Source organism: Nuphar pumila, chromosome 7 (genome assembly GCF_984573655.1).
Source record: "Nuphar pumila chromosome 7, dmNupPumi1.hap1.1, whole genome shotgun sequence".
NCBI classification, from domain to species: Eukaryota; Viridiplantae; Streptophyta; class Magnoliopsida; order Nymphaeales; family Nymphaeaceae; genus Nuphar; species Nuphar pumila.
The window spans coordinates 26,325,169-26,469,347 of NC_143255.1; the positions used below are offsets into that span (position 1 = coordinate 26,325,169).

A 144,179-nucleotide genomic window follows, 5' to 3' on the forward strand; every position below is an offset into this window, starting at 1 on the left:
ATATATTCTCGAGCAAAACTATAGCACTTTCATGTCAAAGGGAGAAGAAAGCAAATCATGGCATTTTCAGCTTGGACATCCATCTAATTATGCCCTTGAGAATTTATTTTTTGGTCATAAGTTTGATTGCAATAATTATGATATTTGTAGACTTGCAAAATTACCACATCATATTTTTCCTAATTCAGAGATTGTTTCTTCTTGCATGTTTGAATTAATTCATTCTGATGTATGGGGACCAGCCCCTATTAACTCATATTCTAGTTTTTGATATTATGTGACCTTTATAGACGATTTCTCCAAACTTACTTGAGTATGTTTGTTGAAAACAAAAAATGAAGTGCTTTATAAGTTCAGAGAGTTTTACAGGTTTATTGAGACTCAATATTAAGCCAAAATTAAGGTTATTATGTATGATAATGGGACTGAATTTAAGAATCAGTTCTTTGAGCTATTTACAAAAGAAAATGGCATTGACCATCAATTTTTCTGTGTTGGGACACCTCAACAAAATGGAGCCACCGAACGAAAAAATAGGCATCTGTCGGAGAAAACTCGTGCCTTACTTTTTCAAATGAATGTTCCTAAATACTTCTGGAGTGATGTTGTTCTTACTGCCTTCTATCTGATCAACAGGCTTCCTAGTAAACATCTTGATGGAAAATCTCCATTGAAAAATCTCAAAGGAAGGAAAGTGAGTCTTAGTTATCTTAAGATTTTTTGATGTTCTCTGTTTGTCTCCACCAACCCATATGAAAAGGACAAATTGACTTCTCGAGCTATTAAGTATCTTTTTTTTGGATATTCTTCATCCAAGAAAGGGTATAAATGCTATGATGTTATTCATAGTCGTTTATATATTTCTAGAGATGTTAGCTTTGATCTCTCTATTTTTTAGGAAATTTTGATGAATCCAAAAACCTTCATCAGAGGGAGAAAAATATATTTGATTATGTTGTACTTCCTAATGTTAGTCTTTTTGATGATGTGATACCTATTGTACTTCCTAATGTTAGTCCTTTTAATGATGTGATTAGTCTTTTTGATGATGTGATACCTATTAAAGCTAGCAACACTGAAGCTATAACCCATATTCAGTCGATTGATATCCAAGTCACTCGGTCAAGTGATTCATTCAATCAGTCAGAGGAGCAATCTATAAGAAGATCAAAGAGAATTACTAGGCCACTGAGCTATCTCAGAGATTTTGTCACTTACATAACAACCGAGCATCCTATTAAAAAATGCATTGGTTATAACAATCTCTCAAAAAGGTATATTGCTTTCCTTAGTTCAATTATGCAAGAACCTGCCACTTTTAATGAGGCAAAAAGTCAGAATATTTGGGTTAAAGCTATGATGGAGGAATTGTATGCCTTAAATAAAAGCAAAACTTGGGAGATTTGCAAGCTACCCAAAGATAAAAAGGTTATGGGATGTCGATGGGTCTATAAAACAAAATATAAGAGTGATGGTGCTATAGAGTGTTTTAAGGCTCGCTTGGTGGCTAAGGGATTTACTCAAACATATGGTATTGATTATGAAGAAATGTTTGCACCAGTGGCAAAAAAGGATAGTCTTTGAATTCTTTTGTCTGTGACTTGCAATTATAATTGAAAAATGTTCCAACTTGATGTTAAAAATGCTTTTCTTGAAGAGGATCTAGAAGAAGAAGTTTATATGCAGTTACCCCCTAGACACCCTCAAGAGAAAAATCCAGAACTAGCTTGCAAATTGAAAAAGGCTATTTATGGGTTATAATAATCTCCGTGAGCTTGGTATCTTAAACTCAGTCTTGCTCTTGAGAAAAAAAGTTTTAAAAGGTGTATCTCTGATAATTCTCTCTTTGTTCTTTAAAATCATCATAATTTCACTGTTGTGTTAGTATATGTTGATGATATTATAATAACAGGAAATGATGATGATGATGGAATTCTCAATACCAAGAAGTACCTTCATAAAGCCTTTGATATTAAAGATTTTAGAAAATTTAAGGTACTTTCTTTGAATAGAAGTTGCCTACTCTAAGAAAGGTATTTTTCTATCTAAAAGAAAATATGCTTTGGATCTTCTCAAAGAAACAGGTAAGACTGGATCCATGCCTGCAGATACTCCTACTGAGACTAATGTTAAGATTGATATTGATGAAGAAAGTCTTTCAAAAAGGGATGTTGAATAATTTCAGAGGCTAGTAGGAAAACTTATATATCTTACTATGACAAGACTAGATCTTGCCTATGTTGTCAGTGTTATTAGTCAATATATGCATGACCCAAAGCCATGCCATGTCAACGCTATTGATCATATTCTCAAATACATCAAAAGTAGCCCTGAGCAAGGTATTCTCTATACCAGAAATAACCATCATAAAATTGAAGGCTACTCTGACGCTGACTGGGAGGGATCTTCAGACAAAAAGTCTACCACAAGGTATTGTATTTTTGTTGGAGGAAATATTACTTGTATTGGAAAAGCAAAAACCAAAACATGATTTCAAGAATCAGCGTTGAGTCTGAATATCGCGCAATGGTTGTTACTTCTTGTGAATTGATATGGACCAAGTCTCTTCTCACTGAATTAGGAGTAAGCATTGAATTGCTAATAAAAATGCATTGTGATATCAAGTCAGCCATTCATATTGCTGCCAACAATGTTTTTCATGACAGAATGAAGCACATCGAGATTGACTGTCACTACATCAGAGAAAAAATTCAAAAAGAAAAAATATGTACTCCTTTCACCAAGAGTCAAAATCAGCTTGTCGATGCTCTTACTAAGGGATTAAGCCGTGCATAATTTAAAATCATTTTGAGTAAGTGAGGTTGTTTTGATATACATTCCCCTCCCTCATGGCTGGGCTATATAAAGCCCTTTGTATTGTTGATTCCATATAATGAAATCTGGGTTCTCTGGTTGTACCGCGGATGTAGGCCACCGAACCACATAAATGATTTCTCTCTACTTTTCTTGTTCTTTTCGTTGTTCTAAGGATGATTAGGTGAAGCGTATCAATTTTATGCCAATATGATACGTATACGCACCTGACAACATTGGCGATGACTGAAGATTTTGGACCATATTTTCTTGACACAAAAATAAGATTCAGTCCGTCAACTTTTCATGTTGAAAAAGAAAAATTTTGTTTTCTACTAACAAGGCATGTTGATAACATCGATACCTTCTGATGAAAAAAAACTTAAAAATTTTGGAAAAATGAAAGCTTTCAGCGAGTGGGAGTGGGTGCTCCTTGATTCATTATTATATTTATTAATTATAAATACATAAAATTATTTAAAAATGCATGTATAAAATGCCAAGTGCCGCATCTGCATGTTATGTGGTGTCCTTTCCTTTCCTTATACGGGAATCGTGCTAACATGTCATTAAGACACGGAGATAAAGCTGGCTTCTGAATATTTCCTTTGAAAAGGGGGTAAGAAAATCTGACTTTAATTCTTGTCATAACTCGAGACCTCAAATGTCACTGTCCTGCATCTCTTATTCTTACAATTGGCAAGTTAGTCTGTTGTATATAATTAAATTCTCGTCATATTTAGTCACCACTGCGCATCTTACTCAATCAACTGGGGCTATTTCTCTGTACCAACTGGGGCTCCGTCATCTTGTGTTGGGACATTGCAAGTTCAAACCCAAATGGTATGGTTGTATAAACTTTCTCCATAGAAAAAAAAGTGGTTTCTCTGTATAAATATATATAGAAATAACGTACGTAGGTGCATAGCAGATTCAGTGCTCGGTCCAACTGCTGGCTGCTAAATCCCAGCCCGACCTCTCCTTTAAAAGGGGTGCAAAATGTTGGCTCTCCCAATCACGCCTGGCCTCGTTCAATCTCGCATACCCCAGATAAGATTCACAGTTCCCAATTTAGATGTGCAGTGGGGATTGAATATAACGGACCATAGTTTATATACAATGACTTTAATGTCCGGGACTAATCTATCTATCGTAATGGCTTGGGTAATCAAGATGAACCGTCCTTTGCTCCTCTATTCAAACACGTGGGTAGATTTGGTGCAATCACATTGCACAGTTTTTATGTGCCACTCTACCTGAACATCCTTCATCTCTCGCATATAACCTGTCAGCTGTGGGACTCAACAGCAGATGGTGGATGCATAAGAGCAACAGCATATTTGAAATGTGCAATGTGATTGCACCTGATCTTTTTTCTTCAAACACTGTTAGTGTGTTTGAATAGCCTGATTCACTGCTCACTGAGCAGTTGAATAGATAAGGGCCGGGTAATTATAGTTACATTAATGTTGATTATTTACTCAACTTGGACGGTGTCAAGAATGTTTGGAGTCTCATCTCTGGTGTTTGGTTGCATTTTGGGATCTCAGATCCTAGATCCCCTGTTTGGCTAGGGATGGGAATTGGCTCGTGGACACCCCATGTCAGATCCAACCTCGAACGCACTACCTGCCATATTCAAGTGCCTCCGGGAAATTTCCAAAATAAATAATAACAATTACAATAAAATGATGATCAACTTCAAAATTAAAAAATGATTATTAACTCCCAACTGTTGATTTAATAGGACAAAAAAGATCGATCTTCCTTAATTCCCTGTTATACAAAGGCAATGAGATCATATTGATTTCTTTACTTTCAATCCAAATTGAAGAATATATAACATTCAGAAAGCAAAAGAAAGAAAGAAATTAAAGATATCGTGTGCCATCATGTTTTGGGAAAACAAAGACATGCCTAGTAACATCTACTCTAGTGAATAACAGATCTCTTTGAAGGCATCAATGTCTTTCTCAAAGAGCCCTATGAAAGCATCAATGTCTCCCTTCCCTGTAAATGAAGGCAAGAGAAACACCGTACCCTCCTCACGAAAATATGTAGGGGTGAACATGTAAGGGCACCCTCCTCAAAAATCCAAGTCATAGAAAGGGAGTCTCAACCAACTATACACCTCCAAGTTAGGACTCAGCACGGTGTTGGTAGTGTTCCCGGTAGGAACCAGCCCTTCCATCTTCTCTTTAGAGCTCGAGTAGTCGACAAACGATTGGAAGTAGTCGTCGTTGACGCGTGAAACAGCATCGTGCACGAGCCTAGCTGCATGGCTCAATGGCTCATGCACCAAGTCTTCCACCTTGGAACAAGGCAGAGCCCACAACACAAGGTTGCCAAAGTACTCTAAAGGAACACGGGTTCTGTTCATCCTTTCACGTCCATTAACAGCGATTCGGACCTGGGTGGCCTCCGAGCCACCGAGCCCGCGAGACCGGGAGATCTGCTTCCATAGATGAGCAATGAGACTATCCAACGTAGTGTAAGGCTTTCCAGAGTTGTTGGTAGAAGAAGCATTGGTTTTGAGTTTCAGTAGAAACTCAGATGAGAAGTGAGCTCTGTGGACCCTGATCGTGTCTTCGAGGGCGGAGTTGCTGGTGCATTCATTTGATGAGCTTGGGAATTTCTTCTTATATTCGACGCCGCAGTGCTCGAACCGGAACTGCGGGGGCTCGCGAGGGGCGAAGACGGCGCGGTCGCAGAAGGGAAGAGGTTGAACGGTGAGGCCGCGGGCGGCTCGCCCCCATGCAACGAGGAAGTTGCTGGTGGCGAGACCGTCGGCGACGAAGTGGTGGCTCGTGAAGCCGACGACGAGCGAGCCGCAAGAGAACCGAGTGAGTTGAAACTGGGCTAGCTCGGCCGAGCCCTTGAGAGATGGGTGCAGGTCCAGGCATTCAGGGGAGGGCTTGTCCATGTAGTCCAGAGGGTGATCCGACGAGGCCTCGACGAACCTCACGCCCTCGCCGTTGATGAGGATGAAGAGGCAGTATGAGCCTTCTTCCTTGACGAGTCGGCCTGCCCATTCTCTGTAGTGTGCCAGCACCCTGCGAAGGCCTTGTTCGATGGTGGAGTTCAGTGGGGTGGGGGGTCTGTAGCCGTATATCACGGCTATGTGACCGTCGTAGGTGGCCATGTCGAAGGCGTTAAGGGGTATGCGGAGGTCAGTGGGAGGAGGGACGGCATCTTGGTAGTCTGGTTTTACAAGTCTACAGCTCTTCCTCTTGATCTTCATTTTGTGCGTTATAGAGAGAGAAAGAGAGTTGGGGACGAGAAAGGAGAGAAAAGATGGGGAAGGAAGAAAGAGGGCTGTGTAGTTTGGTTGTAGACAGTGATTGGTGAATGATTTGACGAAGAGAGAGAGAGAGAGAGAGAGAGACTGTAGACAGAGTATGGATGTGGCACTTAAAAGACCAAGTACAGACACTGCAACGCAACTTGTTGAGAGGGTTGTGTATGTTCGCCCCCGATGATTCACTGAATCCCACGTCTGTGTTCGGGGCTTTGAATGAGCACCACGTATACAAACACATGGGGCTCGTATTCCCGTGTATGTTGACATAACTTTGCATCGGACTCTGGTGTTGTTGCAAAGACTTAAGTACCCTTTATTGCTATTCTTCTCATAAAGTGATGGTTTGAGAAAATGACAAAAATGCCTTTCATTCAAAAAAGAAAAAACAAATAGTTCAAAAAAAGGACAAACATGTCCTCCATCCAGAAAGTCGAGGATGATGTTGACTCTTCAAAGTCTTCTTCTTTTTCTGTTCAAAAAAAGGACAAACATGTTTTCTTCTTCTTTCTCCGTAAAACACTGTAAAACCATTTCTCTCTCTAGAGAAGAAACATGTTCATCTCGTTCCGGTGACGGGTGTTCTACGAAATGTAAATCCCCCTTTCTGTAAGGGCAAAAGGCCATGAACACGTTGGGAGGAGCCCTCAGACCCCCCCTTCTGTAAGGGTAAAAGCTCTGAATCAGACTCCATAACTCTTCAAGTTGAATGATGCTACCCACACTGGGAGGAGCTCTCAGACCCCCCTTTCTGTAAGGGTAAAAACTCTAAATCAGACTCCACAACTCTTCAACTCCAGGGAACGAGATGAACACCCGTCACCAGAACGACGGCTCCGCTGAGACCTCCTCACTAGGGAGAAGAAGACGACGTGGTGGAGCTTCTGTTGGCCATCCTCAGCGCGACTGCACCGACTGGGTTGCTGTCGAGGAGGAGGGCGAGAACGGTGACTCTTAGCTTGGGCAATCTTTCTTTTGATGATTGTGGTTGTAATGTATCGTTGAAGTTAAAATGAGGAATGAAATGATAATAGAAATTGCTGAAAATTTACAGAAATAAACTAGACTCAATAACGAAGACACCACTTTTTACGGATTTGGAATATGACCTCCGGTTAGGGAGATATGACTCTGACAAGTTGGTCCTAATTTGCGGAAGACACTACAAATCGCGGATTTGGAATATGACCTCCGGTTAGGAAGATATGACTCTGACAAGTTGGTCCTAATTTGCGGAAGACACTACAAATCGCTATAGCGATTTGCGGAAGACACTACAAATCGCTATAGCGATTTGCGGAAGACACTACAAATCGCTATAGCGTTTCGCGATTTACGGAAGACACTACAAATGCTACAAATTGCTGTAGGAAAGCCCGATAATACTACAAATCATTGTTGGAAGGCCCAAAAAATTTTTGGTCCGGAGGGCGCTGCCCCCCGAGCCCCCCGCCAGGGGCGGCCCCCCCTGGACCCCCGCCCGCTGTAAGGGCAAAATTTTTGGTCAGCGGGATCCGCGCCGGGGGGGAGCCCCCGGACCCCCCTCCTGTAAGGGCAAAAACTCTAAATCAGGCACACAAGTAGAGAGATAAGGGAGAAAGAGTGAGACGGTTGGTGTTCATGGCCTTCTCCAGGAGGAACCCTTTACCTCTCTTGATTTCTTCTCTACAGAGAGAGAGGGTTTTACAGTGTTTTACGAAGAAGGAAGAAGAAGAAGATGACGATGCAGCAATGTAGGATCGTCTGTTGGATGTGCACAGAAGTAGAGAGAGAAGGGAGAGAGAGTGAGAGGGTTGATGTTCATGGCCTTCTTCAAGAAGAACTCTTTGTTTCCCTTGATTTCTTCTATAGAGAGAGAAAGGGTTTTACAGTGTTTTACGGAGAAAGAAGAAGAAAACATGTTTGTCCTTTTTTTTAACAGAAAAAGAAGAAGACTTTGAAGAGTCAACATCATCCTCGACTTTCTGGATGGAGGACATGTTTGTCCTTTTTTTGAACTATTTATTTTTTCTTTTTTGAATGAAAAGCATTTTTGTCATTTTCTCAAACCATCACTTTATGAGAAGAATAGCAATAAAGGGTACTTAAGTCTTTGCAACAACACCAGAGTCCGATGCAAAGTTATGTCAACATACACGAGAATACGAGCCCCATGTGCTTGTATACGTGGTGCTCATTCAAAGCCCCGAACACAGACGTGGGATTCAGTGAATCATCGGGGGGGAACATATAACCTGCTTTGCAACTTGTTGGCCAAGCAGGAAAACATGGTAGTAAGTCGTGGTTCCATGCTATATAATGCCATTTTTCATCCCAATTGCATTTAACTCCAATCCCATCTACCATTTTTCAAACACCAGGTGATAGTTTGACCAACTTTTTGCCAAATGCTTTAACTCCTATTCCAGTTCCTAGATTCCAAACAGGTCCTAAAAGAAAAGTAAACGTTGCTTTGGGAGAATTTTTTTTTTTTAGCTTTACATGTAGCAGGAAGAAAGCTTCTAACGTATTCCAAGTAAAACACGAACCGATCAGATCATTTTGAAAAATGAACTTTCTTCTCATCGGTCGTGGTGTTTCGGATGGATTCCACGTAGCACATACCTTTTTCGTTAAGTGTAGCTTTTTCGTCAACTGTCAATGAAAAAATAAATAAACAATTTGTACGAACCACTAAAGGCACCTGCCTTATGGTCTCTTTCTCTTTCAGTCTCAGCTTCTTTTTTGGGCGAACAAAAAGGGGTTTTTCTTCTCTATCTTGGCTTATTATTCTTGAGTGAACCTCTGATCTCACTCGGTTTCTTCTTTTCTGACAGATCAAAAGGGGTTTTTCGTCTCATCTCATCTCGTCTCTCTCTCACTCTTTCTTACCATCGTTGCATACCAGCAGTGTGAGAGAGAGAGACAATCCTCGATCGATTTCTCCCTTTCGATCTTGAAACCCTAAATATTTTTTCTGTCATTAAAAAGAGGGACTTAGGGATTAATGCGAAACCCTTAATTTTCTGCGATCAGCTTTCCTGAATTCAACATTTTGAAAAATCATGTTTGCACTCTCTTCCTAATTTCTGCTCGTTTTCTCTTTTTAGGTTTTCACCTTTTTTTCTATCGGCTTGGTGTTCTTTTTGTGATTTTTTTTTCAGATCTTTTATATGTTTTCCATCCCCAACACCTCCATTGCTGACCTAGTGTGACACTTATTATCGTGATAAGGATAATGATGCTAACACTCATTCGGTTGTTAGAGATAATGACGTGTTGGGTCAATCTAGAGAAGTTACAAGAAAACCGACTCATGATAAGGACAATAGTGCTAATAGGAATTCAGTTGTTAGAGATAATGATGCCTGGTTAAATCTAAAGAAGTTACAAGAAGACCTGGCATAACATAAAGAGTTCAAGATTTTTGAGATTATCATTTTTTGATAAAACGATAATCTCTGCTTCGTATTATCATTTGATATTATCGTTTTGTAACAGTCATGTAATAGTCGGTATTCTTAATGTTGTAAATTTATTTTACATATATATACATACTCGACCTCTCGGTGGACAAGAGAGAAAAAATCAAGCTTTTCACAGTGTTTGCTTTCCTTTCATGGTATTAGAGCCATCAACCTCTAACGAGTCATCATTGGCTTTCTCATCATCCTTTATCGCTCCTATGACTCAGTGGAATGCAATTGTCAGTCTCGTCTCGATTAAACTAGATTGAGACAACTACTTGCTATGGAGATCCTAGCTCAAATCTATTATGATTAGCCAGGATCTTCTCAAATTTGCCGATGGCTCCTTTCCTTAACTGGCCCCCTTCATTGCCGCGACAGATGATGAAAAAATAGAAACTCTGAATTATTCTATTTGTATTCATTCTGACGAGTTGACCCTTTGCTAGATCAGAGCTACTGTGTCTGAAACTGTTCTCGATCAAATTATGAGAACAAAAATATCTCGTGAAGCTTGGCTTGACTTGTCTTGAAAAAAGCTTATGGGTCTCAATCTCCTTTGAAACTCATGATTCTGAAGAAAGACCTAACCTTCATCAATAAAGAAAATATGGATATGTTGTCTTATCTACACCACATAAAATTTCTCGCAAACTCTCTTGCTGCCATAAATCATCCAGTAGAGGATGGAGAATTAGTCCAAATAACCTTGAATGATCTACCTCTTGAGTATGAAAGTTTTGTGACATCTGTCACAACTAATCTGTCACTGTATAACTTTACCGATCTCTATGATCTGCTTCTTAATCAGGAAAAATGTGTGCTTTTAATTTATGCCAAGCCCCCTGAAATACCTGAACCCTAGCAAACTGCATTTACTGCCTTTAGGGGATGTGGTCATAGCTTTTATTGCAGCCATGGTAGAGGATAAGGGAGAAATTTCTCTCCAAATACACCCACCAGCAATCTAGTGTCTCAAAATAAAGGTAGATGTGGGATAGTTACATGCCAATACTGCGGCAAACACGAACATACTGCCAAAAATTGTTGGGATATCTCTAAAGCTTTCTCTACTATGTCTCTTCAGCAATCCACCTATAACTATTGATACCCTGATATTGGTGCTACAAATTATCTAACTATGAATGATCAACATCTCTCAAATAAATCGTCATATCATGGGGATGAGCAAATCATAGTTGATAATGGTAAGGTGTTTCTCATCTCCCACACTAGTAATCTTACTCTAAAATCTCATGGGTCTTCCTTTGATTTAAAGAATGTTCGTCATATTCTTGCAATCCTGAAAAACTTTTATCTGTGAGCCAGTTCACTGAAGACAATGATTGTATTTTTGAATTCACTCATTTTGAATTCCTTGTCAAGGACCATCAGACAAGCAAGATTTATCTCAGGGGACCGAAATCCAGTGAGGAACTTTACCTAATCAAATCAGATAGTCGTGTGCAAGTGGCAATTTATGCAGTCAAAGTGGCTTCTTTTAATATATGGCATCAATGTCTCGGACATGCTAACAAGAAAATTGTTTCTTACTTAAACTCCAGTCATGCTATTTCTATTAATAAAAATAATAAAAAAAAAGTGTGTGAGAGTTGTCTTGTCGGCAATGCTCACAAATTTCCTTTTATCTATTCTTTTTCTTCTACATCTTATCCAATTTAACTACTTTATGCAGACGTATGCGGCTGCTCCAATACCTTCACGTGATGTTTTCAATTTTATCTTCTCATAGTGGATGATTTTTCTCATTTCTCATGGTTGTTTCCATTACATACTAAGTCTCAAGTATTTGAATGTTTCAAGTCTTGTAAACATGTTACTGAAAAGTAACTTCAACAATCCATCAACACTTTTCAAACTGATAATGGAGGTGAATTTACTAGTTGTGAGTTTGAAATTTTTTTACGGGACCATGGCATACTTCATCGATTTTCATGCCCACATACCTCGAAACTGAATGGGCTTATTGAGTGTAAACATCGACATATCGTTGAAACCGGGCTCAGTCTCTTGCATACCTCTACTTTATTGTATTCCTTCTGGGTTAATACCTTTTGTACTGCTGCTTAGATCATTAACTGTCTTCCAACCTTAGTCCTTAATCGAAAGACCCCATATGAACTTTTTTACAAACCAGTTGACTATCATCATCTTCATGTTTTTGGTGCCTGTTGCTATCCTCTTTTAACGCCCTATCATACTTCTAAATTTCAGCCCAAAACTACTCCATGTATCCTTCTTAGCTATGTCTCTCGCAATAAGAGTTATCTTTTCTATGACCCTTCTCACAACCACACTTATATTTTTTGCCATGTTTATTTTGATGAATTCAATCCTGAAACCGTTCCTTACCCTGCTCTTCCCTCCTCACCTACTCTTTCTTATTGGGGTCTTTCTCAACTTGTCATTTTGCCTCCTCCTGATCCTCCTCAGCTACCTCCTCCTGATTTGATGCCCCCCTTGATGTTTCGACCTCTCATGTTTCTCCTACTTCTCCCTCTCCTGTGAGTCACATCCCAGATACTGATCCACCTATTTCTTCTTCCCCTATCTCTGCCTCCATTATCAGTAGGCCGGTCGATCACAACCACCCAATGATCACTCTTTCTATGACCAACTCCCTTAAACCTCGTGTGCTCACCTCTACCCGCTATCCCCTCTCACTTGAGTGCTTTAGCTCTATTTTACTCCCACCTGAACCGACCTTGTTTAAACAAGCTAATCTTGACCCCAAGTGGCGCACAACCATGAACGAAGATTTTATGCTCTCCAACTTAATCACACTTGGCACCTCATTCGTCCTCTTCCTCATTATAATATCATTGGATCCAAATGGGTGTTTCAAATTAAATGACATGCTCATGGCTATGTAGCTCACTATAAAGCTTGTCTTGTTGCTAAAGGTTTTCATCAAGAGGAGGGCATCGATTATTTTGAGACCTTCAATCCCATAGTGAAGCCTACTATCATTCATGTTGTTCTTGGTCTTGAAGTTTCGTTAGACTGGCTGATTCATCAGTTGGATTTCAATAATGTCTTTTTCAATGATCTCCTTTCTGAAGATGTTTATATGACATAACCTCAAAGCTTTGAAGACTCCTTGTGTCCTCAACATGTTTGTAAACTAGATCAGGCCCTGTATGGCCTCAAGCAGGCTCTGCATGCCTGGTACCAACGTCTCGATGTTTCATTATTTGTTTTTCGAGTTCGTGGTTTGGTTATTTGTTTACTTGCTTTTGTTGATGATATTATCATCACCGAAAGTTCTTCAGTTGCAACTAAGCAGTTAATCAAGTGCCTCGGTGTTGCGTTCTCCATCAAAGACCTTGGGTGGCTAAATTATTTTCTGGGTATTGAACTTCTTTATGCTTCCTCTAGGCTCTTTCTCTCTCAGTGTACATATGCTCTTACATTACTTCAGCATGCCTTTATGGCTACCGCAAAACCGATCTCTATTCCGCTGAGCTTCACTACTCGGTTATCTAAGGATGATGCTACCATTTTTCATGACCCTACTTTATATCGCAACATTGCGGGCGGTCTCCAATATTTCACCATCACACGACCCGATATTGCATTTGTGGTCAACAAGGTTTGTCAATTTATGCATCAACCCACGATCATGCATTGATCTGCTGTCAAACGCATCCTTTGGTATCTTAAGGCGACTATTCATCATAGTTTGTTCCTTGCCCCGTCTTCTTTTCTCCAACTTGGTGCCTTCTCTGATGCTGATTGGGCAGATAACATTGATGGCCGCAAGTCTACAAGTGGTTTTGCCATTTTTCTTGCCTCTAATCTGGTTTCTTAGTCCTCCCGCAAGCAATGGACTATCGCTAGGTCCAGTACTGAAGCCGAGTATAAATCCTTAGCCTATGATGCATCTGATCTTCTTTGGCTCAAATCTCTCCTCACTAAGCATGGTTTCAATATGTCTTCTCCACCTACTCTTTGGTGTAATAATATTGGGGCTTTATATTTTGCAACAAATCCAGTTTTTCATACTTGCACCAAACATATTGAAATTGATTTTCATTTTTTGGGGGATCATGTGCAAAATGGACATCTTCAAATGCAATTTGTCAACTCCTCTAACCAGATTGCTGATGACCTAACTAAGCCTCTTCCTGTTTCAAGGTTCACTTTCATTCGTAACAAGCTCAACGTTGTTGACCCCTTGTTGAGCTTGCAGGGGCATGATAAGAATAATGATGCTAACACTCATTCAGTTGTTAGTGATAATGACATGTTGGGTATTTTCTTAATTAATTTAATTTAATATTTTGAATTTTCATTCTTTCAAAACTATAATTTAAGTTTTAAATGAAATTACTATAAATGCAACTCAAATTATTTTTAAATGTATGTAAATTTCTCTAAACCAAAATTCATTTAGCTTAACTATATTATTTTCTAAAAATTCCATTTTTTCACATAAATGTATCTCAAAATTAATCTTTACTAAGGTCAACAGGGCTCATTGGAGTTTTATTTTTTTTTTCTAAGTCTTATTCCAAGACCTAATCTATTGTATATTATTTAATACATGTTATCATTATCAATTTATCATGTATAAAAATATTTGTGAAAATTTATGAAGATTCCTCAAAAAATTGCGGGCATTACAGAAACTTTCAGATTTCATATATGTGGCAGTTCCTCATATTCAACTTGTTTTAAACAAGTATAGCAGTAGATACCTGCCCTAGATTTGGGTTTTTAAAAATCTTTATCTTTCAACGTTTAAGAGGTTACAGGGTGTCTATTTACTTATACTGGTGCTATTAATAGAAATGAATTTCAAATAATTCATATCTATATCAGACCATCAATAGAGCTGGAGCAGCAAAAAACTGAAACAACTAGCTACAGTGGACATGAAGGAATAAATGAAATACGTTCTTTTAATATATACGTGCTTAAATCACTTGCGTAAGCTTCTGTTTTTGTGAGAAACCACGATAAGAAAAAAATCCTAGAAGGTATTTGACCTTCCAGGTTCTTCTAGTGCAATAACTAATGTTCTTCTCTAACACCCAAAAGTCTTGAAGACATGTTTTCTAAGACAGAATGCAAATGCAACAAAATTATGGAGTTGAAGAGCAACACATGAAAACTTTTACTTTTCAGCAATATAACTTGACCTCTAATCCTTATTCTAACAGGGCATGGTTAGCTTGGCTACACCAAGTACGATAAACAGAAGAATTTTCCACTCAGCCGCTGTTTGCTTCAGTCAAGTAGTGAAATATTCTCAAGATAATGATGCATACCCTGCCATCATATGAGTTATTAAAAACAGTCAGATCCAAACCATCATGTTTACCAAGCTCGCAATAAGACTCAAAGAGACTAATAACAAAGGAAAAAAGGTCTACTGCATAAGTTTGTTTATCATATTAGCACCAAATCAAGAGATCAATTACTCTGGATCATTTTAGAAAGCATTCCTTGAGCCCGACAAAAAGAAAAAGAAAAAACAAAAGGCAAATGTTAATATGCAACACAAACTAACACAGATTCATCCCATCCATACCCTCCTTTCTCAACCGTAAACACCCAAAGCCCTAAGTTTCCAAAACTTCTCACACATGCACCAATCATCCAAAACCCTAAACCTAATCAATGATATCAATAACCAACCAGCAAAAGATAGAAAAGAGAAGTGAAAAAAAAAAGAATAAGGAGCCACAAAGCTTCAGAGGTATTATTCACGCGTATTCACATCAGTTACCACCAAACCATTAAGAAAAAAACACCAAAAACTCCTAAATTCGCACAAATCCCTTACTAATTCACCAAAAACCATCCGATATCAGAAATCTACAATATACCAATCAACAAAAGAATATATAAAAAAAAAACTAAAGGAATTACCTACAGAAATAAAAGCAAAAATCCGCAGAGTCTAAGAAAATCAAACACCCAAAGATCATCTCACAAAAACTCGCACTCTCACACTCTAGAACCAATCTTATAAAAAACAAATTCTACTTCAACCAAAAAAGAGAACAAAACAAGCCAATACAATCTGAACCACTCAAATACTATGGGCTCAAAACTCCCGGACATCTCTATCGAAATCAACACCTCAAATTCACGTAGAACAGAGAGAGAGAGAGAGAGATTTACCTGAAACGGGAGCTCAAACCATTGCGAACCCCAGAAATCTAGGGCAGAAATGAAGTCTGTAAGGAAGAGAAGAAGAAGAAGAAGAGGGAATTTGGTCTCTTGAGAGAGCTAAAAATTTGATCAAAACGACGAAGAGAGCGCGAAACCCTAGATCGGCAATCTAGGACTCGAAAATCGGGAGAACACAGAAAAGAGAGGGGCGTGAAGAGCTCTACGAGACGACGATCGCAAACACTACTTCATTTCCTTCAATGGAATTGATGCGAGATTCAGGAGAGAGAGAGAGAGAGGTTTTCAAAAGGAGAGCTTAGAAAAACGGGATTTTGCCACCCACCCATCCTCGACTTTAAACTCGTGGTTTTTTTTGGTGTGGATGACCTCTGTAGAGACGGTTCAAGAGCCGTCACTAATTTCATGGTTTCTTGTAGTGCTAATTAATTTCAACATATGCCAGAAAAATCCCTTTTTATTTATTTAAAATTTTAAAAAAAATCACACTTTTATGTTGTATGAACCAAGGTTGTTAAATGCGATGAGGCGAAGCGAGGCGTTGAGCCTGCGCTTCGCCTCTGAGGCGTACGCCTCAGGTACTGAGTACGCCTCTCACAACTGGTATGGAAGTGAAGCGGTGGGAGGGGAGGCAGTAAGAGAAGGATCACGCACCCAGCTGGTACGGAAGCGAGGGATATGCCGGTCGTCCGGTGGTCGGAGAAGACTGAGCAGCAGCTGCAGCACAGCAACTCCGGTGGTCGGTGGTCACAACTGGTCGGAGGTTGATGAGGGGCGCATCACAGCAACGCCTCAGTACCTTGAGCGTGCGCCTCGCCTCTGAGGCGTACGCTTCAAGTACTGAGGTGTACGCCTCTCACAACACTGGTATGAACTTAGACACTAATAACTGAACATAATCATGTTTCATTTCATATCCAACGCATTTGGATTGTGCTTGACCTAATGAATCATCAAGTTTCGATGATTTTGGATGGTCTTTGATGAAGAATCTAAATAAAATGATAGTTGTTACCAGATTATATTTTCGTATTGGATCAATAGGTGATTCCCACGTGATCCATGACATGCAGACATATATTTACATCAGATTCACATGAATGAAGCATACTTGTAACTATTGGCTAAACCCAAGTCCAAAAACATAGTAAAAGAAAAACGAGATTCTCACTCTAGTTCATATACTTATCTTTGGTTTACTTATTTTCTTCAGCCTACTCAACTTGTTCCAGTTTTCATCCATCATCGTCGCAATCTTTAACACGTCAAGTCATATTCCTTAACACGCCTTCAATCACTTAGACAATGATCTTTCACTTTACCAACATCGAGCATTCTTTGCTCATGGGACTCTAGTGCAGTCTCATACAAGCGGGTCATCCTCATCTGCACGATAAACCTACCATCTTTATGCTCATGGCTGGGGTGCTTTTTGACCCCAACAAGGGCGATTTCAAGCTTTTCGTGGTCCTCGCAGAAAAAGATAACCACCAATGCGTGTCGCATGAATATCAACTCCCTTAGGCACCAACTTATGGTTTTTCAATGATCCAAACTAGTCCTCAAGTGAGAAAAATGTCTTCTTGCGTATCATCCCAAAGTGGTCATTCAAAGTGTCTTCCTGGGCACTTGTCCTCACAAGGGCACCTTGGCCCAATGTTGTAACTCTCATCTAGAGCTAGCACATTGTAACTCTCTTTTAGAGTCAACAAAACGTTTCCGCAGGAACTAAACCGATGAGCCACGAACAACAACTTTTTTCGCACACACAATTCACAGAGAATCTGCCAAGTTAAGGGACCAAAACAATGAGCATTCTGCTCAATATGGGCACTCTGCTAATCCGCAATCTTGGAAGAGAATATAAAAGTTTAGTTGAGTCTCTCATACCTAAATGTGCAAATCTATCCAGCCGAATTCAACGTGCATTCTTTACATGCAAAAGGCAAACGTTCACTCTCCACCTGCGAGCCTAACGCACAACTGGTAGGAATCATTGGCTTGTCTATGTTCCCTTAGCCAACTAAACATCAATCTTGCACTTTTACTTTCCATGGTCAAGATGTCCCATATCAGTAAAACTTGTAAATTTTTAAGAGAAAATAAATAAAAGAATTACTTTATTTCGAGTTAAAAATATATTTTTATCTTTTATTATCAATTTTGTGTGTTTTATACGCTTAATCTTTATCGTTCTGACAAAAAGGGTAAAAAGGTCATTTCAATAAATTTACATAAATAAAATATTATTAAAATATTCAATTTTATCATTTTAATGAATCATAAACCCATTTAAGTGTTTCTGAGGTGTTTTGAATGTAACAACACATATTTTGATGGTTCTCAGAATGATTTCATAAAAAGGGTAATTTAGTCAAAAAATTAATTATGAGAAATATTTTAATTTAATAAATTATTGTTTTAGAATCAATTTTTGTCTAAGTTAAGACTATGAACCACCAAGTAGTCTTAGTATTAGTGTTATTTTTATTTTTTTACTTTATTTATTTCATTATATAGATATATTTTTTTTAGTTATTTAGATTCATCGGGTCGGACCCGAATTGGGTTGGAACCGAACTCGATGATACACCCGATAAAGCTCTAACGAAAACCCCTATTCCCATTCTATTTTATTTTCTCATGTCCCATGCAGTCGCCCAAGCGTTTCTGGTTTTCTTTTTCCCTTCCCCGTCCGCAGACCGGTCGGAGCCTCGCTGTCGTTGACCCCGTCAGCCGACATCCTCTCTTCTTCTGCCCTCCTCTCTTCTCTCCTCTTTTCCCCTTCTTCTTTTCCCTGTTCGTGTAGGAATAGTGGCGAGCGACTATCCATCACGCTGGGCCTCTGACCTGTATCCACAGGTCATAAAAGTCTGTTCGGGTGAGTCCCTTCTTCATCTCTTCTTCCCCTCCTTCTCTCCCTATTGTTCCTCCACCACCAACGCCAAAAATTTTGGGTGAGCCGCTACACTCTATACGAATTTTTGTTTTCTATTCGTCTTTTCCTCCTCTGTTCAGCAATGCATGTCATTGATAGTTGATTTTTGTTGTTGGGGTTCAATTTCTCCATTTGTGCATTTTTATTGGGGTTTGGTTTCCCCCATTTTTGTTGGATTCGGACCCCTGTATCGCTGAGAAATGGCCCCCAACTGTGAGGGGGGGTCTCACTATTTTGGAATAGTATTTTATTTTATTGTTATGCTTTTCTTTTGTCTGTTTCCATGCTTTTCCTTGCCACACGACCCGATTAGGGTTTCGCAAAGCGCAGATGCACGAATGCCGAACTGACAGATCAGGATTGTTATTTCTGTTGAGAATAGGTGGTTTTAAGTAAAGTCATTTTATATTAAGATGCTATTTGTATTTTTGCTTTTATAAAGGGGCTTTATTGTAATTATGCTTTTAAGCCTCTCTCTATTTAACATAGAGAGAGGCCCTAATAACAGATCGAGTTCTCTGTTTCTTGTGCAGTCGTCTCTCTCTCTCTCTCTCTCTCTCTCTCTCTCTCTCTATATATATATATATATATATATATATATATATATATATATATATATATATATATATATATATATATATATATATATCGGGCTTGGTTCATCTTCTACATGGTATCAAAGCCTAGCCGATCGTGGGAGCGTGATCGACTGTGACGTGGGAGCGTGATCGAGTGTGATCAAAGCACAGTCGATCGTGGAGGCTTTCTTGATCGTGATCAAACTTCGATCCAATGAGTAATTTTTTCTAATCAGGTCAGCAATTTAAATTTTTTTTTAAGATCTGATGACAGATCTGGGCATGCTGCTGGTCGTGGATGCTTGTTGTGGGTTTCGTAGCTCCTCGTTTTTTTTTCTCGTGACTACCTACTGCCTCGGTGGTAGTTCCTGTCGTGATTCTCGTGAGATCTTGATATCGTTGTTGTTGGGAGTTTGATTGCTGTTGGTGATTCTGCATATGGTTGGGGCCCTGTTTTTTTTGCGTGAGATCTTGATATCGTGGACATCGGTACAGTTTGCACTGAACCACGTTAGTTTCTGTGGGTTACTATCTTTGCTTTCTAATCTGCAGTGAATGTTTGAAAGAGATCAGTGCTTCTATTTCAACCGTGATACCCGGATTTTTGGGCCCTGAGTTGTTTTTATCGTGATTTCATGTCGTGACTTCCTTTTTTTTTGAAACAGCAATCCAACACGTAGTGGTGTTGCTCGTGAGTGAAAAATGACTCATTGTCGAGCTGTATATGTCTGGGGAGCTGCCCCTGTTATGAAACAGGTTCTGCGTATGCAAAAGTTATGTTAGTCGTGATTCACTGACGTGCTGAATTTTTTTTTTCTGTTTGTGGGAGGCTACTCACTACTGTCGTGGGTTTTTTTTTTTGTTCGTGTGTGAACAGTTGCTGATTGTAATATCAGTTGGTGTGTGAGTGTAACACACGGTTTTCCCTGTTTTGATTGGAGGCTGTCCAGTTTTTTTTTAAACCAGAAGTATGGCTGAAACTTCGAAATGTGATTCAAAATTGGAAAATATTGGAGAATATAAGGCATTTGCCAATCCATTTTCGTACGACTCGTCTGTAAGGTTGAATGAAACTAACTATGTCAGGTGGTCCAGAACATTTATGATGTCGGTATCTGGACATCGTAGAAAACATATCTTGTTGGAAGACGAACCCACTGAAAAGGTGGAAAAATATGTTACCTGGGATGAAGATAATGACATAGTTATGTCATGGATTATGAATAGTGTCGAACCCCATATTGCAGATGGTTTAATTTACTATAATACAACCAAACAGATGTGGGACAATCTTCAAGATACATACTCACAAGAGACTAAAGTGAGTCGTATCCTACAAGTCGAACAGGAAATATATAATTTACAGCAGGGAGATCAAACCTTGGCCCAGTAGTATGCCTTCGTAAAAGCTGTGTTTGAAAGACTTAATGCACACAGACCCCTCTGTTGTTCGAAACAAAAGGATCATCAAGAACAATCTATGGTTGCTAGGTTTCTTACAGGTTTATCTTCAGAATTCTATGTTGCAAAAGTCGAAATGTTGATTGGTTCAAATGTACCTACTCTTGCTGAGACATATAATCGTCTGAGCAGACTTGCGATATCTCTTCCACATTCTCAGCCTGTGACTCAGTCATCTTCCTTAGTTGTCTCATCTGGTTATGGACGTGGAAATCTTCAGAACATCAGAGGATGAGGTCGCGGACGAGGTGTGGGAGGTAGAGGAAAGCTTCAATGTACATTCTGTGGAAAATCTGGACATTTAGAAGATCGTTGCTAGGATAAGCATGGCCGACCAACCTCCTCTTCATCAAAGTCATATGCTCCTAAAGCAAATGTTACTACTCTCGAGGCAACAAAGGCACAGGAAAATATCTCTGCAAGTGACAGTAGTATCACCCTCAGTCGTGCTGAATATGATGAGCTGATAGCTCTTCGTCCTTTGAGTTCTACCTCTCTTGTAGCTGGTGTTGCCTATTCAACCGAAAATCTTCTTCATCCGACTGACAGTAAGTGGATTATTGATTCTGGTGCATCCAGACATTTGTGTGAAAATTCACTTGTTTTTTCAGATCTAAAGGATATTAAGGCTCAGCTTGGAGTCTCATTAGCCGATGGGAGCACCTCCCCGGTTGTTGGTCAGGGAAATATTTCTATATCCTCCTCATTACAGTTGAAAAATGCTCTTCATGCTCCAAAATTTCCTCAAAGTTTACTTTCTGTTAGTTGCCTTGTAAAAGAACAAAACTGTAGAGTAATATTTGATCCAATGGGTTGTCATTTTCAGGATTTGCTGACGGGGAAGAAGATTGGTGGAGGCTATGAAGAAAATAGAATTTACTACCTACATCATCCAATGGGTATTGTTCATGCTGCAGTGGAACATTCATTCAGTCCTGCTCAGTGGCATCGTCGTCTTGGTCATCCTTCATTGTCAAAGCTTTGTTCGGTCTTTCCTCAGATTCCTTCCACCACATCATTTCAGTGTGAAGCATGTCAGTTGGGCAAGCATCATCGAAGTTCGTTTCCTTCGGGTCAGAGTCAGTCTAGTAATAAAGTCTTTGAACTTCTTCATGCAGATGTATGGGGTCCTAATAAAGATTCCTACTAGGACTCAGTGTCGATACTATTTAGTTATTGTTGATGATTTCTCTAAGTTGTCATGGGTGTTTTTAATAAAGGAACGATATGACGTTCCAAGTATTATCAAATCTTTAATTCTTGAAATAAAAACTCAGTTTGAATCTAGTGTCAAGATTGTTCGCACTGATAATGCTCTCGAGTTTAAATCAAAAAGTCTGTTACAGTTTTACCAAGATAATGGCATCCAACCCCAAACTTCTTGTGCCTATCCATCTCAACAAAATGGGGTGGCTGAGCGAAAACATCGTCACCTACTTGATGTTGCCAGGACCATTATGATTCAATCCAATGTTTCTGCGTTATATTGGGGAGATGCAATTACAACTGCTTGCTATCTGATCAACCGCATACCTTCCTCTTCTGTGGGTGATCAAATTCCAATTCATATCCTCAAACCCAATACCCTCCTCTTCTCCCTCTCGCTCAAAGTATTTGGATGTGTTTGTTTTGTACACAAACTTGGCCCTGACCGTGATAAATTAGTTGCTCAAGCTACAAAATGCATATTTATAGGTTATCCCAAAAATCAAAAGGGATATCGATGTTATGATCCTACTTCTCGCCGAGAGTATGTCAGTGCGGATGTATCTTTCTTGGAATCCACTCCATATTACTCTAGTACCGGTTCCCCGCTGCAGGTTGATCCAGCTGAGTCTTGTCCATTACCTATACCTCCTTTTCCTTTGGAATCCGTGCCCTCATTCCCGAACCACACTTCATCCTCTTCCAGATTTCATAATCCTCCATTGGTATATGTGCGTAGAGATCCACCTCCGCAAGTGCCTTCATCTTCTTCTTCCCCTGAGGTAAGTTCTACTGACAATAGTGATCTTCATGATGATGATAACAGGCTGATTGCTCTACGAAAGGGGACACGACAATGTACCTTATATCCCATATCTTATTTTGTCTCCAAAGCCAGAATTGGAAATCAGATGAAATCTTTTATTTCAGCTTTATCTGCTGAAACTATTCCTCTGAACTATCAGCAGGCAGAGCTTGATACTCGCTGGAAGCTGGCTATGCAAGAAGAAATGGATGCCTTAATATCTCAGCATACATGGGATCTAGTTGATTCCCCAGCAGATGCTGACATTGTTGGATGTAAATGGGTATATACTATAAAGTACAAATCTGATGGTTCAATTGAAAGGTACAAGGCCAGATTAGTAGCCAAAGGGTATACTCAGACACATGGTATTGATTTCTTTGAAACTTTTTCTCTTGTTGCACGGATGGGTACCATTCGTCTTGTTCTCTCAGTAGTTGTTCAGCATGGTTGGAGCTTGTACCAATTAGATGTGAAAAATGCATTTCTATATGGGGACTTATCTGAGACTGTTTACATGCAACAACCTCCAAGATTCGAGGTTGAGGGGGAGTGTCAGAAGGTGTGTAGATTGAAAAAGACGATTTATGGCTTGAAACAAAGTCCTCGTGCATGCTTTCAAAAGTTGTTTGAAGTGATGTCACGTTTTGGCTTTAATAGGTCAGCAGCAGATCATACACTATTTATAAAGAAAACTAGCTCTGGCATAGTTGTTATGGTGGTATATGTGGATGACATCATTCTTACAGGCGATGATGTGAAAGCTATTGAAGCCACAAAGGCTCATCTTCAAAAACACTTTGTTACAAAAGACCTTGGTTCACTCAGGTATTTTCTGGGTATAGAAGTTGCCAGGAGCCGTGAAGAGATGATTTTGTCTCAACGGAAGTATGTTCTTGACTTATTAAAGGAAACAGGAATGTTGGGAGCTAAACCAGCAAATATTCTCATGGACCATAAAGTTCAGTTGTTTGAAGAAGGGTCAAAACTGGTTGATAGCAAAAGCTATCGCTCCCTAGTAGGGAAACTACTGTATGTAACTGTGACCAGGCCGGATATTGCTTTAACAGTAAGTAAAGTTAGTCAGTTTATGGACAAACCAACTAAGGTACACTGGAATGCAGCTATTATGATTCTCAGATATCTAAAATCTTCTCCTGAAAAGGGGTTATTGTTCAGGAAAGGTGGACCTCTGGAGATAGTGGCCTATTCTGATGCTGACTATGCAGGATCTGTAGTGGATAGAAAATCTACCACAGGATTTTGTGTGTTCCTGGGAGACAACTTGATCTCTTGGAGAAGAAACAAAATGTGGTTTCTAGGTCGAGTGCAGAATCAGAATATCGGGCTATGGCCCAAACAGCTGCTAAATTGATGTGGGTTCGTACTGTTCTTATTGATCTTCAGGTGAAGGTTTCCTCTCCCATGACCATGATGTGCGATAACAAAGCTGCAACATATATAGCGAACAATCCTGTATTTCATGAGAGAACAAAGCACATTGAGGTTGATTGCCACTATGTAAGGGATATGGTTCAAGCTGGTCATATCACTACCAAATATCTAAAGTCGGAAGACCAAGTTGCAGATATGTTCACAAAACCTCTTGCCAGACCAAATTTCTCAAAATGTTGTGACAAGCTGAGCATGATTGATATCTATGCTTCAGCTTGAGGGGGAGTGTTGAGAATAGGTGGTTTTAAGTAAAGTCATTTTATATTAAGATGCTATTTGTATTTTTGCTTTTATAATGGGGCTTTATTGTAATTATGCTTTTAAGCCTCTCTCTATTTAACATAGAGAGAGGCCCTAATAACAGATCGAGTTCTCTGTTTCTTGTGCAGCTCTCTCTCTCTCTCTAGGGCTCGGTTCATCTTCTACAATTTCTTTCATCATTTCTACTATTGAATGCCTAAATTTCATGAATGCATGATCCTTAATTATTGAGTTTCCTTTTCTTTATATGTTTTTCAGGACCTAGCCTGCGCACCCGATTCCTGGCATAGGGAATCATGCAGGTTGTCATGGCACTGCAACATGTATATTTTCATTTTAGCGACAATATGGTATTAGTTTTTCCATTGTGGTTCTTATTCAGAAAGGAATATGAAACCCCCTTCGAAACTGGGTGCCTTAGTTTTTGTGCCATCGAGGAGCGATGCTTTAGACTGTGTGCAGCCGTGGAATTTACTCCACATGGCTGTCTAGTTTTGTGTGGGCTTGTGAACACACTACTTTTTTATTTTTCGTAATCGGGTTATCAATTCACGTTTTGTTTTTTGGTCGCTCATATACTAGAGCGGATTTAGATAAGTTTGTCGTTGTGTGTGTGCAGTTGTAGCACTCTCTCCTTGTGAGAGGGATGATTAGATCGTATCGTGTGTCAGTTGCATTGGACTTTCAGGATTCCGAGTTTTGTTTTACTTTTCGTCGCAACGAAAATGTAGGATTCTTAAACTAAAATTTTAAAATGTTATTCATATTATATGATAGAATGTAAAAGTTAGTTAATATGCACACTAAATTTGTAGCACAGTCACATTGCTATAAATGTTATAATTTTATTGTATTGTCTATATAAATGTGCATTGCAGGTACAGGGCTGAGCAAATTACGCGATGCTTAATGCTAAGCATCGCATGCGGCTAAAAATGTCATGCAAAAAGAAAGAAAAAATGCAAATGCAAATGCAAATGTAAATGCAAAAGCATGCAAATCGGGCAAATACCTCTAGTAAGTAAGTGGTGCAAATATATTACAAGTTAATTACTTTTTTGAATGCAACACTCTCCTGCTCACACACTCACTTAGTTGTAGATATCTAGGACTGTTGTAGTTGGGAGACCATGCTATTTATGGTTGTAGTTAGCGGGATATTGGAGTGTGTTTGTTGTGGGTACATATTTGACATTATTGTAAAATGAATGACTGAATGTATTATCGTATTTGAATTAATTGTATCAAATGCTTGCATGACATTATTTTTTTATTAAGCTTGCCATGCATGTGAAATTTGTATTATGAAAATATGCCTAAAGTGAATGTATCATGCTTGTGAATATGATTACATTTTTTGTATATTTTGTTAATGTGTGCAACTATGATGTGATGTGTTTTATACATGAAATAGTAGAATTATCTATGCATGCATAATAACTCATCTGAGTGCATCTTGTGTTGAGCATGTTGAGATTGAATTATGCATGAAATCATGTTAAAATTGAATCATGCATGTGAGCATGCATAGTTAAATCATGACATGATAGGGTCATGCATGAAAGTGAATACAAATCCGTTATGAACATGCATGCAAGCATGTAAATTTGAATTATACAAGTGGCATAGACTTTGATATCATGCATGAGAGCATGTAAATTTGAATTATGCAAGTGACATAGACTTTGATATCATGCATAAGAGCAAATTTAAGTTATGCAAGTGGCATAGACTTTTGAATTTATGCATGAAGACATGAGAGGGTTATCTTGTGAGAATATAATACTTGGCTCTTACCTATGACTTAATAATAAAGATAACCCCGAATTATGGGTCCATTTGAGGCACCAACAAGGCCGGGCTCGCTGAGATGGTTGGATCCGTTTTGATCTCGTATCCTCTCGAGAGAGGGAAGGACGATACAAGCCTCATAGGACATGTATTTTTGAGGGTTGAAGGCACTTCTTGTCCTCGTCCGACGAAGGTTAGGGGATAAGTCTACCAATGAGTCCTAGGTGGTAGGACCACAACTCTGCAGAATTAGGGATGTATGCCCAATTTTTCGTCAGTGATTTTGGTTTGACGTAGGCCAAGACCTGGGACTATAGGTTCGTTCTCCGAATCGTTGCACTGCAGGGTTGAATCACTTAGGAAAGAACCAATTAAGTCATATGAGGACAATAAAAAATACATAGAATAATGAATACTCCTATGATTGTTTTTGGATGTCTATACTCTCTTTTATACCAGATGGGTTTGAATAAGCAAGAAAAATAATTAATTAGATTTTTAGGATAACTGCTTTCATATGCATAATCATATATTGTGAGCATCTAGAGGCTTATAAGGTTTTGCATGATTTTTTATATAAATTATTATATGTAAATAAAAAAGATATGTTTATGATTTGTCATGTGATTTTTACCTGTTGTTACAAGTTAAGAGTTCCGTTGATGCACATGAGGTGCTTGTGTGTGTGAGTCACACGGGAAGGGTCAAGATATGACATGTTCCATTATTATATTTGAATGCAAAGTGCATAAATGTTCTGAGAAATGAATGTGAATTTGTAATTGAAATAATGCATGCCTTAATCATAAGTTGGACATGAGCATGTTCTTTTTTAACATAATGAAAGTGAATGATGGCATTACATGATATATTGTATTTTTACTTCACTTTAGAGTATGTTATGAATTGTTAGTTTCATATATTTGTGCAAATGATTATCATGTATATGAATGGTTATGAAATTGAATGACATGAATTAAAATGAGAATGATTTTGAGTTTTCATGCATACAAGTGATGTAATTATAGATGCCATGAAATGAATGATGATTTATGTGATTGAATATCATGTTCTTGTTATGATGTAGATTTCCTTGACTCTCATTTCTAAAATGATGAGAATTACACTTGATTGCATCATTTCAACTTGAATTGCATTTTTTAAGTTTAGTTTTGGTTTTCTACGGGCATGTAGTTGATGCACTATAATTTTTACAGATAACCTCATGGAGGATTGAAGCGAAGCGCAGGTTGCATGCATGGCTGAAGGCTCCACTCTTACCTACTACGATTCTTGGAGGGATGAGGCAAACGTTTGAGATGGTTAAAAACTTGTGTAAATTTTACTTTTTGTCTAAATCCTTATATTTAAAGAAGTGTAATATTTTTAAATTCTATCATTTCATTCCTATTATGTTCTTGCATATGGTTTAGAACTTTAAATATTTACGTAACTCCTCAATTATCTTAAATCTTGATATGTTTTGTCTTCTGTATTTCTTTTTTCACATATGAAAAGCCTTGAGAGTAATAGTCTTAATCAACTTGTATCTATGAATGATTCTGAACTGGATATAATACTGGAAGGCTAATATACGCTCGTGTTTGCGCTCAGGTAGACCGTCTAGTATTTCGAATTGTTGAAATATGGTCATAGATGAACTTGTTGACATATTACCTTCGGGAATCATGTGAATTGTTTATATAAATAAAAATTTTTAATTTTTTTTTTCAAAATTTGGGGCTTTGAAAAGTTTTAAAAAGGTTGAATTTTTTAGGGTCGTTACAATATCATCCTACCAACATCTTGCTTCTGTGCTCGGTCAACAATACTTCAGTTATGCAAATTTGCGTAACCAAGATAAATCATCTTTGTTCTCTTAAGTGTCGCACACAATGAATAACAAGGTCTCCGTAAATCTTTCTGCTATGTTGTCAATTTGTCACGGGTCTATTTCTTTTATATGTCAGTGCGGCGCAACAGTCCTTCCTTACCGTTGCAAGCCTTTCTGTCACTCACTCGCAACTAATTTGTCATGGGTATAAAATGCTTCGCAAACCCACAATGTGCCAAATTGCTCAATCTAGCCAGCCTAATGGCCAAAGGCAGCATACCAACACATTTTCATGTGTTGAATAATTTCATTGGCCCTGCACACCACCTTGTGCGCAACTGCCTAGTGGAAGCTGATCAAGCGCATCTCTAGATGCGAATTTTATTTTGTTCATGCCACTTAGTGCATAGTCATCCCATACTAGCTATCACTTCTAAAAAGGGCACAAACTTGCCTTAGCCTTACATGTCATGGAGCATATTGTGACTCCATATGCACATCACAACAAAACCTTGCCACTGAAGGAACAAGACCTTGTGGCCTTCACTTCGAAGACTAGTTGATGATTTAACACCATAGCTGTAACATCCCTCAAAAATCCAATCTTTTAAAACTTTTTCAAACCCCAAATTTTGAGAAAAATTTAAAACTTTTTATTTATATAAAAAATTCACATGGTTCTCAAAAGTAATATGCCAACAAGTTCATCTATGATCACATTCCAATTGTCCAAATACTAGATGGCCCTCTTGAGCGCAAGCGCGAGTGTATATTAGCCTCCTAGTATTAGATCTAGTAAAAAATCATCTATAGATACAATTTGATTAGGACTATTACTCTAAGGGCTCCTCATATATGAAAAAAGAAAAACGGAAGACCAAATGTATTAAGATTTAAGATAATTGAGGAGTAACATTAAAATTTAAAGTTCTAAACCATATGCAAGAACTAATAGGAATAAAATGACAGAATTTAAAAATGTTCTCATTTCAAAATATTATATTTCTTTAAATGTAAGGATTCAGACAAAAAATAAAATTTACACCAGTTTTTAACCAACTCAAATTGTTGCATGATCCCTCCAGGAATCGTACTAAGTAAGAGTGGAGCCTTCAGCCATGCAGCAACCCGCATTTCACTTCAATTCTCCACAAGGTTATTTGTAAATATTGTAGGACATTAACCACATGCTCGTAGGAAACCAAAACTAAGCTTGAAGAATGCAATAATCATGCAAACTTAAAAATCTTTATATATTCACAATATATGAGTATGCATATAGAAGCAGTCATCCTAAAAATCTAATTAATTATTTCTTTTGTTATTCAAACTCATCTGATACAAAAGAGGGTATAGACATCCAGAAATAACTATAAGAGTATTCATTATTCTATGTATTTTTTATTGCCCTCCTATAGCTTAACTGGGTATTTCTCGAGCGATTCAACCCTGTAGTGAAGTGGTTGGGATAACAGACTCATGGTCTTAGGTCTTGGCCTACGCCAAACCAAAATCGTCGATGAAAAATCGAGCATGCATCTCTAACTCTGCAGAGCTGCAGTACTACCACTCAGGACTCACTAATAGACTTATCCCCTAACCTCTGTGGGACATGGACAAGAGGCACATTCAGCCCTCGAAACACATGTTTCATGAGGCTTGTACCACTCTTTCCTCTCTTGAGAGGACACAAGATCGAAACAGATCTAGCCATCTCAAAGAGCCCAGCCTTCTTGGCGCCTCAAACGGACCCATGGTTTGGGGTTATCTTCATTATTAAGTCATAAGTCAGATCCAAACATTATATTATCACAAGATAACCCTCTCATGCCCTCATGCATGAATTCAAAAGTCTATGTCACTTGCATAGCTTAAACTTACATGCTCTCATGCATGATATCAAAGTCTATGTCACTTACATAATTCAAATTTACATGCTCTCATGCATGATATCAAAAATCTATGCCACTTATATAATTCAATTTTACATGCTTTCATGAATGTTTATAACAAATTTGTATTTACTTTCATGCATGATCATATTATGTCATGATTTATTATACATGCTCACATGCATGATTCATTTTTTTAACATGATTGTATGCATGGTTTAATCTCAATCATGCTCAATCATAAAATGTAATTACATGAACTATTATGCATGTATAGATAACTTAATATTTTCATGTGCAAAATCATCACATCATATTTGCACCCATTACAAGGATATTTTGAAAGATGAAATCACATTCATAACTATGATACATTCATTTTAAGTATGTTTTCATGATATAATTTCACATGGAAGGCATAATTAAATCGAAAATAACTTCATGTAAGCATGAATACAGTCACGTCAAACATGACAATACAATCAATAATTCATACCACAACAATGTTAAACATGTACCTATGGCAAATACACTCCAATATCCCGCTAACTACAACAATGACTAGCATGGTTTCTGAACTACAAAAATAAGAGCATTTTTATTCTCATACATTCAAATCATGCTCAGCATGATCTCTAAACTCCAGCAAAATAGTCTTAGATGTCCACAACTAAGTGAGTGTGTGAGCATGAAAGTGTTGCATTCAATAAAGTAAATAACATTCGATGCACTTGCTTCACTTACTCACCATGGGTATTTACCCGATTTGCATCTTTCATTTTTTTTTGCTTTCTTTTTGTATGGCCTTTTTGGCCGCATGAGATGCTTAGCGTTAAGCATCGCGCATATGCTTAGGTACACACCTGCAATGCACGAATATATAGGCAATACAATATAATTATAACATTTCTACAATGTGCCTGTGCTACGAACTAAGTGTACGTGTAAACTAACTTTTACGTTTCTATCATACAACATGAATTACATTTTAAAAAATTAATTTAGGAATCCTACCTTTTCGACGCGATGAAAAGTAAAACGAAGTTCGGAGTCCTGAAAGTCCAGTGTAAGTGCTACACGACACGGTCTACTCATCTTTCTCACAAGGAGAGGGCACTACAACTGCACACACTCAAATGATAAATTCTAAATACGCTTTCACTCACGAGCGATAAGAATCAAAACACAAATCGGTAACCCCATTGGCGAAACCTCGAAGCTACACACTAACAAGTTCAAAGTTTGGACAGTACCCTATGGTCGCATGCTGCCCGTGCATCAACCCAGTGATGGCACACAAATCAAGGTACTCAAATTTGATAATGCACACACACACACACAGATATATATATATATATATATATATATATATATATATATATATATATATATATATATATATATACTTATTAAAATCCAATCCAAAACACAAAAATCAATTAAAAGAAATTGACACTGTCAAGGTACCGCTACTGTTATGCACAACAACCTTGCACAATTCCCAATGTCAGGAATCGAGTGCACATACTATACTGCGAAAATATTAGGAGTCGGCCAACATAAAATTATCAACTACAAATTAAATCAACAACATATTTATAAATCAACCCATTACCAGACAAGAAAAAAAAAACAAAAGAACAGGAAAAACAAAAGGAAATAGCAGTGAGTGATCGAATCTCATGCATATCCGCGATTCAGCGAGAAAGGGGGGAAAGGGGTTCTGATCAGGGAGAACATGGGGTATTAAGCAAACACTTATGCGTGCTTGCAGAACCCAGATTAGGGTAGCTCGGTTGGAATAGAACACCCAACTGTTATGCGCCCTAAACAACCCAAAAGGAAGGAAATCACGAGGGAACCAAGTTCTCAACGTAAGGAGGGAACTCGGTTTCTCCAAATCAAATGAGAAATTGATCCCACAAATCAAAGGGGAACATGGATTCTATTTTCATTAGATGCACACTCATGCAAGCCAGAAGGACAGGGAGATACCCTTCAACGTTGGGCGGTCATGCAGAGGTGGCAGAGATGTGGATGTTCGGCGTCGGCGGTGGAGGCACAGGGTGCAACTTGCTAACGGGCGGAATCCGGGGCTCAGCTAGGTCCACGGGACACAGTAGCTCGAAGATGGCTTCCGACGGGGGATTTTCCTCCAGCGATGGTGGTCCATCGTGGTGAATAAGGGCTCGACTGGTAGAAGGTTGCTCGTCACTGGTCCCGCACGAACGGGGGAAAGAAGGAAGGGGAAGAAGAGAGGAAGGAGGGAGAGATGGCGTCGGCCGGTGGAGGTCGGCAACGGCCCAACTTCGACGAGACCGCGGATGGGGAAGGAAGGGAGGATGAGAGGGGAAAGAGGCAGAGGAATGGGTTCGGTGATAGACGAAAATGTAAAAAGGGCTAAAGGGCTTTGCATTAAGGCTTCATACGGGGTGTTGTCGGGTGTGCCAGTGGGTCCAGATCGGACCCGTTTTGGGTCCGGTTCGGGCCCGACCCAAGGAACTCGAGAAAGAAAAAAGAAAAATTAAAATTTATTAGAAAATGCAAACAAAAGTCATTTAAAATTTAAACTGGTATTTTCATGATGAAATGGGTCATGTATAAGTATGATAATAATAAATTTAATTTAATTAAAAGTTAATAATCCTATTTTAAACAATATTTTGAGTTTAAAGTTGATATTCTATTAAATTATGATATTTTTTTTTTGAAGTTAACTTTTATGAATAAAATACCTTTTTTACGAAATCATTCTGAGAACCATCAAAACATGTCCCGTTACATTTGAGACAATTCCAAAATGCTTAAATGGGTTTTGTAACTCATTAAAATGATTAAATTGAATATTTTAATAGTATATTATTTACGTAAATTATTGAAATAACCATTTTACCTTTCTTTGCCAGAAAAGTAAAATTAAGCGTGTAAAACATACAATACACAATAAAAACAAAAAACTTATTTTTTACTCAAAATAACGAAATTCTTTTATTTATTTTATCTTAAAAATTTACAGGTTTTATAATAGCGAAGAGCACCACCCAGACTCATTCATCGGTGCTTAGGCATTCACTCACCTAGCCCCAAGTCACCATACTTGGTTGGAATCACCTAAGGTGATCATTGGGAGAATTAGCCCTAACCCACATACACACTCATGCGTCCAACAGCTACGTATGGGACATTCTTGCAAGTCGAGAGGTTCTTAACCAAATCTCGAAAAGCAACATCCTCTAATTTGTTGACACTGCTTAATCAAACAATGGTCCACGTCTATGTCGCCATATAACGATGCACTAACGACGATACCGTTGCCTATCGTGTGCTATGCTACCACGGCACGCCACAAATCAAGCCAACACATATCGTGTGTTCCTACACTCGATGCATTTTTCACTCAGTATAACTCTGCATTGTGCATGCCCTATTCCGAAAGCTCGGTCTTGGTACCTTGACTTTTTAATTTTTGCACTAAGTATGAGGACACCACACATGAATCTAGTGCTCACAGTGACCACCTTTTCAGAAGTGGATGATTGTTCTCTTTTTAAGGCAGTTGAGGGTGACACCCGCAAAACTTGTTAGGCTGATAAAATATTTATAGCTCATTTGGTAGGGGCGATTCATGAACCTCATGCAAGTATGCATTTTTTGTTTAAGGCATAAACCTATTGCACTTCTTGCATAGTTACCAAGAAACAAAATGGATACGATAAATGATGTGTGAAGCAAAATTGAGGAAGCAAGTGCTAAAAAGGTAGAATGAAACGTGAAGCAAGAAGCATGATATAATTGTGACACAATTGACAAGTGCATGAAGAATGAAAAAGAAATACATAGGAAGCAATATATGAAGCATGAGAAGAAGCAAATAAGGAATGACATTAATACAAGTACAAACCATATAAAACCAACATATACACTTGCAATAGAAAAATTATTATTTCTTAATATGAAAAAACTAAGAAGTGAGGGGGAAGCGAGCTGGAAGTGGCAAGAAATGAGAGGGAAACACAGAGGAAGCAAAAGAGACGCTTGTCTAGCAGGAACAGTTAGTGCACCTCACCTTGTGTTGGGATGTTGCAAGTTGGAATCCCAATAGTATGGTTGTACAACTGGTAGGGGTCTGCCTAACCCAAGATTTCTCTGTCAAAAAAAAAAAAAGAATCCAGTTTTTTTATATTTTAAATGAGGGTTTTTAAAACTTCCTCTCATTTTAAAGAAGAGAGGAGTTTCCTGTTTTCTACAGCGAGCTTCTGCATATAGCAAAAAGCTTCAGGTAACCATGACTCCACGGTTGGTTAGAAGAAACTAAGGTTTTTAAAGTCAATGAATTCAAGAGGGTAGTGGATTCTTGGATTATCAAAGAAAAAAATAGAGGTTCATGTCAGCTAGGGATGCACATGCTCTGCTTGAGTCGAACTCGAGCTTGACTGAAGCCGAGCATTTTTTATTAAAAAAAAAATTGAAAGTAACAATGGACCTCTTCCATAAAAGGCTAACACCTTACCCATCTGAACAAGCCCATTTGATGTAATAAATTTACGAACATAAATTGTACATATATTATACTCTATATACTATATACTCTGCACATTATATAATTACGCAAATCAAGCTCGTTTATGTGTGCTCAAGCTCAGCTGGTTTATCTACTAGAACGAGTTTGAGCCGAGTTTAACTCGGCTCGTCGTGTATAGCGGTTAAGTAACTAATTAACCTGCAACTCGCGCGTACACGGGCACACACACAATTCGCGCTCCACTAACTGTGCGTATACGTGACGCAAAACTCCAACCACCCATCATATCAGATGAACGGCAATTACTCTGTTCCATATTAAAACCTGTACGGCAACAGTGAGTGCAAACTGCAAAGTGGCAACGGCCCACCAGTCGGATAATAAGAATAATTGGTCGAGGAAAAGAGAGAGAGAGAGAGAGATCCCCAACTCCACCATCTGCTGCATTGCTTACACAGAGCCACCACCAGGACGATCGTGGTAGTGATGTGAGCAAGCAAGCTAGCAAAAGCCCCACCCCAGCAAAGTCTCTCTCTCTCTCTCTGTTATACACCAACGCCCCAGATGTCCATTCTGAGTCCTTGCCCAAATGCACACAGCCCTCTTCTTACTCTTCCTGACCTTCTCCTTCTCTCTCGGCCTTCCTCCCTCTCGCTCTCCCTCACCAAGAAGAGAGGGCAACCCCTCTTCTTCAAGAACGCCAGGGTCGTCTCCCGAGCTTCGGATGGAAACCCCGGGAAACTCGCCCAGGATAAGCTCGCCGACGCGGAAAGCCGAATCCTGAACGAAGAAGGATGGGTGGATGATGTCCCCGATGGTCTCAAGGAAGGAAGCTTTCCCGGCGAGCCGAAGAGTGCAGCGAGGACCGCGGCATCCACCTTGACGGATTCTCTCTCCCTTCCAATCAAGGAGCCTGTTTATGAGGTGAGCTGATTCGCTGCTCGTCTGTTTTTCGCTGAAAATTCAGTCAATTTTGGTGTTAGATTCGCTGAATGCGAGGTTCAATCATGCTTGCGATTCAAGAAGCTTGTTTGAGTTGTTAGTTAAATACCATTTGGATGATGGGTTCTCTAAGTTTTTGTTTTCGATTGAACTCTGGTTATAGTTGTGCTTATTTTCTCGAACAATTGTATTGCAGAATCCTTCTTACGACCGTTGAATTGTTCTTGCAATTATCCAACCGTTCACTTACCCAAAGCAAAGAATTTCTCATATAGTTGCTGTGGAATTTTATATACAGTGGAATGCTTGTTTGTGGTTTAAGGTTATGTTGTGGAAATTCGAGAGAAGCTGTAAAACATAATCGTGGTGACACCATGAATATCCGACTTTTGTTACATTAAAATACCGGTTTAGCATATTCAGTTGGTTATTGATGTTTTTTTTATATGGACCATGTGATGCTCAAAATGCTACTCGTTGTTTAATTTTACAGAATACAAGCGTCTATTCCTTTTCCCCTAATTAACTGCTAGATGCTATCTGTTGATTATTATATGGCAAACTTTGAGTGCCTGCTTACGTCACAAAGATTTGGATACGACCTGATTTGTGACACGAATTCAACATGCGAGTTCGAAAATTTGTTGAGAAATAAGACTTGGAACAAAGTTTTTTTCTTAATTTTTTAATCAATAAAAACTGCTTTTGATATTTTATTATACAAAAAATGTAAAAGCTATTAAAATATATTAAAAGAACATCAAATTAATAGCTGTATATGTCGGGTTGTGTCAGCGTGTTAGAGCGTGTCTGATTCACCAGGGGCGCACCACCAAAATGGCATGTTCCTGTGACAGGTGGCTGTTTTTGGGACCATGCAAAGCATGAACTTGCCATTTTCATTGTACTGCTGACCCAAGAAAAGCATACCTAACTGGTAGTATGATAATTTGGTATTGTGATTTTGTTCTGAATATGTGTATGATTGTTAGTATATGATTAAATGGAAAAAAAGATATATATGTTCTAATGTGATTTTGCAAAAACATGGATGTCCAAGAGAACACCTTTTCACATTGTTCGCAATTTATATGCAAATTTCTAATGAAAAGTGATTGGAAGTTTAATTTATAAAAGAGCTTCAGAATCCTCTAAAGTCTAAACAGAATGATGATTTTTGCAGTCCAAGGACTACATGATAGCAATTGAAAAAGTTTATGCAGAGCAATTAGCTAGTTGGATTTGGTTATTGTGATGGCTCAGTGGGTTTGTATATCCTCATTCCAGCAAGAATACATATTCAATAAAGTCCTTTGGTTTGGCCATATGGATGGTTAGCCCAAATGGAGACAACTGGCATCTACAAACGTCATTTTGTGGTGGAGCTTGATGTACAGATTTGATTTTGGTATAGACCAGTGATGTGAAGCATATTGAACATTCTGCTTATAGACAGAGTTCCATGTATTCCATCTCCTTGTATACCTGCTAAGCTGAGCACAACATTATTTAGACTAGGTTTACATGTTCTGCATGCTACCAATAGAGTATATACAAGCAAAGGTGTTAAGGCAGGTAATGCATTTAAAATGGCTCTTACAAGCCTTCTGCTTTGTTTTGTCTCACTCTTATTTTATACAAAGCACCAAATCATCTAGAGGGGTTTGTTCAAAGTTTCTTATGCAATGGAAGCTTGCCACTGTTCATACATTTGCTAGAGTGGAACGAAGTGTGTATTTTAGAGGAGGTTATAGACATATGAATTTGATGTTGGTAATCGAGTGGTAATGGTGACTTACAAATAAGCTAAATTCTTGTGAGTTATTCTAATCAAAGGTAAAAATGACTTGGTAAGTAGCATGGGTTGGGATAGGAAAAATGGAAAGGGAAAGTGGGGATGACAAATAGTATGTGCTTTTTGAAGGAATCATCATGGAGGTGGATTGTAGAGGTAAGATCTGTTTCTGGAAGGATCAATGGGTCAGTGAAGAACCACATTCTTTCTTCTTTTCATGTATCCATTTCTTGGTTTTAAGTAGGGAAGGGAACTCGCAATTCCACATGGAACCCATTGGAGATTGCAGGGTAAAGATGATAGAGGCACTTTTTGATGTTTGAATTTCCCAATTTGCCAACATTATGCAAATAATTAACCATATACACCATGATGGAGACATGAAAGATGGATTAATCTGGAAATGAGATGTAAGAGGCATTTTCTGAGTTAGGATCACATTACCAGGCTCTCTTGAATCTAGATACGACATACCGTATAAAGTACTTTGGGCTTGGAGTCCAACTTCGATTAATATGGGTTGCATATGCAACATTATTGATGCTATAGATTAACATTTCATTACACCTTACTTTAGCTTTAGTTACATCAGTGGACATGGTTCATTTTTCTTTTCTTTCAAGACCACATCACACCCTTTTATGGTATTGGAACTTATTGATGCTAATTATCAACAATATCAATGCAGTAATAAAAGCATTGCAGATACAACCTTGTCATCAATTCTTTCATCTTAGATGACAAATGAGTAATTAGTTATATGTGGTTCTTCAATACATGCTATGATGTTACCTGTGTTAATGATATTTATTCATGTGTTTAGCTTATGTAGGTTAATATACTGAATAGATTGAGTTATGTTACATTTATTGGATGGATTCCTGATACAAAGTTGTTTGTATATCTAGTTTGATCTATTTCCAATAAATTCATAATGGCTCTAACTTTGATAGTTGTTTGATATTGCGTCCCTTCATGTAGGTGATAGAAGTAAGGCCTGATGGAATAATGTCCACAAAGAATGTTAGTAGGAGGCAATTGTTGAAATCTAGTGGTATGTACTTTTCATTAATTCTGAAAATCATTTGAATTGTAACTTGTTAAGCCATTATTGCTAAGCTTATAGGAAAGTGGAAACTCTCAGTACTGATCATTTAGTTAAAATGTAAAATCTTGTTGGATTATCAATAAACATGTAATCTTGATGTTGCTTTACTTTTTATATCATGAAAATTGTTCTCTTGTTTCTTTTAAGTCAAATTCTTTTAAGCTTTTATTGTACCTTTTATTCACTATTGTATCAGAACCATAGTTACTGTAAGCTTCTTGCTACATGGGGAAGCTTGGGGAAACTTGCATCCAAAATATGGGAATCTCAATTCCCTTTAGTGGGAAGCTTCCTTCCTCCTAGTGTCCCAAATCCATTCCCTTTCGCTTCCTTAACGTTTCCCTCTTGCTTCTTGCCATTTCCCATTTGCTTCCCCCTCACTTCCAATGTTTTCATATTAAAAAATAATAATTTTTTTATAAAAAGCTTGCAATGTTGGTTTTATATCATTTTATACATGTGTTCATGTCATTCTTTATTTGCTTCCGCCCGTTCTTCATATTGCTTTGTGCGTGTTTCCTTTTCATTTTTCATGTGCTTGCATAATCATTTCACAACCCCTTCCCACTTCCTACCTCATACTACTTTTTAACACTTGTTTCCCCGCTCTTGCTTCATGCATCTCTTCTCGTATCCATTTTGCTTCCTTGTAACTATGGTCAGAACTATAGTTACTGGCATTTGAGAAGAACCCACAATGTCTAGGTTGTCAATTTTGCATAGCAAGAGCCTGAAGAAATGCATAGGGAGTGCTGGTCTGGTTAGCAAGTCATTGTAAAATTAGTTAGTGTTATACTAGCAGTTGTATGAATCAAATTTTACGAATTTAAATCCATCTAGGGATTTGGGAAGTTAATATTTCAGAAGTCAGAAAAGAGAGTAGTGGAAAAGCTTTATGTAATTGTAAAATTTATGTCATCATCATCAGCCATTGTCAAAGATTGCTTTAGATTGCCACCAAGGGCATCTTTGTCATTCAAGTTAGAAGCAGATAAACACTGACAGACTTGTAACTAAATTTTACAGCATATTTTACTTTTAGAATTTTATTAATGTCATCTCATATAAATTTTTAATTTGTTAATTGTTTATAGCAACCCTAATTAGGGTCAACATGACATACAAAAAAGAACAATCTTCTAGTGCCACATGGGGTCAGGGAAACTTGACTTTTGTTCCTTCATGTTGTGACAGGACTTCTTTAAGTTTTTTCATGGTATTAGTGTGGTTAAACTAGAAAATCTCAGATGTTTATGTTTGGGTCTAATTTTAGTACATTAGTTTTGGCCTTAATCATTCCTTTCTTAATTCTTTTGTCTTATTTCTTGTTTTTCTCCTATTTTCTCTGCTATATTGCTTCTTTCTTCCATATTTTATTGTTTTTCTTTCTATAGTCTTGTGAACTTTTCTTCTATTGTTCATCTTAAGGCCACTTTGTTTCATGTGTGGGAAAGAGAAAGGCCCTTCACAAGAAAAGGGCTTTTTTACGAAAATGCCAAATCATGTCCAAATGCTTTCGTATGAAAGTTATCATTGCATATTTGTTTTGTAGGTGAGAAATGTAATGAAATGGTGGCCTTCCACAAAAGCATGAACAACTCACAAAAGGGTGTCTATTGGAGACACTACAAGCACAACCCGTAAAAGGGTATAAATGGAAGAACATACTAAAAATAATAATATTTTATTTCTCACAAGAAATGCTTAAGAAGCATTGCTACATTATTAAGGGGGATCACCCCTATTTATACAAGAGGAAAAGAGGTAGAGGAGAGCTCTTTTAGAGCTCTCCATAAGAGTCGTTGGGCTCTAAATATAGCTGTTGTCCAACGACTATATTCTTTTCAAGTCCTAGTTGGGGCTTGACTAGATTAAAATATCTAGTTCAAAATGAACTAGATAAAAAAAAGAAAAGAAAAGAAAAGAAAAGAAAAGATATATAATAATAATATAATATAATATTATTATTATATATATTACATTTTTACATTTTAACACTCTCCCTCAAACTTACGGTATAATGAGCAAAAGTTTGTTTAAGAGAAATTGAAATCTAGGAGCAGCAAGAGGTTTGGTGAAGAAATCTGCTAATTGGTATTCGGATGTAACATAAGATAGATCAATGGTTCCATGTAGATATTTCTCTCTGACATAATAACAATTCATCTCAATATATTTGGTGCGTTCATGAAATGTTCGGTTGCTTGCAATATAGATCACACTCTTGTTGTCCCAGAACATACGTGAAGCTTGTGTTGCTTCAACTCCAATGTCGGCAAGCAGACGTCTGAGACAAACTACTTTCATGGTCGTGATTGCCATGATTCGGTATTCAGCTTCGGTGGACGAGAGAGAGAGAGACCTTTTGTTGCTTTTTGCATCTCCACGAAATCAACGATTCACCTAAGAAAACACAAAAACTAATGGTTGAGTGTCTATTATTGGGATCACCTCCTCAATCTGTATGAGTATAGGCAATTAAATCTAAAGATGATGAGGCAGATAACAAGAGTCCTCATGAAAAAAAGGATTTGATGTATCTAATAATACGCATGATTGTTCCCATGTGAACAGAAGTGGGAGCATGTTGAAATTGACTAGCTATGTGTATAGCATGTGTTATGTCTGGCCTAGTTATGGAGAGATAGGAAAGCGCTCCGATAAACTGTCTGTAAGGAGTGGGGTCATGAAAAAGTTTTCCATCATTAATCCTCATTTTGATGTTGACAACTTCTGGAGTGTCTACTTTCTTGTCATCTGTAATTCCAAACCTGAAAACAATATCAAAGGAAAATTTAGACTAAGATATTAAATACCCACGAGGGGAATAAGCAACTTCAATTCCTAAAAAATATCTTAATAAGCCTAAGTTAGTCATTTCAAAATGAGTTTTAAGAAGGGTTTTGATATTTGCAACTCCCTATTTGTCGTCGTCGGTGATAATCATATCATCTACATATAGGAGAATAATAATGTCTGCATCAGAATTCTTAACAAACAAAGCAATGTCAGTTAAACTAGATTGAAAACCAAGATCAATCATAACCCAACTAAATTTGTCATACCAGGCTTTTGGTGCCTGTTTAAGACCATAAAGTGTTTTTTCTAAACGAAGAGCTTTACCCTTAGGGAGATTAATACTCTATGGGGCTTCCATGTATACTTCTTCAATTAGATTTTCATTGAGAAAAACATTTTTGACATCCATCTAAAACATGGGCTATTTTCTAATGAAAGCCAAGGCTATTAAACTTTTGACAGTGATCATACGAGCAAGAGGGGCGAATGTTTCTTTATAATCAATAACATACTCTTGGGCATACCCTTTAGCTACTAAGCAGACTTTATATCTTTGAAGAGTTTCATCACTCTTGGTTTTGACTTTGTAGACCCATCGACAACCTATAGGTTTCTTACCTTGGGGAACATCTTGAATGGTCCAAGTGTTAGCTTTTTCTAAGGCATCTAATTTTGTTTTCATGGCTTCTATCTATTCTATATGTTTTTTGGCTTAAGAATAGGATGACGGTTCTGTATAGGATTGTATCAATGCAATAACTGCCCTGTATGTAGGTGAAAAAGACTTGTATGACACAAATTTTTCAGGAGGCGTAAAAATTCTGGATGACCTTTTAGTTGGTACTTCAGAATATTTTTCTAATGCACATGGAATATTTGACTTTCTACGTCTTCAATGTTGTAGACTAATGTCCCTATGGGTTTGCTCTTCATTATCATCATTAGGTTCAACATCAATAGGACTTTGATCATTGCCAAAGTCACATTCAGGATCCCATTCATTGGGTTTTGAAATCATATCTATTAAAAAGGAGTATTCGGTGACTTTCTTTGATTTCTCAAATTCAAAAAAGCTTTCTTTCTCTAGGAAAGATACATTCCTGGATACATATACAACAACAACAACAACTACGCCTTTATCCTAAAACAATTGGGGTCGGCGATATGAACCAAAAAAGAAAATCATTATGGGTCTTCCACATGAATCCTTCTCCTCTAATCATTTCTATCCAATGCCATGTCCTCGGTGAGGTTCAAAGCATTCATATCCTTTTCTATCATCTCCATCCAAGTCTTCTTAGGCCTACCCCGACCTCTTTTAACTAATATATTTTCCCATTTCTCCATCCTTCTAACTGAAGCATCATTAAGCCTTCGCCGAATATGTCCAAACTACCGTAAACGATTCTCTCTCATCTTATTTTCAATGGATGCAACACCTACCTTCTTACGTATCTCCTCGTTTCGAATCTTATCTTTTATTGTATTTTCACACATCCATCTAAGTATACACATCTCAGCTACACTCATTTTTTGAAAATGATGTCTCTTGGCAACCCAACATTCCTGGATACATATAATTTTTCATTTTTGAAATCAAAACACCAATAGTCTTTTTTATTATTGGCATATCCTAAGAAGGTACAAGATATCGCACGAGGAGAGAGTTTGTCATTTTTGTTAGTGAAAACAAAACACTTGCATCCAAAGACTTAATTTAGAGTAATCATGAGCTAAGTTGACAAGTTTTTCAATTGGAGTTACGTTTTTTAAAGAAGAAGATGGCATTCGGTTAATAAGATAGGGTAGTAGTTAGGGTAGTTTCTGCCAAAAAATCTTTTAGAACTTGATTGGCTATTAGTAAAGTCTTAATGGTTTCCATGATGTGTCGATGTTTCTGTTCGGCCAGGCCATTTTGTTGTGGTGTGTGTGGACACGATCTTTGGTGTGTAATGCCATGTAATTTAAGATAGTCTTTGAATTCTTTGGACATAAATTCTTCCTCTGAATCAGTGCGAAAAATGAAAATATCATTTTGAAATTTATTTTTAACCATTTTATGAAACGTTTGAAAATGTGAGAAAACCTCATATTTGTACTTAATAAAGTAAATCCAAATATGTCTAGAATAGTCATCGACAAAAATAACTGATGCGGGACCCCAAACATCCAAATGTATTAATTCAAGTGCTCTAGAGGAAACAAAAGTTCTATCATGAAATGGTAATCTTTTCATTTTGCCAAGAATGCAGTTTTTACAAGTGAAACTTTCAGAATTACAAAATTTCCCTAAACTTGGAAAGTGTTGAATCTGGACATTTGAGGATGACCATGTTTTTTGTGCCATAGGTCCAATCCTAGTTTCTGAACATTATCATAGAAATCATTCTTAGGTAATTCCAAAAAGTCCATGTAATAGAATCCTCCTTCTCTATGACCTTCCCCAATTAGCTAACCTGACTGGCGATCTTGTATCGAACAACCATAAGAAGAGAAGAAAACATTACACCCATAATCAGATATTTGAGAAACAGACAAGAGGTTTAAATTTAATTTAGGAATATACCTAACTTTTGGGATAAAAAAGAGTTCAACAACTCTCTTGCTTTTTGACTAGTCAATGTTTGACTTAGTCAAAAAGCCCAAATACAGTCCAAAAAGAAAAGGAAAAAAGAAGAAAAAGAAGAAAAAGTAAAAAACCTAACTAAACTAATTCTAATTAAACTAATCCTATTCTAACTATATTTTACATATAATTTAACACTCCCTCTCAAACTTACGGTTGGATAACTGAAAGTTTGTCTAAGAGAAAGTGAAATCGAAGAGCAGCGAGAGGTTTGGTAAAGAAATCTGTCAATTGATATTTTGAGGAAACATAGGGAAGATCAATGGTGCCGTGTAGAAATTTCTCTCGTACGTAGTGACAATCAATCTCAATATGCTTGGTTTATTCATGGAATATTCGGTTGATGGCAATGTAAATTGAACTTTTGTTGTCACAACATAATCGTGATGCTCCTGTACTCTCAACACCCATGTCATGAAGTAGTCGCCTAAGCCAAACTATTTCTATAGTGGTTGTCGCCATAGCTCTGTACTCAGCTTTAGTTGATGATAGAGAGACCTTTTATTGCTTCTTGCATCTCCACGAAATCAATGATTCACTTAAAAATACACATAAGCCAGTAGTTGAGTGTCGATTTTTGGGATCACCTCCTCAATCTGCATCAGTATAAACAGTTAAATCTAAGGAGGAAGAAGCAGACAAGAAAAGTCCTCAAAAATAGAAGTTTTAATATATCTAATAATACGTAGAACTGTTCCCATATGAACAACGGTAGGAGCATGCTGAAATTGGCTTGTTGTGTGAACGACATGCTCGATGTCAAGTCTTGTAATGGAGAGATAAGATAGTGCCCCGACAAGTTGTCTGTAAGGTGTCATATGAAATGAAGCACCTGAATCAATGAGCCAAAGAGATTTACCAGGATCGAAGATGCCCACGGAAGATATGACGGCTCCAATTGATGAAGGTGCTCCTTTGAGCAGAGGTTGCAGAGCGTCCACCAATTGAGTTAAGGACATGCTTCCAATGGATTGTTCACTTGATTCTTGAGAAGGTCCAACAGAGGCAACCTTCTTTTCATATGGTTTCTTTAATTTTGGACAATAGGTTTTTACATGTCCCGGTTCTCGACAATAGTCACAAATCACTTTCCTTTTCAATGCCACTTTGGTTCAAGAAAAGCTAATTCTTCCCATAATTCGGACAAACTATTGTAGTATTCTCTAATAGTTTTGTCCCCTTGAACCATATTCCAAACTTGGTTTTGTAAATTGCATATATGGGAAATATCTTTAAGAGAATACATTCTCTTAAGATAGTCCCAAGCATTATTGACATGTTCAAACTTTGCAAGACTTGAACATTTCTTGATGTCAACGCTATTTATAAGCCAAGACATAATCTTGGGGTGTCTCATTCTCCATTATTTTCACTTTTTCTCATAAGTGGTAATGACTTTGGTTATTTCAACCTCTATAAGAGGTATTTCATTCTCTTCTTCAACCTTTGTAAGGATTAACTTAGGTTCCAAATCGGTCTCATCTACTAATCCCCATAACCCCTTTCCCCATATAAGGTGCTTCATAATTGAAGCCCATGTAACATAGTTTATATCGTTAAGTTTAATGGGTTTAATCGTGACATTATCATTGCCATCTATTTTACAAGGTTTGAAACGGTAAAGAAAAGAGAAAAAAAGAATAGAAGAGAGGAAAAAGAATGTACTCCACCACGGATAGTGAGTATGAGCACTTCTTCAAGCTTTTGCAAGAACACAAACTTGAAAAGAATATCACTTTTCTTCTCAACCTTTGAATGACATGCTTCCCGATGTACCGATAAGAGTTGCTTGATCACAACCAAGATCTGATACCATGTAAGAAGATGATCTCTTTAATCAACACCGAACGAAGCTTCAAATAGCTTCAACCAAAATACCAAAGATCCACACTCACAAGAACCACAAGGGTTCATACAACAATACTCGAAAAAGGGTATGCAAAAAGAGAAGAAAAATATATGTATTAAGAGAGTAAAACACCCTAGGAATCTCTTACATTATGAGGGGGCTTTTGCCCCTTATTTATACACATTGAATGAGAGAGGAGAGGGAGTCGTTGGGCTTTTGTCCAATGACTCTCTTGCTTTTTGACTAGCCAATGTTTGACTTAGTCAAAAAGCCCAAATACAATCCAAAAAGAAAATAAAAAAAGAAAAAAAAAGAAAAAAAAAGTTAAAATCTAACTAAACTAATTCTAACTAGACTAATCATATTCTAACTATATTTTAATATAATTTAACAGCGGGCTCACTTGAGCCTGCGAGAGGGATACGGGTAGCGAACGTACCTGAGGGGGGGAAGAAGAGGGAAAAGACAGAAAGAGAAGGAACAGAAGGGCTCTGGCATGCAGGGATCCCAGTGGGGGTCGGGGAACTCCGATGAGGCGCAGGGAAGAGTGTCGAGCGACTCGGGTTGTGCTTCAGCGAGGTGCAGGGAAGAGCGAGGTTGGGCGAGGGTTTTAGCAGAGTGAGAGGGAGACGGGCGGCTCGGGTGAGGGAGATAACAAAAGGGAGAGAGAGAAGAGAGGGTCGAGGTCGGGCTTCAAGTGCTCAGGGAAGAGTCGAGAGAGGGGGGGGGGGGTCGCGTTTCGTAAAAAGAAGTCCCCCCCCCCTTGTGGGGGTTTAAGTAGACCACCCGGGGGGGGGGGGGGTCCAGTTTTTTTTTTTTTAAATGCACGAGTCTTACAGGGAAACACTAATTAGCAGAATGTGGATCGTATTTAAATAGGGTTATGTAAGGTTTCTCACGAGGACAAATCTTGATTCTTTGATGCTTACTATATCTATATGTTTGCCTTCTTTGTACGTCTCTGCTTGTCTTGTTCCTTTCTTTTTTATTTTAAGTAAAATCACTTTAACTTTTGATAGAAAAGTGAGAACAAATTGACTAATAAAATAAGGATAAAGCTTCACGTAATGCTCTTTATAGGCATGATTTCAGCGCTAAGTTATATCATGTAGATAAAAGGCACAAAGGGATGCTGTCTCTTCACTGATTTGCAGTGTGTATACAGTTCACCACTAGGTGTACCATTGATGGATTCAACCCTTAAGGGAAATGGTGAGTTTGGGCCCTTTCCAGTTGGTTTTGAATCTCAGTGTGATTAGAGTTTTGAGTAGGTGCCATTTTGTGCCAACTTGGACTGCATAGAATTGGTTAGGTTGAATAATTTTGCCCATCCATTTTTACAATTGCTGGAAGTTTCATTATGACATTCTAGGTAAGTAAAATTGTTGGATCTTATACTTCTGTTCTTTTAATTGGCTTCCAGTAACTTATTTGGAAACTGTTGGTGAGTTTTAGATTTGACATGAAATATTACATCCAAAAACTTTTCCAAAATTTGTTACATTGTCCTTTCTGTTGCAATAACAATGTATGTTGAATATCAGGTCTTCGCCTTCGAGATATTAGGAGTGTTGATCCGTCCTTATGGTTGACTAACTCAATGCCTTCTTTACTGGTAACATGCCCTATTTTCCAACATTTTTATCCAAGCAGCTTTAGAATTTTGATTGCGTTTGTTGTGATTTTTTTTTCTTGTTGATCATTAATCTTTTCTAGGTTGTAAGTGCAAGGAATCAATTTCTTTCCCTAGAGAAACAATTGCCAGAAAACTGCACTTAAAAACTACTGATCATTAATAACACCAAACTACAGAGCTGTTCAACTTTCTATCAGTTTTCATCATGTCAATGGAGGAATACTAGAAGTATATTTGTGTTCATGGATGCATTTGACAACTCTAATCTTCACGTTACCATTTCTAACAGAAAACAGTTTAATGTCCAAGCATGCACTCAATCTGCATGCATGAAATGTGCAAAGATCATCACACTATACAAAGGGTTTACATTAGCATATGAAAAGATTATGTGCATGTGTGCATGCACTTATGGTGGAGAGAGGATTTCACACATACACACACACATGTAGGTACATGTATGCATACATATTGGGCCATGTTTACAAAAAGAAGAGAGAGAGAGAGAGAGAGAGAGAGAGAGAGAGCATGCCCACTTGAGTTACCACGACACCGCACCACAAGCACACAAACACTTGAGGAGCAATTCAGGAGCACACAAACGCATGATTGCTAATCTCCAAATATCAAGAGCACTATGGTCTGATACCATGTAAAGAAAGAAGAGCCTTCAAGTTCGTATCAGAATTGTTCACAGGAGATAAGAGGGAGAGAGAGAGGGAGCAATTCACGAAAGGCTGGGGCGGCACTTCAATGCTCGACCACCAAAACCCTAAGCATTATAAATTAGAAACATATACATATTACAATAATGCCATTACTGAAAACCTATTTAACATGTGTACATATAATATGGATCTGGATCTAGATCCAGATCCATACGCATATGCAATGCTGTATTCTAACACCCTCCCTCAAGTTGTACGTGATTTTGGAGCATGCACAACTTGCTCTTCAATAGCCAAAATTGACGTCCTGTTAATCCCTTGGTAAATAGGTTTGCCACTTGATCTTCTGTTCGAACATGACGTAGTTCTATCTCCTTCATCTCGACTTTCTGCCGTATGAAATGTTGATCAATCTCAATGTGCTTCGTTCGGCTATGCTGGATAGGATTACATGCAATGTTTATTGCGCTTTGATTGTCACATAAAAGAAATGATCGAATAATTGTCTCTCCAAGATCACTCAATAAGTGTCTAATCCATGTGGCCTCTGCCGTGCCTGCAGCCATCGATCTGTATTCAACCTCTGTACTCGATCGTGCCACTGCCTTTTGTTTTCTGCTGCTCCAGGACACTAAATTGTGCCCAATATAAACACAGTATCCAGAGACAGATCGTCTCTCATCTGGATCCCCTGCTCAATCTGCGTCTGTATAAGTGATGAGTGTATGTCCTCTATGCAGATTATCGTTCTTGCGATTAACAAGTCCGTCTCCTACAGTTCCTTTTAAATAGCGTAGAATGCGCTTCACAGCTTCCATATGACCCTCCGTTGGAGCATGCATAAACTGGGATACCTGATTGACAGCATAAACTATATCAGGTCTGGTAAAGGTCAAGTACTGTAACATCCCCACGAGACTTCTATACGTTGTAGGGTTGACACAAAGATGACCATCGTCAGAGCTCAACTTTTGATGTAATACACCAGGAGTGCTGACTGGTTTGCAATTTGTCATCCCGGCTCTTTCCAGAAGATCAAGAGTGTATTTTTGTTGCATGAGTGTCAATGTGTCTTGTTGTCTGTCAACTTCCACACCAAGAAAGTACCGCAACTCCCCTAAATCTTTCATCTTGAAAGTTTTCATTAAAAACTGTTTCACGTCTTGCACATGACTATCTGAGCTCCCAGTGATCACAATATCATCAACATATATAAGAAGAAGTATAACAATGTCCGCCTTTTGGTAAAGAAAGAGAGAGTGATCCAGAGAGCATCTTCTAAAACCATAACTCTGAATCTGCATAGAAAAACTTTCAAACCAAGAACGGGACGCTTGTTTCAACCCATACAGAGATTTCCTTAGTTTGCACACCCAGGCAATAGGATCCTTCTCAGCATAACCAGGTGGTTGCTCCATATATACTTCTTCCTTTAAAGTTCCATGCAAAAATGCATTTTTAACATCCATCTGGCTAAGGCTCCAACCTTGATCGACTGCTAGGGATATGATAATACGAATAATACCCATTTTGACTACAGGACTAAAAGTTTCGTCGTAGTCTTCACCATATTGTTGTGTGAATCCTCGAGCAACAAGTCGCGCCTTATATCTGTCAATACTTTCTTCAGGCTTATATTTTATTTTATAAACCCATTTTGAGCCAACTACATTCTTTCCTTCTGGCCGGGGGACTATTTCCCAAGTCTGGCATTCATGAAGAGCTTCCATTTCTTCATTCATAGCTTCAGTCTAATGACGGGATTGAAGAGCTTGATTAAAACAAGTGGGTTCATCCTGTTTTGTGAGCTGAGACATAAACAACTGGAAATCAAGAGGGAAGGTCTCATAACTCACCCATCGTTGAATAGGATGCTTAATGCGTGACGGCCTTTGAGCCGATTCATTGGCGATGCTTTCCTCCACATTCCTCGGCTCTGTATTTTTGCTCCGTCTAGTGTATATCTGTCCAGAGAAACGTTCTACTGGGGGTGGCTCAACTGGAGATAATTCAACATGCATTTGTGAGTCATTCAATTCCCTACTCAAGCCAAAAGAAGAGCAATTTGTCTGACATGTTTCTCCTGTATTAGCAAAGAGGTCTGCGCTCATCCATGGATCATATACTTCTAATTCTCGAGGTGGCAACACTGCAAAGTCATTGACCTGAAAATTTTGTTCGTCAAAAACATTTCTGGAGGTCCTAATGCGTTTTGTAGTAGGGTCATAGCATCGATAACCTTTGTATTCATCTGCATACCCAACAAATCTGCACTTGACAGCCTTATCCTGAAACTTATTTCGCAGAGATGAATCAATATGTACATAACATACACAACCAAAAACACACAGCTCATCGTAAGAGGGATGTTGCCCAAATAAAGTATAATAGGGAGATTCCCGATCCAAAAGTGTCATAGGAAGACGATTTATGATATGAACAGATGTGTGAAAAACTTCTGTCCAGAGACTAACGGGCACATTGCTATCATGTAACATGCTCATCGCGCTCTCGACAATATGCCTGTGTTTCCTCTCCGCAACCCCATTTTGTTGAGGAGTATGAGGGCAAGAAACCTGTCGACTTATTCCTTTATCCTGAAGAAAGGCAATAAACTCGTTCGATGAATACTCTCCTCCACCATCACATTGTAAATGCACAATATCACAAGCAAATTTTGTTTTGACCATCGAATGGAACTCCCGAAATATTTGAAAAACTTCATACTTGTGTTTTAAGAAATATATCCAAGTATAACGGGAATAGGAATCAATAAAGACAACATAGTAGCGACTACCAGAAAGAGAAGGAATAGGTGCAGGTCCCCAAACATCGGAACAAATAATCTCAAATGACTTTGAAGCTCTTTTATTGATAATATGAAAAGGAAGGACATGGCTTTTGCAGAGTTCGCATGAAGAACATTTATTATTATTATCAGAAGATGAACATAAACTAGATGCTGGAAGGAGACCATCGGATACAAGATTTTCAACGAAACCTTGACTACAATGTCCCAAACGACTATGCCAAATATCTGGCTTATTACAATGAGATGAATTAAAAACTTTCAATGAAGGAAAAAACAAAGACTCTGAAGGCGAAGACACTGAAGAACGCTTGGACGACTTCAACTGGAGGACTGGTACTGAGGGTGAAGACACTGAAGGAATCTCCTTGAAGACGTACATGTTTCCTTGTCGCTCCCCCTTAGCGAACGTCTTCTTCGTTCGTAGATCCTTAACATAAACAGAAGAGGGAGTAAATTCGACGGAAGAATTCATATCGTCAACAAGTTTAGCTACAGAAACAATGTTCCTTTTAATATTAGGAGCAAGAAGAACATTGGACAAGTGAAGTGAGGACTTTGACATAGGGATATATGCATTGCCAGTATGACTAATGGAGTGATAAGTTCCATCTCCCGTAACTATACTACCTTTTTCAAAATAAGGCAATAAGTGAGATAACTTACCCGCATTACCCGTAACATGTGTGGTGGCACCTGAATCAACATACCATTCGCCTTGTTCATTTTGCTTGATCGACATCTGTGACAATGCTGATAACAAAAGTTGTTGCACATCTGTGGATGGCACTTTTGTGTCCACAACAGTAGCTGATTTATTCTCAATTTTGTTTATTTTTCCTCTATTCTGTAGATTGAACCAACAATCAACTTTCACATGTCCTCTTTTGTTACATAAGAAACAAGTGGGCACTCTCCTCTGATTCCCTGTATTAAAGGCCCCTGAAATATTAGGTGTAGGCAAGATACCACGTCCTCCCTGCCCAAAACGTCCGCGCCCTCGGCCTCCTTGATGCCCTCCATTCCCTCGTCCAAAACCTACAGAAGTGTCCATGGCCAAAACTGAATGAGGACGAGATGATTCATTTCCTTCTGCCCTTTGCTTCATAATCATCTCATGCTGAAGAAGTTTCGCTTGTAGGTCGTCAAAAGTGGGCAAGTGAGGAAGGCAGGATAAAGTTGTGGTAAACATGTCAAAATCAGGACCCAATCCATTGAGAAGTTGTTGAACTTTATCTTTATCTGCAATAGCACTTCCAGCAACAACCAATTGATCAATAATACTCTTCAAGCGACCTATGTATTCCATGACTGTCATGGAGCCTTTCTTCAAACTTTGAAATTCATGTTTTAAGTACATAACTCGGGCTTCTGATATCTGAGAGTATGTCTGAGACAACTTACTCCACAGATCTGCCGCAGTGCAATCATCTGAAAGAGTAACCAACACTTCTTGAGAGAGTGTTGACGTAATATAAGCAACCAAAGACTGATCCCGCTTCCTCCAAGCTGTATACTCTGGATTCTTAATAGAAATGGTAATTGTGTCGCCCTTCTCATCTTTGGTTTCCTGCAAAATAAGCCGTGGTGGTATAGGAACTAAACCACCCAAATGTTCATCGAGATCCTGACTCCGTATAAAAGGAAGGATTTGCCTCTTCCAGGTCAAAAAATTAGAATGAGTAAGTTTTTCAGTAACGAGCTGACTCAAGAAATTGGCAGAGGGACCGGATGACGAAGAGAAGTCCATAGCAGTGAAACGATGAATAAGCAAACAAGATGAATGGGAAGAAAATAAAACAGATTTTGAGAACACTTAATCAATCAGTAAACTTTGAATAAGGCATATACTTGTACTACCAAAAATGGCGCACAAAGAACACTTAAAACAACAATAAAACAGTCGTTGGTGTTTAGGAGAAGATTGAACCAACACAGGTCTGAAAAACAGTCGTTGAATGAAGAAGAAGGTAAAAAAATACCAATGAACGATGAGTACGCTGAAAGGAGAAGGGAAAAAGGTACCAAATTTCAGAAGATGAAATTTCAGATTCAGAAAAAAAAAATTGCAAACACAAGTCTGAAAAACAGTCGTTGAATGAAGAAGAAGGTAAACAAATACCAATGAACGATGAGCACGCTGAAAGGAGAAGGGAAAAAAGTATCAAATTTCAGAAGATGAAATTTCAGATTCAGAAGAAAAGAGAAGATGTCACCACGATTTGTTGATTCAGGATGAAGAACATTCACCACGATCTGTCAGAACTTCTGTTACGCTGGGTTGCTGTTCACGCTTCTCACGCTGGAACTTACGTTGGGTTGCTGTTCACGCTGGGCTTTGAAGAACCTTCACCACGAGCTCTGATACCATATCAGAATTGTTCACAGGAGATAAGAGGGAGAGAGAGAGAGAGAGGGAGCAATTCACGAAAGGCTGGGGCGGCACTTCAATGCTCGACCACCAAAACCCTAAGCATTATAAATTAGAAACATATACATATTACAATAATGCCATTACTGAAAACCTATTTAACATGTGTACATATAATATGGATCTGGATCTAGATCCAGATCCATATGCATATGCAATGCTGTATTCTAACAGTTCGAACATATGTCCACTAAAGAATCCAAAGTGGACAAGCACAAAGGGCCACTATGGTCACACTCACAAATGCCACTAAGGGCACACACCAAAAGAACACACACACAATATAAAAAATAATATTTTATTAATGAACTAAGTATGCAAGAAGCATACTTGAAATGGGGGAGGATCCCCATTGAAAATAAGATGAGAGAGAATCGTTTACGGTGGTTTGGACATATTCGGCGAAGGCCTAATGATGCTCCAGTTAGAAGGATGGAGAAATGAAAAAATATATTAGTTAAAAGAGGTCGAGGTAGGCCTAGGAAGACATGGATGAATATGATAGGAAAGGATATGAATGCTTTGAACCTCACCAAGGACATGGCATTGGATAGAAATGATTGGAGGAGAAGGATTCATGTGGAAGACTCAGAATGATTTTCTTTTTTGGTTCATATCGCCGACTCCAATTGTTTTGGGATGAAGGCGTAGTTGTTGTTGTTGAGAGAGGGAGAAGAGGGGGTAAAGAGAAGAGAGGGTGAAGGCTAGTCAAGGTCAACACATGTTGAAAAAAATAAGAAAATAAAAACTTACAACAAATAAAAAATAAAGAATATATATAATATATATATGCATATATATGCGTATACATATACATACATATGTATATGTATATATATATATATATATATATATATATATATATATATAAATGATGTACATATTCTAACATGTGATACATGCATAGGTTCAGTTTGGTGTCATGACCTGCGCTAAGGAGAATTAGCCTAATTCTGATATTTTGTGGATGAGTCCTGCTAGGATTGGACAAGTCTAATGTATTGTATTGTGCTTAATGACAACTTTTCACTTATTTCTTTTTAATAGATTATTTACTTTATAAATTGTATACAGATGGTGATTTAGTTTGAACCTTATGTACTAATCAAGTAAAGATTCATGCATACACATAATAGTATTTATCCCTCTTTTTCCTAGAAGTTTCAAATATCAACTGCTTTTCATGTATAACTTTCCTCTCTGCAGGTCCGTGAACATGCTATATTATTAAATCTTGGTTCTTTACGTGCAATTGCGATGCCTGAGCGAGTTCTTGTGTTTGATCATAATCGGTAAAGCTTCTTTATAATCTCATGATTCAGCTTTTGATTCTTACAATCCTGAATTTTAGTGCTGAATGTGCATATGGTTCTGTTAAAATTTCACAGTATTGGAGGAAAAAGTTTTCTGGAGTCATTATTGCCTCGTCTCAATCCGAAAAATGTCAATGGAGTGCCGTCGATGCCATTTGAACTTGAGGTAGTGGTCATAAATTGAGTTTATGGGATTCATGATGTGAAGGTTCTGTATCCACAACATTTTATGCTTATTCTTGTTTATGTGCTAGATTGCTCAATCTCTTGTTATCCTAAGTTACTTTTCAGTACTGTTATTGTCACTAAGGCAATTTTCTTTCTGATATAATGTTACAAAAGAATGCTTTGTTAAAATGTAATCTCTCTCTCTCTCTCTATATATATATAATATATATATATATATATATATATATATATATATAGAGAGAGAGAGAGAGAGAGAGAGAGAGAGAGAGAGATCCTATATATATATTATGATATATATTTTTGTAATACCCTATAAGGGCAAAATAGTCTTTTTAATTTTTACGCATATTCTTTTTGCACTTTTTCTTTTTCTCTTTGTATTTTTCTTTTTTGATTTTTGTCTTTTTCCATTGAGGGGCCCACATCATATAGACGTTGGGCCCCTCCAACGTCTATATGTGGAGCCCCTCCAAGGGTTCTATTGTATATAAATAAGGGTCTCACCCCTTTTGTAATTCTTAAGCTTTTGTAAAAGCTCTTTCAAGGATTCAATAAAGATTCTTTTTATTTCATGCCTTTGTCCATGTGTATTCTTTAGTAAATGTTCATCTTGTGCCTTTGTGCACATATTTCAAGTGTTCATCTTGTGCATTTGTGCACACATTTCACGTTAAGAACTTAGTACCTTTGTGCACATAGTCTCTTTGAAGACATCTTCACATGGTATCAAAGCTTGGTCTCTAGAAGAATAGATCATGTGTTGCGTCATCACGGTAGTCATCTCGAATAACGTGCCCATTCCTTATTCTTGTTCTTTTGGTATGGAGATGCATTGCATCAAGTAAGCTCAAAGAAGACCCATTGTGGTATGCTTTTAAATTATGAAGATTATTTTTTTCTCATAAAAGCCTCTCCATGGGAAAAAATGATTCTCATTTTTTCCTCGGATTCAAACTCAATGGGTCAAACCATCATGTTTGGGGCGGTAATATGGAAGCTCATATTAAGGAAAAAGGCCTTTGAGGCTATGTCATAGGTACGATTCCCGAACCCGAACCAAAAATCACTATAGTTGAAAAAGGTAAAATTAAGGTTCTTGATGGAGAAGAAAAAGAGAAAGCCTTTGAAGAATATAACAAAAAACATCAAGAATGAGAAATGAAGAATTATAAAATCCTTTCATAGATTTTTTCTACGGCGGAGACTAGGATTAATGTCAATATTTTGAAATTTAAAAAGGTATTTCAAGTTTGGGAATACCTTGAGAGTATGTATACCTCAAGAGATCTATCCCATAAATATTATCTTTAAAAAAGGGCATTGACTCTTCAACAAGAAAAAATGTCTATTAGAGAATACTTTGCCGAGTTATCATCTATTTGGGATGAACTTGCACTCCTTGAACCAAAATGGAGTAGAGAAGCTATTGAGCTACGACACAAGCAATTAGAAGATCACTTCTTCAATTTTTTGAATGGGCTTAGACCCGAATTCGAGCAAACTAGATCCTCTCTTCTATCTTCTTTTACCTCTCTACCTCTAGAAGATGTTCTTACTAAACTAAGTGGAGAAGAAACTATATTGGGAATGAATAAATCCAATCAAAATGTGCGGGCCATTCCTTCAACAAAAGATGAAAATGAAGGAGCTTATGCCGTTTCTAGACAGGGGAACTATGTCACAAAGACTCTTCTAACAGGGCACCGCACCCGCGTCGCACCCGCACCCAGGTGGGTGCGACACTTAGACACAACTTCCTTTGTGTTAGGTGAAGTCAACCACACTGCGGTCCATTTCTATCCAAAAGTAGATTCAATTAACCCTAATCAAGTCCATTTTTATCTATATTATAAATATAAATACATAAATGCACACACAACACATAGTATTAACTTAAAACTGTTAAAACTTATATATATATATATATATATATATATATATATATATATATATATATATATACCCTCCCTGCACCCAAGTTTTTTTAAAGTGTCGCATCTCCGCATCCGCACCCGTACCGGTACCCATACCCGCACCTATGTGACATAGCCAGGAAATAATTTAAAAACATATAAACCCCCTCATTTTAATAAATTCCAACATCAAAATCAAGGAGCGAGAGAAGATGGTGGTCAAAATAGAAGGTACCAAGGAAGAGATTATGGTAAAATCATTTGCCATTTTTTCAAAGAATCGGAACACATTAAATCGATTTGTCCAAAATGGAAGAAGAAGGTGGCTATGTCTGCAATATTTCAACCACACAAGGAGGAGGGTCCATCTACTTCCAACAATGGAGGACTATCACTAAGTCAAATTATGGAAGCTCTTCAACCTCTTCTTAGGGGATCCATTTTCGGGGCCGCCATGTCAACTTTCTCTCCTTCCGATAAGACTTCTTGGCTTTTAGATTCAGGTGCCTCCTTGCATACGACACCAAATGTTTTTTCTCTTTTCGAATACACAAAAACTATATCTCCTTCTTTTGTCTCGACCGTGGATGGTGCTTCTCTTAAAATCAAAGGGATTGAAAATTTTGAAAATCAAGGATTTTTTATTATCAAAATTAGATTTATACCTAAACTAAATTAAATTTGCTTTCGGTCTTTCAACTATCAGACTATGGGTCTGATATCAAGTTCTCATCAAATAAATGTTGGATACAGGATCTCCGGTCCTGAAAGTTGATTGGGGAAGGCTCTAGAAAAGGAAAATTATACTATATGAAATTTTTTCAAATTCAAAAACACTCTTTTTGTAACATTTCCCAATATAAATGTTTGACATAAACGTCTTGGGCATCCCAATATTGCCAAGCTTTCTTATTTGTATTTTGTTAAAGATCTTTATAAAAAAGACTTTAATTGTAATGATTGTATTCTTGGAAAAATGAGAAGCTTGCCTTTTGAACAAAGATCTATGTTTACAACCAAACCATTTGAACTTGTGCACTCGAATGTATGGGGACCGACACCCGTTATATCTAAAGGAGGATTCTCTTATTATGTCATTTCTGTTGATGATTATTCTAGATATTGTTAGATATATTTTCTTAAACATAAACAAGAGGTATTTACGTCTTTTAAGACCTATCGCATGATGATCAAAAATCAATTTAATGGCAAGTTAAAGATTCTTATAACCAATTCCGAAGGAAAATATCTCTCAAATGAGTTTAAAAACTACCTTGATATTAAATGGAATTATCCATCAAAAATCATGTCTCAAAACACCTCAACAAAATGGCTTAGCCGAAAGAAAACATAGACATATAGTTGAAACCTCTAGAACCTTGCTTATTTCTCAAAAAAATCCTAAAAGATTTTGGGCCAAGGCGGCTCTTGCATCTGTTTATCTTATAAATCATTTTTCTTAAAAAAATTTAAATAAAATATCACATTTTGAAATTATGTATCAAAAGGAACCCGATTATAATAGACTAAGAGTTTTTGGATGCAAATGTTTTGTTCTTATCGACAAAAATGAAATGTTTTGTTCTTACCGACAAAAATGATAAACTTTTACCAAAAGCTATTCTTTGTGCATTTCTTGGATATTTGGAAATACAAAAAGGATTTAGGTGTTATGATGTTAAAAATGATAAATTATATGTTTCTAGAAATGTAACCTTTTTAGAAAATGTTAATAGTTTTGAAGATTATGAGCCTCATGGAGATAATGTGGATTATTCCTTCTTGTTTGAATTATTATCTAGAAATGATGATATTTCTAGTGATGATGAAATGATATTTGATGCTCCTTGTAATGATACACAAGAGAGTAATAATTCTCAATTTTTTGAGCAACCTATCGAAGAAGAAATATCTTGTGAACCAATCACTTATATCCATAGAGATACAAACACTTTTAGAAGTGCAATTGAGAAATATAGTGGAATCTAGTGAACATACCTCAATAAATAATCCTCGTAGGACCGAAAGAATTAGGAGAAATCCTTCTAGATTTATATCCTATGAATCCTTCTCACCTAAACATAGAACATGTCTTAGTGCCATTCATGAATATATGAAACCTAAGAATTTTGAAGAGCCAAGAAATTGGTAGAATGGAGGGATGCAATGGATAGTGAACTTAAAGCTCTTAGAAAAGCTAAAACTTGAGAATTTCAGAACTTACCCAGAGGAAAGAAAATAATAGGATGTAGGTGGGTCTTCAAAGTCAAAACTAAGAGTGATGGGTCTCTTGAAAGGTATAAAGCCCGTCTAGTTGCCAAGGGGTATAGGCAAGAATATGAAATAGATTACGATGAAACTTTTGGCCCTGTTGCGCGAATGGTCACTGTTAGGTGCTTAATTATAATTGCCTCTATTAAAACATGGAATATATATAAAATGGATGTTAAAAATGCATTTTTAAATGGAGACCTAAATGAAGAAGTTTATATGGATGCTCCTTCGAGTATGGATGTTCCTAAAGGTAAAGTTTTTCGTCTACGAAAAACTCTCTATGGTTTGAAATAAGCTCTCAAGGCTTGGTATGATCAGTTTAACAATTTAATGGTAGAAAACGGTTTTATTTCATGTTATACTAACACTGCCCTATTTGTAAAGAAATTTGATGCAGAAATTGTAATTTTATTATTATATGTTGATGATATATTAATCACAGGTGATGATGCCAAAAGGATTAAGAGTATCAAGTCTATATTAACAGAAAAATTTAAAATGTCAGACTTAAGGTTTCTGATATATTTTTTAGGCATAAAAGTTGCCTACTCTCACAGGGGTTATTTTTTGTCTCAAACTAAACTTGCTTGTGAGATTATTGACATGTCAGGAATTACAAATGACAAAATTTGCGAAACTCCTAAAGTAGTAGGAACAAAGTCGAAAATTGATGATGGGATTCCTCTAGAAGATCCCACTCCTTACAAGCAACTTGTTGGATCTTTAATGTATCTTAGCATCACTAGATCGGATATCTCTCATGTTGTGCATGTTGCGAGTCAAATTGAGCATGCCCCTACATCAGTTCATATGAGTGCCATTCTTCGAATTATCAGATATATAAAGGGATCCATAAATAAAGGAGTATTTCTATTTTTATCTTATGAATTAAATTTAATTGCTTATACTGACTCTGATTGAGGACGTGATCCAAATAACTGTCACTCCATCACTAGTTTTTGTGTCTTCTTAGGTGAATCGTTAATTTCTTGAAGATGCAAGAAACAACAGAAGGTGTCTCTGTCATCTACTGAGGCTGAGTACCGAGTCATGGCAACTTCAACCATGAAAATTGCCTGGATTCGACGGTTGCTAGAAGATATGGGGGTTTGTGTTCAATGACTTACGAAGCTGTGTTGTGATAACAAGAGTGCAATATATATTGCCAAGAATCACACATTTCATGAACGCATGAAGCATATCGAGATGGACTGCCACTATGTTAGAGAAGAATATCTGAAGAAAGTCATTGATCTACCTTATGTAACATCAAAATATCAACTGTCTGACTTCTTTACTAAGGCGCTCTGTTCTCCTAGATTCAGTTATCTTCTTGGCAAACTTTCAGTCATTACACCGTAAGTTTGAGAGGGGATGTTAAAATGTAATATATATATATATATATATATATATATATATATATATATTTGTAATACCCTATAAGGGCAAAATAGTTTTTTCATTTTTATGCATATTCTTTTTGCTCTTTTTCTTTTTCTTATTTTTTCTTTTTTGATTTGTCTTTTGCCATTGAGGGGCCCACATCATATAGACGTTGGGCCCCTCCAACGGTCAATAATATGACCGTTGGAGGGGCGACGTGGAGCCCCTCCAAGGGTTCTGTAATGAAATGGTAGTCTTCCATGAATGCACTTGAATCTCTTAAAAGGAAGTATCTAAAAGATACTTTAGACAAGACCCATAAAAAGGTATAAATGAAAAAACATAAAATAAATAACACACTTTATTTATGAGAACAAATGCTTAATAAGCATTGAAGAGAAGTAAGTTACAACAAAGAGATTGAGAGCTCATAAATAGCTCTCCCTCTCTTGTCGTTGGACTAGTTCAACAGCTAGAGAGTGGTCAAGTTCCAACTAGAACTTGACCAAACTAGGTGTATCTAGTTCTAATAGAACTAGATGTAAAAAGGAAAAAAATAAAAAATAAAAAAATTAATACAGAAATATATAATAATAATAATGTTATATATTATTATTATATATGTATATTTTACATTTTAACACTCTCCCTCAAACTTACGATATAATGAGCAAAAGTTTGTCTAAGAGGAAGTGAAATCTGGGAGCCGCGAGAGGTTTGGTGAAGAAGTCTCCTAATTGATATTCTGACGTAACATATGGCAGATCAATGGTTCCATATAAGTACTCCTCCCTGATATAGTGATAATCCATCTCATTGTGTTTGGTGCATTCATGAAATGTTCGGTTGCGTGCAATGTAGATGATACTCTTGTTGTCACAACACATTCGTGAGGCTTGTGTTGCTTTAGCTCCCATATCAGCAAGCAGTCGCCTGAGCCAAACGACTTCCATTGTGGTGGTTGTCATGGCTCTATATTGAGCTTCAATGGAGTAAAGAGAAACCTTTTGCTGCTTTTTGCACCTCCACAATATTAGAGATTTACCTAAAAACACACAAACCAGTAGTTGAGTGCCTATTATTAGGATCACCTCCTCTGTCAACATCAATATAAACAATTAAATCTAATGATGATGATGCAGACAAGAAGAGTCCTCGTGAGAGAGAGTCCTTTAAATATCTAATAATACGTAAAACCGCTCCCATATGAACAAAAGTGAGAGCATGTTGAAATTGGCTAGCTGTGTGTACAACATGTGCTATGTCTGGCCGAGTGATGGAGAGATAGGAAAGTGCTCCAACAAGTTGTCTGAATGGAGTAGGGTCATCGAGACGCTCTCCATCATCAATTTTCATTTTAACATTGACCACTTCTGGAGTGTCCACCTTTTTATCGTCTGTGATGCCAGACCTGTAAACAATATCAAAAGCAAATTTAGATTGAGTCATCAAATATCCACGAGGGGAATAAGCAACTTCAATTCCTAAGAAATATCTTAATAACCCTAAGTCAGACATTTTAAAATGAGTTTTGAGAAGAGTTTTGATATTTGCAACTCTCTGTTTGTTGCCTCCAGTGATGATCATATCTTTCACATAAAAAAAAAATGATGATACCTGCATCAGATTTTTTAATAAACAAGGCAGTGTCAATCAGACAAGAATGGAATCCAATATCAGTCATAACATGATTAAATCTGTCATACCAGGCTTTTGGTTGTTGTTTGAGGCCATAAAGGGCCTTCTCAAGACGCAGAGTCTTACCCTTAGGGAGACTAATTCCAGGTGGAGCGTCCATGTCGACTTCTTCAACAAGACCCTCATTTAATAAAGCATTTTTTATATTCATTTGAAATATAGGTCATTTTTTGATAGAAGCCAAAGCAATTAAAGTTCTAACAGTGGTCATACGGGTCACAGGGGCAAAGGTTTTTTCATAGTCAATGCCATACTCTTGAGCATACTCTTTAGCTACGAGTCGTGCCTTATATCTTTCCAAGGTACCATCACTTTTGGTTTTGACTTTATAGACCTATCTACATCCTATAGGTTTCTTTCCTAGGAGAATGTCTTGAATCAACCAAGTGTTGGCCTTTTCTAATGCATCCAATTCTGTTTTCATGACTTCAATTCACTCTTTATGATTTTTGGCTTCAGAATAGGATGAAGGTTTAATATAGGATTGAATTAATGCAATGGCTGCCCTATATGAGGGTGAAAAAGATTAGTAAGAGACAAATTTTCCAGGAGGTCTAGAAATTCTAGAGGTCCTTCTAGGAGGGGCTTCAAAAAACTTTTCTAATGCACATAGAGGATGTTGCTCGCCAACTCTTCGTCTTGAATATTGCAGACCAACATCCCTATTGGTTTGATCCAGAGTTACCGGAAACGCCTAGGTAAAAGGGAAAGCGCGCTTCGGAAGCACGAAACATCGTGCTTCTGAAGCGTGCGGGGAAGTGCCACTTTTAAATGGGAAGCGCGCTTCCCTTTAATGGGAAACGTGCTTCCCATCACACTTCCCCCGCGCTTCCCCCACTCTTCCCCAATTTTTTTCAATTTTTTTGTATTTTTTATTTTTATTTTTATTTTTATTTTTTTCGCTTCCCCTTCGCTTCCTAGGTCACTTCCGGTTCGCTTCCTAGGTCGCTTCCGAGATGATTCCCGAATCGCTCCTAAGTGGTCCCACGCTTCCCGCTTCCTAAAATTTTGAAAGTGCCTCACTTTCCGCTCCCGCTTCCTGTATCGCTTCCCACTTCCTCAACTGACAACCATGGTTTGATCTTCCCTACTATTTTCAAGGATGATAGGACTTTGGTCATTGTCAAGGTTACATTCAAAATCCTCTTCATCGAATTTTGAAGTTAAATCTATTAAAAAAGAATATTCAGTAATATCCTTGGATTTTTCACTTTCAAAAGAACTTTCTTTTTCTATAAAAGACATATTTCTTGAGACATATAATTTGTCATTTTGAAGATCATAGCACCTGTAGCCTTTTTGATTTTCAGCGTATCCTAAGAAGGCACATGGGATTGCACGAGGAGAGAATTTATCATTTTTGTTTATAAATACAAACCATTTGTAGCCGAAGACTCTTAGTCTAGAATAATCTGGGGCTAACTCATAAAGTTTTTCGATTGGTGAGATATTTTTTAATGAGAAAGATGGCATTCTATTAATGAGATGGGTGGCAGTTAAAGCCACCTTAGCCCAAAACCCTTTTGAAACTTGACTTAGAATCAACAAAGTCCGAGTAGTTTTCTTAATGTGACGATGCTTGTGTTTTGCAAGATCATTCTGTTATGGGGTGTGTGGGCATGATCGTTGATGAATAATGCCATATAGATTAAGCCAGTCTTTGAATTCTCTAGACATAAATTCTCCCCTTGAATTAGTGCGAAAAATAGGAATATTACTTTGAAATTTATTTGTAACCATCTTTGAAAGTGAGCAAAAACTTTGGATTTATGTTTAAGAAAATAAATCCAAGTATGTCTAGAAAAGTCATCAACAAAGATGACATAATATGCATAACCCCCTTTAGAGATAACTGGTGCGGGTCCCCAAACATCTGAATGTATTAATTCAAGAGGCTTTATAGAGACAAAAGTTCTACTAGAAAAAGATAATCTTGTCATTTTACCCAGAATACAGTCTTTACAAGTAAAATTTTCAGGATTACAAAATTTTTCCAAACTTGGGAAGCATTGAATTTTAGACATGTGAGGATGGCCAAGTCTTTTGTGCTATAACTCTGTTTCAATTTTTTTAACATTTAAACAAAATATATTCTTAGGTAGTTCCAAAAAGTCCATGTAATATAGTCCTCCTCTATGGCCTTCCCTAATCAGCTTCCCTGACTGGCGATCCTTTATCCAACAACCATCAGAATAAAAGGATATATTGCATCCATAATCAGAAATTTGTGAAACAGATAAGAGATTCAAATTCAATTTTGGGATGTATCTGACTTCTGGAATAAAAAAGTTTTTGAATTTTTTAAAACTTTCAAAACATCCTATTTCTTTTATTTCAAGAGATGTTCCATCCGTAAACATTTAACATTTGGGGTCATATGAAATGAAGCACCAGAATTTAAAAGCTAAGGAAAGTTACCTGGATCGGAAACAGATGCGATTGCCACTCCAGTTGAGGCTTCAGTCAAAGAGGATACCCCTTTGAGAAGAGGTTGAAGAATCTTCATTAGTTGAGCCATGGAAACAGGTGCATCTTGATCTTTTGGCTCGGTTTCAATAGATGCGACCCTCTTTTCATCTCACCTTTTTAGCTTTGGGCATTGAGGCCTATAATGTCCTGGTTCGTGACAGTGGTGACAAATAACTTTTCTTTTGTCAAACTCACCATTCTGTTTTCCGAAATGAGGTGACCTATATGTGCGAGTATGATTCCCTGGTCTAGACATAGCTAGAACGGAATCATCACTAATTTTTGGAGTACTCTTTCTAAGTCGATTTTCTTCCATTGTTAATTCTTCAATAGTAGAAATCTTACCACGATGAAGAAGAGCCGATTTGGTGGATTCAAACTCCGGTCTTAACCCATTTACAAACTGATAAAAGTGTTCTATATCGAGTTGTTTTTGGTGAAGCTCGATATCCTCGGCACAATGCCATTTTGGCTCTAAAAGAGTCAATTGTTCCCAAAGTTCGGACAACTCATTATAATATTCACGAATAGATTTGTCACTTTGAGTCATCATCCAAACCTTTTCTTGAAGATTCCACACATGTGCAATATCTTTAAGGGAATACATATTTCTAAGGTATTCCCATGCCTTATTGGCATGTTCAAATTTAGCGATGCTAGAACATTTTTTAATGTCTACGCTATTAATAAGCCATGACATTATTTTAGCATGTCTCATCCTCCACTCTTTCCATTTCTTTTCATATGAGGCTAAAGTCTTATTTTTCTCTTCTTCCGTTAGAGGAACTTCCTTGTCACCCTTTTTCTTGGTGAGGTATAGTTTGGGTTCGGAATTGGAACCATCCACGATTCCCCATAAACCTTTCCCCCATATGTGGTGCTTCATAATTGAAGCCCACATCACATAATTGGTATCATTCAATTTCATGGGTATGATGGTGACTTTATCATTGTCATCCATCTTTTACAAGGGTGTGAAGTAGAAAAATAGAAGAGAAACAAAAGAAAAGAATAGAGGAAGAAAATACAATGTTGTTCAATTCCTTCTCTTCCAAATGAATCCTCTTGTAGCCGATAGTGAAGTGGTAAAAACACTTTTTCGGCAAGTGATAAAACACTTCTTTCTAAGTGACAAAACACTTTTAGTAAGAACAAGGTGATAACACACCTTTGCACAAGAAGCATGAAAATCGAGGGAGAAGCTTTCCAAGATCTAATAATTCTGTAGCTCTGATACCATGTAATGAAATGGTAGTCGTCCACGAATGCACTTGAATCTCTCAAAAGGAAGTATCTAAAAGATACTTTAGACAAGATCCATAAAAGGGTATAAATGGAAAAATATAAAATAAATAATACACTTTATTTATGAGAACAAATGCTTAATAAGCATTGAAGAGAAGTAGGTTACATTAGGGGATGCACCCCTATTTATACAAAGAGATTGAGAACTCATAAGGAGCTCTTCCTCTCTAGTCATTGGACTAGTCCAACAGCTAGAATTCTAGCCGTTGGACTAGTTCCAACGGCTAGAGAGTGGTCAAGTTCCAACTGGAACTTGACCAAACTAGGTGTATCTAGTTCTAATAGAACTAGATATCAAAAATAAAAAATAAAAAAATAAAAAAGAATAATACAAAAATATATAATAATAATATTATTATATATTATTATTATATATTATTATTTTACATTTTAACAGGTTCTATTGTATATAAATAGGGGTGTCACCCCCTTTGTAATTCTTAAGCTTGTGTAAAAGCTCTTTCAAGGATTCAATAAAGATTCTTTTTATTTCATGCCTTTGTGCATGTGTATTCTTTAGTAAGTGTTTATCTTGTGCCTTTGTGCACATATTTCAAGTGTTCATCTTGTGCCTTTGTGCACACATTTCACGTTAATAACTTAGTGCCTTTGTGCACATAGTCTCTTTGAAGACATTTTTACATGCTTTGGGTGAAATTTTACTTCTCCATGTGCTCCTTGGTCTTGTAATGATTTACCATGAACTTCATGTTCTTTCTGCCTGCCAACTCTACTTTTCTGTGCTTTCGATGAAATTCTGCCAGTTCAGATTATGGAGTTCATGTGTAGGAAACTTACTGATGCTCTATCCTACCCAAAGACATCCATATAGATGCCTTCTTGATGTTATTTGAGAATCTTTATAAAAATAGATGCCCTCTTGATGAGACCACAGATGTCATTGAGGCAAGAAATTGCATTATGGGGTCACTATAGTCTATGGGGACCTCAACTGGATGATGTCCCAGTTGATTAGTTTGTCTTCTAACTACAAATAGAAACTATCTTTCATAGTCCTTTGTCATTGTCACCTTATGTGGATGCATAAGGTGGTATGATGCATAATATTTCTAGGCCACACCATAGTCTAAACTTTGGTGTGGCCTAGAAATGGCCAAGTTGTGATTCCCAGAATATTGATACCTGCTTTGTAGTATCTGAGACAAAGTATGCTGTACGCATTTGTTGGTTCTTTTGTTACTCATGTTTCACTCTTGTGTATATACATATCCGTCTGTTGAATATTTTTGGTTTTCTGTTAAAGGAAAAAGAGAAGAAAAAGAAAGAAAATTGCAGAATGGGTGTGTATGTGTGGACAAGAATATTTCAGCATACATCTATTTCTGGAAAATAAAAATCATACTGAACCTATCCAAGTTATAATGTCTAACACAGTTAGGTTTGGAAAACTCATGGATTTTCCATTTAATCATTACTTTGATCTGGAATATGATTACAACCAAGCATAAATATTATGAACTCTTTTCAGACTTGAATGTCTGATGCGTTAGTATTTCTTTTTTAAAATTTATGTTTAGTGTCCACTTTCCAGTTTTGGAACCTATCCCTTCCGAAGCTAGGTAATGCCATCTTCAAAATTTTGATACTTTTCTGCTGTTTTAGATTCATAATCACTAAATATTTATATTCACTTTTCTAGTGGATTATACTATTTGATGTCATTTGAGTATAATGTGTATATACTATTAGTAACACTTTAATGTGGACATTATATGTTCAGGTAGTTGAAGCTGCTTTGGTTTCTCGGATACAACGTCTTGAACAGAGGTTGATGGATGTAGAACCTCGTGTGAGTATGGAAACACAGTGAGTATATATAATTAGTTGATTATTCTTTTGGCATAGTATTCTGTATCTGTCCATATAATGTTTTACCCTCTTAACAGGTTCTCTACATGATATATTCCCATATGTGGTCAATGCACCAATTAGTTCAAAAAATTATATGAACATTCTTCACATGCTACTATTTGATTCCTTAAGTTTCTATAAGTACGAACTCAGTAGATCTCCTTATCAACTAACTGTTTGCTTATTTAAAGACAATGCTGGTGACTTATGTTCTTATGGTTACCTTTCAAATAAATCACATTTCACACATGAACAATTTATAGCGAAGAGTATTATATGTGGTCCATATTTAGCTTTAAATGTCCATCTTCATGGGTCACGTCATGCAGATCTGAAGTCATCATGTATCTCACCTTGCCACCAGGCAGTGTTTATCTCTCTGCACATTAATTAGTCACACAAGCATTTGCAAACCAAAATGCCCTACCAAAATCAAACCTAGTTGTTCTTACCAATATTAAATTTTGAAGATATTCCTTTTGTGCATGATTTCAATAAATTTGGCAGGTTGGACGATTCATGATTGTTTTTTATCCTTACCGTCCTTCTGCATGATTCACATGGCGTAATGTGGGATCTAAAAGACCTTTGATCAATTTGCATCCACCATATATCACTTTCCCACCAAGCCTTGTGTATTTCTGGCCACATTTAAGAGGCTGGCTCCATGTACTTAGGATAATGATTTGGTGGTGGTGGTGATGATACCAAAGATGAGGATAACAATGATAATGATGACGATGATGACCTATGATTTTGAAAGGGTTCTGCACGCCTAGTTTGGGAGGGTAATCAATGAGAACACTCTTGGAAATGTAGATTGCTAATATGTGATTTTGTCTTATGTGTGCATGTATAAAATGTGATAATGAGATATCTTTGATAGCCAAGGTAGATGACAACCTATGGTCAGATTTGAAGTTACCTCTCTGTTAAGATAAGCCCAATTATGTTTTCATTCACAGATATTGTGAAAATAGTGAGTAGGTTGTCTTAGGGGCATAGTTGGTATTTTGATATTTGATGTCTTTTTATTGTACATGCTTCATTTTATTGTTTCTTTCTTGTTCTTATCTTCCTTAGGGGTATTTGAACGTTTCCTTGTAATGTAAGCCCAATAAAGAGGGTAGCGCGTAGACTCTCTCGTATATCTTTTCTTAATGAAAATAAGACAATTTAGAGTTTTGCCCTCGACTCTAGTGTGTGTGCTTGTGCTTCCTTGATATTGCAGCCGATCGAAGATGGTGCCAGAGCTAGCAAAGATCATAGATTTGAGGCTTGTATGAAGGAAGATAGTGCAAGTCGCTACAATAATATCGCTACAGTGTGCTATAGTACCACAAAGGTTTGCTTTGGGTCGTTTGCTGTCGGTAAAGCATATGAAAACAAGACTATAGAGGCAAGTTTCATCTGAGTTGGAGTTTTCTAGAGGAACTTGTGATTTTTTTCAATATTTCGTAAACTGTTGTCTAACAGACTAACAGTTTCTGCCGAATCAAAAATCAGTGGATTTTGAATCATGTTTGGAGTCTTAGCTTGGGAGTTTGGTTCCACTTTGGTCGTTTTTGATATAGAAACGTGTTGGAACCCTTGTTTGGTGAAAATACATTGGTTTGAGTGTATTTTTAAGTTTGGGACTGTGGAACAAGAGGTGGCAACTGTGAATTTATGATTTCCTTGGTATTGGGCAACTTTTATCAACATAACAAAGTTTATTTTTTCTGTGCTGCTGGACTGATTTGAAAATTGAGTTGATGTTTGAAGCTCTTTGATGGTATTTGTGTTTGAATTTGATGTGCTAAAGCTTTGGAGCTTACTTGTGCATGCTAAATGTTTGATGAATTGCTTGAGTGACTGAATTTGGTTAGTTTGAAGCATGTGTTTGAGATTGTATGTTGTGTTTCAAGTGGAATATTGATCGGTGCTTGCTAGGGTGAAAAGCATTTCTTGTGCTAGTGCACACTAAGTGTTTGATGGATTGTCTAAGCAATATGTACACCAAGTAGTTGAGTGTTTGTGTAAGTAATGCACATTGTATGTGTTTGGTGCTTCATTTGGGTGTTGTATACACCAAATATTTGATGGTTGTTTGCTCGATGTGCTTGTGCTCACCAAGAGATTGGTGAATTAATTGACTTTTGGTGTGTGTATTGGAGGCTAGTATTGGCTAGGTGTTAGATGATTGATTGCAGATTCCAAGAAGATGGAGGATAAAGTAAAATGTAACTACTCCAAGAGACTTGGCTATATGAAATAATCTTGTCCTAAGTTTTAGAAGAAGCAGGGAACTTGTCTTGACCATATTTCATATGTGACTAGTTCCGCTACACGTACTAATGTTATGATTGCATCGAATATGCAAGGGCTAGAGCACCAATTATATTTTCACTCTACAACTTCCTTATCCCTATCATCTTCCTCATTTAATACAATTCATGCATGTACATTTGAACCTAATTCTGGTTGGTTGATTGACTCAGGAGTTGATATGGACCGGGTTTGAACCTTCCAATTGGTGACCCAATGGGATGCCACCCAGGAGAAGGATGACACCATGATGATGCCATTCCCAGCTCTCTCTCTCCCCTTGAGTCGTCCAAAGTGAAGGATATAGAGGAATCTAGAAGATCTAAAAGTGGAAAATGCTAAACTAAGTCTAATCTAAGTTTGGAAGACCTAAAAGTAGAAAATGCTAAGAAAGGCCTAGTCTAATTTTGGGAGAGATATTTATGAGTCTTGAAAGATGAAGGGGCTGCTGGAGGTCTCTTTTCCGTCTATATAAAGGCATGTAATTGTTAGAAAATGGTGTCTTATTATATCTGGATCGGGTCAGAATAGATGCACGATCTAGTTCACTATTGTATTCTTGTAAACCATGTAAAATGTTTCTGTATTAAGGGTATTCATGTAAATTTCTGAACCCTAATGTAAACATATTAAGAAGCAGTGAAATAGGAGGCAGTCAAAATGACAGAAATCATGGACTGCTCCTCTATTCCTCACATTTCCTTTTTCCTCTTTCTCACCTTCTTGCTGCTCGTCATCCGGGGGCATCACTTTCTTACATGGTATCAGAGTGAGGCTCTTCATCTAGGTAACCCTAATGAGATCCGATCTACCTTGGCATTCCCTCCCTTTTCTCTATTCCTTTCTATTCTTGATTCACGTCCCTTGGTATTCCCTCTTTCTCCTTTTCTTTCTTGATTCATGCCTTTTTTTTCTTTTCTCTTGCTTATCGTCTTTCACATTATTTCTGATCATCTCTGTAATATCGTGTGTTTTTCTATTATTTTAAAATTCTGAGGTTTCTTAAAAATTGACTAAGTGTTTTGCTAAAGTTGATAAAATCCTCAATTTTAGGTGGAGTCAACTGAGTCTGAGCTTGGCCCATGACCCATTGACAAGACCTAAACGAGCTAATTAAGATTTGGTAAAACTTTTTATTTTTGACCTTTAAAATCGAGCGAAATTCGTGTTAAATTTAGGCAAAATTAGGAGGCGAAATTCAAGTAATATAGCGTTAGATGCGGCTCAAAATTCTGAAACCATTAATATTTTGTTTTTTTTTTAATTCAAGCTACGGTTGGCCCGAAAATTGCATTTTTTCAAAAAATGACCCGCCTCGATGTGATCGGTTATCGGATCAGACCGGATCCGATCCGATCTGTTTGACCCAAGTTAATATGGATCTGGACTCAGTCCAAGATCCATATTAATTAGGATCTAGTTCAAGTTGAGATCCATATGGATATTGGATATGGATTTGAATCTTGGATCTTGGATCCGAATCCATATCCAAAATCCAGTTCCAACTAATTTAAAGTTTTAAATTCAATATAAAGGTTAAATTGAATGAAATTCAAAGTTAAAAAGACTCCTAATGGGTTGAGATACGCTCTAAAACTTTCTGAAAATTTATTATTTAATAATTAATTAATTAATAAAAATTAATTAATTCTGAAAATTCTTTTGGATATGGCAGTTACTTAATATGTAGGGATTCTAGAAGAGCCCAAATAGGGTTAAACTAAAATAGTAAAACAAAATGCCAAATAGATAAAAAAATAGTTAAAAAGAAAATAGGAGGTTAGAGATAGAGTTCTACATTAGAAGAACTCTATCTCATAGCCAAATGGGTGAGAAACTCGAGAAGGGACGTCACCCTCTCTCTAGAAAACCAAAAAAAAAATTATAAAAGGGTCTAACTCGCCCCTCTCTAGATTTTGTTTTCTAGAGAGAGAGAGAGAGAGAGAGAGAGAGAGAGAAGGAAAAAGAAAGAAAAAAAAGAGAGGAAAAGGAAAGGAAAGAAGAAGAAGGAGATGATCTCCTTTCATCCAGATCGTCTGACGTATACTTACAGTTCTTTTCTGTTTCTCAACCAAGGACGGGTTCTTCTATTGATTCGAACGGGGAGAAATAGCCTAAATTAGGTTTATGTGATGTTTTTGGTGGAAAAAAGGAAAAAAAAGAAAAGAAAAGGGGTAAATCTGATTTTTTACGAATATATATATATATATATATATCTTGAAATACATGATTTTGAGTATATATAAATATGTATATACAAATTTATCTTTTTCTAAAGTGTGATTCTCATTATGTATGCATGGTTTTGGAAATCATAAATTTGGAGGTTTAAAAATCTGTATGTGTTCTAATGTTATTGTTAAGTGCATGTACAACTTGGATATAGCCTTTTGATCTAGATCTTTGTTTGTATGTGTTCATGCACTAAGTTTCCTTCTTAAGTGAATGTACAGATTTGACTTAGCAGGTTTTATTACTCATATGATGAACACAACAACATGCTTAGATTGATAAGCATGTTCAAATTTAAATGCATATGCAGTTTCTAATTTTTTTTTATCATGTATCGTTTTCATTAAGGAAGCATGTTCAGATTTAAATGCATATGTAGTTTTTTATTTTTATCATGTATTGTTTCTATTAAGAAAACATGTTTAGAGTTTCGATTTGTTCGTGTATCGATTCTTTTATGGATGGTGTATGTGTGCAGGTTTGGAGTATATATGTATGTAGATCTGGTATAGATCTGCAACACATTATATATATATATATATATATATATATATATATATATGCAAATCTGGCCCAGATCTGCCAAGTTTCTAGCAAGCAGATCTGGTGTAGACCTGCCGAGTATAGGCTTGCAACTCTGGTCAGATCTGTTGTGTTTTGTACACGCAGATCTGATTTAGGTCTACCAAGTAATTATACATGCAGATCTGGTCCAGATCAGCCGTCTACCTACTCTTTGGCTGGATCAGATCTACTGAGCACATGTACACGCAGATCTGGTTCAGATCTGTTGTGTACATTTGTTTTTGTGGATGCAGGCCTGCTGGTGCTCATGCCATGGACAAATCTAGTTCATATCTGTCCAGGCTAGTGCAGGCTGACTGACTACATGTATCGACCCCCCAAAAAAACTGAGTTGTGAGATCGTTTTTTTATTTGACTTTGCACTTACCTGTGTGTAGTTATTTAGAACTCTTTACACAGGGAATTTTTGTTAGAAGATAATAAAAAGAATCAAAACAGGAACTCATCATTAGAGATGATTTGATAAAATCCATGTCTTAGTGCCCGAATTTAAAAACTGACCCCTGCGTGGGTTGAAAACAGACTATTTATGTGTTTTCTTTCAGCAATAAGGTGGTTGTCATTAGGTTGTTCGATACTACCATATAAGTTGGCATCGAAACAACCTTGAAATTACGATTTTGATCTATGTTATCATTATGTCAGAAAAAAATTCAGTATGCTGTCATGATTAGGCTGAATATTAATTTGTTTTTATTGCTGCCCTCCTGCTGTCGCAAAAAGGAAGAGAGGGCAGGAGGGCGTTGCCCTCCTGCATCGTGTCGTAAGCCAACATTTCAACCGATAACACCCATAAAAAGGCTCTGAAGGCCAATCCTCCGCTCCTCCTTCATCCATTCTGAACTCAGAGTGGGGAGAGGGGGAGCGACGGATAGCGCGACGCCCAGGCAGTTGTGCTCTCAGCTAAATGGCCTCAGGTGCCTCCGCTTGCCCCACCGCAAGGGTGACAGGGGGTGGTGGTCGACTGTCATCCGACAAAAGGAAGGGGAAGCGACAAGGAGAAGGAGCAGCAACCGTTCGGTTGCCTCTATCTTCAGGAAAAATAGAGGAGGAAGAAGAAACGGGGGAGGAGGGGGTGGTGCCCTCCTCCCTGATGTTAATAGAGAGACGAGAGAGGGAAGGAGGGCGTCACCTTCCTGCTGGCAACCGACGAGAGAGAACAAAGAGCAGACGCGTACCTGAAGGGGGGGGGGGCAGCACTGGTCCGATGTGCCGACACCACTGGAGAGAGAGAACGGGAGGGTGGGTGTAACGCCCCAAAATTTCGACTTGTGATTTCGAAAACCTCATCGAAAAACCTTTCAAAAATTTAAAGTTTTAACTTTTTAAAAACGACAGCGGAAGACATTTAGAAAGGAACACAAGTCAATAATCTTGGGTACGTTAGCTGAGAAACCATCATTCACATGTGCAACAAATTAAAGGAATTTAAGAAATAAGGCAATAGATTAAAATCTGCAGTTTATTACAAAATGAGCATTTTGTTCCATAGTTCAATAAATCTAAGAAAACTCCAAAAAAAGTCTCAGAGCCAAGCCGCAAACAGAAAGAAGACAAATCTTGATCCATGTTGCATCACGCCATCGACTGCCAGTAAAGTCCTACTCCTCACCTGCCCATGAAATGGGTCAGTTTTATAACAAACCAGTAGGTGCACGAAACAGATAAGTAGAATAAAACAAAACAGGGCATTCATGAGATAAGCAATTATGATATTTAAGCAATTAAAACAATTATAGTCTATTCTAACAAATGTAATAAGTGCAAAGAGATGTTAGTTGAAGCAGTGTAAGTCTTAGCCATCTACAACCATTCTTGAATATATTCTTTGAGTTCTGATATTAACTGGCCTGTGGGTACGCACAGACGCGAAACGTAGAAACAGCCGAGACCGATCCGGGGGTTTATTATGTCAGGTGTTTTTCATTAACCCGGATGGCTGACTGAGTCCGCTCCTAAGGGGACGGTCAGTGACCAAGAGAGTAAATCCCCAAAGGCATTCGTGGCCCATGGATGCATCCAACTTCTGCAGAAGTGCCTGGGAGTTACCACCTAGGATAATTTATGGTAATCCCAATTCCCCCTAACTCCGATGACTGGGAAAAACCGAGTCTTTTGCTCGTGGGGTGGTTGTTAACAACCTGTCCATCGGAGTTTTTGTACCATCCATCCTCTCCCTTGATGAACCGTGAAGATCAGATGGGTACGACGGGGGTTTCTTAACCGCCGCCCCATCCTATATGCTCTGGTCCATTAGACCCACTTGAGCATCTTGCCTGTGAAGGCGAAATAGTCACCATTTTATGTGATCTCAGCATTTTGCTAATTGCACTCATCGAGGTTGCCACAATCTCATCATCCCACCATCGTAACCCACATGGGACGTACTTGTCCAAAAGTACGATCGTACCTTCCTAGAGGTACAATTACGATGAGAGGCAACATAATGGTTTATGACTCTTTTGTTTCCTACATGACATGTTTTGCTTTTCTGAGCAATTTGGCCCGTGGAGGCCGATATTATCACATCAAAACCAATAAAGTGTAAATTTCATACTTCAATACACTCCATGATCTTACATAAAATTCATATTGTACCTGCCTTAAGGTTCGATTACAATAGCAATTGCAGTGCATTCTGAGTCTATTCACAAAGTCTACCTTAAGTATGCAGTCTCAAAGGAGTAATCATGCAAAATAGACAATTATCAGTTAAGTAATCTTATACGTAAACAGGCATGCCAATTAAACTACTTGATGAGTCTACCCAAAGAATTTACATTATGCAATTTCAAAAGAATCACAAAGAGTAAACTTTGACCAGTCAATATTTCTTCAGATACACAAGTATGCAAAATAACTATTCTATCTCAGAAGTCTTATTTTATTTTGTTCATACATACTATTTGTGCGACTTTCCCCTACCTCGGGATGTCGTGCAACTGCGTGCGTCTACGTGTGTAGATGATACGAGGCTCGGGCCGCGGAGCCAGAGCGGGGGTCCGATGCGAGGTCTGCAACAGTGCTATGTTAATAATAATGCGGAGAAAAAGAAAGTCAGACCTGCCTATAGGAAAAGAGAGGCAGCAGGGGTGTGCCCCTACTGGCCGAAAACAGACAAGCGGCGGGGGACAAGCCCCTGCCTAAACATAGCATAGCGGCAGGGGGCCAACCCCTGCCGACAGCCACCAAGTGGCAGGGGCTGAGCCCCTACCGACAGCAAGAAGTGGCAGGGGCTCAACCCCTGCCGACAACACACAGTGGCAGGGGCTGAGCCCCTGCCGACAACAATGGATGGCAGGAGGCCAGCCCCTGCCGGAAGCATAAGGATGGCAGGGGGCCAACCCCTGCCAGAAGCACATGGATGGCAGGGGGCCAGCCCCTGCCGAAAGCACAGGTTGGCAGGGGCCAACCCCTGCCGTCAGCACGAAGTGGCAGGGGCTGAGCCCCTGCCGACAACACAGGTCGGCAAGGGCCACCCCTGCCGACAGCACCAGACGGCAGGGGGCCCCAGCCCCTGCCGAAAGCACAGGTCGGCAAGGGCCACCCCTGCCGACCGCACGAAGTGGCAGGGGCTGAGCCCCTGCCGACAACACAGGTCGGCAAGGGGCCACCCCTGCCGACAGCACCAGACGGCTGGGGGGCCCAGCCCCTGCCGAAAGCACAGGTCGGTAGGGGCCAACCCCTGCCGCCAGCACGAAGTGGCAGGGGCTGAGCCCCTGTCGACAACACAGGTCGGCAAGGGCCACCCCTGCCGACAGCACCAGACGGCAGGGGGGCCCATCCCCTGCTGAAAGCACAGGTCGGCAGGGGCCAACCCCTGCCGACAGCACGATGTGGCAGGGGCTGAGCCCCTGTCGACAACACAGGTCGGCAAGGGGCCACCCCTGCCGGCAGCACCAGACGGCAGGGGGCCAGCCCCTGCCGAAAGCCACAAGGTGGCAGCAAAAAGGGGTGCCGCAGGGGCCACCGGTCCCCTGCCGGCACTCCGGCGAATCGTTGAGGGAGACAGGGACGACAGGGGCCGCGTAGGCCACCTGTCGGGGCCCTGGCGACACAGGGAGGCGGTGGGAGGCCGCAGCAGTGGCTGTGAGCCGCCTGCCAGCCTCCCGGCGAGGTGACAGGGAGGGGGGTGAGGAGGAGAAGAGGGAGGAGAAGAGAAGAGTACTAACCTGGGAGGCGGTGGCCGGCGTCGGCGACGTGCGCAGCAGGGAGGAGACCGGCGTGGAAGGGGGGCGAGGGCTGCGAGAGGGAGGAGAAGAGAAGAGGGAGGCGTGATCCCCCCCTCGCCCTCCATCCTTTCTCTTAAAGGCGCAGGGGGCACCCGAAAGGGGAAACCCTCGATGGGTTTCCTTATCCAGCCCAGAACGAAGGGGGAGAAGGGGGGGTTTGCGGCGCCCGACTGCTCGGGTTTTTACTTTTGAAAACCCTAAAATAAAAAGGGGGCCCGGGTCGGGTCCGGACCCGACCCGGCCCGGGTCGGGTCCGGACCCGACCCGGCCCGGGTCCAAACAGATTTTTTTTTTATATGGGGTTTTACATCCTACCCCTCTTAAAAGAATTTCGTTCGCGAAATATTTATTACCTTGAAGAATCAAAATACAGGTCAGGATATTTTTCCCTAATATCGTTCTCAGGTTCCCAAGTACATTCGTCAATTCCATGATGTTGCCACCGAACCTTTACAAAGGAAAAGGTCTTTGATCTAAGCACTTGGTCACGACGGTCGATGATCTCCACTGGTCTTTCTTCGAATGTCAAGTCTCCTCTAATGTCCACATCATCATAATGAATGATGTGCGATGGATCGTGAACATACTTCCTCAACATGGATACGTGAAAAACATTATGGATCTGAGCATACTGCGGAGGTAATGCCACGCGGTAAGCTGCTTCTCCAATCCGCTCCAGGATTTCGAACGGTCCGACGTATCTAGGACTCAGCTTTCCCTTCTTCCCGAACCGAAATACGCTCTTCGTCGGAGATACCTTAACAAAAACCATCTCGCCAATATCGAAGACAAGCTCTCGTCGGCGTCTATCTGCATAGCTTTTCTGCCGACTCTGAGCGGTACGGAGTCGTTCTCGAATCATCTGCACTTGTTGAGTATAGTGTTGCAAGACTATAGGTGCCTCCAATTTTCGCTCGCCAACCTCGTCCCAGTAAACAGGTGATCGACATGGCCTCCCATACAAAGCTTCGTATGGGGCCATCCCGATGCTCGCATGATAGCTGTTGTTATACGCGAACTCCGCCAAACTGATGTGGGAATCCCACTCTCCCTTCCAGTCCATCATACAGGCTCGAAGCATGTCTTCCAAGGTTTGAATCGTACGCTCCGACTGCCCGTCCGTCTGAGGGTGAAACGCAGTACTAAACTTTAACTTTGTGCCCAACGCCAACTGAAGTTGTCCCCAAACCTTGAAGTGAATCTAGGATCACGATCGGAGATAATTGAGACTGGAACACCGTGCAATCTCACAATCTCTCTAACATAGAGATCAGCGAGACTATCCAACGATTGGTTGAGACGGATAGGTAGGAAGTGAGCAGACTTGGTGAGTCTATCGACTATCACCCAAATCGCATCATGCTTCCTCCGCGTCCTCGGTAGACCGACTATGAAGTCCATGGTAACATCTTCCCACTTCCATAGAGGGATCTCTATTTGCTGCATGACCCCACCGGATCTCTGGTGCTCGATCTTGATTTGCTGACACGTTAAACACCTCGAGACATACTCAGCCACATCTCGCTTCATACCGCTCCACCAATAACTGCGTTGTAGGTCCTTGAACATCTTCGTGCTACCCGGGTGAATGGTGTATCTAGACTTGTGGGCCTCCGCCAAAATTTCATCTCGAAGAATCGGGTCGTCAGGAACCCAAAGGCGCTCCCTCAACCATATACTTCCATCCTCCTTCAGACGAAAAGGTGTATCTGCTAATACCGCTTGAGCTTTCAACTTCTCGTAGCGTGCATCCGTTTTCTGTCCATTGATGATCCTCGCAAGTAGCTCAGGTTGAGCAACAAGGTGGGATAAACCGATTGAACCTTGAGTGATTGCGAAAGGTTCCCAAGAGGCTAGGTCTTCGACCAACCTCCATCCAGCGAATAAGGCAATAATCGAAACTTCCGGTGCTTTGCGGCTGAGAGCGTCAGCCACGACGTTCGCCTTTCCTGGGTGGTAGGAGAGGGTGAAGTCGTAATCCTTGAGGAATTCAAGCCAACGCCGTTGTCTCAGGTTCAATTCCTTCTGCGAAAATAGGTACTTAAGGCTCTTATGATCGGTGAATGCTTCAAACTGCTCCCCATACAAGTAATGTCTCCATATCTTCAGTGCGAACACCACTGTCGCTAACTCTAAATCGTGAGTTGGGTAGTTCTTCTCGTGAATTTTAAGTTGCCGAGAAGCGTAAGCGATCACCTTCCCATTCTGCATCAGCACAGCCCCTAGGCCTGACCCAGAGGCATCAGTATAAATCACAAATCCGCCTTTACCAGAAGGTAAGGTCAAAATAGGGGCACTGGTAAGTCGCTCCTTCAATAATTGAAAACTCGCCTCGCACTTCTCGTCCCATAAGAATTTAGCCTCTTTCTTCAGTAACTTTGTCAGGGGTAACGCAATTTTAGAAAAATCCTGAATGAATCTTCTGTAGTAACCCGCTAGTCCAAGGAAACTTCTGATATCACGCGCGTTCTTTGGTTGCTGCCAACCAAGTACAGCCTCCACCTTTGCAGGGTCCACGGACACTCCTTCCTTAGAAATAACGTGTCCCAAAAACATGACTTCCTCGAGCCAGAATTCACATTTAGAGAACTTGGCATACAACCGTTCCTTTCGCAAGGTTTCTAACACAACGGTTAGGTGCTCTCGATGTTGCTCTCGACTTTCTGAGTACACCAAGATGTCGTCGATGAACACGATCACGAAGGTGTCCAAAAATGGCTTGAACACCCTATTCATCAAGTCCATGAAAGCTGCGGGGGCATTGGTCAGTCCGAACGGCATGACTGTGAACTCGTAATGTCCGTATCTCGTCCGAAAGGCCGTCTTAGGAATATCCTCATTCCTAATTCTGAGTTGATGGTATCCAGACCTAAGATCGATTTTCGAGAAAACCTTGGCCTTCTGCAACTGATCGAACAAGTCTTCGATACGCGGCAAAGGGTACTTGTTTTTTATTGTGGCCTGGTTGAGCATTCGATAGTCGATGCACAACTGCAAAGTCCCGTCCTTCTTCTTCACGAAGAGCACAGGAGCTCCTCAAGGAGAAACGCTGGGGCGAATGAATCCCTGATCCAACAACTCCTGCAACTGCTTCTTCAGCTCTTCAAGCTCAGCTGACGCCATTCTGTAGGGTGCTTTTGAGATTGGTGTCGTACTTGGTAGCAATTCAATATTGAATTCTACCTCACGAGACGGTGGAAGTCCCGACAGCTCTTTAGGAAAAACGTCGGGGTAATCGCGAACAACATCTAGCTCACTGATGGGAATGGGCATTGGATCTGACTGGATAACACTAACCAAAAAGGCAGTGTATCCCTTCCGCAAGAAGTTCTGTGCTTTAAACGCCGAGATCATCCGGCTTGCTCGAACAGGTCTGGGGATTCTGAAATCTACTCTCGAAGAGCCTGGAGGTGATAAAACGATCTTGCCATCACGGCAAAAGATCTTGGCATGATACTTGTGCAACCAATCCATGCCTAGGATGACGTCAAATTCAGTCATCTCCAGCAAGATAGCACAAGCAGGCAAGTGCCGCTCTGCCACAACTACGTCCAAATCAGGTATGTAAGTAGTGCAAACCGTGTTCTTCCCAACGGGGTTATACACGTCTAATGCATTATCAAGTGTTTTTACCGTTATATGCAATTGTTTTACGAATTTTTCTGACACAAACGAGTGCGTAGCACCACAATCAAAGATTGCAAAAGCTGCTTGATCAGCAACAAGAATGGTACCTTGAACGAGATCCCCTTTGGTCAATTGATCGACCGTGGCTGCATAAACTCGACCCGGCTCTCTGCCGCTGCTTGGTTGTGCTCGCTGTTGCTGCTGATGAGGTGGTCGAGGAGGCTGAGCTACGTTGCCGGTTCGCTTGAGGTCATCTGCTGCTTTCTTCCGGCAGTCGCTTATGAAATGGCCCATCTTGCCACAGTACAGGCATCCGCCAGTGTCCCGCGGACAAGATTGTCCCACATGAGGCCTCTTGCACCTGGGGCAGTTATCACTCGACGGTTGCCTGGGCGGTGGAGGGCCCTGTTGTCGCTGGCGTTTTGCTGGAGGAAACTGTTTCTTCCCTGCTTCAGTCTTCACTGGAAAAGGTGGTCGCTGCCCTGGTTCGCCGGAAAAGGTCTTCTTCTACTCACCACCTGACGCGATTGACTTCTTGGCTTGCACACTTTTTGAACGCTCCCAATCCTCGTTCAGTAGGGTGGCTGCTGCTACTGCCGCAGAAAAAGTCGCGGGCATACTGGTGAGAACCCTATGCCTGAGTCCTTCCTTCAGTCCGCGAATAAACTTCCCGACCCGCTCATGATCATCCTCGAATAGGTGAGGACAATAGCGCTCCAACCGTTGAAATTTGGCGATATATTCGTTCAAACTTAAGCTGCCTTGGCACAGTTCCAGAAATTCCACCTTCTTCTTTTCCCTCGCATGAGGAGGGAAATAGTTTCCGAGAAAAACCCTTCGGAAGGCCTCCCACGGAATCACCTCAGCACCCGGAAACTGCACCTCCCGCGTAGTGTCCCACCATTCGCGAGCGTCGTCCTTCAAACGAAAGGACCCGAACATTGTCTTCTTATCCTCAGGAACGGACAACACTTGGAACACCCGTTCCACCTCTTTAACCCAACTCTCCGCCAAGTCAGGATCAACCTTGCCAGAGAAAGTAGGAGGGTCCAGCTTCAGAAATTTTTCATATGTGGCGGTTGGTGCATTCCCAGCAAGGGAACCCGGATCCTGATGGGGGCGACCCTGGTTACGAATCGCCTCAGCTAAGGAGTTGAGGGTATCCATCATGAATCCCCTCTGTTCACGCAACTCATCGGCCATGCTGTGGCTTGAGTTTCCCGCCATCCTTAAAAAGCAACCAAGATTAAAATCAAAATCACTGAAGACGTACCAGTAGGCATAAGTATAGAAACAAAGGCAAGAACGTAAATCTTTATTCCGAGAGTCAAATATTTAGAATCCAGCTGTGCTGGTACATAAGCAAAAGTTATATTCTGCAGTTATAAATGAGTTCACAGACTCCAACAAAACTGGGTGCGTGCTACCTCCCCTTAGGGACGACTAGAATACTTCCTAAGATATTCCCTTCTATTGCCTGTGCGCCTGAATCTGCACTTAGGGGTGAAGGGAAGTGGCTCATCGTAGGAGGGCTCCTGCCCGTAAAGGGGCGTCGCCGGAGTATATTCCGGTGAGCCAAGACTATATTCTGAAGAATCCGTCGCAGGTGTATATGTGGGTGATACACCGCCAACTGGGTCAGCTGGAGGGGGCGGTTGCTCGTCTGCAGTCGAAATTGCGATCTTGTCGTCATGCTTGACCTTGTGGAGGCAAGCATCCACGGTGTGCCCAATTTCTCCGCAGAAACCGCACTCCTCTGCTAACTCAGGGGAAACAAAATCTCCCGATGACTCCTGTGGTGTCTGATGGTGCACCCGAATGTGTGAAGGCGCGAAACCACCTTCTCGAGCATGCACTTCAGCCCACGCTGCTGCCAAGGGTATCTGGTAGGCGATCGGTAGTGCGAAGCCTTGCTCATCCGTAAAAATGGGTAGAGGAGGGCGGTTAGCCCAGTAACCAGCCCCGAACATCTCACGTCCGCCCCTCCCCCTTACGGAACGGCCACGTACACTACGCGTGCTCCTACCGTGACTACCATTAGAACCAGTAACCGGATCCATATATCCAACGGTACTACGAATAAAACAAGAATATAATTTACTCTAAACATGCTATGAAATATCAAAGACTTACTTACAGCGCGATGAGATGCTCAATAGTCAAGATTCACTTCTTTCTGATCTGGCTCTGATACCAAGTTGTAACGCCTCAAAATTTCGACTTGTGATTTCGAAAACCTCATCGAAAAACCTTTCAAAAATTTAAAGTTTTAACTTTTTAAAAACGACAGCGGAAGACATTTAGAAAGGAACACAAGTCAATAATCTTGGGTACGTTAGCTGAGAAACCATCATTCACATGTGCAAAAAATTAAAGGAATTTAAGAAATAAGGCAATAGATTAAAATCTGCAGTTTATTACAAAATGAGCATTTTGTTCCATAGTTCAATAAATCTAAGAAAACTCCAAAAAAAGTCTCAGAGCCAAGCCGCCAGCAGAAAGAAGACAAATCTTGATCCATGTTGCATCACGCCATCGACTGCCAGTAAAGTCCTACTCCTCACCTGCCCATGAAATGGGTCAGTTTTATAACAAACCAGTAGGTGCACAAAACAGATAAGTAGAATAAAACAAAACAGGGCATTCATGAGATAAGCAATTATGATATTTAAGCAATTAAAACAAGAAAAAATATCAGTAAGACCTACCTTTTTCCAGCGTGATGGTGGTTGATGCTGCGAGAGGGAGGTTTCGCCGGCGTTCACGGCTCCACTACCGAGCATGATCGAGAGGAACAGGGAGACGAGAGGAGAGGCAGGTTCGGCTATCGTGCAAGGTCGCTGGCAGCATTGACCGGCGTCGGCGATGGTCGAGGTTGCTGCACGCAGGTAGACTGAGAGAAAAGGAAGAAATAGGGAGGTAGAGAGTGCAGGAGGAGAAGGAAGAGATGAGTGGGTGGGAGAGCGAGAGAAGAGGGATTTATAAGAGCTATTACCCCCCACACCGGCGGCTGCGCACCATCTCATCCCCCTCCTCTACATGATACAACCTGCGTTAGGGTTCTGAGAGAACCCTAACGCCCCTTCTTATCGTGCAGGGCTTGTAGCAGCCCCAACCATTTTTAACTTAAAGCCCCTTATTTTTCATGTTTACCTTTTTTTTTTTTTGACGCACCACTGTTGCAGGTTTGGTTTGATCGAACCCGTGACCCGCGACCCATCACAACGAGGTCCAGGTTTGGGCATGTTCGGGTCCACCAGAGGATCCGGACCCGTTTTAAAATGTTTAACCTATTAGATATTTAAGTTTTTAAAATGTAACCCTAATAAAATTCAGTGGATTTAGTTACATTATTATGGATCCCTACCAACTTATTATGGATCCAAAGTCCATTCGGCTTCGCAAGTCCCCTTACTAAATCTGGATCCATGGATCCAAAATTTTGATCATATGATTTGGAACTGTGGATCCAAATTACACTATCATGGTTTCCACGTGACTTATAACGGATCCAAGTAAATTTTAATTGGTTCCCTACCCTTTTTACCTCTCCGATGTCCAGGATCCAAAAGAAATATTGTGGGTCTAAACTTCGCATAAGCTACTACGGATCCCATGAAAGTTTTATAGATCCGATGTAAAAATTTTCCTCATGAAAAATCCGGTTTCAACATCGTGGATCAACTCCATTCCTCCTGGATCCAATACCCAATATGACCCTGATATGGAGGATCCAATATCAGAGATCCAATCCATTTGCTTAAATTCCCATATTGGTCATCCAAATTAAAATGTTTGAGATCTATGAACTAAGATCCAAATGGAAAATCGAGGTTCTGAACAGGGTATTAAGGTTCCAACATTGAAGATCCAAATAGGTTATCCAAGATCCAATTACGAATAAATAATTAAAACAATAAAATATTCTTGTATCACCTTAATGACTTAAAATCTAAGTTTATTTATCTGATAAAAATCGCGGGTATTACATAACATATATAGGTATTTGTTTAAATTCTTTACTTAGGCAACTGCTCCAACGCTTAATCTCATCTCCCCTGCTGCCAATCGTGGCTGCCGTGTTTGAGACAAACAGAGGATAAAATTTGACTAGTTTATCCTCTTTCATTGCTAGATATGATATCTATTCTTATTGGATCAGAAAGTTCTCCCATCTTTCAAAGGGTCTCGTGCACATTCTCTCTTTGTTCATCAACCAGTTGATAAAATTGTCAAAAAATGGTGATATTTCTTTAGTTCAAGAACATAAGCTGGATGGAAAAGTGCAATCTGTAATCAACTAACACCTATGATAAAGGACTTGGCAGCAAATTTAACCAGCAACTGATATATCTTTGCAGTATGACTTTCAGATCTTGAACCTTTCAGCACTTGCATAAATTACAAGCCAAGCCAAGATGTTAGTTGGCACATGCTTAAGCCAAGTTGCTGCTGTTACATCTATCCTCATGCTAAATACATGGTGACAGCTTGAAACTGATAAAAGTAGTCAGAATCTGCTGGTTTCTTCTGAATCATTTTATCTTAATAATGAAGCATAAGGTGTGATTATAAGGATCAAACATTAATGCATGGTATCTGTTACGCCAGTCTATTGAGAGAACTTTATTACTTAGAAGCATTGTTGGATTAATCATAAGATTACTTTGGCAGCAGATTTCCTTTTTCCTTACCTTGTCAGGGAAAATATCATTTTCTTTTTCAAGGAACATAAAATGATACAGTCTTCATTAGTCACTTGAAGATCTTCTTTGCATATTGTGCTAGTAGACTTTTTATTTTGATTTTTTTTTTATCATGATGTGTTGGTGATGATTTATTATTTGTCCTGAAACATTTGTATGTTTTAGATGGAATTTTTAGCTGGAACACGAGTCTTTTCTATTTAATTTTGACATTATGAAGATGGATTGGTGCAGAGTTTCACCTTCTTATGTACTCCATGCCAAACTCTTATTCCTAAAATCTTTTCTTTCATCAGGTAGTTGAGTTGCTTGAAATCTTGCCAAATAGGTTGACTGTTGATGCACTAGAGCAACTTCGTCTCAGTAAACAGAAGTTGGTATGTAATTGAATCCATATGGAGTAATCTTTTTAGAATTCTATACTTTAGATTTGTTTTATAATTTTTATTGTCTTTTATTTATAGGTTGAATTGGGTTCAAGAGCAGGGGATCTTAAGCAGATGCTTCTAGACCTTCTTGAAGATCCACATGAAATACGGCGTATGTGCATAATGGGAAGAAAGTGTACTATTAAGAGGGAAGACAATCATGTAGAGTGCTCCCTTACTATAGATAAGCAAATTGCAGAAGGTGAGTTTGTATCTCTTCTATTTCTCCCTACTAGAGATACCTTGAAGGCCTCTCTTGCTCTTTTGAAGTTCATGCTACTAGCTCACATGCTGTATGTTTCTTAACTTCAAAAACATCTTGCTATATGGTCCTTGCATTTTCAGCTGTTTTAGTGGCATTTTAGAAATTTTAGCTCTTCAAAATAATCCTTAATTATTTATAAGTTGTCTAAGTATAAGTTTCTAGGAATACTATTTCTTGTTCTATATTCTTTTTTCCTAAGGTTTAAGTGCTTTGTCCCTCGTATATTTTTAAATTGTAAATGTGCTTCTTATCATGAGTGATTGTAATGGGGACAGTCATTTTCTCACTTTTCTCCAAAACATGACAATTGAACAAGTTCTTTTCTATTTGATCAGCCTCTGTGCTCATTCATGTATCATTTGATTTTTGTTTATTGTTCTTGCTAGAGTTCTTTGGAATGAGTAAATAGAAAAAGAAAGATTCTTGTGTTGGCAAAATTTTTAAATATAGTTTGCGCACCTTCTTTTATATGTATATATATATGGGGGGCGGGGGGGGGGAGGGGTGCATTTTGTAATGGTGCCATTATGTACAAACGCCTCTGGATCTCCATGGCACAGGCTGTTTTGATCCAATCCTACCTCATGGATGGATTCAGCATGCTCAAAATAGTGGGGACTGGCTTTTGGATCATGTTTTTTCGATGAAAAAAACACAAATTTATGACCCAGGAAAGTATCACACATTGTAGGCCATTGATTTTTGAAGCCTTATAAAAACCTGCCAGGTGTCGTAATGGGACAATCTAAGAGCCAATTCCCACTAAGAAAAACATGTACATCACATCTGTAAGGTTAGTTTCATGAAAAACAACCAAAAAAATAAAAAAAAAAGGTGTTTGTACCTCATGTTGCCATTACCAAATGTTACCCCATATATATATATATATATATATTACTGGCCATTAGTTCCAAATGGAAGAAGATAATTGAACATTTCAAAAATTAGGAGAAATCCAAAAATTTACTATTGGCATGTTTGTGGAATTAAAATTCAATTTATCAAAACTTTGACTTTCTTTAAAAGGTGTTTTTTCAACTGTATTAAAAAAGGAACGGACACATAAGACAGAACAAAGTAATAAGGGGGAGGAAGAAACAAAGAGAACACACATAATTACACTTAGTACTAAGAAGAAAAATAACACTATCACCAGAATAGTGTTTCATGTTGCTTTTGAAAATTTATAAAGCAAATCAAATTCCACCATACTATGCCTGTTTTCAACTCTCTCTCTCTCTCCCTCTCTCTATAGGATAAGTCTTGTGCGGATGTGGACACGGCATCAATGAGTTGAAACGAGCAATATCTTGTTGCTCATATTTTTCTAAGTGAATCTAACCTTACAGATACGATGTACATGGTCTGTTTGGTGGGAAACGACTTTTAAATCACCAGAATCTGGTGTTTGTACAAGATTTTTTGGCGATTCAAAAATCAACGGTTGGAAATGTACCAAATTTTCATGACTTAAAGAAAAGTATTTTCTTGTTGAAAAAACATGATCCACAGGCCGATCTCTAACAAATTGACCATGCTGGACACATCTGTAGGGTCAGATTTAGTCAAAACAACTTGCACCTATGAGTTTCAACTCATTGATATCGTATGTGTTAAATTCTGTAATCCAATCTTGTAATCTTATATATTTTATATATATAAAGGATGATACATATACATATATGATATATATGTATATGTATCTATCCACTTATATATATAAAATATATATATATATATATATATCCTTATTTTAGTCATAGGGGTAGTTTAGTCATTTCCTCAAATTTATGCACATTCATTTTTGTGAATGTGATTGTAATTTGTATTTTCTTTTTATTTTCTTTCTTTTTTATTTTTACCTTTTGTCTTTTCCCAAAAGGTACCTTGGGGGGGCCCAATCAAATAGATGTTGGGCCCCTCCAACGGTCACAAATGTGACCGTTGGAGGGGCTCCAACGTCTATGAGTGGAGCCCCTCCAAGGCTCCTTTTTTGGTTTTATAAATAAGGGTTCTCCCCTTGTAATTCTTTATGCTTTGGGTCAAAGCCCAAGTGATTAATAAAGTTTTCCTATTCTTTTTTATGCCTTTGTGCATTTGTGAGATTTAGTGGGTTGTGCTTTTGTGCACACGTGTTTTAAGAGTTCTTATTGTGCATGAGTGCACGTGTTTATCATTAAGAATATTAAGGTCTTGATCATAGTATCTTGTTGAAGATACTTTTACATGGTATCAAAGCGAGGTTGGAGAAAGAAAGATCGTGTGGATTCTCGTATTTTTCCGGTGCCTCAAAAAATGTGCCCTCAAATATTTGGTGATTGGGGTTGATTCTTTTGTTCATCCAATACTTTAGAAGATTCTTCTACCAAGAAAGATCTAAAAATCTCTTGAGGTACGTATCTTTTTTCCTCATTTCTCCTCTCTAATGGGTGAAAAGACTCCGATTTCTCTCTCGTCTTTAAACTCAATGGCTCCAACTATCACGTTTGGGCTAGAAATATGGAGGCGCATATTAAAGGAAAAGAGCTTTGGGTTATGTTCAAGGCTCGATTTTTGAACTGGAGCCTAAAATCACCTTGATGGAGAGAAGAAAAATAAAAATTCTTGAAGGAGAAGAAAGTGCCAATGCTCTTGAAGATTATAGCAAAAAACATGAAGAATGGGAGATGAGGAACTTCAAAATTCTCTCATGGATTTTCTCGTCCGTGGAGACAAGAATCAATGCTAACATTATAAAGTTCAAGAAAGCTTCTCAAGCGTGGGAATACCTTGAAAAAATGTACACTTCAAAGGATTTGTCCCATAAATACTATCTTCAAAAAAAGGCCTTGACCCTTCAACAAAACAAAATGACTATTAGAGTATTTCATGGATCGTCTTCCATTTGGGATGAACTTGCCATGCTTGAACCCAAATGGAGCGGAGAGACTATTGAGCTTAGGCACAAGCAATTAGAAGATCATTTTTTCAATTTTTTGAATGGACTTAAGCCCGAATTTGAATAAATCCGATCCTCTTTCCTATCCGCCTTCACTTCCTCCTCTTTTGAAGATGTAATTACTAAACTAAGTGGTGAAGAGACACGGATGAGTATACGTAAGAATAACCCAAGTGTTCTAGCAACACCTTCCTATAATGAAGAAAATGAAAGTGTTAATGTTGTTTCAAGGCTGGAGAGCAATTTAAGGACCTACAAGCCTCCTCATTTCAAGAATCAAAACCAAAGTTCAAGCGGTCAAGGAGGAAAGAGGGATTATAGTAAGCTCTTGTGCCACTTTTGTAAGGAACCTGGGTACATCAAGCCAATATGTCCAAAATGGAAGAAGTTGCTAGCCATGGCTACCACTGTAAGGAAATAGAACTTCAAAAGCAACTCCGAAGACAAGCTCACAAAGGATCTCTTAATGAACACAAGAGTTCATTCAATATACTCACAAGAACCACAAAAAATACTCAAAAGAGCATATACACCAAGAAGGAAAAGAGGACAAATATATCACTCATATGGGGAAAACCCACTCCAAAAAGAATATATAATGCATGGGGTATGGCCCCATATTTATACATGAAAGAAGGGGCTAGAAAGAGTTGTTGGACCTTCCAACAACTCTATTAGAGTCGTTGGAGAGTCCAACATCTCTTACATGCTTTTGCTTTTTGACTTAGTCAAAAAGCAAAAGTCTAAAGAATGTCCAAAGTTATTTGCTTTTTGCTTTTTGACTTGGTCAAAAAGCATAAGCTTACACTAGTCCAAAAACCAAAAAAATAAAACTAACTAGTTGTCCTAATGTAACTAAACTAGAAAACAAATAAAAGATTACATATGATAGGATATTTACATATGAGATTGTCTATGAGATTACAACTTTTAACAACCACATCCCAACCTCAAAAGGAAGAGTGCTCATCATCTTCAAATGTAGCTCTCTCATTGCAACAAATTGTGGATGTTCTTTAACCTCTTTTCAAAGGGGCTATTTTCGGAGCCGCCATGTCAACCTCTTCTCCTCCTGGTAAGACATCGTGGCTTTTAGATTCGGGTGCTTCATTTCACATGACCCCAAGTATGAGTTTTTTTTTCCGATTACTCAAATAATTGCTCCTCATCTATGTCACAGGGACTCTCCAACTAGGTGTCACACCTGCATCGCACCCGCACCCAATGCGGTCAACCTGACCCTGGGTGCAGTCAACACACCTAGGGTCATTTATATCCAACTTTTGGACTATATATTATATAATTTTTTATATTTTTGCCGCACTCTCGCACCCAAGTTTTTTTAAATTGCCACACCCCCGCCCCCCCCACCCGCACTCACACCCACACCCGCACCCATGTGACATAGCTCTCTGTCCTTTGTTTCAACTGCGGATGAAACATCTCTTGAAGTAAAAGGAATTGGAAATTTTGAAAAACAAGGTTTTTTTATTTCAAAAATTAGATTTATACCTAAATTAAACTTAAATTTACTTTCGGTTTCTCAACTCTCGGATCATGGGTGTGATATAAATTTTTTATCTAACAAATGTTGGATGCAGAATCGTCGGTCCAGGCGATTGATTGGGGAAGACTCTAGTATGGGTGATCTTTACTACGTCGATTCTCTTTAAATTCTAAAGAACCCATTTTGTAATGTTGTCCAACAAAAAGATATTAATGTGTGGCACAAGAGACTTGGACATCCAAATATTGTAAAAAAATTTCATTTACCTTTTGTTAAAAGTCTATGTAAAAGTGATTTCAATTGTAACAATTGTATACTTGGGAAAATGAAAAAAATTACCTTTTTGTCAAAGATCTATGTTTACAACAAGACCTTTTGAAATTTTCCATTCGGATGTATGGGGACCGACCCCTATTTTGTCAAAATGAGGTTTTGCATATTATGTCATTTTTGTTGACGACTACATGAGATATTATTGGATTTATTTCCTTAAACACAAATATGAAGTTTTTTCGACTTTTAAAACTTATCATATGATGATTACAAATCAATTCAATGAGGATCTAAAAATTTTTAGAACTGATTCTGGTGGAGAATACCTTTCAAGTGAATTCAAAAATTATCTTGAAAGTCATAGTATTCTTCACCAAAGATCTTGTCCGAAAACCCCTCAACAAAATGGATTAGCGGAAAGAAAACATAGACACATAATAAAGACAACTCCAACTCTACTTATTTCTCAAAACATTCCAAAAGTTTTTTGGCCTGAAGTTGCTTTGGCGGCTGTCTATCTAATAAATCGTCTCTCTTCGAAAAACTTGAACAATATCTCGCATTTTGAATTGTTGTATACCAAAGAACCTGACTATAGTCGGTTGAGAATTTTCGGTTGCAAATGCTTTGTTCTTACTGACAAGAATGACAAGCTTTCACCGGAAGCTATTGCCTGCGCCTTTCTTGGATACTCCGAAACCCATAAAGGGTTTCGTTGTTATGATATTAAGAATGATAAATTATATGTTTCCAGAAATGTGAGTTTTCTAGAAAATGTTAATGGTTTTGAAAGAAGTGAACCTTCTAAAGAAAATATGGAATACTCCTTTTTATTTGAATTATTAGCTCATGATGATGAACTCACTTCTAATGAGGCCAATGATAAAGAAGACGAAGAAGATATTCCCTTCCAACCTCCTATCTCCCAACATAGTGATGAAGGGGTATCGAGCGACCCTATAACATATACCCATAGAGACAAAAACAATTTTAGGAGTGTGATTGAAAAATACAGTGAACCTAGTGGTTCCAATTCAACAAATGATTAAAATCTACGAAGAATTGAGAGAAATAGAAAGATGCCTTCTGGGTTCATCTCATATGATTCATTTACTCCTAAACATAGAGCATGTCTTAGCGTCATTCATTCTTATGTAGAACCCAGGAACTTTGAAGAAGCCAAAAAGAATGATGAGTGGCTGAAAGTAATGGAATGTGAGCTTTCAGCTCTCAAAAAGGCTAAAACTTGGAAATTTCAAGTTCTTCTTAAGAGAAAGAAAGCAATAGGGTGCAGATGGGTATTTAAGGTAAAGACTAAGAGTGATGAATCTCTTGAGAGATATAAAGCTCAGTTAGTTGCAAAGGGATATAGTCAAGAATACGGGATTGACTATGAAGAAACGTTTGCCCCTGTGGCCCGAATGGTCATTGTCCGATGCCTCAATTAATAAATGGAACATTTATCAAATGGATGTTAAAAATGCCTTCCTAAATGGCGATTTAAATGAAGAGGTATATATGGATGCTCCACCAGGAATGGAGACTCTCAAAGAAAAAGTGCTTCACCTTTAAAAAACACTTTATGGTTTAAAACAAGCCCTCAAGGCTTGGTATGATAGGTTTAACTCTGTAATGTTAGAAAATGGGTTTTCATCCTGTTTCACTGACACTGCTTTGTTCGTTAGAAAAACCAATGCAGGAATTGTCATTCTGCTTTTGTACGTAGATGATATGCTAATAACCGAAAGTGATACTAAAAGGGTTAAAAGCATAAAATCAATTTTAAAGGATAGATTTGAAATGTCTGATTTTGGATTTCTAACTTATTTTTTGGGTATTGAAGTGACATACTCTCATAGAGGGTATTTTTTGTCTCAAACTAAGCTTGCATCTGAGGTTATTGACAAGTAAAGTATTACAGATTATAAAGTTTGTGAAATTCCTGCTATAGTAGGAGTAAAATGAAGATTGATGATGACATTCTTCTCTCCGATCCCACCCCCTACAGGCAGCTTGTGGGATCATTGATGTATCTGAGTATTACTAGACCAGATATTTCTCATGCAGTTCATACTGCAAGTCTGTAACGCCCTAAAATTTCAAACTTTCAAACCTTTCAGAAGAACAGACAAGAGACTAAAAAGAGATCTCTTTATCTCAGAGATGATTTATGAAATCAGCGGAAGACTATTCTTTTGTTAATTTCAGAAAGGCAAGCTGACAACTTTGGGCGCGTTAGCTAAAAAAAACAAAACGCACAACCCATGCTACTTGCAAACACTTGGAAAAGCCACTTTCATTTAAGTAGTTCTCCAAATAGTACAAAATTCAGATATCCCAAGGAAAATCCGTTACAAAACCCCAAACATCAGGACGCGAGCTAAGAGCAGGAAGAAGAACGTCTTGGAGCCATCTTGCCATCGCGCCATCGCCTGTGGTGTACCTAATAATCATCTGTACCCATAGAATGAGTTAGTTTCGCGAAAAACTAGTAGGTGCACAAGAGAGACTACAAGAAACTGAATTATGTAAATTTAATTCAGTAGGTTACGCAGTTTAAAGCAGATATGCAGTTAAATAGGTGAGCAATACACGCAGATAACTAGTGCAAACGCGTAAGTAGTGCAAGCGAACAAGTAGTGCAAGCGAATAAGTAGTGCAAGCGAATAAGTAGTGCAAGCGAGTAGGTAGTACAAGCGAATAAGTAGTGCAAGCGAGTCAGTAGTGCAAGCGAATAAGTAGTGCAAGCGAATCAGTAGTGCAAGCGAGTCTCACGACCCAACAACCAATGTGAACAAACTTTATGTTCCGATATTACTGGCCTGCAGGTATGCGCAGGCAAAACGTAGAAACAACTGAGACTAGTTCGGGCGTCTGTTATTCTATGTATTTTCAATAACCCGAATAGCTAGTTGAGTCCGCTCCAAAGGAGACGGCTTTAGCCGAGAGAGGATTCCTCTGAGGCTGAAAAGCAGTGCCACGGATGCATCCAACTTCTGCAGAAATGTTGAGCTAACTATTGTAGCACATTTCCCCTAACTCCAATGACTGGGGAGGTCGGATCATTGCCCGTAGGGTGGTTGTTAACAACCTGTCCATTAGAGTTTTTGTATCGCTCTGTCCTCTCCCTTGACAGAACAACTAGAAGCGAATGGGTGCGTTAGGGGTTGCTTAACTAACGACTCATCCTATGCTGTGGTCTTTAAACCACTCGAGCATCTTGCCTGTGAAGGCGAATGTGAGGCCATTTATGTGATTACAGCATTGTGCATTTAGCACTGTTCGAGGTCGTACGACCGTCTCATCCGATCATCGCAGTACTAGACGTGTCGTGCACGACTACAAGTACTCTAGGATGAAGGGGTATAGCTCCTCAACAGGAGTGTTTCACAAAGATGTAATGTTTATCCTTTGAAACAGGAGTACCTTGTGCCAACATTATGCATGCGATTTTCTAGAATCTCATCCGATATCAGGGTATCTACATGCCTCGCATGACTCGATACCGGCCTCGATAGACGGGATACAGGTTTTTCAACAGAACCCCTGCTAAGTAGCTCACTCGAACCCCAACTCGTCTGTATGACTGCATACTCGAAGAGTCAGGATCCTTGGAAGGTATCCCTCTCCTTAGACGAGGATGTAACGCTAGCTCCCAACTCAACTCTCGTCGTAAGAGAGAGAGTGGTAAATGCCCCTTGCATCCTCCACGAGGATGCCTTTAAGGCATACACAAAGAGCCAGAACCTGCACATCATCTGCAATAGCAAGGCAATATCAACACATATGCAAAAGCAAGAGCCTAGGCGCAGAGCGCGACGGCAAGGTAAAGGCAGTAAGCAGAAGTGCAACGCTAAATCTTGACGCAATGTGTGACGGCAAGTAAAAACTATAAGAAGGTAAAGGGAAAGGATCGTGAAACCGCGTCCTTGAGTGAAGTGCATACTCGTATAAATATATATATTTGTATATATATATATATATTCATTTAATGATCGTTTTTAGTTTAATTGAACTTAATTCAATTATCCAAGTCTTCCGTGCAATCTTCCCCTACCTTGGAGAGTTACGAGCTTGCTGGTGTCTGCAGATGTACACACGATTGACGGCTCGGGTCGCGGAGCGCAAGTGAGATCCGTCGTAGCTGCAAATATGCGATATTAACATGCAACCCAGACAAAAGCAAAAGCAAGGAGAAGACTCGACTTCTCCGATAGATAGGGCTGGGGCCAACCGTCCCAATTGCCTCGAAAAAAAAGAAGGATGGGGCAGGGCCAAATGACCCTTGCTGCCAAAAGAGGGACGTAGTCAAAGCGAGCTGATGACTTACGCTTACTAAGAATTCTTCGTTGAAGACCAACTATTACAATGATCTATCCCCATCACGATGTAGTTTCCGAAGATTACCCGGCCTATCGGCCAAGGGTACAGGCTCGTGCACAAAGGGCAAGGGGCCATTGGCCCCTGCTGGTAAGCAAAAAAGGCAGGGGCCGATGGCCCCTGCTGGCAAACAAAAAAGGCAGGGGCTGATGGCCCCTGCTAGAACAACTAAAAGGGCAGGGGCCGATGGCCCCTGCTGGCAGGCAAAAAGGGGCAGGGAGGAGGGGCTCGGCCCCTCCCCTGCCGTAGCAGAGAACAGTGAGGAGGGGCTCGGCCCCTCCCCTACCGTAACAGAAGCAGGGAGGGGGCTCAACCCCTCCCCTACCGTAACGAAAGAAGGGAGGAGGCTCAACCCCCTCCCCTACCGTAACAGAGAGCAGGGAGGGGTCGTGCCCCTCCCTTGCTAAAAGGGGGCACAGGGAGGGGGTTTGACCCCTCCCGTGGCCACAAAGAGAGGTGAGGGAGAGAGAGAAGAGACTGAGAGGGAAAAGAGGGGCGTACTTGGGGAGGCTGCCGGAGAGAAGCTCGCCGGAGACGGGAGGTCGCCTGCATCAATGACAGTGGACGAGCGAGCGAGAGACGAGAGGGTCGGTGAGGGAGAGAGTCGGGGATGAGAGGGTGAGAGAGAGAGAACAGAGAGCGAGAGGCGGTGAGAGGGGTTTCGTAACCCTCCTCCCGCCTGCCTTGCTGTCTTTTAATGACAGCGAGGGGCGGTGGCCCGGGTCGGATCCGGCCCAAACCAAAACATTTTTTTTTTGTTATTACAAAGTCAGTTTCAACATGCACCAACATCAGTTCACATAAGTGCCATCTTGAGGATTATGAGATACATAAATGGTACACTAAACAAGGGAGTATTCTTATCCTCGTCTTCTGAATTAAAATTAATTGCTTATACTGACTCTGACTGGGAGATGACCCAAATAACCGTCACTCCACTACTGGTTTTTATGTGTTTTTAGGAGACTCGCTGATCTCATGGAGATGTAAGAAGCAACAAAAAGTGTCTATATCCTCAATAAAAGCTGAATATCGTGCCATGACAACTACTACCATAAAAATTGTATGGATTCATCAACTATTAGAAGACATGGGGATCACAATAGAAGGACTCACCAAGCTATGCTGTGATAACAAGAGTGCAATATACATTGCCAAAAGTCATACTTTTCATGAGCAGACTAAACACATTGAGATGGACTGTCACTATGTTCGGGAAGCGTATCTGAAAGGAGTTATAGATCTTCCATATATAAATTCAGAATATCAGTTGGCAAATTTTTTCACCAAAGCTTTGTGTGCTACATGGTTCAATTTCCTCCTTGGCAAACTTTCGGTCATCTTGCCCTAAGTTTGAGGGGGGGGGTGTTAAATTATGTAATCAAATCTTGTAATCTTATATATTTTATATATAAAGGATGATACATATACATATATGCTATATATGTATATGTATTTATCCACTTATATATATATATGTATATTTTCTTATTTTAGTTATAGGGGTAGTTTAGTCATTTCCTCATTTTTACACATTCATTTTTGTGAATGTGATTGTAATTTGTATTTTCTTTTTATTTTCTTTCTTTTTTATTTATACCTTTTGTCTTTTCCCAAAAAGGTACCTTTGGTGGTGGGGGGGGGGGCGCTCAAATAGACGTTGGGCCCCTCCAACGGTCACATTTGAAATGTGACCGTTGGAGGGGCTCCAACGTCTATGAGTGGAGCCCCTCCAAGACTCCTTTTTGGGTTTTATAAATAGGGGTTCTCCCCTTGTAATTCTTTATGCTTTGGGTCAAAGCCCAAGTGATTAATAAAGTTTTCCTATTCTTTTTTATGCCTTTGTGCATTTGTGAGATTTAGTGGGTTGTGCTTTTGTGCACAAGCGTGTTCTAAGAGTTCTTATTGTGCATGAGTGCACATGTTTATCATCAAGAATATTAAGGTCTTGATCATAGTATCTTGTTGAAGATACTTTTACAGTATGCACATCCACACCAAAGACATATATATATATATATATATATATAACATCTTATGCTTCATAGTCTCTCTTCATGTCTTTGTTGGTCTTCTTTTGCAGAGTCCTGTCCTTTTATTTGCACTCTGTCAAACTTTTTCACCAATGCTATGACAAGTCTTCATACAACATGCTCAATCTCAGGCAATGCTTAGGTTTTTCTTTTATCAATAGTCCTACTATTATTTAACATATTCAATTTTGGTATGATCTTTTGTATGTTTGTCATTCACCTTAATACATGCATCTCACACTCTCTTATCACTTATGTGCCTGATGCTAAGTGTCTTACGAAAGTGAGTCTTATTGTGGTCTTCAAGGGTTGCCTCTTAATTTTAGTGGCACTTGCTTTTCATTAAGTGGACTTATCTCAACAATCTGGAATTGGCCCTAGGAGTCCTATGCTATTGTTTATTCTCATCCAGAGCTACCATCTGCGCCATCCCATAATCTTCTTATCCTTCCTCAAGTCTCCCTTCAAGTTCATTGGTTTTCCTCTCTTCTAAAGTCATTTCATTTGCAACCTATAAATTTTTCTATTTTTACTGATGTTGTGACAAGTCTTCATGAAGCATGCTCAAATAATCTAAGAGAAAACCCTTTAATTTTTGTTTTCATCAAGGATATCCTTCAATGTCCTTTATTATGTTCACTTTTGGCATGAGCCTTTGTTGTTCCATACATTCACTTTAACATCTCTTCTACATCATGCACACTTTCTTGTTATTTGGTTGCTGAACACAAGGCTGTATAAAAGTTTATTCTTATTGTAGTTTTGGAGAATTGCCTCTTTAATTGTAAAGGCATTCACTTATCACACAACATTTTACCATATGTTCATTGTTCTGCACTTTGTTCTGCCATCACAGTTACAATTAATGATATCTTTATCAAATTCACCATCATTATCTAATAAATCTTATGACTTGTTTTTATCAAAACCAGCTGGAATTCAACCTGAATAACTATCACATCAAAATTTTTGTCCCAACATCATTCCTTTTTTTCTTCTTCTTAAGGTTTGCAGATAGTCCACATGATTAGTTATAGGTCCACTTCACCAACAGTCTCCATTTAAGGATGTTAGAAACCCTAGCAAACGAGTAATATTTGGAATTGAATTTGTGCATTCGGGCTAATCCTGAATAAGTACTTGGAAACTATTGCAAAACAGGTGGTGAATCGGAAAATCTGGCTTGAAATTCAATTGAAATGGTAAAATATGAATAAAATGTGAGAATACTTTTGAGTGAAACCTTAATATCCTATGAGAAGTTCATGCTCATTTGAAGCTCTTCTTACCTGTATCTTATTCCATTTTGACAGAAGAGGAGGAAGAGATTGAAATGCTTTTGGAAAACTATTTGCAAAGGTCAGATTGTATTCAGATTGTTACTGTGCCTTGTTTGTGATTGTTATGAAATATTCAGAGGTTACAATTCTGGTTTAAGATATTATTTATATTAGTTCAATACCTTGTTGATTTTTGCCTTTCTGCATATGATGCAAATAGCATCATGTATATTCAATATTAGATGGCCTTCTGAAACTATTGTTTATTCTTTTCCACTTAATTTGGTCATTTAGTGGCACTTTTTTTGTGGTACTATTAGTCAAACATGTGGTTTCATCCACTCATTTAAGACATTTTAATTCATCAGTGCACAGTTGACAGGCAAACTTTTAGATTCTAAAAGTAATTCACTGTTTTCTTTTTTCCCTTCACTTCAGTTTTGAGTTATCTTCTGGTGAACTGTTGGACCAAGTATTTTTGCAGGGAAGATTACTGATTTATAAGAAATAGTTATACCGTAGCAATTTTGCTAGAAAAGCTGCTTATCTTGTTTTTTTTTTGGGGGGTGGGAGAGTTGGCATTGTAAGGGAAACAGATGGATATCTGATTGATAGACGAATAAATTAAGTTTTTTGCAGAAATTGTAGGCAAATCAAACAATAAAAATCAGAAAAGATGCCTTGGAGCAGAAAATAAACTTGGATAAGGTAGAAAATGGTACTAAAAAATAGAACTTCTAATATTCATGCTTTATAGGGAGATGGAATAATTAGTTCAGGTTTTAATACATCACTCTGTTTTAGTCAAATAAAGAGTCCAAGAATTTAATTGCTTTATCTTATCACTCGTATACGAGTGAATTTTAGCCAACATCATAGCACCTAATCTTGCAGATGGTGTGCTTTGGAAGTCCACATTCCCCCTTTCCATCTCTTTTTTTCTCTCTCTCTCTAATCATTTATTTCCTTAAAGTAAACCATATTTTTTTTTGCATGCATCAGTATAGCTGATGATCTAATGTGAGCTTTGGATAACTAGGATTTGCAGCCATCCCACACAGAAATCATAGTGACATTGGATCTTATCATAATATCAAGCACATCAAAACTTGTCGAAGAAAATTAAAATTAAAATCATAGTGACATTTGTTTTGCTTCTCTCTTTTTTCTCCTTATTCATAGATACATACTTTCATATATATATATATATATATATATATATATATATATATATATATATATATATATATATATATATATATATATATATATATATATATATATATATATATAGAGAGAGAGAGAGAGAGAGAGAGAGAGAGAGAGAGAGTAATGTGCTCCTTCTGCCCACCTTCTCGTTCTGCCCCCTAAAAAATCATTGTTTTTGACATTTTTTCTCACATCTAACACCATAGATGTGATCTGTAGATTTTTTTTAGTGGGAACCGGCTTTTGGATCACCGGAATCTGACCTGTATACAGGTTTTTCCAGTGAGCCAAAACCAATGGTTATGAAGGTACCAGTTTTTTCTGGCTCGTACAAACATGTTTTTTCGTCGAAAAAACATGATCCAAGAGTCTATTCCCACTAAATCGAGCATGCTAAACACATATAACGGTTCAGATCTATCATAAAACGCTTCAAAACTATGGGGTAGAATGAGAAATGAGACCCAATATGTTCAGTTCTCTCTCTCTATATGTATAGGGAAGTGAAAACCTACAAAATGGGCATGGTGCTAAATGAAACATGCTACTGGATTTCTGGTGTTTTTTGAAATTCTAACCGTACAGATGTGATCTATATGCTTGTTTTTATAGGAGTCACTTCTTGGAGCATTTGATTCCGATGCATGGATAAGTTTTTATAAGGTTTAAAAAATCAATGGCTTACAATTTTCATAAATTTTGGACGCTCCAAATACTATTTTTTCCATCCAAAATGCATGATCGAAGTGTCAATTTCTAGTAAATCAATCATGCTGAACACATCTATGAGGTCAGAATTTTCAGAAAAAAACACCTGAAATCTATTAACATGTTCATTTAGCACCGTTCCCATTTCATTATATATATATATATATATATATATATACACACACACACACACACACACACACACACGTATGTATCTATGAATAAGAGAAAAAACAGAGAAGCAAAACATAATACAAAACCGTGTTTTAAATCACATAAAAAATGTATTGATTTTGACCATGATGATTTACATGAATATGAATGCTTCCCAAGTAGGACACTTCGTGCTCAACACATCTAAATGTATCTTAAACTAGATACTTTGCATCCAAAACATTTAAGAGTGTCCTTTTTGGATACTTCATATCCAAGACACTATAAACTCCATCTCCAAAACACCTAAATAGTGTCTTAATCTTATCACTTCCTGTCAGTGACACCTAAGTGTCCTAAAATGGATATTTTGTGACCAAGGTATTAGACACTTCGCTCCTTAAATTGGACACTTTGTATCTAAGTTTCAAACATTATGTTATAATTTATAAACAAGACACTTTGTGTCCAGGTGGCAGGCATCATGTGTCATAAATTAGACACTTTGTGTCCAAGTGTCGGACACTTCGTGTCAGTGACACCTAAGTGTCCTAAAATGGATATTTTGTGATCAAGGTATTGGACACTTCACGCCTTGAATTGGACACTCTGTATCTAAGTTTCAAACATTATGTTATAATTTATAAGACACTTTGTGTCCACGTGGCAGGCATCACATGTCATAAACTAGACACTTTGTGTCGAAGTGTCAGAGACTTCGTCTCTAAGTGTCACACTTCGCATCTGTGTCAGACACACAAAGTCCATGTCCATTTTTTGGACACTTACAATTTAAAAAGCCATGTGTCCATGGCATGTCCATACTCCAGCCATGTTTGAGACCGACACTTTGAGTGCCTAGAAGTGCCCCTGTGACATAACATAAAATACTCTTAGAAGATCAATGAATGAATAAGATAAACAATATTATGGATGGGCACTGGTACCTCTAGAAACAGTTCCAGGTTTCTTATGTTGAACCTTCTGGCATCTTCATTTACTCTTTATGTTGCCAATTCTCTTAGTTGAATCAATATGATTATTTCATGCTTATTGGCTTTGAGATAAGATATATGTTTCATAAGACAACTTGCTTTGTTGCTTCACTCTTTAAATAAGATTTTATGGATAAAATATTTACGTAGTCCAACTTAAAGCAGTTCAGAAACTTGTGTACAAGTTCCATTACCATTTGGTAATCTATGCAATAGTTTCTGCTTAAAATTTCTTTTATTTTGGAGAAATGAACCCATAGTTTTGTAACATGTCAACCACAACTTGTGGAATACATTCATAGAGATTTATTCCTTGCAGGTGTGAATCATGCCATGGTCAAGCTGAAAGGCTTCTAGACTCCGCAAAAGAAATGGAAGACTCCATTGCCGTGAATCTAAGGTTTGTATATCCTCATTTTGTCTGGTGAAAACTTTCATAATTGTGTTTGAGTGCTTTCATGGTGAAGGTTGTCTTAAATTCTAAAGCTTGTAAAATATGACTTTCAAGGAGTCTAAGAGAACTTTTGAAGAGGAATCATGAGAACAATTAGAATGACAGTTCCTGCTCCTTGAGAGGTACTGCATAAATGACTATTGGAATTGGGTTTTGGGCATAAAACAAAACATGCCATGAAACTTTTATTTTAATAAATTAAGGTACCTCTTACACACAAAATATAGTTAACATGTCAATTGTGATGGTCTTAGTATTAACTCTTTTGCTATTTGAATGTTATGTCTCTTTGTTTAATTTTGTTTCTTGTGTTTTCACTGCTGTGTTGGACTCACTATAATTTTCTAAACTCTTTTACTAAATTTTTATGTTTTTGTGGACCTCAATTGACAGTGAACATGGGCAAGATCTAGGTTAGAATCTAACAGTTAGATTGTTGCCATCCAATTCTAGTTGGTGGACTGCATCTTTGCTTTGGTGTACCCAGAATTACCGGAAGCTTCTTAGATAGGTGAGAAGCTCATTTTGGAAGCCCGATACTCCTTGCTTCCGAAACTTGATAAGAATCTTGATTCTTCCACGCTTCTCCTATGCTTTCTACACGTTTCATCTATTCTTCTTATATGTTCTCTCACTCTACTTTTCATGTTTTTTGTGTTTCCTCTCACGCTTCTCACTCACTTCCATGTGCTTTCTCTAAATCGGCAATCATTTTTAGATTTTGTTAAAAATTTAATTTTTACACTAAAAAATCATGAAATTTAAGAAGTCACTTATTTTAGTTTTTATTTGCATTTCATTTTGATTCTCATTCAACTCTTATATTACTTTTTTATTCCTCACTTCCCACTTCCTATACATTTTAAAATGCTTTGCTTCTCCCTTTCGCTTCCTGTATCGTTTCTCGCTTCCGCTTCCTAATATGGCAACTTTGTGTACCTCAATCCAATTATTTTGAGTGAATGTTAAATCTGCTAAAGCAAGTCATTGACAACCCTATTGAGCACACATTTATCACAAATTACCTTAAAAATGTGGTTCATCAATAGGATGTACTTAGGATCAAGGTTGTATATATCGTAACCCATATCGGTTGGGCCCATAGTTACACTGTATCGTACCGTGTCATAAATTTTTAATAAAATATTTCTGAAAAAACCAAAAAATCAAGAAAAAGCAAACAAATTTAGCAAAATATCTAAAAAAATCATATCACATGAAACAATGATGAATTGCACAAAATACAACCATAAAATCAGATATCAAGCATTTATGGAGAAGTTCCTAGAGACAAGGACACTGTACCTCACTGGAACTTGAATGAAATGCTTTGTAACATTGGCCGCTATGGTTTTTTTTATCATTCTTGACCGACTGGTGGTGGTTTGAGTTTTTATGTGACAATAGCCTTGCCTCCTTTTCAATGAATTTCTTCATCCTGTAATCAACACTGATAATTACGCAATCTTTTGGCTTTCAACAGAAGAAAATTTGGCTTGATGATTGAGATGCGGAGTGTCTCACAGCAGCAACAAGAGGATCACCTCACTCTACTAATAATTTAGAGCCTAGAGGCCCTTTACCATTATATATTAAGCATAATTGGGTCCTTTAGATTTTTACTTTTTGTTGCTAATCAATAGGTAAAGTATGGTCCGTACACATGTAGGCTATGAGAAAATGCATTAAGAATAAAAATATTAAAAATATGCCATGTTGATAATGTAATTGCTTATAGCCTTATATGCTATGGCAAGCCCATTTAGCTTTTCTTTTCATGTCTTGTTATTTGAAAATTCTCATGGTAAAATGTTTGATATTAATGGGCAGTTCCATTTGTCAATAATATTATTTTTGTCCTAAACTTTTTTTCTTTTTCTGTTTTTCGGTTTGCAGTTCAAGAAGGCTAGAAGTTAGTAGAGTAGAGTTGCTTCTGCAGGTTGGCACATTTTGTATAGCTGTCGGTGCACTAGTGGCAGGTATTATTGCTTTTCCTTCAGCAGTTTCCTTTTTTTTTCTTTCTACTATCATTCTCCAGTAGAACATTCATAATATATTGATATGTAATGAAAAATGCAATATGCATTTTCTGTATCAATTCTGTGACAGAACTTTAGAACTTGATAGTAACTCCGACTAGATCAGCATCACTTGATACACTATCCTCTCACAATGCTCGTGTCCAAGTATGCATCATTTCCGGGAATATATACATAAGGGTTAATATTTGGTGCTATTAAAGGCACCAAATTATATGGAACTATTGAGCTGGAAATCATATCAACTCAATCTAACCACAAAGATGTGTTCAGGAAGGTTTGTTTGCTAAGGATCAAACCTTGGATTATGTTATTTCAATCCAAAAATATGATTGTTTGAGTCATGAAATTTTAGTGCATTATGGACCGTCAATTTTTGAAGCCCTTAAAAAAATTGCTTATGTGTCACAATCATATGATTCAAAACTTGTAACGACCCCAACTCATCGTCATTGAAAAGTGATTTTTTTTTAAAACAATTGCGGAAACAATCCTAAAGACCCTGGAGTCTTACAGTTAGTGTAAGTTTTATAAAAGATATTTTTAAAAGGGTATTTTCAATAAAACGTTTGTGCAAACCGAACACTAAATAATAAAAACCGGTTCACACTAATGGTGAGATCCGGGTCGAACTCAGAGAATGAGACGAAAGCTAACTATTCCAAACAGAAGCACACCTTTATTGACTTAAAAAAAAAGTGCAACAAACAAGCACGTAAACCCTATTACAAAATGCCGAGCAGAAGGGAAATTAATACAACCCAATTAAATGTGGCCTAAGGCCCTACTTAACTATGAATAAAAGAAAAAGAAGATGCCTCTACTCGCGAACCACGATCCTAACGTACAAACACGTAAATTACAACACGCAAGCAGGTAAAAGCAAATAAATAAATAAACCAAACACGCACTTGCACCCAAACAATTATCTTGCAGAATTTAAACTAGATGCACGGTCACTTATGAAATGGGTACCCTATTAAGTGGGTCGGGCAAGAAAAGTAAGATAGCTCTAGGGATGTCAAGCAACACGGTCCTAACAATCCCAAATAAATTGCAAAAGCAAACCAAACAGTCCTAAATAAAGATAACAAAGAAATAAACTAAGCAGTCTTAATAAAAATGCAAAAAATCAAACTTGCAATCCTAAAATCATGTGAACAAACACTAGGCAATAAAGTGAATACTTATTTCTCGAGCGTCGTTCCCCTGACAATGGCGTCAAAAACTCAGAGCAACACCTGCTCGTGGCCCACATGGCCTACAGTGGTTCACATTAGACCACCGATGCATTTTACGCAAAAACCACAATGAGCATGCCACTTATGCAATCATTCAACATGCTCTCAAATGCACATTCATATACTTCAATTAAGAATATATAAGAATAACAAATTTTACATGCATAAAATCCAAAGTTACCAGTCGAGGAAGCGGGAGCGGGAAGCGAGGCACTTTCAAAAATTTAGGAAGCGGGGAAGCGTGGGACCACTTAGAAGAAAATTCCGAACCGTCTCGGAAGCGAACCAGAAGCGAGGGGGAAGCGAAAAAAAAATGAAAAAAATAGGGGAAGCACGTTTCCCATAAAAGGGAAACGTGCTTCCCATAAAAGGGAAGCGTGCTTCCCAAAAAAGGGGACGCTTCCCTTCACGCTTCGGAAGTGCGACGTTTCGTGCTTCCGAAGCGCACTTCCCCTTTTACCTAGGCGCTTCCGGTAACTCTAATAAAATCTCATGATTTAAAAAATACATCTTTATTTTCATGATTCATCTCATACTCAATGCATAAACATTCATGTGATCATGCAAGTGCAACAACAACCACATATTTCAGGATTCACGTTTTTATTTCATGCATATGTATGTAAGCATTACATTAAATATCATAAACATGCATAACCAACAACTCTTTTGCCATTTTGGCAAGCTCGGGGTACAACACTCATCCACCGAGTCGAACCCATTGCTGCCTGCACACGGGACAACGTTGGTACTCTCATAAGAATAGTTCAATGCTCATATGCAAACATGCATAATAGTCCAGTCATAAAAATGCATAATCTGGACATAGCCAGACACAAATCTGCATGTTACACCTATACATATATATATTTACATTTTTGCCGAATCCCCCTTATACATAATATTGTTAACCCCTGGACCCCCCCCTTTATATATATATATATATATATATATATATATACATTTTTGCCCCTGCCGCACCCCCGCACCCGGGTTTTTTGGAAGTGTCGAATCCCTGCACCCACACCCGCACCCGCACCCGCACCCATGTGACATATCCTACATGTCAATCTGATAATATACAAAAGTATATAAGTCTGGACATTAACATTATATATATATATATATATATATATATATATATATATATATATATATATATATATATATATATATATATATATATATATATATATATATATATATATATATATATATATATATTGAAACTGCCTCGTCGGTACAGTCGGCTGGACTTGACAGATTTTAAATCCGCCCAGCCGACTCAGTCGTCTGGGGTTTTGCAAAACATAAACCTGCCCCGCCGATCTTCAATCAGCTGGGGCTTAACAATATATATCTGCCCATCATCCACATAGATGGCACTTATGAAACAAAACATAATAGTAATACTATGATGGATCCTTCAAAACATAATAAATGGTTCTTAATTGTGGGACAGATGCATATCTCTCCATATACAGAATTGCATTATGACAAACATAAATGATGGGAGTCAATGTTCTGCAGGGGTGTCAGGAATAAACAATGATTAGGCCAATCAGAAACTTTACAGAAGCATAACAGCACTGCACTTGGTGTCACATGGCAGTGTTTAGGCGTATGTACAACACACATGAATAGCGTGCCCATACAAGAGTTTGATACCTTCATTATGCTCAGTGTCCAAACACAAAGGCCTAACAATTCAATGTCCAGACTTACCTATATATATATATATATATATATATATATATATATATATATATATATATATATATATTTTTTTTTTTAAGATATGCTGGCTATTTGTATTTAACTCAGCAACAACTGTAGCTGCCCACCTTGCTCGGCACAGCCAGTCACTATTGTTGTGCTCAGCAGGGTGTCGCACCTGCTGTACCGCGAGAGAGGCAGTCGGCTGGTGGTCTGCAAACTCCGACCGGCCGGCCTGCACCCTGTATAACAACTTATATATATATATATATATATATATATATATATATATATATATATATATATATATATATATTTGAAAAACAAGCTGGGGCTGCGATGGACATGACCAATGTCACAACATGTTCGACCAACATGCTGAGGTCGTGCAGATCCCAGCCGGCCAACATATGGCATGCTGCCATGGGCAGCAGCAGCGCCCAACAGGGTGCTGCGTGCCCTTTAGTGCTATGTGGCACCCAGATCGGGATCGGATAGACCCCGGCTATGATGGGACAGTCCAACCTGTCAGGTCTGGACTGACAGATGACAAATAATCTACACAACAGAAAACCAATATATATTATAAATTGTAATATCGCGTATTTTCGTACTTAGTCATTTCATGGGATTTTAAAAAATTTGGCTAAGTCTGGGAGAGAAATCGTTTGTGACTTGATTTTTAGACTGATGTCTTAGAGTCTGGCTTGGCCCAGACCCCATCGACTAGGTCGTAACGAGCCAATCGAAGCGAGATAAAGAGTTTTATTTTTTGACCTTTAAATTCAAGTGAAATTCGGGTTATTTTTTGGCAAAATTCCTAATTTGATATTTGTGTAATATGTCGTTGGATGCGTCTCGGGATTTTGAGTGCAACGATATTTTATTTTCCTGATTTCGAGTTCCGGTTGGCTCGAAAATCGCGTTTTTCTAAAAATTGAGCAGTCTGTCGAAACATATCCGGAGTTGGATCGGGATGGATCCAAGGCATATGATCCGATTTATTATGGATTTGGATCTTAATTAAGACCTACTTAAATCTGGATTTAATCCAGATCTTGATCCATTTTTTGTTTTGGATATGGGTTTGGATCTTGAATCCGGATCCAAATCCAAGCCCAATGTTTTTTCAGCTTTAAATTCAATATATAGCCTTAATTTGGAGTTTAATAAGGTTGAGAAGCCTTTTGGGTTAATTTGGTTATTTTTGAATGTTTTTAGATAATTTTAATTAATAATTAATTAATTAAATAATATCAATTCCAATTTTTTATTCTTTTCGGCTGAGTGGGATTCTTTAAAGGAGTCCTTATTTCTTACTTAAGAAGGGTTATGAAAGAGTTTTAAAGGAATTAGAAGTTTTAAAAAGAAAAGAAAAGTCAACTTAAAAGAGTTTCAAAAACTTTGGAAAAACAATATGGAAAGAGGGTTCCCTTTTTGGAAACTCTCTTAGAGAGGGATGGATAAGGGGGGGTGTCACCCCCTCTCCCACTCATTATATATAAAGAAAAAAAGAAAGCGAAAGAAAGAGGGAAGAGAGAGATCTTCTTCTCCAACAGCCCCTTTTCCACTGTCATTTCTCATAGTTTTCTTCAAATTTTGCAAAGGTACGAGTCCCCTCTTTTGAACATAGGTGAGAAATCGAATATTGGTTCGATTTTACGTAATATCTTGGATGAAATCCATGGGAAAAACATTTTTACGGTTGATTCCTCAAAGGTGCATATCGGATGACCCATGGATCGTTCCCCATAGCTGATTTCCGGTTATTCCCGCATTCTTTTTCATGAAAAAAAAATTGTACAAGCTATACTAGAATTTTTATTGAGGAAAAGTGGCTTTTTTGGAATCCTATTGGGTGAATATCGGTTCCTACAGGTGGGTCTTGATATGGACTGAGCTGGGCATGGTAATATGTGTTGGAAGCATGTAGCATGACTGTATTTTTCCTAAAAACGTGTGTACAATGGTATGTGTGTTGAAAACATTAAATATTTAGGTGTATCACTGAAAGAGTATCTTCAATACAGTTATTGTTCATTTTGAACATGTATAGGTTTTGATTTATTTTGTAAGCACATATGAACGTGACTATGTTTATAACCTGTTTGTTTTCTTATTCTCATCCATGTAGCCATGCATGGTTCACACATAGTTTAAAAGAAAAGGAAAAGATTCGTATATTGATTTTTTTGGGGCAGTCGACCTAAGCCGAATGAGTCGGCTAGGCTAGGGCTGACCCAGCCGACTGGGTTGGCTGGGTGCAGCCGACTGTGCGTTCATAATATATATATATATATATATATATATATATATATATATATATATATATATATATATATATATATATATATATATATATATATATAGTGTTTTTTTTTCGTGTGGTTGCCCAGCCTTGACAGCACGCACAGGCCCGGGCTGGGCCTGTGCATGTGCTGTCAGGCCCAGCCGATAGGGTCGACTGGGCTGACTTGGCTAGCCCGGCCTAGGTCTGACCAGACCGACCTAGGTCAGCTGGGCCTGATTGGAACCCCAACCGACTAGGTTAACAAGTATTGCGTGATTGATAGTCAAAGGCAATGTTAACTACATGAGTATTTTGTGAATATGTACAAATCTGAAATGTTAGATCATGCTGCATATATATAGTTGCACAAGTAATCACATGTGTAAAGAGCTATGTCACATGGGTGCGGGTGCGGGTGCGACACGGGTGCAGCGCAATTTCAAAAATTTTGGACATGGGGACTCAACTATATATATATATATATAACAATAATTCTAGTAAACAATTAAAATTAAGGTAAACACATCTATGGGCCATGGTTAAAAGAAAAAAAACTTGAAACTATGACCTTGTGAAATGGTCCATAATCTGTATTGGTCCAACTTTTAAAATGACCCCTTTACTATAGCATTCACATCTTTATGATCTGTTCAGTTTTGACATTCAAATGTTTAAACTTTATACGTTAACAGTTGCACAGACTGTGCACAGTCACTGATTGTGCAATTGTAGTTGCACAGTCTGGTTATATATTAAAAAAAAAAAGATATATAAAAATTGATTTTTTTTGTTTTTTGTCCTAAAAATGGACATTTTTGGACTCGGTCAAAGTTGACCGAGTCCAAAATGTGGACGGACTCGGCCTCGAATCGTTGACCGAGTCCAACTCGGTGTTGACCGAGTCCGGGAAGAGTCCGAAGCTGCACCCGTGTCGGGGAGTGTCGACTCGGGTGCGACGCCTCCCTAGCCGAGTCCGTGTGACATAGGTAAAGAGATTTATGAATAGAAACTTGCATGTGATGTAAGTATGTGAATTAAAAACATGCATTCGACATAAGTAAATGCATTAAATGAAAACTTGCATTATATGAAAATGCTTCTAAATATTCTTGTTTCACGCGCATAGTTGAAATATGCAAATAGGAATGCGTGCTTAGAAAGCATGTGATTTATTTTCATATATGGCATATTGCTTTGGCTCTTGCATATGGTGCATCGATGATTGAAATGAATCATCGTGGGTCGGGTGGCTCTCGAGCTGTGGTTTACTCCTTTATTTATTTTAAATGCACCAAAAAAATCACATTAATATTTTGCATTGCATTGCACTGTTCTATGTGTTTCCACGGGCGAGAGCCCCGTGATGGCTCTCGCAGGGGTAGATGCGAGTTATTGTCTTTGTTTGCATGCTGAATTGCATATTAAAGAAATGTGATAATAATAATCTAATAAAAATAAAAGAACAGTGTAATATACTTTCTAAGATGTCTGGTCGGGAGTACGAGACTCTTGGAGTTGTGGTTTGGGAAAATCATGAGGATACAAAAACTTTGTGTGCATTATTGTTACTCTTGAACTCGATATTGAGGTTTTTCTCCTGGCCACAATTTTAGGGAGAGTCCGCCACTTTGCCTGGGGGTGGTGTGTAGACACAACTATTGTTTTGGTATACCAAGAAAAGTGACACTTGTGGATGGGTGATCCATAGTGTCATCGACATTAGATGGGTGGTCTAATGTTTTGAAGGTTGTTTCGGTCGAGGGCTAAGTTTGGAACACAATAATAAAATACAATTTGTGTGCTAAGCTACTCTAGGAACCTAACTTGACCTCGGAGATTTTACCCGTTTGGTATATCCGCGAGCAACGGTAATTAAAACGAGAAGCTTAAATTGTGTGCATTTAATAGAGACATGCATATGATTTTTTTTTTAATAAAGGGTAATAATTTACTTATACTTTGCACTGAAGCCATACATATTCCTGTTATGCATTAGATCATGCATGTTTACCTGTTTTCTTAACTGTTAAATGTTGGTGAAAGCTTAATGTTGTTCCCTAATGCATGTTAAATGGTTGTGTTGCTAAATTTGTGATTCTTGTTATTTATTAAATGTTCTCTTATGCTTAATAATTGTTCTCTATTGTATGAATGCTTAATTGAATTATGAATTTGTCATAATTGCATACCTCTAAGTTATTGCATGAATCTTATTTGTATTCCTTATGCTCATTTATTTCATTAGAGGTACCTGTACGCAAAATTCATCGGATTTCTGAAACCCTACTTCTGTGGGTTTTTTTCACAGTCGCAGGGGATCAGTGAAGCGACTATCTTCTAGGAGAGCTACGAGTGTCACACTTTTGTTAGACAGTTCACAGAGGGACAACATGACTCAGTTTTCTTTTATTTACTTTTATGTCATTTAAACAACTCTGATATGTCTCTTGCAATTATTGTTAAATACTCTTTCTTTCATGATTAATAAATAATGAGTTGTTATGATTGGGGTGATATGTGTAAGATCTCTTGTGGTGTGTTTGGCTATCCAATTGGTAGTGGAACTGTAAAGGCCCCGGGTCTCTGGGAATATTTTCGCAATTGATTTAAAAAAAAATATTCCGCATTTTTTAGAGGTATGAGTTGGGGTCGTTACATAAATCGCATGGCAATCCAGATGTATATAATTTTTTTTAAAAACTAACATAAGGAAGCAACCTTACTGAATCACGAGCATGGTATGTACAGTCTAGGCATGCATACACGATTCGTATATGCTAAGCACCTATACACTTAAGTCTGCACTTTCATAACCCACTATGCATAATCATAGGGATTTACCTATGCTCAAGTACGCAGATTTACAAACACCTTTACATGAATATGCAGATCCACGATTATCCCTGGATCTGCACATTCTTGTCAGCATATAGGGTTATCTATGCTAAAGTACGCAGATTCATATTCAAGTTTTCATGAATATGCAGTTTCACATTCAAGTTTTCATGTATATGCTAAAGTACGCAGATTCACATTCAAGTGTGCATGTATATGCAGATTCATATTTAAGTGTACATGTATTTACAGAATCACATTCAAATGTACATGTATATGCAGACTCACATTCAAGTCCACATGTATATGCAGATTCACATTCGGGTATACGTGTATATGCAGATTCACATTCAAGTTTATACGAATATGCAGATCCACAGTTATCCCTGGATCTACACATCTTTATATGAATATGCAGATCCACGGTTATCCCTGGATCTGCAATATGTGTGAACAAAAGATAGTGCCACAAATTCGAAACAGAATTTTCAAAGAGCCTAAAAACTAACTAAAACACAGATTTACAGCATTATATATATATATATATATATATATATATATATATATATATATATATATACATGTGTGTGTGTGTGCGTGCGCGTGTAAGCATAAATCTGAAATAGAATATGTTTTCAATACAAAATCAGATTCTAAACCAGTAATATACCTAAGCAACGTGGATAAATTGATTTTCCCCTTTTCTTTTCCAATAAAAACATTGCCTTAACATTCTATGCTCTGTTTCTCCATTTGAATCAAAAGAACAAACCCGTACCTTATTTTAAGTTCGAAAACGAGGGAGGAAGCATCGGATGATTGGAGAAAACAAAGTAGATCTCCTCCTTTTTCTTCTTCTTCTCTCTTTTCCTCCTCTCTCTCTCTCTCTTTTCATTTTTCTCTCTTTCTTTTTTCCTTTTTTTTTGAAGTTTTTATAATGGGGGCCTCTAGAGAGTGCCACCTCTCCCCTCTAGGGTTTTCTAATATGGCGGGAGATAGAAGTTCCCATATGGGATTCTATCTCCAACTTCCTTTCCATATCCCATGAGATTTTTGAGTAATAAAGAGATATATTTTTATGTTGTTGTATTGGTCTTTTTGACTCTTTGAAGTCTTGTATGCACTTTGTGCTTGTGTAGTGCCTTGGTGCTTTACGTATTTTCCCATATTGGGTTTGTAATAGTGCATGTGCACTTTGCTTTTGTATTTCCACATACTTCATTACAAATGCCACACTTCATATGTTGCTTGATTTGAATCTATCTCAGAGACTAACAATTGAGACGAGGAAACTTCAGAAGGGCCACAGACTCTTCTACTGGACTCAAACAGATCACCTATAGGAGTTTCCTTGACAACATATAGATTCTCACATCTCACCCTTTTAGCATATGTTTTGTTCATATGAGGATCCTTCACAAACATAGAAGGGGTAAAGACAACACAAGAATTAGTTTGGTCACACAATTGAGAGACAAAAATTAAATATCTTTTGATACTCTAGATAAGAAATGTATTTGGCAATGATAACGAACCAACTCTAGAAGTGACCTGGGCATTCCCTATGTGGGTAATAGGATGAGGTGTCCCATCTCCAGTGACTATTCTACCATGTTTATTGTAAGCTTTTAGATTGAAAATCTTACCAGTATTACTGGTCATATGATTACTTGCACCGAATTCAAAGAATCATGCCTCTGGAATAGATGACTGCTGCTGGTTAACTTTCAAAATTTGAAAAGATGCAGCTAAATCTTTATTTCCCACTTGTTCATTACCATCCTGATTCTGTGCATAATTTGCAGTATGCTGCCCATTTTTCTTTGCAGTAGCTGCAACCCCATAAGAGGGAAGGTCCCAACAGTCTGCTGCATTGTGTCCTCTTTTCTTGCATAGCTGGCACACCATCACATTCCTTTGTTGATTAAAGTTCTGATTAGTATGTTGGTTATGATTCTGATTCTTAATAACAGAGTTAGCATTAACATTTTGTGGTAAGGGCAGGAGTCCCCTATCGTCGGTCCAGTTTTTTCTCCCTCTTCCTCTTCCTTTGATTTGCCGGCCATAATCATGGCCTCCTGGATTGAAGTTTGTATTCAGAACCTCATGCCTTGATGTTCACCTTTCTTTTTCAAAACATGCGCAGTTTTATAATGCAACAGAATGGGTTGCAAGGCCTTTAATTTCGAAAGTTGAGGCTGGTACTGCAATGAAACAACAAGCATGGTGTGTAATGAAATATGGCAAATACAAACAAATTCATCTTATAGGCAAGTACAATATACACAAATGAAGACCACTTATGGGTCAATATACTTATGGCAAATACATACACAATACCACTTATGGGCAAGAGAGCAAATATAAAAAATATAAAAAATCTATTGAGAGAGTGCTTGAGAACAAGCATAAAAGAATAAGAGGGGGTTCACCCCTATTTATACACAAGAGGCAGTCTCAATAGAGTTGTTGAACTGTTCTAACAACTCTATTGACTAGTCCACTCTATATTGATTAGTCAAAAAAGAACCCAACAACTCTATTTGGTATTTGACCAAATAGTCCCTATAAAAACAGAAAATAACAAAAAGAAAAGAATAAAGTAAAAGTACTAATGTGCCCCAAATGGGCACAACCTATTACAAGGACTGAAATGACCAAATTACCCCTAATGGATATTTACCTATTACATCATTATATATATATATATATATATATATATACAACTTAATAATATTCAGGTCGCAGACCTGCAAGGATTTGTTGCATTTGGTCTTTCTCAAGAATTGGTTGCCCAATAAGCACTAGTTCATTATAAATGGTTTTCATTTTGTTCATGTATTCTGTAACGCTGGAATCTTTAGGCTTGATATTAATAAAATCCTCCTTCAATTGCATAGCAATGGACTTTGAAACTTGTGAGTACATTTCTCATAGTTTCTCCCATAAATTTCTAGCGGTCATCCCATCATCTATACTGACAAGATTCTCTTGTGATACAGTGGATAATAGATATGCAACGAGCATCTTGTCCTGCCGAATCCAAGTTCGATAGGCAGGATTGCGAGTAAGGACTATTTTACTGTTCTCTCCATCCACTTTGTCTCTTCAATGAACTCGGGTGGAATAGGACCAAAATCTTTCAAGTGTCCCATTAAATCTAACCTCTCAATAAAAGGAGAAATATAACGTTTCCAGATGAGATAGTTAGAAGTAGTGAGTTTTTCCAGAACCAACTGAGAAAGAAAGGAAATTTTTATGGGTAAGGAGAAAGGAAACGCCATAGTTCTAGCAGTACAAGGTTAATGATGTGGGGTCCAATATCCATGATCCAACAGATCCAAAAGTCAAAGAGTACAAATCGGATCAAAGGCCTTTTGGTGTAAGATCCAATATTTGGGAATCAAATATCCAAACTCAAATGGATTATATCATATCAAAGGCCTTTCAATGTAAGATCTGGTATCTGTGATCATGGATCTAAACCAAAGGATTGGATTGGATAAAAGGCCTTTCAATGTAACATCCAAAATAAAAAATCCCATGGATCCAAGAAGTGGGTTGGGTTCGATCAAAGGCCTTTCGACGTAACATATAGACCCAAAGAAGAAGAAGCCTTTTTTTTTCACAGAGGAAGGGGCCAAGATATCTATAGCAGACGGCCAGTCCAGAACCAAGGCCTGAAATAGTGTTCCGTAGGAAGAACAATATCGTTAAAGATGAAAGGTGTTAGTGGTCTCCAAAGAGATCATGCCTTAACCATTATTGTAGGCTGAAAGAAACGCTGAAGTCCAATGTATGCTGCTGGAACAGTGACAAGAATAGAGAGGTAGGATATGGACAAACAAAAATGTGTGAATCAAGATATGAATTCACGTGAATGGATCAATGTAAAGATTGGATGGACGAGATGATCAGATTTGAATGAGATAGATCTGATTTAAAGAAGGTGGAGAGGCACTAGATCAGATTTGGGACAGCAAAAGATATCAGATCTGATTAAAACAGATCTAATGTAGAACAAACAGGAAAGATGATAAAGAAGTCAAATCAGATTTTGTCGAATCTGATTTGATATAAAACAGAGAGAATTATTAAAATATGTATTTATCTTAATGTTTTCCCGTATATATACATGTACTTGTGTGTGTGTATATACTCTATATGCATATACACATTTTATAAATGTGTATATATATGTATTTAGGATTATTTGTGTGTTTGTTTTACTGTATTTTTTATTTTTATCTTTTTATCTTTTTGGCCCTTTTTAAGGGCATTTTAGGTATTTGGCATCTAGCTGTTGGGAGCTCCCAACGGCTAGTTGCTTGCTCTCTCACTTATCCTCTATTTAAAGTGGACTTCTTGCCCATTTGGTGTGTGTTCCTCTTGAACTTTATTAATAAAATATTATTTATTTTATTGTGGTGCTCTCTCACTCTCTCTCTTATTCTGCCTTAGTGATTGCATATTGCCCTTAGTGGCTGTGTGTTGCTTTTAGTCGCTTTTGTATTACCCATAGTGGCTTGTATTGTTCTCTCTCTTGTGTTTTTGCACTCTTTTGTGTTGCATACACTCCTATTGTATTTTATTACAAGGATAAACAGATCAGATCTTATTAAATCAGAACTGTCCCAAAATGACAAAGAGATAAACCAGATTTGAGTCAATCAGATCTGATTCAAATGGTCGCGAGGAGGAATGAATCTGGACAGATCTGATGCAGAGGAAGAAGAAAAAAATGATAAAAAAACAATGAGGAGGAGAAAGAACAAGGAAAGAATAATAAGGGAAGAGGAAAGAAAGAAAGAATAAGGAAGAAGGGAAGAGAGAAGATAGAGAGCTTAGGTTGATGGGGAGTGCCTGGGTGCTATGGCTTTGATACCATAATACTTTTCTCAATAAAGATACAAAAGAGAGAGGAGAATAGTGTGTAAACTCGATCCTTCAATATGACCTCTACACAAAGGGATGGCTGGTCATTCTTATGTATAAATAGTTGCTGTGGTTACATTAGGGTTTGGTGATTTACCAAAATATCCTTTACATGATATAAAAATACAAACATACCAAGAACATGAAATTACAAACATATCCCTATATTCTTAACACTCGCATCCACTATTGCTGAAGTGACTTGAATTGCTTACATTCTTTGAGACCTTGGTGTTTTTATATCTCAAGCTCTAACTATTTTTGGGGACAATCAGCATTGCACATAACCATCAACCCCAGTTTTCATAATCGATCCAAGCATATTGAGATTGATTACCATTTTGTTCAGGAGAAGGTTGCACAACACCGACTCATAACTAGATTTGTTCCCTCCTATGTCACACGGGTGCGGAGCAATTTCAAAAATTTTGGACATGGGACACGGCTATATATATGTATATATATATTTTAAAAATATATATATAACAATAATAAGACTCGGTCAAAGTTGTGTCCATTAGGGGACACGGCTATATATATATATATATATATATATATATATATAACAATAATAAGACTCGGCTATCTATCTATATATATTTAAAAATATATAAAAAGATTGATTTTTTTGTTTGTTTTTATATGCCTTTTGCTCTAAAAATAGACAAAAATAGACTCGGTCAAAGTTGACCGAGTCCAAAATGTGGACGGACTCGGCCCCGGTGCGTTGACTGAGTCTATCACTTGGTTGACCGTGTCCGCCCTGTGTCCGAAGCCGCACCCGTGTCGGAGCATGTCGAAGCGGGTGCGTCGACCTTATAGCCGAGTCCGTGTGACTTAGGTTCCCTCGCACTTACAAGTAGCTGATATCTTCAGTAAGCCTCTTACCAAGGCTAATTTCCAAGCTATAAGGCCCAAACTTGGCCTTTGGTCGACACCCCTGCCAAGTTTGAAGAGGGGTATAAAGCAAGATATCCAAAGCCAGCAAGAAGTTCAGACCCACTATCTTGAAGATTCGAAGGATAAAGCCCAGCTCAAATCAGCAAGCTAATTTCATGCATTTGGCGGATACAGCCAGCTCATCTAGAATCAAAGATTATCCTATAGAAAGGAAGGAATAACAGAAACGAGAGAGTTTCAAGATGAGGATAAGAAGAGCTGTTACAGAACATCATCTATTAAATAAAACTAATCTCCCAAGAGATTGAACAGATGGAAAACAATTATATGTGTAAAAGCTTGGCTAGTGAATAATAAGCTTAGAGTGTGTTTGATCCATGGACGTAGGCATCAAAGCCGAACCATGTAAATTGTCTTTGGCTTCCTTTCTTTCCTGTTCTCGTTTTGGCTTATATACAACTGGATCCTCAAGCTCAACTCCATCTGTGGCCCTCAACTTATGTTTGCTTCTGTCATATGGTAATCATTGTGAAGAAAGCAGCAAATGCTTTTGACAATTAGTTTGGTTTTACCATATAACCTAGAATAAAGGGGCTCTATTATACTGAAATATATGTTCTATTAAGTGGATCTTTTCTTTTCCCATGAATTCATCAGACTCATTGAGTAGTTAACTCACTTAGTACATTGGCAATTCTTTTGATTTTTGTTACTAAAGAAAAAACTTGTATTGTCGTCAACTCTAGTCCCTTTTATCTGTTCATTATGTCTTTATGTTAATGAGTACTACTGGGTGACCATTCTTTGCATTATGGTAGATATGATGACTGGTCTTATGCATGTTAATTTTGTTTTTCTATTTCATATATATTATTCCAAAGTAATCTGGGTAGGCTGTAACAAGAAAATTATTGGTTTAGGCATTTCCATCCATGTTCATTTGTTTTCCCTAACTGCAGGCATATTTGGAATGAACCTGAAGTCCTACCTTGAGGAGCATGTGGTATGATATCAACTCTAATCTATTATTTTCATTTACCAGATAACTTGTTAATTTTATATTTGCATGCCTCATATTTTTAACCCAGGTCTGACTATTTATGGTTCAGTTGGTCAATAACATGTGTGTAATTTTTATGCTCATAAGCAAGAAATGTTCACATTCTTTCTTATTTTTGTGCTTTATAGGAAATGATTTAGTTCAGATAACACATTAATGATTGATTGATCTGAACCTTTACTGATAGAATCATGACTCTTCATGCAGTTTGCTTTCTGGTTGACAACTGCTGGTATATTCATCGGCGTGATGATTGGATTCTTTTTTATGTATTCATATCTCAAGACAAGGAAGATATTGTTATAGCATCAGTCGTTTATGTAGCATTTCTCAGTCCTAGGTGTGAAATGGCAATGCCATATTCAATGAAATCAGCAAACTGCATGTCCAAATGTTGCGAGGCTGCATTCAATCTTTGGAGCCAGATAAGCTGCCAGATTGTTTATTGAGGTTACACTGTCAATTCTCGTTTTGTACAGTTTGTAATAGAGTCATCTTCTGTAATAGAGATAATCATTTTCTCTTAGAAAATATTGTGTATTGGGTGTAAGTGAGCTGCTTAATTTATTATCCTCTCGAACATTACAAATGTGAACTAAATAAAATAGTTGCGGAAAATAACTTTTCCACATTAATGTGCAGTTTCAGCTGTATCAGATTGTGATATGGAAACCTGTTGATTTGTTCAGTTTGTCTCAAATTGCTTGTTAGCATTCATATATAGATGTTCCCCACTCTATGGAGTTGATTTTATAAGATTAGTTATATATGCTGATTTAACGTCATGGAATGTGATCTATCATGCAGGACACCAAGAGTATCAATCCATCATGCTTGAATAGTTGTCATAAGGATCAAACAACCGGTAAGGTTAACCAACTTACTTTATGGGTTGCTGTCTGGGCTGTTGATATTGAAGTTGTATGGTCCAAGTCTGAAGTTTGGTAGAGCTCGGATGGCTCACTAATTTTAAGGGTATTCCATGCAGTAGCATGAGAAGGCTGCATATGCATTTTCGATGGAAACAACATGAACCGACCATTGCACCCAGGGAGACTCTGGTTGGACCAGAGTTACCAGTCGAGGAAGCGGGAGCGGGAAGCGATACGGGAAGCGGGAGTGGGAAGCGAGGCACTTTAAAAAATTTAGGAAGCGGGGAAGCGTGGGACCACTTAAAAGAAAATTCTGAACCGTCTCGGAAGCGACCTAGGAAGCGAACTGGGGAAGCGAAAAAATGAAAAAAATGGGGAAGCGTGGGGGAAGTTTCCCCTCACGCTTTGGAAGCGCAACGTTTCGCGCTTCCGAAGCGCACTTCGGGTTGCCTAGGCGCTTCCGGTAACTCTGGGTTGGACCGCAACCATGGTTCTTGGTTTGAAATTCTAGATAAGCAAATGACCACAGAATTTGCACAATTGCAAGGGAAAATCTAATTTGTGGTCATTTAATGGTTTGGTTTCATTACCATAGCCTGTCAGATTAATTTGAAAGGTATAAATTTTCCTTTTATATGTCAAGGTTTTTAATATTTTTTGAAGCATGTTCTTTTATTTAGTTGCGCTTTTAGGGTGTATTTGAATTCCTCAGAACTCAAATATGAGGTATATAATCTTGTGATTCATACGTAGATTTCAACTAAATTTTAAGCCTCAGATTCTCATTATGGGAAAGATTTAATGTTTGATTTGCCTCTGATCATAGTGTTGCATTTGATACCCTCAGATCTTGAGATTCAATGTATCTCCTCGGACAACAGATCTAAGGTTTGACCCCACCAGGACCTCCTCGCTTTCTATGTTGTCCCACAAAGTGAGGATCTCATATCCATGGTAGCTTTGGATATGAGATCCTGTAATATAGTGTGTTTTTACACCAAGTTAAATTTAGAGATTTTAGAAAATTTGGCTAAGTGTTATAGAAACATTGGTAAAATACTCGATATTAGGTAATGACATTTGAATTTGGGCTTGGCCTAGGTCTCATCGACAAAACCTAAACGAGCCAATTGAAATATGATAAAACATTTATTTTTAATCTTTAAAATCAAGAAAAATTTAAAGGTGAAATTCAAGTTATATATTATTAGATGCGCCTCAAAATTTTGAATCAATCGATATGTTACTTTTCTAGGTTCGGGCAACGGTTGGCTTGAAAATTGCATTTTTTCAAAAAAGGTCTGCCTCAATGAGATCGGGTCTGAATTGGATTGAATCTGATTCGATTTGCATAATTCAAGTTAATATGAACTTGGACCCAGTCTAAGACCCATATTAATTAGGATTTGATCCAGTTCAAGATCCATATGGATATTAGATATAGATATAGATTTGGTTCTTGGATCTAGATCCAATTTCAAAATTCAGGTCCAACAAAATTAAAGATTTAAATTCAGTATAAAGGTTTAATTTAATAAAATTTGAAGTTAAAAAGACTCCCAGAGTGGTAAGACACCCTCTGAAAACTTTTGGACATTTATTAATTAATAGATAATTAATAATTAATTAATTAATAGATAATTAATAATTAATTAATTAAATATTAATAATTATTTAATTTTGAAATTTATTTTAGATATGATCGTTACAAAATAAGTAAGGTCTCTAAAAGAGCCCAATTTGTTAAAAAAACAAGAAAGGTAAGTAATTAAAAGAGGTAAAAAGTAGAAAATCAACAAAATTGAGAGTAAATAGGAAAGAGGTTGGAGATAGAGTTCCACGTGAGGGAGAATTCTATCTCCCAACCCAAATGGGAACCCTAAACGGGAACCCTAAACGGGTGTCAACCTTAAGAGGATCCCTCTTTAAATATATATATATATATATATATATATATATATATATATATATATATATATATATAAGAGAAAAGGAGAAAGAAAGAGAGAGAGAAGGAAAATCGTGGGAGATGAGAAAGAAAGGAAAAAGAGAAGAAGAAGAAGGAAGGGACCTTCTTCCTCTTTGATCATTCGACGCATCTCTGGTTTTTCTTTTTCATCTCTCAATAAAGATACAGGTTCTTCTAACGATTTGAATGGGGAAAACGGCCTAAGTCATACTCATGTAATGTTTTGGTGGGAAAGAATGGTGAAAACATGATTTTTATGAATATATATATATATATATATATATATATATATATATATATATATTCTAAGCCATATATAAATATATGTAACCATGAATATATATAGATTGAGGTGCCGATTTGCCCTTATGAAAGATGATTTTCCCTATGCATCGAACACGTAGGGGTTTTGGTTTTCATGTACAGATTTGATATGTGTAATAATTTCTTTTTTTGTATATGCATAAAAAAGGGGCAAACAATATTTTATACATGTTCTTGAGTACAAACCTATCATGTGTACACATGGATAGATCTGGACAGACCTGTCCGGTTATGCACCTGAGATCTGGACAAACTTGTCTGGTTCTGCACATGGATAGATCTGGACAGATCTGTTGACAACGAAGTACATGTAGATCTGGTTCAGATCTATGGACAGTTGTGTTATTATCAGATTCAGAGTAAGGCTGCCATTAATCCTGAAAACAAAATAGATGTTCATATATATGTGCATGCCTTATGAGGTGTCATCGAACTTACATGTTTATATACATGTTCTTGTGACAATAATACAGATTTATATAACTGTTATATGATTGTTTTTTGGACTGTTTCGTGGTGTGGTTTGATCACGATTGCATGCTAGGTTAGGTAGAAAGCAAATCCTTAGGATGGCTGCTACACTGGTCTCTACCCAAGGTGTATGCAAGGGCAACACTTGCTTGACCCTGAGCTTGTTTTACCTGTAGACAACCCCAAGTCCATCATTAGGAGAGCCCGTAGATTCGACCCCATGGCTACGGATCAACAGATTACCCATTCCCTAAGGGAGTATTTCATTCCCAATGAATATACTCCCGCCTCCTGCATCGCGAGACCTGATGTAGGAGTGAACCAATTTGAAATTAAGGCCAGTGTCATATAGATGTTGTCCTCTATCTACGACCCTAGCAATGAGGACCCCTACCATCATCTCAACTAGTTCTTAGAGATCTGCTCTATGGTGCAAATCAATAATTTTGAAGATGATGCATTGAGGTTGACCTCGTTTGCCAAGCACTGATTAAAGTCTTTAGATACGGTTCAGATTGCCAACTTGTAGCAGATGTAGAAAGAATTTATGAAGAAGTGTTTCTCAATTGGTAAGATGAATCAATTTTGTAAGACCATAATCAGTTTTTTATAAATTGAGGGAGAACAATTCCATGAGACTTGAGAGAAGATAAAAGATCATCTCTGAAAGTGTCCCCATCACCAAGTACCTTGTTGGCAACTGGTGTTGTACTTTTACGATGGGCTGACTAAGAAGAATCGTCAGATGGTTAATGCAGCCTATAGAGGCACTTTCATGTTGAAAAGTGAGGACGAAGCATGGGCCTTGTTTGAGACCCTTAGTGAAAATTCTATGCATCATGCTTCGGCCTCTAGAACTGAAAGGGCAACACATGTCCCTATGGGAGCGAAAAAGGCTGGCATGTACGAGATAGGGACACACCTTGAGTTGCAAAACAAGGTCGACCTGCTGACCCAAAAATTTGATTAGCTATTGTCGAATCCCTCACCAACTATATAGGTGTGCGATATGTGCTAGCCCAACACACTATGTCTTCGATTGTCCTACGACGCTGCAAGACCCTGAATTTGTGCAAGAGCAAGTTCAGGTGGCACAATGTTTTGCCAAGCTCGCGCCCAACCCATTTTTAAATACCTATAACCCTGCTTAGCAAAACCATCCCAACTTCTTATGGAGAAATCCACAACAACCCCCATCCCTTCCCAAAACCAACCCAGACCAGGCGGATACCAGTTGAGCTTTCAGAGACCTAGCTATCCTCAAGCCCAGCCTTTCTTTAGTCAGCCCCAGTCCTAGTAGCCGACATCTAGCCAGTCCTTTGAGGACAAGATGCTTCAGGCCTTTGCAAACATCAAGGCAAACCTAAATCCTCATACCCAATCCATTGCAAAGTTAGAAACTCAGATGGGATAGCTTACCGAGGCGCTAAGCAGGCGAATCGAGGGGACATTACCTAGACAACCCTTAGTCAACCCTAGGGAAAAGGAACTGATGCATGGCCTGCACATAACAGATACACACCAAGAGTAGGCTCAGGCGATTATCACCCTTAGGAGTAAGAAGGAGTTCCATGGAACTAGGGAGACTCTAGAAGAAAGAGAGAGACAGATTGATGAATAATCAGTCCCTATTGAGACATCCCAAGAAAGTGAGAAGGCTTCCCCACCTGAGCCTTCCAGATCATACATACCTAAGGCCTTCTTTCCTGAGGCATTAGAGAAACCAAATTCGTTTGGCAAACAAGGGGTGAAGATGCTTGAGATTTTCAAGCACGTTCAGATTAACCTCTCCTTGCTGGATGTCATACAACAAATTCCTACATATGCAAAGTTCTTGAAAGAGCTTTGCACGCAGAAAAGGAAATTAAAGTCCAATGTACCGAAGAAGATTTATCTGACTGAGCAAGTGAGTGCGGTGTTACAATACCAAACTCTTCCTAAGCTCAAGAACCTAGGAGCTCCTATTATCTCGTGTCATAGGAGACATCACTGTTGAGCATGCCTTGCTTGACCTCGAGGCAAGTGTGAATATCTTGCCAGGTTTTTTTTATGATGCATTTGTGTTAAAAGAGATGAAGCTGACATTGATAACCCTACAAGTGGCAAATAGATCGATTAAGGTCTCATCAGAAATTCTTGAAGATGTTTTGGTCAAGGTGGAGGACTTCTACTTCCCTATTAACTTCATCATCTTAGATATAGAGGGAGTGGATGAAGTGAGGCAGACGCCCATCATATTAGGTCGACCTTTCTTAGCTATTGTCAATGTGTACATTAATTGTCGCACAGGTGCGATAGATGTCTCATTTGATAACAAAAAAATGAGGTTAAACATCTTCAACGCTGTGATGGGTCCTACAAGTGAGGATGCTTCGTTCTAGATTAATTTAGTTCATGACCTAGTAGAAACAGAGCCGATATAGATGTTGAGTGATCCACCTCAAGAGGAGGAGGATGAATCACTCGAGGGAGATAGTCTTGGATTGATTGATAGATAGCCAGGTGAACTAAATTGGACCTGACACTTCAAGCCCCTCTCAGATTTGGCAGACCAGCCTGCCAAACTTTCAATTGAGAGTGCGCCTGAACTTGAGCTAAAGCCTCTACCAGCTTCGCTCAAGTACCCTTTCTTAGGAAAGGATCAGACTCCACCAATCATCATTTCAGCAGACCTGACTGACACTCAAGAGTGCCAGATTCTGCAGGTTCTGCATGAGCATAAAGAGGCGATTGGTTGGTCTGTGATGGATCTCAAGGGGATAGACCCCTCCTTTTGCATACATTGGATCATCATGGAAAAGGTTGTCAAACCCTCCAGAGAAATGCAAAGGAGGCAGAATCCCCACATGAAGGAGGTGGTAAAAAAGGAGATAGTCAAGTGACTGGACGCAAGGATCATCTATCCTATCTCTAACAGTTAATGGGTGAGCCCAACCCAGGTTGTCCTCAAGAAATCTGGGCTCACTATCACCATCAATGATAAAGGAGAGAGTGTCTCTACGAGGACTATCACAAGGTGGCGAGTTTGCATCGATTATCAAAAACTGAATAACACAATGCAGAAAGATTATTTTTTGTTGCCGTTTATTGACCATATATTAGAGCAACATGCATGCCAACACTATTTTTGTTTCCTTGATGGTTATTCAGGATATAATCAAGTAGTCATTCACCCTGAGGACCAGAAGAAGATGACAATCACCTGTCCATATGGCACCTTCGCGTTTAGGAGAATGTTGTTTGGGCTCTGCAACATTTCAGATGTACATGATGGCTATATTCTCCCACATGGTGGATGACGTCCTTGAGATCTTCATGAATGGTTTTTCGGTTTATGGCTCTTTGTTTGATGATTGTCTTCAAAAGTTAGCGAAAGTACTTAAATGATGCATGGAGACAAATCTGGTGCTTAGCTTATGGTTCAGTAGGAAATTGTTCTAGGACACATTATATCCGAGAAAGGGATCGAGGTCGACAAAGCCAAAGTGAAGTCCATAGTTAAACTTTCTCCACCGACCTCTGTGTGGCAAGTGCATTCATTCTTAGGGCATGCAAGTTTCTATAGGCAGTTTATAAATGATTTTAGCAAAATTTTGAGACCGCTATGTAACTTGCTCTCTAAAGATCAACCATTTGTTTTGATGATGCCCGTCTGAAAGCATTTTTATTTCTGATGGAGGCCCCGACCACAACCCCTATTCTCTGATCTCCTGATTGGTCAGTGCCCTTTGAAATCATGTGCGCCGCATCTAATTACGCAGTTGGAGCCATTCTTGGCCAGAAGATCGAACAAAGATCTCATGTTATTTACTACGCTAGCAAGACCCTTTTCGAGGCTCAAATGAATTACACTACTACGGAGAATGAACTGCTAGATGTAGTGTTTGCATTAGAAAATTTTTGTTCTTATTTGTTAGGCTCCAAGGTTATCATTTACTCAGATCATGCCGCCCTGCGATATTTGATGAGAAAAATGATATTAAACTGTGTCTCATTCGTTGGATCCTTTTGCTACAAGAATTTGATCTCGAGATTTGAGACAAGAGTGGATGTGAGAATCTTGTAGCAGATCATCTGTCTAGACTAACTATGGAGTCATCCACTGATCAGGGACAGATTGATGATTCATTCTCGGATGAGCAACTTCTCTATGTTAAGTGTCTGCCCTGATTCACGAATATCATCAATTATTTAGTGACTGAAAGGTTCCATGTGCATTAGAACAAAAATGAGAGAGACCATTTTATGGCACAAGTGAAATATTACTTATGGGAGGATCCTAAGTTGTTCAAGCTATGTCTGGACCAGATGATTTGAAGGTGCATTCCCAAAGATGAGTTCGAGTCCATTTTAGCTTTTTATCATTCCTTGGCCTATGGAGGTCACTTTTTCAGTCGAAAGACTGTTGCAAAGGTCCTCCAATCCAGATTCTGGCGGCCGACACTACATTGAGATTCACATAAGTTTTATAGGAGATGCTTACACTGTCAACAAACATAGAATATTTCCAAGCATAATATGATGCCCCTGCTTCCCATTCTTGTAGTTGAGTTTTTTAATGTCTGGGGTATCGATTTTATGGGTCCCTTCCTACCTTCGTTCAACAATGTTTATATCTTGGTGGCAGTAGACTATATGTCCAAGTCGGTCGAGGTCTTGTCCACCCAAACCAATGATCACAAAAAGGTGCTTAGATATATCAAGCACAATATCTTTAGCATGTTCGGTATCCCGAGAGCCACTATTAGTGATGGAGGCAAGCACTTCAAGAATGTGCACGTTGCTTCCTTAGGAAGTATTTGGTACATCATTGGATTGCTATGCCATACCATCCACAGGCTAGTGGCTAGGTCGAGGTCTCCAATAGAGAGATTAAATGAATTCTTAAAAAGACAGTCAAGCCAGACTGAAAGGACTGATCACAATGCTTGAACGATGCATTGTGGGCATACAGGACTGCTTTGAAGACTCCAATTGGCATGTCCCCTTACCGGTTGGTATTCGAGAAACCATGCCATCTCCCTGTTGAATTAGAACATAGGGCTTATTGGGCAATAAAAAAATTAAATTTTGACATGGCTCAAGCTGGCGCACAAACGAAAGCTGCAGTTGAGTGAACTCAATGAGTTGCGAAATGATGCGTATGAGAGCACCAAAATCTACAAGGCTCGAACTAAGCATTTTCATGATAAGCATATTTTGAGGAAACAGTTCAAGCCAGGTCAGAAGGTTTGGCTTTTCAATTCATGACTCCAATTATTTCTAGACAAGCTGAAGTCAAGATGGCTTGTTCATAGTCCAGAAAGTATTTCCACATGGCATTGTTGATATTTTAGACCCACGAACGGGCAGGAACTTCAAGGTCAATGGGCAACGGCTGAATCCCTACATTTCAAATGTCATCACCAGTCAAGACATCAAGGTCATTGACCTCGTGGATGTGTGAGGCAGTGCATCGTGTAGGTATGTTGTACCATTTGCATTTAGTTTTAGTTATTTCATAGTTTTTGTAGTCATTTGCATATTTCTTTCTTTTTGGTTCATATGCATGGAAAACAGATCATGTATGCATTGCATTTTTTTTTGTGAGTTGTTATGAGAGTGTTGTGAGAGGCGAACACCTCAGTACCTGAAGCGTACGCTTCAGAGGCGAAGCGCACGCTGAAGGTACTGAGGCGTTATAGTGAAGCGTTTGAGTCTTGAAGCGCACACTTCACATGGGTGAAGCGTGCGCCTCACATCGAGAAGCGCTTCGCTTCTAAGGCGTAAGCATCAGTGTCACCAGGCCCGGCCTCCACGCAGAGCTCAGCAATGAAAAAAAAATAACGTAAATTCTCTGCTAAACTAAAAAAAAACGCCAAAAAAGGAAATCTGCCTCACGAGACAGTATAAAATCCCCAAAAATCATACCGATTTTTGCTGAGCTTTGCAACTTCTAAATCTGAGGACAACAAAGAGCGAGTTCTGATATAGAAGGCACTCTGCCTACGTAACAAAAAAGAAAAACAACACAAATTCTCTATTAAACTCAAAAATAACGCCAGAAAAGGAAATCTGCCTCACGAAACACTAAAAATCCTAAAAAAATCTTACGATTTTTGTTGAGCTCTACAATCTCCAACTCTGAGGAAGACGACGAGTGAGTTCTGAATCTTCTTATACAGAAGGCGCTCTGCCTACGTAATGAAAAAAAATGCAAATTTAAACTAAAAAAGAATGCCAAAAAGGAAATCTCCCTCACGAAATCCCCAAAAATCTTACGATTTTTGTTGAGCTCTACAATCTCCAACTTCAAGGAAGACGGCGAGCGAGTTCTGAAACAGAAGGCGCTCTGTAGGAAAACCCCTTTTTCTTCTTCTGCTGCTTCTCCTTCTGGTGTTGCAGGAGAGGCTGAAAGAAGGCGGTGAAGTCCCGACGAAGGTTTTTGATTTCGAGATTTTCCAAGTAGAACAGCAAGGAAGCGACGTCCATCATTGATTGGAGATGCGAATTAGGGCAAGAACGATAGATTGAATCGATGATCAGAAGCTGCCCCTCCGTCAAACCTCCACCCACCGGACATCCCATGCCGGTGGTTCTAAAGAGGGGCAGGTCGAGCCTGTCGATGGTGCTAGAGATGAGGACGGCGTTGCCCCCCCGACCTTCCATCTTCTCTCAGTTTTCCCTTTCGTAAAAGGGGAAAACCAAAGGGCCTGCACCGTTTATAAGAGAGGGTGGAAAAAGAAAAAAAAAGAAAAGTAAAAGGAAAAAAGGAAATAGAAAAAATAAGAAAAAAGGCCTGCACCGTTTATCATCTATGTTTTACGGTAAAATTATTAATAAAAATTCATTATTTTATTAATATTATATATTTTATTATTTTGATCATGAAGCTTACGCTTCAATGCCTCAAGGCTTACGCCTCGCTTCATAACAGGCTCAACGCCTCGCTTCGCCTCATTGCATTTAACAACCTTGGTTATGAGTTGCAGGTAGTAATATAGGTTGTAATCTCTTCAAGAGCCAGTACCGTGCAACAGCAGGTGAGGTTCCATAGCACGGATCAGGTGACATCTATCTATTTCCTTGTGTGTCTTTTGTTTCTTAGTGCACATTCATTTAGTTGCATATAAGTATGGGGAAGTGCCACTGAGGATAGTGTCATTCAAGTATGGGGGAGGGTGTAGTTGCACCCCATTTTTTTTTTGTCTATGTATCTACACATTGATAAAAACTCATAAAAATTAGGCTTTTAAGGAATGAGTTTAATCTTATATGAATGCTTTGCATAATCTAACATTTTAGAGAATTTTTAAGCCCCATAAAATTTTTTCTGACACTAATATGAAAAAACGTGATCATTTATGTGGATTTCAAAGAAATGATGGTAGATGCATGTTAGAATTTATTTTGAACCATAAGTATGAATATGTACAGATTTATTTTTGAAAAACTAAGCAAATGAACAACATAAAAAAAATAAGAGCTTAAAAGAGAAAAATAGCATACATTTAGTTGTTTGATGTCTTCGTTATTCTCTAGTAGTTGGGCTCAGACATAAGTTGAAGTGTTATCGAAAAGGATAATAAAGTAAATCACTTCTTTGTCTAAGTCAACATTTATGGCTTATTTGGTTCGAGCAAGTAGAGCTTGAGGGGTGTTTTCACCTGGTGCCCTAAAGCCATCTAGTTTGGGAGCCACCGGCCCAAAAGCCTATTACATGAACTTTATAGAGAGCCTAAAAGATGTTGACATTACACATGACAAGAAGGGAGCTATACATAAAATTATAAAAATAGAAGGTCTAGTGACTCAAGCAATTAAGTCTAAGAGATACTTTGTATCTGATGCCCTAAGGTCGTCTAGCATGAGAGTTACTGAACCAAAGCTCGTTACACGGGTCATGAAAACTATAAATTTGATATAGTGCTCAATTGAAAGAAGAAAAAGTATAAAAAAATGAAAATTAAAAAAGAAAAAGAAAGAAAATCAAGAGCATAAAGACAAAGTTCACTGCTTAGAAATAATTATGAAAACCTGTGCAGGAAACATATAAGTGAGGATAAACAAGCAATGGCGTGTGTGTACATGATTTTCAGAGGATAAAGCATGAATGGTTGCAATTTTTAAAAAAGTAAAGGAAAAAGTTTTTCTCTTGTGGTGGCATGTAAAGACTCTAAACACACTGTAAAAGTGTAATGACATGAAATATTTGCTTATACAAACCTCTTAATTGTCTAATGTTTTTTGAATTTGAATCTGATGTATACATGACAACAATGTTTATGGGTAACATCAGTGCAAACCCTCACGAGACTTTACTCATCCACTGGGGTAACCTAAGAGTTTAAAGGGCTTGTTGCATGCGTTAAATGCAATCGTAATTCTTACGAAAGCGAGTTAGGTTTGATTTGTATGTTTTGTTTTGTTTTTCTTAAGAGCTAGTTTGCTTGAGGACTAGCAAATGATAAGCATGAGAAAATTTGATCATGCATAATTTTTATGCATATTACATCTATTTCATGTGCATGATTATATGTGAAACAAGGCTAAAATACCCGTGTTTAATCTAGTTTTGACATGACACTTTATATTTTCAAAAAGAGAAAAAATGTGCAAAGTGAACCCATTTGAGTGTTTTTTAGAAATTTAATTTTTTTAACAGCTTTTTGAAAATAGTTTTTGAAAATAGGGGCCTTCTGAATTTATTAAAAATTGGTGGAGTTTTTTTAGATTTTTTTTAAAACCTCACTAACCCTAGATTAGGTTATAAATAGTCTCATTAGAGGAGGTGAGGGGCATCTTCCTCTTGGGATTCATGCCCCTCACATCCTCTTCTCCTCCCTCTCTCTTCTCTCTCTCTCTCGATCCCAGCCGACTCTCCCCATTTTCTTCTTCTTTCTCCCCCCTTATTCCTCTTTCTTTCTTTCCCTTCTCTCGCCGGCTTCTTCTTCTCCCTGTCATTGAAGGGTGGTGGTACATGTACGATCTCATCAGAGGATCGCTCTTTTCTCAACCCCTCCATCGAAGGCAACTGTCAAAGGTATGTCTCTTCCTCCTTTCTTTACTTTTATGCATATAGAATAGAATTTTTATATCTTTAACTGAATAGAGTTATTTTATTTAGATATTGCATATAGATTGCCATGATTCTTGCATAATTTTCTGCATTTAGGTTAACGTTATGTTTAATCCAGTACATCATACAATTAGCTTTTAGTTTTGTTTTTGTTAAATTGGAAAAAATATATTTATATAAAATCTTGCGTATAGCTATTTCAGAATTGTTTTTGGTCGGTCTGATACGTTGATCTGATTGGATCAAATCAGTCTAGATCAGCGTGCTCTTGTCGAACTCAACCACGCTGATCAAACTGTGATTTCATTGTTTTTTTTATCGTTTGTCTGAATTAGTGAGTGGCGTCAAGCCCAATCAGATCAGGTCTGTCGAATTTAGTCCTATTGACAAATATGGCATTATTGTTTGCTCTGGTCAATCTGATCTTGTGATCTGACCAGACCTAATCGATTTGTAAGCCATCAAGGGTGGATTTGTCCGATCAGTAGATAAGCTTGATCTCGCATTTTTTTGTTGGATTCTGAGATCAACAACTCGTTGATTTGCTGCATAACACCTTTGCATGTTCAACATGTCACGATTTGGGATTAAATTGATCAGTCGGTGTGTCAAGAGTTGTGTGATTAACGCTGGTCACGTTGTGATTAGATTTGTGTGAGTGGCTGTTGTGTGTAGTTAGGTTAATTTTTGTTTTAACTTTGGTAGTTAACTGTTGGTTGGTTAGCTTAAGATTTTTTTTTATTAGTTAGACTGTTTAATCTAATTAGTTAGTTAGTTTAGATTTGATTAAGTTTTGATTTTTGTTTCTTGTTTCTTTCTTTTATATAACTAACTTAGTTTTTAGAAGAGTTCCCCTCTTTGGTTTTATGTATGCGTGTTTTTAGTGGTTAGCAGGGAAACTTTCTTGTACGAAGGGCTTTCCAAAGACCCCTTCAGGGACATGTCTTTTGAAAAGGGACCTTTAAGCCTGGTGATTCAACTATAGCATTCAAGAGGAAAGAAGGCTAGATCGCAAAGAAAAGAAGCCCTGTAGATTTTTTTGTTTTCTTTATTTTAGTTTTTTTTTTTGCTAGAGGGCCATTTGTTTTAAGTTGAGTTATAATAATACCTGTTTATTTTGTATCCTTCTGCAGAGGATAGTATATTTTATTTATTTAATTATTTTTATTCAAGACAATAAAGATTGTATTTGTATGGGGTACGAAAGTATTTAACCATGTTCTGTGTGTTCGACCTGGACTTCGCCACTAGTGTGAGTCAGAATTTGAAATTTGGTGCACGGTTTACACAAATGATTTTCATTGAAAAATACCTTTTAAAATACTTTTACGAAAAGTTGCATCAATACAATACATAAAGATTGCATAATATGCATCAATAACTAAAGAACTACATTAACTATCAAAAAGTTTGATACACGATTTTATAAGATATTCATGCATTCATAATTCAAGAAAAAAAAACATACACAAGTATAGTATAACATTTTCAAACATCTATAACGTTATTCTAAATAAAATCGAGACGTCTATTGATATGCATGAATCTCCATAATCACATGAACATAAATAAAAGAATAGTAAAGTAAAATGAGCAAGTATTTTATGTTCCACTTGATTATCAAATGTCTATCGGGTATGCATAGTACCAACACGAAATAGCCTAGACTACTCGGGTGCTTATTATGCTATGTATTTTAATTTTCTCGAGTAGCTGCTGAGTTGTACCCCCAAGAGCGGAGTCAGACCGTGAGAGGCAGCGGCGTGCTTCAAGAGAAATCTATCTGGGGGTGTGGCTTCGTGCCACAATGATGATCATGATCACTCACTTCTACAGAAGTACTAGGAACATGCACCCCTAGGATATAAGAAGCAATCATGGCCCCGCTATATTCTCTGGGCTGAAAGACTAGTGAGGCATTGCCCCTCGCAACATAATAAGAAAAAAAGACCCAGAGAGTTTCATACCGCCTACCATCTCTAAGATAGACCAAGGACCATTCTGGTTCAGCATACCTCGATAAGGCATACCCAGAATCCTGCTCAGGATTATCTTATTAATTAGGTCATAAGTAAATACATCTACCATTTAGGTTAGTGCATTGCTATCTCACTTTTTTCTCTTTTGGAACCATAAATTCTTAATTTATCAAGCACACCAAGTGCCCATGCAATCATGTGGGATTTCTATCAATCCTGCATACATTTAACAAATGATGCATATTGAAGCATAACATTCATTCTCATAACAAGGAATCACGTTAACATACCATTTAACAATTCATTCATGCAGTATCACAATATTTTCAATATTTAGAAATAAGCATGCAATAATATCACATATATATCATTCTAAATCCGCACATATGGTCAATATGCAATAAAATCAACATGTTCATATTCATCTTTCACATGCTTTGCACTTACAAATATGTTCATAATCAGTTTATCATAAAATGACATAATTAAATTGTCATAGTTGAACATATTCACAAATTACAATTACAATACGTGTAGGAGCCTTTTTCTCATAAACAAGGCATTCATACACCATAATCATAGCAATCAAACTCACCTTTATCTCTATCATAAACATTTATATAAGATCTAATATGATTCAAAACTGAATTCTTGAAAACTTTAGAAAAAATATCAAAACATAATTAAAGTCATAAACCCGACTTTTTCGATAAGAGCTCACATAAACCTTCACCGAGCAAATCGACCTTACCCCAATTTATATCTTAACTTTTCAATTTTCAAATCATATCAGACCTAAATAAAATATTCATGATAACATACAAATTAAAGAACTCACTACCACTAGCCCGTAACCAAAAACATAAAAGTAATTTTTCTCGATCCAAGCTCCCATAAGCTCAAACCAAAAGGGCTTACATGTTTCTAATTACGTTCAGTTGTAATCATGCTTAACAAGATGAATACACATAACTTAATTCAATTGATGTTGTAAACATCACATCTCAACAACATACACATATAGAAGAATCAAAATCTAAGAAAGAGCTCAAAACCCTAAATCGATTTCTGAGAAATTGGGGTTTTGATTCTCTCAACCATAACTCGTTAAATATTTATTAATTCAATCATAAATTTAGATATTAAACAAGCTAAATACGTTGAACATGATCATATAAACAAAGGTACTCTCTGTTGGAAATGAATAAAATAATCGATTAATAAGATAATTAAGATTTTGTCATCTCTATCAATTTCAACCTACATAGATTACTATTTAGATCCTTTCTAGATGTTTAGCCATTTATTTATGATTCAATAAGGTTATAAATACTAATAATATGCAATATATATCAGAAATATATTAAAACCATAAGATCCAAACATGTCACTACTTGATTACAAGCATAAGTAGTCAAGGGAAATTCGGATCCGTGATGACCCATTTTTATAAAATTTGTCAAGAATAACAATACACATATAAAATCACAATATTTTTACTGTGGCTACTTGTACCTGCCCAGAACACAACCCAATAAATCGATCTCAAGAATAATAAATACAGAAATAATTAAAAATATTTTACGAAACCCTGTTCTGATAGAGTTTTAATCCAGATTCTGTAAACTGTAAGATTTTTATCAAATTAATGTATTTCTTAAAATTTAAATAGAATGTTAAACCCTTTTTACACGGTGTGTTATTATGTGTTAATATACACTCAAATTTTTTATAAAATATTTGGAGTCATTTTTCTTGGGTGTTTATATCTTTTATCAAAGATGGGTCAAAACAGTTAGTAACCAGAGCTAGAAACTGAAGCTCTGTTAAAATGAATGTTTCTTCCTAAATACGAATACAAAACATATAAAACAAGATTCTAAATTCAAGATCAAGATGCGTAAATCACCATAGTGATTTTATTTAGATTTTTTAAATTGATATTCGAAGAGATATCAATTTATTTCCAAAATTGGTCGAGAATAACATATCAGTCATCACAGATTTAGATTTCTCAAAAAATATTTTTGTAAAAACTCTTTTTAAGATCATAAAACCTTTGAAATCTCATTAGTTTAGATTTAATCAGATTTAATATAGATTAACTTATGAATAACACCATCAATAATCAAGATATGAATGGATCTAATAGGAAACAACAAAGAAACCCTATTTAGGCATGTTTCACAAAGTCATTTTTATGAAAAACACATGATTCATCATCTTCAAATCCAATAATGATTTCTTCAACAAAGAAAGCATGTATAAAAGATCAAGACATATAAATATACTGCTGAAAATAAAAATAACTAAGATATGCATGCTTAATGCATATAAAAAGCATCTAGTACGTAAATCTTACCTAAAAAATCAATAGATCTTGAAAATAATGAGGAAATCAGGTAGTTCGATCTCTATACCACTACAACCACCAAAGTGAGTGCAAGTTCAATGGATGCACAACCCTACTTCAGACCTCCTAGATGTTTTAGGATAAGAGAGAAAGCAACAAGCAAAAAAAAAAAAGAGAGAAAGAAAGAGAGAGAGATTTTTGAGAAAGTGAGAGGGGACATGTGAGAGGGAGTATTTATATCCCTTCTCCACAACCTTAACTTTATGAGAAAAAACTCTCCCTCTCCAAAATTGTGTGGAGGGGGAGAGAAGTCCTTTCTAGAAAAATCTCTAACTTCTAGACTCTAATTTTCTACTTATTTGATTTTTTTTTAATTTTATTTAAATAAAATAATTAGGTTTGACTATTCAACAACCAACTCTAGCATGTTCTAGCTTATGTGAACTCTTCTAGAGGTGTGAGACATCCCACCCTATTAATCCCTTTATTTATTGATTTAAAAATGAGTTTAAAATTTAAAATCTTAATTATCACCTTTTTATTTTTATTTGATTTATTGGTCTAAATTTAAAACTAGATGACATTTTAATTCATATGGACTCTTAGATCCAAATAGGGGTCCACATTGGACATCTCCTATGAGGGTCCAATTCATAACCATTGAATCTAATTAATATTTAAATTAGATCCAAACCAAGCTCCACCCCAGATCCATCTTGGATCTAAATGACGATTTTGGATCGAGGACCAAAGTTCAAGATCCAAACCATACAAAACTCATATAATCTCTATAATTTATCTTTTTCAATTATTCTTGAAATAGTAATGATAACTTGAGACAAAGGTTTAGAATTAATCAAAATCAAGAAAATTAAGAAAATCAAGAATTCATAATTATAGCCATAATCACATCAATAATCCATCATTTATTCATTTTAATAATCTAGAAAATCTTAGGTTTTACATCTTATCCCCCTAAATAAAATTTCATCCCCAAAATTCGATACAAGTGAGATTCAAAACAAATAAGGATATTTCTTCTGCATACTAGCTTTAGGCTCCCAAGTGCACTCTTCGTTATCGTGATGCTGTCATTGTACTTTCACTAGGAGAATAGCTTTTATCCTCAATACCTGCTCTTTTCGATCAATGATCGTTACGAGACTCTCTTCAACAATCAAATCTTCTCTAATGCTCATATCCTCGTACTGGATCACGTGTGAGGAATCTGGAACATACTTTATCAACATAGATACATTAAAAACATCATGTATCTGCGAGTACTAAGTAGGTAAAGCTACACGATATGCTACCTCACCTATTTGCTCTAGAATCTCAAACGATCCAACGTATCTGGGACTCAACTTCTCCTTCTTCTCGAATCAAATCACACTTTGGTAGGAGAGACCTTGACAAACACAAAATCTCCCATTGCAAAGTGAGTTTCATGCACCTTCTATTTGCGTAACTCTTCTTTCGACTCTGAGACGCACGTAGTCTGTTGTGAATCCTCTGAACCTGCTCTCTATAATGCTACAAAATGATAGGTGACTCCACTGCACGCTCACCCACCTCATCCCAGTAAATTGGGGATCGACAAGGTCGCCCGTAAAGAGCCTCATAAGGAGCCATCACAATACTAGCATGATAACTATTATTATACGCGAACTCGGCTAGTGCTAAATGCATGTTCCAATCGCCCTTCCAATCGAGAATGCATGCTTGCAACACATCTTTAAGGATTTGTATCGTGTGCTTCATCTTTCTGTCTATTTAGGGATGAAAAGTTGTATTGAACTTTAACTTTATACCTAGAGCTGTCTGCAACTGTCCCCAAAAGCGAGAAGTAAAATGAGGGTCTTAGTCAAATACAATTGATAAGAGAATATAAGGAAATACTGTATAAATGAACTATCTCTCAAATGTATAACTACGCTAGACTGTCTAATGACTGGTTGATCTAGATTAGTAAAAAGTGTGCCAATTTGGTGAGTCTGTCGACAATCACCCAAATCGCATCATGATGGCGTTGAGTCTTGGGTAAACCTACAATGAAATCCATCATGATCTTCTCTCATTTCCACTATGGGATCTCCAATAATTGCATCTTACCAACTGGTCTTTGATGTTCGATCTTGACCTCCTGGCAAGTCAAACATCTCAAGACAAACCTTGCAAAAAAAAATGACAATCGGGTTATGTAAATCTATAATATATATAGCGTTATTCAGAAACTATTAAAACTACCTATCTCGTAATCTCCTACTTTATTCCATTACACCAATACCTCCTTTGCAAGTTCTTAAACATCTTAGTATTGCCCGGATATATGGTGTACTTGGCTCTATGAGCCTCCTTTAACAACTCTTCTTTCAATTTGGGACCGTTGGAAACCCAAATACGCTCCTCCATCCATATACTCTCATCTTCTTTCTGTCTAAAGGATGAATGCTCCATCTGAGCAAGAGCCTACAATCTCTGAAACTGGGGATCTTCCTTCTGGGTTTCGATAATCCGAGTGATAAGATCAGACTGGACGATCACACTAGACAACTGAATCACTCTCACATCAACTCCAAAGGGCTTCCAAGCCACGAAATCTTCCAACAATTTCCATCCTGCTCCCAACAAACTGACCAAAAAGCCTCCTAACTTCCTACTAAGAGTGTCTGCTACCACGTTGGCTTTCCCAAGATTGTAAGAGATGTCGAAATCATAGTCTTGGATGAACTCCAACCATCTTAATTGTCTCATGTTGAGTTCCTTCTGCGAGAACAAGTATTTTAGACTCTTATAATTTTAGAATACCTTGAACTTTTCTCCATACAAATAGTGATGCCATATCTTCAATGCAAAGACCATTGCCGCCAACTCTAAATCGTGAATGGAGTAATTTCTCTCGTGAATCTTAAGCTGACGAGACGTGTAAGCAATAACCTTATCATGCTGCATAAGAACACATCCTAAACTAGTACCTGAGGCATCAGTGTAAACCACAAAACCTCCACTGTCGGATGACAAAGCCAAAACTGAGATTGACATGAGTTTCCTCTTCAGGATCTAAAAACTCTCCTCACATTTGGCGTCTCACTCAAACTTAGCTCCCTTCCTAAAAAGTTTCGTCATTGGCATTGTTATTCGTGAAAAGTCTTGGATAAAACGTCTGTAATATATCTAATTAATTGATGGTACCATGGGAATTGAGGAATTGTGCCTCCTATCTAACTCTATGTTATATATATATATAGATATATGCATGCATCAGTGAGATGAGATCATTAGACGTGGACATGGGGTCAGCCCCATTTGACCTGACCTCATACCCATTAGAACCTAACAAGCACGACTATAATCCTATCAGGATGACAACTGAACCCAATTTTTGTCAACTTCTGACTATGTCGATTCCTATTAGGGTCAGGAAGACCAGGCCATTTTCTAAGCCTAATTAGTCCTGACCAGATCCATAAGTTTTGGGTTTCACCCATGCTAAAACTAGACATGATTTATTACTTAGTGTTAAGCCCAACTCTCATCAAGCTTTGGGTGGTACAGGCAACCCTTACCCACGCCATCCTGGGTCAGCTACCCAATCACCCATCCGGTAACCAACCTGATGTCCACCTTTAGCGTTCCTATATGCATGGCAAGGATTTGAGTTGAATTCCATGGAATAGATTTGAAATCAAGAGTCCTTATATGGTTTCAAGATAGATCAAGACTCCAAGAGGAATCAAGAGTCCCACTTCAAGAACTCACTCATAAACCTCATCAATTAAAAAGACTCCAATAAAGATAGACCTATTTAAAGGAAAGTTTTAAATATATGTAATCTTAAGAGTCAAGATCATCTGAATAGGGAAGGTTCAAGAGACATTTCCTCTTGTAATCAAATGTGCATTATAAATAAATCTCAGCTCTCTCAAGAAAAATATTGAACACACACACACACACAGAGAGAGAGAGAGAGAGAGAGAGAGAGAGAGAGAGAGAGAGAGAGAGAGAGAGAGAGATTACTGTGGACATAGGCACACCTGACTGAATCACATAAAATTGTGTATGCGTGCATGTGTTTGCGTTCTTATGTTTCAACTTACATAAGATCTGATCCAATGTCAAATCTATTTTCTAACATGGTATCAGAGCCACAAGCTACTGATTGTTGAGATAGTCAACTTTTGTATTGCTTCCCCGATTGGATGCTCATCAGGCATAGGCTTTGTCAGGTGAGTCTTGTTTGTCTGTTTTTCATATGCACAATTGATATTGTGCATACCCCGGGCATTGAAAAATAGTTATTTTGAGTTGTGCTTGTGAGAGTGTTCTCCCTCTTGTCTTGAGATCGTCTTTGGATTCCCAACGTTTGTGTGCCTATTATCATCAGTTCCTTATCTGCGTCTACATCATCATCCATGGATGCATCCTTAGTTCCCAATATCGCGATCCAGTGAAACACCTTTTCAGGCCTTGTTTCAGTAAAATTTGATCACAATAATTATTTATTATGGCGATCTTATATTGAATCATTTATGTTTAGTCAAGATTTGATTAAATTTGTTGATGGCTCATGCTCAAGCCCTACTCTAGAGCGATATTTAATTGTGGCTAAGGTAAAATCTGTCCTATAAATCATAAATATCTTGTGTGAAAAAGGTCTGATCAACTGGCCTTAAGCTGGATTAAGGCCACTGTGATTGAAGTTGTGCTCTATTAAATTATAAGAATCTCAAGTACTAGGAACATATGGGTAGCCCTTGAGAATGTTTATGCTTCTTAATCTAGCCTTAGAATCATGCAAATGAAGAAGGATATCTAAGATGTTATTAAGAGAGAAAAATCTATGATAGAATAATTAAATCATGTTAAATTTCTTGTTGATTCTCTAAGTGTTGTTAATGAAATTGTGAGTGATGATGATTTGGTGCATTATACTTTAAATGACCTCACTCATGAATATGAGAGCTTTAATACTACTATTATTATGCTTGATGAGTTTTTCATCCTTTTTATAAATTATATGATATGTTATTGAATCAAGAGAAAAAAATTCAACTGATAAGTCAAAGATCCTCTTAATACTCTACTAATACTGCCTTCTTTGTTTAGCAAGGCAGCGGTCATAGTCAGGGTTTTTAGGATAATTTAGAAATGGCAGAGGCAAAGGCAAAAATTTTGGGAAATTTAGTGGTCGTGGTCGTGGTAGTGATTTTTCTACAGAAAATAATCAAGGCAGAGGTAATGGTAATCAGGGAAAAGGAAATCCAGATCAACGGGGGTTATTTTTCAATTCTATGTCCGAAGAAATTATTATACAAGACAGTGTTGGGATATTCCTAAAGCTTTTACTGCTTTCTTGAACATGTCTTCAGTTGGGAACTCTAAATGGTACCCAAATACAGACGCCACATATCATATGACCATAGAAGAATAAAGTATGATAGATAAGGTGGATTATCAGGGTCCTAATTTAATTATGGTTGGTAATGATGTTAATCTCCTCATATTCACGATAGGTAACATAAAACACTCCTCAAAAGACAAGTCTTTTATACTAAGAGATGCTCTTCTTGTTTCTCAAATAAAAAAAATTACTTTTTGTTGCTCGATTTCACATAATAACAATTGTATCTTTGAGTTTCACCCCATATATTTCTATATTAAGGATCTGAAGAACAGAACTCCCCTCTTAAAGGGACAAAGTGAAGGAGGATTATACAATTAGAACCAAAAAAATGAGAAACCAAGAAAAGGAGTAGGGACGTTTCATGCTAAAAAAGATACTTCCTCTAACATATGGCATTGTAGGCTCACATACCCTAATCAGGACGTAATGAATCTTTTTAGTAGACAATTACCTAGAAATAAATTTAATTTGTTTGATTTATGATCTAGGTGCATGCTTGAAAACACTCATAGATTACCTTTCACTTTATCCAAGACTGTTGCTTCCCACCCTCTTAAAATTATACATGATTTGTGGGGTCCTACACTTGTAATTTTTAGAGGTCATAGATATTACATGTTGCTTGTCAGTGATCACTCAATTTTCTTGGTTGTTCCCTTTAGTCAAAAAATCTGACACCTTGTTTGTTTTGAAATTAAAAAAAAGTATATAAAAAAATAAATTGGTTTCCAAATAAAAATTTTCCATGGTGATGAGGGGTGTTAAGTTTCTCAGTTTGGCCTTTTTAAGCTTTTAAAATCAATAGGGTATTAAGCACTGGATTTCTTGTTCCTATACTCCTTAACAAAACGGGGTTGTTGAAAGAAAACATAGACATGTTATTGAATCTGGATTGAGTATGATGTTTCATGCATCTATGAGTAACAAGATTTAGGTAGATGCATTCATAATTGCCACCTACCTTATAAAAGACTCCCTAGTCCTAATCTTGATAACAAGTCACTCTATGAGTTGCTTTTGAAACAAATCCCTTACTACACTTTCTTAAGAGTTTTTGGATATACTTGTTATCCTTATTTGATGTCATATAATTTTATAAAACTGTCTCCCAAAACCATGGAACACATTATGATGGGTACTTACACTTTGATCCTGTGTCAAATAAAGTGTTCATATTTAAGCATGTGACCTTTGATCCTGATTTTGAAATTGATTCGGATTGCGAAAAAGAGTTTCAGTGCAAAGAAATTAGTCACACTCATGTTATCTTAAAAAAGGATCCTGCCGAGGAGCCTTTTCGTGAAATCATTAGAGATCTCATATTCGATGAGATTGATGAGAAGAATAAAGAGTAACCCTCCCCTGAAATTGAGAATGTATCTATGTAAAGATCGATAGTGAACCTAACTTCGATGAGGATCACAAAGATCGTCTATTCTTGTTCGAGGATAAATTCACCTTTGATAATCCGCTCTATGAAGATATTGATAAAAACATCCAAGATGAAGGAGCATTTGTGTGTGAGGATGTCGTCAATGACTTCACACATGTCATTAATAACCCCATCTTCGAGAAAAATATAAGAATTGAAAAGATGAATTCTAATGTTGAGGATCAACAAGAAACATGTGTCATTGAAAAGATAGAAGTTCAAAATGAATGTTTTCTTGTTGAGCTGTTAGAAAATTTGGAGACTCGGGTTAGTATTGAATGTGAGTCAAACACTTTAGGAATAGCAAACATGAAAACCCCAAAAAAAAATTGTGAACATCAGGGTTTTTTTTATAGCATTGCTTTTATATCTTTGATCAATTCTAATAGTAAGTTTGCTCTATTGTTATATTGTGTTGCTTGTGAATTGTCTTGAAATTGCCAATAATTTTATGTCAAATTTGATATATTGAATAGCATGATACATAGACAATTGTTATTCGCGGTCGATCCAAATTTTGTTATAATCAGTAGAGCTTTGATGCAAGGTAAAGTTGTTAAATACAATGTCTTAGATGCTTTTGTGCTTCAATCATATTATTTTGAATTATATTTTCCAAAGCGTGTTGAATTGCATTACAGAAATTATTATTCTAATGAAGTTAACTACCTTGCTTAGTCTATTTCTCATCCCTATTGACATATACTGCACTGATTTTATTTTGATTTTTTTCAGAGATTATGAAGTTTTTCATGACAAAGACAAGGCTTTGAGGATGAAGCCTTTCAACCCAGGGGGAATGATGCAGAGCATCCTGAAGATTCAAACATTGAATACGGATTGAATCCAAATCCAATTCACCAGACCCGATCCAGAATGCGACTCGTTGTAGATCCAAACGTGCAAGACTATCTGAGTCCAATTGGATCTCTAAGGAACTACAAAATTCATTTGCTTATCATGTTTCAAGTTCTGAGATATTTTGTGTTTGCCTTCTTAGAAATTTTATTTTGATGTTTGATTCCATTTTGCATATTTGGAATCATACTAGACTTTTTTTTAGGTACCAGATTCTACCAAGAGACATCATATTCAAAAAATGAGTGTAACTGAGATGCGTATGCTGAGATGGATGTGTGGAAATACAATAAAAGATAAGATTCAGAACGAGGAGATACGTAAGAAGGTAGGTGTTGCACCCATTGAAAATAAGATGAGAGAGAATCGTTTACGATGGTTTGGACATATTCGACGAAGGCCTAATGATGCTCCAGTTAGAAGGATGGAGAAATGAGAAAATATATTAGTTAAAAGAGGTTGGGGTAGGCCTAGGAAGACATGGATGGAGGTGATAAGAAAGGATATGAATGCTTTGAACCTCACCGAGGACATGACATTGGATAGAAATGAATGGAGGAGAAGGATTCATGTGGAGGATCCATAATGA

The 144,179-nt window shown here is 37.9% G+C and overlaps 2 protein-coding genes and 1 pseudogene across 5 annotated transcripts; 2 read left to right on the top strand and 1 right to left on the bottom strand.

Annotated features, from left to right (window-relative positions):
• Positions 1-4,900: 4,900 nt before the first annotated feature.
• LOC149831608 (agmatine hydroxycinnamoyltransferase 1-like) lies at positions 4,901-6,055 on the bottom strand. Its single transcript, XM_090013048.1, has one exon. The coding sequence runs from the start codon at positions 6,053-6,055 to the stop codon at positions 4,901-4,903; it is 1,155 nt and encodes a 384-aa protein (XP_089869174.1).
• A 28,814-nt stretch (positions 6,056-34,869) lies between these two features.
• On the top strand, positions 34,870-119,655 carry MGT10 (magnesium (Mg) transporter 10). Of its 4 annotated transcripts, none has more exons than XR_016433039.1 (13): positions 34,870-35,387; positions 38,182-38,254; positions 47,127-47,197; positions 54,333-54,418; positions 54,515-54,605; positions 67,412-67,480; positions 85,528-85,608; positions 85,696-85,861; positions 98,369-98,414; positions 101,720-101,800; positions 102,248-102,365; positions 103,751-103,833; positions 118,770-118,798. XR_016433039.1 is itself a non-coding variant. In XM_090012144.1 (13 exons), exons 1-13 carry the CDS (start codon positions 35,028-35,030, stop codon positions 119,174-119,176), a joined length of 1,350 nt encoding a protein of 449 aa, XP_089868270.1. In that variant the 5' UTR covers positions 34,870-35,027; the 3' UTR covers positions 119,177-119,655. The 4 variants fall into 4 exon arrangements, 3 of the variants coding, with proteins under 3 accessions (XP_089868270.1, XP_089868268.1, XP_089868269.1); XM_090012144.1 differs by lacking the exon at positions 102,248-102,365 and adding an exon at positions 119,078-119,655 and having other exon boundaries at positions 118,770-118,813; XM_090012142.1 differs by lacking the exons at positions 102,248-102,365; positions 118,770-118,798 and adding an exon at positions 119,078-119,655.
• Positions 119,656-124,578: 4,923 nt separating this feature from the next.
• Positions 124,579-127,623, top strand: LOC149831610 (uncharacterized; annotated as a pseudogene).
• The last annotated feature ends 16,556 nt before the right edge of the window (positions 127,624-144,179 follow it).

Bases quoted from the DNA above. Each gene is read 5' to 3' on its own strand.
- MGT10 (XM_090012142.1), top strand. From the start codon at position 35,028: ATGTCCATTCTGAGTCCTTGCCCAAATGCACACAGCCCTCTTCTTACT. The intron at 54,419-54,514 runs GTAAAGCTTCTT...AAAATTTCACAG, and splicing joins CTTGTGTTTGATCATAATCG to TATTGGAGGAAAAAGTTTTC. The intron at 85,609-85,695 runs GTATGTAATTGA...TTTTATTTATAG, and splicing joins GTCTCAGTAAACAGAAGTTG to GTTGAATTGGGTTCAAGAGC.
- LOC149831608 (XM_090013048.1), bottom strand. From the start codon at position 6,055: ATGAAGATCAAGAGGAAGAGCTGTAGACTTGTAAAACCAGACTACCAA.